Source organism: Pristiophorus japonicus, chromosome 9 (assembly GCF_044704955.1).
Source record: "Pristiophorus japonicus isolate sPriJap1 chromosome 9, sPriJap1.hap1, whole genome shotgun sequence".
Classification (NCBI taxonomy): Eukaryota; Metazoa; Chordata; class Chondrichthyes; family Pristiophoridae; genus Pristiophorus; species Pristiophorus japonicus.
Genome location: NC_091985.1, coordinates 1,590,084 through 1,734,262, shown reverse-complemented (window position 1 = coordinate 1,734,262; position 144,179 = coordinate 1,590,084).

The window sequence follows — 144,179 nt, the reverse complement described above, 5'->3', positions numbered from 1 at the left end:
AGGCCAGACTGGACACTGGGATTGAAGCCAGACTGGACACTGGGATTGAATCCGGACTGGACATTGGGATTGAGGCCGGACTGGACACTGGGATTGAAGCCGGACTGGACACTGGGATTGAGGCCGGACTGGACACTGGGATTGAAGCCAGACTGGACACTGGGATTGAGGCCGGACTGGACACTGGGATTGAGGCCGTACTAGACACTGGGACTGAGGACGGACTGGACACTGGGATTGAGGCCGGACTGGACACAGGGACTGAGTCCGGATTGGACACTGGGACTGAGGCCGGACTGGACACTGGGATTGAGGCTGGTCTGGACACTGGGACTGAGGCCGGACTGGACACAGAGACTGAGTCCGGACTGGACAATGGGACGGAGGCCGGACTGGACACTGGGATTGAGGCCGGTCTGGACACTGCGATTGAGGCCGGAATGGACACTGGGACTGAGGCTGGACTGGACACTGGGACTGAGGCCGGACTGGACACTGGGATTGAGGCTGGACTGGACAGTGGGACTGAGGCCGGACTGGACACTGGGATTGAGGCCGGACTGGACACTGAGATTGAGGCCAGACTGGACACAGGGATTGAGGCAGGACTGGACACTGGGATTGAAGTCGGACTGGACACTGGGATTGAGGCCGTACTGGAAATTGGGACCGAGGCTGGATTGGTCACTGGAACTGAACACTGGGATTGTGGCCGGACTGGACACTGGGATTGAGGCAGTACTGGACGCTGGAACTGGACACTGGGATTGTGGCCGGACTGGACACTGGGATTGAGGCCGGACTGGACACTGGGATTGAGGCCGGACTGGACACTGGGACTGAAGCTGGACTGGACACTGGGATTGAGGCCGGACTGGACACTGAGATTGAGGCCGGACTGGAAACTGGGATTGAGGCTGGACTGGACACTGGGATTGAGGACAGACTGGACACTGAGATTGAGACCGGACTGGAAACTGGGATTGAGGCCGGACTGGACACTGGGATTGAGGACAGACTGGACACTGGGATTGAGGCCAGACTGGACACTGGGATTGAGGCCAGTCTAGACACTGGGATAGAGGAAGGACAAAACACTGGGACTGAGGCCGGACTGGACACTGGGATTGAGGCCGGACTGGACACTGAGATTGAGGCCGGACTGGAATCTGGGATTGAAGCCGGACTGGACACTGGGATTGATGCCGGACTGGACACTGGGATTGAGGCCGTACTGGACACTGGGACTGAGGACGGACTGGACACTGGGATTGAGGCCGGACTGGACACAGGGACTGAGTCCGGACTAGACACTGGGATTGAAGCTGGACTGGACACTGGGATTGAGGCTGGACTGGACACTGGGATAGAGGCCAGACTGGACACAGGGATTGAGGCTGGACTGGACACTGGGACTGAGGCCAGACTGGACACTGTGACTGAGGCCGGATTGGACACTGGAATTGAGGCTGGACTGGACACTGGGATTGAGGCTGGACTGGACACTGGGATTGAGGCTGGACTAGGCACAGGGATTGAGGCCGACTGGACACTGGGATTGAGGCTGGTCTGGACACTGGGATTGAGGCTGGACTGGACACTGGGATTGAGTCCGGACCGGACACTGGGACTGAGGCCGGACTGGACACTTGGATTGAGGCTGGACTGGACACTGGGATTGAGGACAGACTGGACACTGGGATTCATGCCAGACTGGACACAGGGATTGAGGCCGGACTGGACACTGGAACTGGACACTTGGATTGAGGCTGGACTGGACACTGGGATTGAGGCCGGACTGGGCACTGGGACTGAGGCCAGACGGGACACTGGCATTGAGGCCGGACTGGACACTGGGATTGAGGCCGGACTGGATACTGGGACTGAGGCCGGACTGGACACTGGCATTGATGCCGGACTGGACACTGGCATTGAGGCCGGATGGGACACTGGCATTGAGGCCGGACTGGACACTGGGACTGAGGCCGAACTGGACACTGGGATTGAGGCTCGACTGGACACTGGGATTGAGGCCGGAGTGGACACTTGGATTGAGGCCGGACTGGACACTGGGACTGAGGCCGGACTGGAAACTCAGATTGAGGCCGGACTGGACACTGGGACTGAGGCCGGACTGGAAACTGGGATTGAGGCAGGACTGGATACTGGGATTGAGGCCGGACTGGGCATTGGGATTAAAGCTGGACTGGACACTGGGATTGAGGCCGGACTGGACACTGGGATTGACGCCAGACTTGACACTGGGATTAATGCTGGACTGGACACTGGGATTGAGACGGCACTGGACACTGGGATTGAGACCAGACTGGACACTGGGATTGAGGCCGGACTGGACACTGGGATTGAGGCCGGACTGGACACTGGGATTGAGGCCAGACTGGACACTGGGATTGAGGCCGGTCTGGACACTGGGATTGAGGCCCGAATGGACACTGGGATTGAGGCCGGACTGGACACTGGGATTGAGGCCGGACTGGACACTGGGATTGAAGCCAGACTGGACATTGGGATTGAGGCGGGAATGGACACTGGGATTGAAGCCAGACTGGACATTGGGATTGAGGCCAGACTGGACACTGGGATTGAGGCCGGACTGGACACTGGGATTGAAGCCAGACTGGACATTGGGATTGCGGCCGGACTGGACACTGGGATTGAGGCCGGACTGGACACTGGGATTGAAGCCGGACTGGACATTGGGATTGAGGCCGGACTGGACACTGGGATTGAGGCCGGACTGGACACTGGGATTGAGGCCGGACTGGACACTGGGATTAATGCTGGACTGGACATTGGGATTGAAGCCGGACTGGACACTGGGATTGAGGCCAGACTGGACACTGGGATTGAAGCCGGACTGGACACTGGGCTTGAGGCCAGACTGGACACTGGGATTGAAGCCAGACTGGACACTGGGATTGAATCCGGACTGGACATTGGGATTGAGGCCGGACTGGACACTGGGATTGAAGCCGGACTGGACACTGGGATTGAGGCCGGACTGGACACTGGGATTGAAGCCAGACTGGACACTGGGATTGAGGCCGGACTGGACACTGGGATTGAGGCCGTACTAGACACTGGGACTGAGGACGGACTGGACACTGGGATTGAGGTCGGACTGGACACAGGGACTGAGTCCGGACTGGACACTGGGACTGAGGCCGGACTGGACACTGGGATTGAGGCTGGTCTGGACACTGGGACTGAGGCCGGACTGGACACAGAGACTGAGTCCGGACTGGACAATGGGACGGAGGCCGGACTGGACACTGGGATTGAGGCCGGACTGGACACTGGGATTGAGGCCGGACTGTACACTGGGATTGAGGCCGGATTGAACACTGGGATTGAGGGCGGACTGAACACTGGGATTGAGGCCGGACTGGACACTGGGATTGAGGCAGGACTGGACACTGGGATTGAGGCAGGACTGAACACTGGGATTGAAGTCGGACTGGACACTGGGATTGAGGCGGGACTGGACACTGGGATTGAGGCTGGTCTGGACACTGGGATTGAGGCCGGACTGGACACAGGGACTGAGTCCGGACTGGACACTGGGACGGAGGCCGGACTGGACACTGGTATTGAGGCCGGTCTGGACACTGGGATTGAGGCCGGAATGGACACTTGGACTGAGGCCGGACTGGACACTGGGACTGAGGCCGGACTGGACACTGGGATTGAGGCTGGACTGGACACTGGGACTGAGGCCGGACTGGACACTGGGATTGAGGCTGGACTGGACACTGGGATTGAGGCCGGACTGGATACAGGGATTGAGGCCGGACTGTACATTGGGATTGAGGCTGGACTGGACACTGGGACCAAGGCCGGACTGGAAATTGGGACCGAGGCTGGATTGGTCACTGGAACTGGACACTGGGATTGAGGCCGGACTGGACACTGAGATTGAGGCCGGACTGGAAACTGGGATTGAGGCTGGACTGGACACTGGGATTGAGGACAGACTGGACACTGAGATTGAGACCGGACTGGAAACTGGGATTGAGGCCGGACTGGACACTGGGATTGAGGACAGACTGGACACTGGGATTGAGGCCAGACTGGACACTGGGATTGAGGCCAGTCTAGACACTGGGATAGAGGAAGGACAAAACACTGGGACTGAGGCCGGACTGGACACTGGGATTGAGGCCGGACTGGACACTGAGATTGAGGCCGGACTGGAATCTGGGTTTGAAGCCGGACTGGACACTGGGATTGATGCCGGACTGGACACTGGGATTGAGGCCGTACTGGACACTGGGACTGAGGACGGACTGGACACTGGGATTGAGGCCGGACTGGACACAGGGACTGAGTCCGGACTAGACACTGGGATTGAAGCTGGACTGGACACTGGGATTGAGGCTGGACTGGACACTGGGATAGAGGCCAGACTGGACACAGGGATTGAGGCTGGACTGGACACTGGGACTGAGGCCAGACTGGACACTGTGACTGAGGCCGGATTGGACACTGGAATTGAGGCTGGACTGGACACTGGGATTGAGGCTGGACTGGACACTGGGATTGAGGCTGGACTAGGCACAGGGATTGAGGCCGACTGGACACTGGGATTGAGGCTGGTCTGGACACTGGGATTGAGGCTGGACTGGACACTGGGATTGAGTCCGGACCGGACACTGGGACTGAGGCCGGACTGGACACTTGGATTGAGGCTGGACTGGACACCTGGATTGAGGACAGACTGGACACTGGGATTCATGCCAGACTGGACACAGGGATTGAGGCCGGACTGGACACTGGAACTGGACACTTGGATTGAGGCTGGACTGGACACTGGGATTGAGGCCGGACTGGGCACTGGGACTGAGGCCAGACGGGACACTGGCATTGAGGCCGGACTGGACACTGGGATTGAGGCCGGACTGGATACTGGGACTGAGGCCGGACTGGACACTGGCATTGATGCCGGACTGGACACTGGCATTGAGGCCGGATGGGACACTGGCATTGAGGCCGGACTGGACACTGGGACTGAGGCCGAACTGGACACTGGGATTGAGGCTCGACTGGACACTGGGATTGAGGCCGGAGTGGACACTTGGATTGAGGCCGGACTGGACACTGGGACTGAGGCCGGACTGGAAACTCAGATTGAGGCCGGACTGGACACTGGGACTGAGGCCGGATTGGAAACTGGGATTGAGGCAGGACTGGATACTGGGATTGAGGCCGGACTGGGCATTGGGATTAAAGCTGGACTGGACACTGGGATTGAGGCCGGACTGGACACTGGGATTGACGCCAGACTTGACACTGGGATTAATGCTGGACTGGACACTGGGATTGAGACGGCACTGGACACTGGGATTGAGACCAAACTGGACACTGGGATTGAGGCCGGACTGGACACTGGGATTGAGGCCGGACTGGACACTGGGATTGAGGCCAGACTGGACACTGGGATTGAGGCCGGTCTGGACACTGGGATTGAGGCCCGAATGGACACTGGGATTGAGGCCGGACTGGACACTGGGATTGAGGCCGGACTGGACACTGGGATTGAAGCCAGACTGGACATTGGGATTGAGGCCGGAATGGACACTGGGATTGAAGCCAGACTGGACATTGGGATTGAGGCCAGACTGGACACTGGGATTGAGGCCGGACTGGACACTGGGATTGAAGCCAGACTGGACATTGGGATTGCGGCCGGACTGGACACTGGGATTGAGGCCGGACTGGACACTGGGATTGAAGCCGGACTGGACATTGGGATTGAGGCCGGACTGGACACTGGGATTGAGGCCGGACTGGACACTGGGATTGAGGCCGGACTGGACACTTGGATTAATGCTGGACTGGACATTGGGATTGAAGCCGGACTGGACACTGGGATTGAGGCCAGACTGGACACTGGGATTGAAGCCGGACTGGACACTGGGCTTGAGGCCAGACTGGACACTGGGATTGAAGCCAGACTGGACACTGGGATTGAATCCGGACTGGACATTGGGATTGAGGCCGGACTGGACACTGGGATTGAAGCCGGACTGGACACTGGGATTGAGGCCGGACTGGACACTGGGATTGAAGCCAGACTGGACACTGGGATTGAGGCCGGACTGGACACTGGGATTGAGGCCGTACTAGACACTGGGACTGAGGACGGACTGGACACTGGGAATGAGGCCGGACTGGACACAGGGACTGAGTCCGGACTGGACACTGGGATTGAGGCCGGACTGGACACTGGGATTGAAGCCAGACTGGACACTTGGACTGAGGCCGGACTGGACACTGGGACTGAGGCCGGACTGGACACTGGGATTGAGGCTGGACTGGACACTGGGACTGAGGCCGGACTGGACACTGGGATTGAGGCTGGACTGGACACTGGGATTGAGGCCGGACTGGATACAGGGATTGAGGCCGGACTGTACATTGGGATTGAGGCTGGACTGGACACTGGGACCAAGGCCGGACTGGAAATTGGGACCGAGGCTGGATTGGTCACTGGAACTGGACACTGGGATTGAGGCCGGACTGGACACTGGGATTGAGGCAGGGCTGGACACTGGAACTGGACACTGGGATTGAGGCTGGACTGGACACTGGGATTGAGGCCAGACTGGACACTGGAACTGGACACTGGGATTGAGGCCGGACTGGACACTGGGACTGAAGCTGGACTGGACATTGGGATTGAGTCCGGATCGGACACTGGGATTGAGGCCGGACTGGACACTGGTATTGAGGCCGAACTGGACTTTGGGACTGAGGCCGGAATGGACACTGGGATTGAGGCCGGACTGGACACTTGGACTGAGACCGGACTGGATACTGGGATTGAGTCCGGACCAGACACTGGTATTGAGACCGGACTGGAGACTGGGATTGAGGCCGGACTGGATACTGGGATTGAGTCCGGACCAGACACTGGGATTGAGGCCGGTCTGGACACTGGGATTGAGGCCGGATTGGACTTTGGGACTGAGGCCGGAATGGACACTTGGACTGTGGCCGGACTGGACACTTGGACTGTGGCCGGACTGGACACTGGGATTGAGGCGGGACTGGACACTGGGACTGAGGCTGGACTGGACACTGAGATTGAGGCCGGACTGGACACGGGGATTGAGGCCAGACTGGTCACTGGGACTGAGGCTAGACTGGACACTGGGATTGAGGCCGGACTGGACACTGGGACTGAGGCTGGACTGGACACTGAGATTGTGGCCGGACTGGACATTGGGATTGAGGCTGGACTGGACTCTGGGACTGAGGCTGGACTGGATGCAGTGATTGAGGCCGAATGGGACACTGGCATTGAGGCCGGAATGGACACTGGGACTGAGGCCAGACTGGACACTGTGACTGAGGCCGGATTGGACACTGGAATTGAGGCTGGACTGGACACTGGGATTGAGGCTGGACTGGACACTGGGATTGAGGCTGGACTAGGCACAGGGATTGAGGCCGACTGGACACTGGGATTGAGGCTGGTCTGGACACTGGGATTGAGGCTGGACTGGACACTGGCATTGAGTCCGGACCGGACACTGGGACTGAGGCCGGACTGGACACTTGGATTGAGGCTGGACTGGACACTGGGATTGAGGACAGACTGGACACTGGGATTAATGCCAGACTGGACACAGGGATTGAGGCGGGACTGGACACTGGAACTGGACACTTGGATTGAGGCTGGACTGGACACTGGGATTGAGGCCGGACTGGGCACTGGGACTGAGGCCAGACGGGACACTGGCATTGAGGCCGGACTGGACACTGGGATTGAGGCCGGACTGGATACTGGGACTGAGGCCGGACTGGACACTGGCATTGATGCCGGACTGGACACTGGCATTGAGGCCGGATGGGACACTGGCATTGAGGCTGGACTGGACACTGAGATTGAGGCCGGACTGGAAACTGGGATTGAGGCTGGACTGGACACTGGGATTGAGGACAGACTGGACACTGAGATTGAGACTGGACTAGAAACTGGGATTGAGGCCGGACTGGACACTGGGATTGAGGACAGACTGGACACTGGGATTGAGGCCAGACTGGACACTGGGATTGAGGCCAGTCTAGACACTGGGATAGAGGAAGGACAAAACACTGGGACTGAGGCCGGACTGGACACTGGGATTGAGGCCGGACTGGACACTGAGATTGAGGCCGGACTGGAATCTGGGATTGAAGCCGGACTGGACACTGGGATTGATGCCGGACTGGACACTGGGATTGAGGCCGTACTGGACACTGGGACTGAGGACGGACTGGACACTGGGATTGATGCCGGACTGGACACAGGGACTGAGTCCGGACTAGACACTGGGATTGAAGCTGGACTGGACACTGGGATTGAGGCTGGACTGGACACTGGGATAGAGGCCAGACTGGACACAGGGATTGAGGCTGGACTGGACACTGGGACTGAGGCCGGACTGGACACTGGGATTGAGGCTGGACTGGACACTGGGATTGAGGCCGGACTGGATACAGGGATTGAGGCCGGACTGTACATTGGGATTGAGGCTGGACTGGACACTGGGACCAAGGCCGGACTGGAAATTGGGACCGAGGCTGGATTGGTCACTGGAACTGGACACTGGGATTGAGGCCGGACTGGACACTGGGATTGAGGCAGGGCTGGACACTGGAACTGGACACTGGGATTGAGGCTGGACTGGACGCTGGGATTGATGCCAGACTGGACACTGGAACTGGACACTGGGATTGAGGCCGGACTGGACACTGGGACTGAAGCTGGACTGGACATTGGGATTGAGTCCGGATCGGACACTGGGATTGAGGCCGGACTGGACACTGGTATTGAGGCCGAACTGGACTTTGGGACTGAGGCCGGAATGGACACTGGGATTGAGGCCGGACTGGACACTTGGACTGAGGCCGGACTGGATACTGGGATTGAGTCCGGACCAGACACTGGTATTGAGGCCGGACTGGAGACTGGGATTGAGGCCGGACTGGATACTGGGATTGAGTCCGGACCAGACACTGGGATTGAGGCCGGTCTGGACACTGGGATTGAGGCCGGATTGGACTTTGGGACTGAGGCCGGAATGGACACTTGGACTGTGGCCGGACTGGACACTTGGACTGTGGCCGGACTGGACACTGGGATTGAGGCGGGACTGGACACTGGGACTGAGGCTGGACTGGGCACTGAGATTGAGGCCGGACTGGACACGGGGATTGAGGCCAGACTGGTCACTGGGACTGAGGCTTGACTGGACACTGGGATTGAGACCGGACTGGACACTGGGACTGAGGCTTGACTGGACACTGAGATTGTGGCCGGACTGGACATTGGGATTGAGGCTGGACTGGACTCTGGGACTGAGGCTGGACTGGACGCAGGGATTGAGGCCGAATGGGACACTGGCATTGAGGCCGGAATGGACACTGGGACTGAGGCCAGACTGGACACTGTGACTGAGGCCGGATTGGACAATGGAATTGAGGCTGGACTGGACACTGGGATTGAGGCTGGACTGGACACTGGGATTGAGGCTGGAATGGACACAGGGATTGAGGCCGACTGGACACTGGGATTGAGGCTGGTCTGGACACTGGGATTGAGGCTGGACTGGATACTGGGATTGAGTCCGGACCGGACACTGGGACTGAGGCCGGACTGGACACTTCGATTGAGGCTGGACTGGACACTGGGATTGAGGACAGACTGGACACTGGGATTAATGCCAGACTGGACACAGGGATTGAGGCCGGACTGGACACTGGAACTGGACACTGGGATTGAGGCTGGACTGGACACTGGGATTGAGGCCGGACTGGGCACTGGGACTGAGGCCAGACGGGACACTGGCATTGAGGCCGGACTGGACACTGGGATTGAGACCGGACTGGATACTGGGACTGAGGCCAGACTGGACACTGGCATTGAGGCCGGACTGGACACTGGCATTGAGGCCGGATGGACACTGGCATTGAGGCCGGACTGGACACTGGGACTGAGGCCGAACTGGACACTGGGATTGAGGCTCGACTGGACAATGGGATTGAGGCCGGAGTGGACACTGGGATTGAGGCCGGACTGGACACTGGGACTGAGGCAGGACTGGAAACTCAGATTGAGGCCGGACTGGACACTGGGACTGAGGCCGGACTGGAAACTGGGATTGAGGCAGGACTGGATACTGGGATTGAGGCCGGACTGGGCATTGGGATTAAAGCTGGACTGGACACTGGGATTGAGGCCGGACTGGGCACTCGGATTGACGCCAGACTCGACACTGGGATTAATGCTGGACTGGACACTGGGATTGAGACGGCACTGGACACTGGGATTGAGACCAGACTGGACACTGGGATTGAGGCCGGACTGGACACTGGGATTGAGGCCGGACTGGACACTGGGATTGAGGCCAGACTGGACACTGGGATTGAGGCCGGTCTGGACACTGGGATTGAGGCCGGACTGGACACTGGAATCACGGCCAGACTGGACACTGGGATTGAGACGGCACTGGACACTGGGATTGAAGCCTGACTGGACACTGAGATTAATGCTGGACTGGACACTGGTATTGAGGCCGGACTGGACACTGGGAATGAGGCCAGACTGGACACTGGGATTGCGGCCGGACTGGACACTGGGATTGAAGCCGGACTGGACACTGGGATTGAGGCTGGACTGGACACTGGGTTTGAAGCCGGACTGAACACTGGGATTGAGGCCGGACTGGACACTGGCATTGAGGACGGACTTGACACTGGGATTGAGGAGGGACTGGACACTGGGATTGAGGCTGGACTGGACACTGGGATTGAGTCCGGATCGGACACTGGGATTGAGGCCGGACTGGACACTGGTATTGAGGCCGAACTGGACTTTGGGACTGAGGCCGGACTGGACACTGGAATTGAGGCCGGACTGGACACTGGGATTGAAGCCAGACTGGACACTGGGATTGAAGCCAGACTGGACATTGGGATTGAGGCCGGACTGGACACTGGGATTGAAGCTGGACTGGACACTGGGATTGAGGCCGGACTGGACACTGAGATTGAAGCCAGACTGGACACTGGCATTGAGGACGGACTTGACACTGGGATTGAGGAGGGACTGGACACTGGGATTGAGGCTGGACTGGACACTGGGATTGAAGCCAGACTGGACACTGGGATTGAGAACGGACTGGACACTGGCACTGAGGCCGGACTGGAAACTGGGATTGAGGCCGGAGTGGACACTGGGATTGAGGCCGGACTGGACACTGGGACTGAGGCCGGACTGGAAACTCAGATTGAGGCCGGACTGGACACTGGGACTGAGGCCGGACTGGAAACTGGGATTGAGGCAGGACTGGACACTGGGATTGAGGCCGGACTGGGCACTGGGATTAAAGCTGGACTGGACACTGGGATTGAGGCCGGACTGGACACTGGGATTGACGCCAGACTCGACACTGGGATTAATGCTGGACTGGACACTGGGATTGAGACGGCACTGGACACTGGGATTGAGACCAGACTGGACACTGGGATTGAGGCCGGACTGGACACTGGGATTGAGGCCGGACTGGACACTGGGATTGAGGCCAGACTGGACACTGGGATTGAGGCCGGTCTGGACACTGGGATTGAGGCCGGACTGGACACTGGAATCACGGCCAGACTGGACACTGGGATTGAGACGGCACTGGACACTGGGATTGAAGCCGGACTGGACACTGAGATTAATGCTGGACTGGACACTGGGATTGAGGCCGCACTGGACACTGGGAATGAGGCCGGACTGGACACTGGGATTGCTGCCGGACTGGACACTGGGATTGAAGCCGGACTGGACACTGGGATTGAGGCTGGACTGGACACTGGGTTTGAAGCCGAACTGAACACTGGGATTGAGGCCGGACTGGACACTGGGATTGAGGCCGGTCTGGACACTGGGATTGAAGCCGGACTGAATACTGGGATTGAGGCCGGACTGGAAACTGGGATTGAGGCCGGTCTGGACACTGGGATTGAAGCCGGACTGGACACTGGGATTGAGGCCAGACTGCACACTGGGATTGAGGCCGGACTGGACACTGGGATTGAGGCCAGACTGGACAATGGGATTGAGGCCTGACTGGACACTGGGATTGAGGCAGGACTGGACACTGGGATTGAGGCTGGACTGGACACTTGGACTGAGACCGGACTGGATACTGGGATTGAGTCCGGACCAGACACTGGTATTGAGGCCGGACTGGAGACTGGGATTGAGGCCGGACTGGATACTGGGATTGAGTCCGGACCAGACACTGGGATTGAGGCCGGTCTGGACACTGGGATTGAGGCCAGATTGGACTTTGGGACTGAGGCCGGAATGGACACTTGGACTGTGGCCGGACTGGACACTTGGACTGTGGCCGGACTGGACACTGGGATTGAGGCGGGACTGGACACTGGGACTGAGGCTGGACTGGACACTGAGATTGAGGCCGGACTGGACACGGGGATTGAGGCCAGACTGGTCACTGGGACTGAGGCTAGACTGGACACTGGGATTGAGGCCGGACTGGACACTGGGACTGAGGCTGGACTGGACACTGAGATTGTGGCCGGACTGGACATTGGGATTGAGGCTGGACTGGACTCTGGGACTGAGGCTGGACTGGACGCAGTGATTGAGGCCGAATGGGACACTGGCATTGAGGCCGGAATGGACACTGGGACTGAGGCCAGACTGGACACTGTGACTGAGGCCGGATTGGACACTGGAATAGAGGCTGGACTGGACACTGGGATTGAGGCTGGACTGGACACTGGGATTGAGGCTGGACTAGGCACAGGGATTGAGGCCGACTGGACACTGGGATTGAGGCTGGTCTGGACACTGGGATTGAGGCTGGACTGGACACTGTTATTGAGTCCGGACCGGACACTGGGACTGAGGCCGGACTGGACACTTGGATTGAGGCTGGACTGGACACTGGGATTGAGGACAGACTGGACACTGGGATTAATGCCAGACTGGACACAGGGATTGAGGCCGGACTGGACACTGGAACTGGACACTTGGATTGAGGCTGGACTGGACACTGGGATTGAGGCCGGACTGGGCACTGGGACTGAGGCCAGACGGGACACTGGCATTGAGGCCGGACTGGACACTGGGATTGAGGCCGGAATGGATACTGGGACTGAGGCCGGACTGGACACTGGCATTGAGGCCGGACTGGACACTGGCATTGAGGTCGGATGGGACACTGACATTGAGGCCGGACTGGACACTGGGACTGAGGCCGAACTGGACACTGGGATTGAGGCTCGACTGGACACTGGGATTGAGGCCGGAGTGGACACTTGGATTGAGGCCGGACTGGACACTGGGACTGAGGCCGGACTGGAAACTCAGATTGAGGCCGGACTGGACACTGGGACTGAGGCCGGACTGGAAACTGGGATTGAGGCAGGACTGGATACTGGGATTGAGGCCGGACTGGGCATTGGGATTAAAGCTGGACTGGACACTGGGATTGAGGCCGGACTGGACACTGGGATTGACGCCAGACTTGACACTGGGATTAATGCTGGACTGGACACTGGGATTGAGACGGCACTGGACACTGGGATTGAGACCAGACTGGACACTGGGATTGAGGCCGGACTGGACACTGGGATTGAGGCCGGACTGGACACTGGGATTGAGGCCAGACTGGACACTGGGATTGAGGCCGGTCTGGACACTGGGATTGAGGCCGGACTGGACACTGGAATCACGGCCAGACTGGACACTGGGATTGAGACGGCACTGGACACTGGGATTGAAGCCGGACTGGACACTGAGATTAATGCTGGACTGGACACTGGGATTGAGGCCGGACTGGACACTGGGAATGAGGCCAGACTGGACACTAGGATTGCGGCCGGACTGGACTCTGGGATTGAAGCCGGACTGGACACTGGGATTGAGGCTGGACTGGACACTGGGTTTGAAGCCGGACTGAAAACTGGGATTGAGGCCGGACTGGACACTGGGATTGAAGCCGGTCTGGACACTGGGATTGAAGCCGGACTGAATACTGGGATTGAGGCCGGACTGGAAACTGGGATTGAGGCCGGTCTGGACACTGGGATTGAAGCCGGACTGGACACTGGGATTGAGGCCAGACTGCACACTGGGATTGAGGCCGGACTGGACACTGGGATTGAGGCCAGACTGGACACTGGGATTGAGGCCGGACTGGACACTGGGATTGAGGCAGGACTGAACACTGGGATTGAGGCCGGACTGGACACTGGGATTGAGGCCGGACTGCACACTGGGATTGAGGCAGGACTGAACACTGGGATTGAGGGCGGACTGGACACTGGGATTGAGGCCGGACTGTACACTGGGATTGAGGCCGGACTGAACACTGGGATTGAGGCCGGACTGGACACAGGGACTGAGTCCGGACTGGACACTGGGACGGAGGCCGGACTGGACACTGGGATTGAGGCCGGTCTGGACACTGGGATTCAGGCCGGAATGGACACTTGGACTGAGGCCGGACTGGACACTGGGACTGAGGCCGGACTGGACACTGGGATTGAGGCTGGACTGGACACTGGGACTGAGGCCGGACTGGACACTGGGATTGAGGCTGGACTGGACACTGGGATTGAGGCCGGACTGGATACAGGGATTGAGGCCGGACTGTACATTGGGATTGAGGCTGGACTGGACAGTGGGACCAAGGCCGGACTGGAAATTGGGACCGAGGCTGGATTGGTCACTGGAACTGGACACTGGGATTGAGGCCGGACTGCACACTGGGATTGAGGCAGGGCTGGACACTGGAACTGGACACTGGGATTGAGGCTGGACTGGACACTGGGATTGAGGCCAGACTGGACACTGGAACTGGACACTGGGATTGAGGCCGGACTGGACACTGGGACTGAAGCTGGACTGGACATTGGGATTGAGTCCGGATCGGACACTGGGATTGAGGCCGGACTGGACACTGGTATTGAGGCCGAACTGGACTTTGGGACTGAGGCCGGAATGGACACTGGGATTGAGGCCGGACTGGACACTTGGACTGAGACCGGACTGGATACTGGGATTGAGTCCGGACCAGACACTGGTATTGAGGCCGGACTGGAGACTGGGATTGAGGCCGGACTGGATACTGGGATTGAGTCCGGACCAGACACTGGGATTGAGGCCGGTCTGGACACTGGGATTGAGGCCGGATTGGACTTTGGGACTGAGGCCGGAATGGACACTTGGACTGTGGCCGGACTGGACACTTGGACTGTGGCCGGACTGGACACGGGGATTGAGGCCAGACTGGTTACTGGGACTGAGGCTAGACTGGACACTGGGATTGAGGCCGGACTGGACACTGGGACTGAGGCTGGACTGGACACTGAGATTGTGGCCAGACTGGACATTGGGATTGAGGCTGGACTGGACTCTGGGACTGAGGCTGGACTGGACGCAGTGATTGAGGCCGAATGGGACACTGTGACTGAGGCCGGATTGGACACTGGAATTGAGGCTGGACTGGACACTGGGATTGAGGCTGGACTGGACACTGGGATTGAGGCTGGACTAGGCACAGGGATTGAGGCCGACTGGACACTGGGATTGAGGCTGGTCTGGACACTGGGATTGAGGCTGGACTGGACACTGGGATTGAGTCCGGACCGGACACTGGGACTGAGGCCGGACTGGACACTTGGATTGAGGCTGGACTGGACACTGGGATTGAGGACAGACTGGACACTGGGATTAATGCCAGACTGGACACAGGGATTGAGGCCGGACTGGACACTGAAACTGGACACTTGGATTGAGGCTGGACTGGACACTGGGATTGAGGCCGGACTGGGCACTGGGACTGAGGCCAGACGGGACACTGGCATTGAGGCCGGACTGGACACTGGGATTGAGGCCGGACTGGATACTGGGACTGAGGCCGGACTGGACACTGGCATTGAGGCCGGACTGGACACTGGCATTGAGGCCGGATGGGACACTGGCATTGAGGCCGGACTGGACACTGGGACTGAGGCCGAACTGGACACTGGGATTGAGGCTCGACTGGACACTGGGATTGAGGCCGGAGTGGACACTTGGATTGAGGCCGGACTGGACACTGGGACTGAGGCCGGACTGGAAACTCAGATTGAGGCCGGACTGGACACTGGGACTGAGGGCGGACTGGAAACTGGGATTGAGGCAGGACTGGATACTGGGATTGAGGCCGGACTGGGCATTGGGATTAAAGCTGGACTGGACACTGGGATTGAGGCCGGACTGGACACTGGGATTGACGCCAGACTTGACACTGGGATTAATGCTGGACTGGACACTGGGATTGAGACGGCACTGGACACTGGGATTGAGACCAGACTGGACACAGGGATTGAGGCCGGACTGGACACTGGGATTGAGGCCGGACTGGACACTGGGATTGAGGCCAGACTGGACACTGGGATTGAGGCCGTTCTGGACACTGGGATTGAGGCCGGACTGGACACTGGAATCATGGCCAGACTGGACACTGGGATTGAGACGGCACTGGACACTGGGATTGAAGCCGGACTGGACACTGAGATTAATGCTGGACTGGACACTGGGATTGAGGCCGGACTGGACACTGGGAATGAGGCCAGACTGGACACTAGGATTGCGGCCGGACTGGACACTGGGATTGAAGCCGGACTGGACACTGGGATTGAGGCTGGACTGGACACTGGGTTTGAAGCCGGACTGAAAACTGGGATTGACGCCGGACTGGACACTGGGATTGAAGCCGGTCTGGACACTGGGATTGAAGCCGGACTGAATACTGGTATTGAGGCCGGACTGGAAACTGGGATTGAGGCCGGTCTGGACACTGGGATTGAAGCCGGACTGGACACTGGGATTGAGGCCAGACTGCACACTGGGATTGAGGCCGGACTGGACACTGGGATTGAGGCCAGACTGGACACTGGGATTGAGGCCGGACTGCACACTGGGATTGAGGCAGGACTGAACACTGGGATTGAGGCCGGACTGGACACTGGGATTGAGGCCGGACTGCACACTGGGATTGAGGCAGGACTGAACACTGGGATTGAGGGCGGACTGGACACTGGGATTGAGGCCAGACTGCACACTGGGATTGAGGGCGGACTGGACACTGGGATTGAGGCCGGACTGGACACTGGGATTGAGGCCGGACTGTACACTGGGATTGAGGCCGGACTGAACACTGGGATTGAGGGCGGACTGGACACTGGGATTGAGGCCGGACTGGACACTGGGATTGAGGCAGGACTGGACACTGGGATTGAGGCAGGACTGGACACTGGGATTGAGGCCGGTCTGGACACTGGGATTGAAGCCGGACTGGACACTGGGATTGAGGCCAGACTGGACACTGGGATTGAAGCCGGACTGGTCACTGGGATTGAAGCCGGACTGGACACTGGGATTGAGGCCAGACTGGACACTGGGATTGAAGCCAGACTGAACATTGGGATTGAGGTCGGACTGGACACTGGGATTGAGGCCAGATTGGACACTGGGATTGAGGCCGGACTGGACACTGGGATTGAGGCCGGACTGGACACTGTGATTGAGGCCGTACTGGACACTGGGATTGAAGCCGGACTGGACACTGGCATTGAGGCCGGAATGGACACTGGGATTGAGGCTGGTCTGGACACTGGGATCGAAGCCAGACTGGACACTGGGACTGAGGCAGGTCTGGACACTGGGATTGAAGCCAGACTGATCATTGGGATTGAGGCCGGAATGGACACTGGGATTGAAGCCAGACTGGACACTGGGATTGAGGCCGGACTGGACACTGGGAATGAGGCCAGACTGGACACTGGGATTGCGACCGGACTGGACACTGGGATTGAAGCCGGACTGGACACTGGGATTGAGGCTGGACTGGACACTGGGTTTGAAGCCGGACTGAACACTGGGATTGAGGCCGGACTGGACACTGGGATTGAGGCCGGTCTGGACACTGGGATTGAAGCCGGACTGGACACTGGGATTGAGGCTGGACTGGACACTGGGATTGAGGCCGGACTGCACACTGGGATTGAGGCAGGACTGAACACTGGGATTGAGGCCGGACTGGACACTAGGATTGACACAGGACTGGACACTGGGATTGAGGCCGGACTGGACACTAGGATTGAGGCCGGACTGGACACTGGGATTGAGGCAGTACTGAACACTGGGATTGAGGGCGGACTGCACACTGGGATTGAGGGCGGACTGGACACTGGGATTGAGGCCGGACTGGACACTGGGATTGAGGCCGGACTGTACACTGGGATTGAGGCCGGACTGAACACTGGGATTGAGGGCGGACTGGACACTGGGATTGAGGCCGGACTGGACACTGGGATTGAGGCAGGACTGGACACTGGGATTGAGGCAGGACTGGACACTGGGATTGAGGCCGGTCTGAGGCAGGACTGGACACTGGGATTGAGGCAGGACTGGACACTGGGATTGAGGCCGGTCTGGACACTGGGATTGAAGCCGGACTGGACACTGGGATTGAGGCCAGACTGGACACTGGGATTGAGGTCGGACTGGACACTAGGATTGAGGCCAGATTGGACACTGGGATTGAAGCCGGACTGGACACTGGGATTGAGGCCGGACTGGACACTGTGATTGAGGCCGTACTGGACACTGGGATTGAAGCCGGACTGGACACTGGGATTGAGGCCGGAATGGACACTGGGATTGAGGCTGGTCTGGACACTGGGATCGAAGCCAGACTGGACACTGGGACTGAGGCAGGTCTGGACACTGGGATTGAAGCAAGACTGATCATTGGGATTGAGGCCGGAATGTACACTGGGATTGAAGCCAGACTGGACATTGGGAGTGAGGCCGGACTGGACACTGGGATTGAGGCCGGACTGGACACTGGGATTGAAGCCAGACTGGACATTGGGATTGCGGCCGGACTGGACACTGGGATTGAGGCCGGACTGGACACTGGGATTGAAGCCGGACTGGACATTGGGATTGAGGCCGGACTGGACACTGGGATTGAGGCCGGACAGACACTGGGATTGAGGCCGGATGGAACACTGGGATTAATGCTGGACTGGACATTGGGATTGAAGCCGGACTGGACACTGGGATTGAGGCCAGACTGGACACTGGGATTGAAGCCGGACTGGACACTGGGCTTGAGGCCAGACTGGACACTGGGATTGAAGCCAGACTGGACACTGGGATTGAAGCCGGACTGGACATTGGGATTGAGGCCGGACTGGACACTGGGATTGAAGCCGGACTGGACACTGGGATTGAGGCCGGACTGGACACTGGGATTGAAGCCAGACTGGACACTGGGATTGAGGCCGGACTGGACACTCGGATTGAGGCCGGACTGGACATTGGGATTGAGGCCGGACTGGACACTGGGATTGAAGCCAGACTGGACACTGGCATTGAGGCCGGACTGGACACTGGGATTGATGCCGGACTGGACACTGGGATTGAGGCCGGACTGGACACTGGGATTGAGGCTGGACTGGACACTGGGATTGAAGCCGGACTGGACATTGGGATTGAGGCCGGACTGGACACTGGGATTGAAGCCGGACTGGACACTGGGATTGAGGCCAGATGGGACACTGGCATTGAGGCCGGACTGGACACTGGGATTGAAGCCAGACTGGACACTGAGATTGAGGCCGAATGGGACACTGGCATTGAGGCCGGAATGGACACTGGGACTGAGGCCAGACTGGACACTGTGACTGAGGCCGGATTGGACACTGGAATTGAGGCTGGACTGGACACTGGGATTGAGGCTGGACTGGACACTGGGATTGTGGCCGGACTGGACACTGGGACTGAGGCCGGACTGGACACTGGGATTGAGGCAGGACTGGACACTGGGATTGAGGCCGGACAGGACACTGGGATTGAGGCCGGAGTGGACACTGGGATTGAGGCCGGACTGGACACTGGGACTGAGGCCGGACTGGAAACTCAGATTGAGGCCGGACTGGACACTGGGACTGAGGCCGGAGTGGAAACTGGGATTGAGGCAGGACTGGATACTGGGATTGAGGCCGGACTGGGCATTGGGATTAAAGCTGGACTGGACACTGGGATTGAGGCCGGACTGGACACTGGGATTGACGCCAGACTCGACACTGGGATTAATGCTGGACTGGACACTGGGATTGAGACGGCACTGGACACTGGGATTGAGACCAGACTGGACACTGGGATTGAGGCCGGACTGGACACTGGGATTGAGGCCGGACTGGACACTGGGATTGAGGCCAGACTGGACACTGGGATTGAGGCCGGTCTGGACACTGGGATTGAGGCCGGACTGGACACTGGAATCACGGCCAGACTGGACACTGGGATTGAGACGGCACTGGACACTGGGATTGAAGCCGGACTGGACACTCAGATTAATGCTGGACTGGACACTGGGATTGAGGCCGGACTGGACACTGGAATCACGGCCAGACTGGACACTGGGATTGCGGCCGGACTGGACACTGGGATTGAAGCCGGACTGGACACTGGGATTGAGGCTGGACTGGACACTGGGTTTGAAGCCGGACTGAACACTGGGATTGAGGCCGGACTGGACACTGGAATTGAGGCCGGTCTGGACACTGGGATTGAAGCCGGACTGAATACTGGGATTGAGGCCGGACTGGAAACTGGGATTGAGGCCGGTCTGGACACTGGGATTGAAGCCGGACTGGACACTGGGATTGAGGCGAGACTGCACACTGGGATTGAGGCCGGACTGGACACTGGGATTGAGGCCAGACTGGACACTGGGATTGAGGCCGGACTGGACACTGGGATTGAGGCAGGACTGGACACTGGGATTGAGGCTGGACTGGACACTGGGATTGAGGCCGGACTGCACACTGGGATTGAGGCAGGACTGAACCCTGGGATTGAGGCCGGACTGGACACTAGGATTGAGACAGGACTGGACACTGGGATTGAGGCCGGACTGGACACTAGGATTGAGGCCGGACTGGACACTGGGATTGAGGCAGTACTGAACACTGGGATTGAGGCCGGACTGCACACTGGGATTGAGGGCGGACTGGACACTGGGATTGAGGCCGGACTGGACACTGGGATTGAGGCCGGACTGAACACTGGGATTGTGGGCGGACTGGACACTGGGATTGAGGCCGGACTGGACACTGGGATTGAGGCAGGACTGGACACTGGGATTGAGGCAGGACTGGACACTGGGATTGAAGCCGGACTGGACACTGGAATTGAGGCCAGACTGGACACTGGGATTGAAGCCGGACTGGTCACTGGGATTGAAGCCGGACTGGACACTGGGATTGAGGCCAGACTGGACACTGGGATTGAAGCCAGACTGAACATTGGGATTGAGGTCGGACTGGACACTGGGATTGAGGCCAGACTGGACACTGGGATTGAAGCCGGACTGGTCACTGGGATTGAAGCCGGACTGGACACTGGGATTGAGGCCAGACTGGACACTGGGATTGAAGCCAGACTGAACATTGGGATTGAGGTCGGACTGGACACTGGGATTGAGGCCAGATTGGACACTGGGATTGAGGCCGGACTGGACACTGGGATTGAGGCCGGACTGGACTCTGTGATTGAGGCCGGACAGACACTGGGATTGAGGCCAGACTGGACACTGGGATTAATGCTGGACTGGACATTGGGATTGAAGCCGGACTGGACACTGGGATTGAGGCCGGACTGGACACTGGGATTGAGGCCGGACTTGACACTGGGATTGAGGCCAGACTGGACACTGGGATTGAAGGCAGACTGGACACTGGGATTGAAGCCGGACTGGACATTGGGATTGAGGCCGGACTGGACACTGGGATTGAAGCCGGACTGGACCCTGGGATTGAGGCCGGACTGGACACTGGGATTGAAGCCAGACTGGACACTGGGATTGAGGCCGGACTGCACACTCGGATTGAGGCCGGACTGGACACTGGGATTGAGGCCGGACTGGACACTGGGATTGAAGCCAGACTGGACACTGGCATTGAGGCCGGACTGGACACTGGGATTGATGCCGGACTGGACACTGGGATTGAGGCCGGACTGGACACTGGGATTGAGGCTGGACTGGACACTGGGATTGAAGCCGGACTGGACATTGGGATTGAGGCCGGACGGGACACTGGGATTGAAGCCGGACTGGACACTGGGATTGAGGCCGGATGGGACACTGGCATTGAGGCCGGACTGGACACTGGGATTGAAGCCAGACTGGACACTGAGATTGTGGCCGGACTGGACATTGGGATTGAGGCTGGACTGGACTCTGGGACTGAGGCTGGACTGGACACAGTGATTGAGGCCGAATGGGACACTGGCATTGAGGCAGGAATGGACACTGGGACTGAGGCCAGACTGGACACTGTGACTGAGGCCGGATTGGACACTGGAATTGAGGCTGGACTGGACACTGGGATTGAGGCTGGACTGGACACTGGGATTGTGGCCGGACTGGACACTGGGACTGAGGCCGGACTAGACACTGGGATTGAGGCAGGACTGGACACTGGGATTGAGGCCGGACAGGACACTGGGATTGAGGCCGGACTGGACACTGGAATCACGGCCAGACTGGACACTGGGATTGAGACGGCACTGGACACTGGGATTGAAGCCGGACTGGACACTGAGATTAATGCTGGACTGGACACTGGGATTGAGGCCGGACTGGACACTGGAATCACGGCCAGACTGGACACTGGGATTGAGGCCGGAGTGGACACTGGGATTGAGGCCGGACTGGACACTGGGACTGAGGCCGGACTGGACATTGGGATTGAGGCCGGACTGGACACTGGGATTGAGGCCGGACAGACACTGGGATTGAGGCCGGATGGAACACTGGGATTAATGCTGGACTGGACATTGGGATTGAAGCCGGACTGGACACTGGGATTGAGGCCAGACTGGACACTGGGATTGAAGCCGGACTGGACACTGGGCTTGAGGCCAGACTGGACACTGGGATTGAAGCCAGACTGGACACTGGGATTGAAGCCGGACTGGACATTGGGATTGAGGCCGGACTGGACACTGGGATTGAAGCCGGACTGGACACTGGGATTGAGGCCGGACTGGACACTGGGATTGAAGCCAGACTGGACACTGGGATTGAGGCCGGACTGGACACTCGGATTGAGGCCGGACTGGACATTGGGATTGAGGCCGGACTGGACACTGGGATTGAAGCCAGACTGGACACTGGCATTGAGGCCGGACTGGACACTGGGATTGATGCCGGACTGGACACTGGGATTGAGGCCGGACTGGACACTGGGATTGAGGCTGGACTGGACACTGGGATTGAAGCCGGACTGGACATTGGGATTGAGGCCGGACTGGACACTGGGATTGAAGCCGGACTGGACACTGGGATTGAGGCCAGATGGGACACTGGCATTGAGGCCGGACTGGACACTGGGATTGAAGCCAGACTGGACACTGAGATTGAGGCCGAATGGGACACTGGCATTGAGGCCGGAATGGACACTGGGACTGAGGCCAGACTGGACACTGTGACTGAGGCCGGATTGGACACTGGAATTGAGGCTGGACTGGACACTGGGATTGAGGCTGGACTGGACACTGGGATTGTGGCCGGACTGGACACTGGGACTGAGGCCGGACTGGACACTGGGATTGAGGCAGGACTGGACACTGGGATTGAGGCCGGACAGGACACTGGGATTGAGGCCGGAGTGGACACTGGGATTGAGGCCGGACTGGACACTGGGACTGAGGCCGGACTGGAAACTCAGATTGAGGCCGGACTGGACACTGGGACTGAGGCCGGAGTGGAAACTGGGATTGAGGCAGGACTGGATACTGGGATTGAGGCCGGACTGGGCATTGGGATTAAAGCTGGACTGGACACTGGGATTGAGGCCGGACTGGACACTGGGATTGACGCCAGACTCGACACTGGGATTAATGCTGGACTGGACACTGGGATTGAGACGGCACTGGACACTGGGATTGAGACCAGACTGGACACTGGGATTGAGGCCGGACTGGACACTGGGATTGAGGCCGGACTGGACACTGGGATTGAGGCCAGACTGGACACTGGGATTGAGGCCGGTCTGGACACTGGGATTGAGGCCGGACTGGACACTGGAATCACGGCCAGACTGGACACTGGGATTGAGACGGCACTGGACACTGGGATTGAAGCCGGACTGGACACTCAGATTAATGCTGGACTGGACACTGGGATTGAGGCCGGACTGGACACTGGAATCACGGCCAGACTGGACACTGGGATTGCGGCCGGACTGGACACTGGGATTGAAGCCGGACTGGACACTGGGATTGAGGCTGGACTGGACACTGGGTTTGAAGCCGGACTGAACACTGGGATTGAGGCCGGACTGGACACTGGAATTGAGGCCGGTCTGGACACTGGGATTGAAGCCGGACTGAATACTGGGATTGAGGCCGGACTGGAAACTGGGATTGAGGCCGGTCTGGACACTGGGATTGAAGCCGGACTGGACACTGGGATTGAGGCGAGACTGCACACTGGGATTGAGGCCGGACTGGACACTGGGATTGAGGCCAGACTGGACACTGGGATTGAGGCCGGACTGGACACTGGGATTGAGGCAGGACTGGACACTGGGATTGAGGCTGGACTGGACACTGGGATTGAGGCCGGACTGCACACTGGGATTGAGGCAGGACTGAACCCTGGGATTGAGGCCGGACTGGACACTAGGATTGAGACAGGACTGGACACTGGGATTGAGGCCGGACTGGACACTAGGATTGAGGCCGGACTGGACACTGGGATTGAGGCAGTACTGAACACTGGGATTGAGGCCGGACTGCACACTGGGATTGAGGGCGGACTGGACACTGGGATTGAGGCCGGACTGGACACTGGGATTGAGGCCGGACTGAACACTGGGATTGTGGGCGGACTGGACACTGGGATTGAGGCCGGACTGGACACTGGGATTGAGGCAGGACTGGACACTGGGATTGAGGCAGGACTGGACACTGGGATTGAAGCCGGACTGGACACTGGAATTGAGGCCAGACTGGACACTGGGATTGAAGCCGGACTGGTCACTGGGATTGAAGCCGGACTGGACACTGGGATTGAGGCCAGACTGGACACTGGGATTGAAGCCAGACTGAACATTGGGATTGAGGTCGGACTGGACACTGGGATTGAGGCCAGACTGGACACTGGGATTGAAGCCGGACTGGTCACTGGGATTGAAGCCGGACTGGACACTGGGATTGAGGCCAGACTGGACACTGGGATTGAAGCCAGACTGAACATTGGGATTGAGGTCGGACTGGACACTGGGATTGAGGCCAGATTGGACACTGGGATTGAGGCCGGACTGGACACTGGGATTGAGGCCGGACTGGACTCTGTGATTGAGGCCGGACAGACACTGGGATTGAGGCCGGACTGGACACTGGGATTAATGCTGGACTGGACATTGGGATTGAAGCCGGACTGGACACTGGGATTGAGGCCGGACTGGACACTGGGATTGAGGCCGGACTTGACACTGGGATTGAGGCCAGACTGGACACTGGGATTGAAGGCAGACTGGACACTGGGATTGAAGCCGGACTGGACATTGGGATTGAGGCCGGACTGGACACTGGGATTGAAGCCGGACTGGACCCTGGGATTGAGGCCGGACTGGACACTGGGATTGAAGCCAGACTGGACACTGGGATTGAGGCCGGACTGCACACTCGGATTGAGGCCGGACTGGACACTGGGATTGAGGCCGGACTGGACACTGGGATTGAAGCCAGACTGGACACTGGCATTGAGGCCGGACTGGACACTGGGATTGATGCCGGACTGGACACTGGGATTGAGGCCGGACTGGACACTGGGATTGAGGCTGGACTGGACACTGGGATTGAAGCCGGACTGGACATTGGGATTGAGGCCGGACGGGACACTGGGATTGAAGCCGGACTGGACACTGGGATTGAGGCCGGATGGGACACTGGCATTGAGGCCGGACTGGACACTGGGATTGAAGCCAGACTGGACACTGAGATTGTGGCCGGACTGGACATTGGGATTGAGGCTGGACTGGACTCTGGGACTGAGGCTGGACTGGACACAGGGATTGAGGCCGAATGGGACACTGGCATTGAGGCAGGAATGGACACTGGGACTGAGGCCAGACTGGACACTGTGACTGAGGCCGGATTGGACACTGGAATTGAGGCTGGACTGGACACTGGGATTGAGGCTGGACTGGACACTGGGATTGTGGCCGGACTGGACACTGGGACTGAGGCCGGACTAGACACTGGGATTGAGGCAGGACTGGACACTGGGATTGAGGCCGGACAGGACACTGGGATTGAGGCCGGACTGGACACTCGGATTGAGGCCGGACTGGACATTGGGATTGAGGCCGGACTGGACACTGGGATTGAAGCCAGACTGGACACTGGCATTGAGGCCGGACTGGACACTGGGATTGATGCCGGACTGGACACTGGGATTGAGGCCGGACTGGACACTGGGATTGAGGCGGGACTGGACACTGGGATTGAAGCCGGACTGGACATTGGGATTGAGACCGGACTGGACACTGGGATTGAAGCCAGACTGGACACTGAGATTGAGGCCGAATGGGACACTGGCATTGAGGCCGGAATAGACACTGGGACTGAGGCCAGACTGGACACTGTGACTGAGGCCGGATTGGACACTGGAATTGAGGCTGGACTGGACACTGGGATTGAGGCTGGACTGGACACTGGGATTGTGGCCGGACTGGACACTGGGACTGAGGCCGGACTGGACACTGGGATTGAGGCAGGACTGGACACTGGGATTGAGGCAGGACTGGACACTGGGATTGAGGCCGGTCTGGACACTGGGATTGAAGCCGGACTGGACACTGGAATTGAGGCCAGACTGGACACTGGGATTGAAGCCGGACTGGTCACTGGGATTGAAGCCGGACTGGACACTGGGATTGAGGCCAGACTGGACACTGGGATTGAAGCCAGACTGAACATTGGGATTGAGGCCGGACTGGACACTGGGATTGAGGCCGGACTGGACACTGTGATTGAGGCCGGACAGACACTGGGATTGAGGCCGGACTGGACACTGGGATTAATGCTGGACTGGACATTGGGATTGAAGCCGGACTGGACACTGGGATTGAGGCCGGACTGGACACTGGGATTGAGGCCGGACTTGACACTGGGATTGAGGCCAGACTGGACACTGGGATTGAAGCCAGACTGGACACTGGGATTGAAGCCGGACTGGACATTGGGATTGAGGCCGGACTGGACACTGGGATTGAAGCCGGACTGGACCCTGGGATTGAGGCCGGACTGGACACTGGGATTGAAGCCAGACTGGACACTGGGATTGAGGCCGGACTGCACACTCGGATTGAGGCCGGACTGGACACTGGGATTGAGGCCGGACTGGACACTGGGATTGAAGCCAGACTGGACACTGGCATTGAGGCCGGACTGGACACTGGGATTGATGCCGGACTGGACACTGGGATTGAGGCCGGACTGGACACTGGGATTGAGGCTGGACTGGACACTGGGATTGAAGCCGGACTGGACATTGGGATTGAGGCCGGACTGGACACTGGGATTGAAGCCGGACTGGACACTGGGATTGAGGCCGGATGGGACACTGGCATTGAGGCCGGACTGGACACTGGGATTGAAGCCAGACTGGACACTGAGATTGTGGCCGGACTGGACATTGGGATTGAGGCTGGACTGGACTCTGGGACTGAGGCTGGACTGGACACAGGGATTGAGGCCGAATGGGACACTGGCATTGAGGCAGGAATGGACACTGGGACTGAGGCCAGACTGGACACTGTGACTGAGGCCGGATTGGACACTGGAATTGAGGCTGGACTGGACACTGGGATTGAGGCTGGACTGGACACTGGGATTGTGGCCGGACTGGACACTGGGACTGAGGCCGGACTAGACACTGGGATTGAGGCAGGACTGGACACTGGGATTGAGGCCGGACAGGACACTGGGATTGAGGCCGGAGTGGACACTGGGATTGAGGCCGGACTGGACACTGGGACTGAGGCCAGACTGGAAACTCAGATTGAGGCCGGACTGGACACTGGGACTGAGGCCGGAGTGGAAACTGGGATTGAGGCAGGACTGGATACTGGGATTGAGGCCGGACTGGGCATTGGGATTAAAGCTGGACTGGACACTGGGACTGAGGCCGGACTGGAAACTCAGATTGAGGCCGGACTGGACACTGGGACTGAGGCCGGAGTGGAAACTGGGATTGAGGCAGGACTGGATACTGGGATTGAGGCCGGACTGGGCATTGGGATTAAAGCTGGACTGGACACTGGGATTGAGGCCGGACTGGACACTGGGATTGACGCCAGACTCGACACTGGGATTAATGCTGGACTGGACACTGGGATTGAGACGGCACTGGACACTGGGATTGAGACCAGACTGGATACTGGGATTGAGGCCGGACTGGACACTGGGATTGAGGCCGGACTGGACACTGGGATTGAGGCCAGACTGGACACTGGGATTGAGGCCGGTCTGGACACTGGGATTGAGGCCGGACTGGACACTGGAATCACGGCCAGACTGGACACTGGGATTGAGACGGCACTGGACACTGGGATTGAAGCCGGACTGGACACTGAGATTAATGCTGGACTGGACACTGGGATTGAGGCCAGACTGGACACTGGGATTGAGTCCGGAGTGGACACTGGGATTGAAGCCGGACTGGACACTGGGATTGAGGCTGGACTGGACACTGGGTTTGAAGCCGGACTGAACACTGGGATTGAGGCCGGACTGGACACTGGAATTGAGGCCGGTCTGGACACTGGGATTGAAGCCGGACTGAATACTGGGATTGAGGCCGGACTGGAAACTGGGATTGAGGCCGGTCTGGACACTGGGATTGAAGCCGGACTGGACACTGGGATTGAGGCGAGACTGCACACTGGGATTGAGGCCGGACTGGACACTGGGATTGAGGCCAGACTGGACACTGGGATTGAGGCCGGACTGGACACTGGGATTGAGGCAGGACTGGACACTGGGATTGAGGCTGGACTGGACACTGGGATTGAGGCCGGACTGCACACTGGGATTGAGGCAGGACTGAACACTGGGATTGAGGCCGGACTGGACACTAGGATTGAGACAGGACTGGACACTGGGATTGAGGCCGGACTGGACACTGGGATTGAGGCCGGACTGGACACTGTGATTGAGGCCGTACTGGACACTGGGATTGAAGCCGGACTGGACACTGGGATTGAGGCCAGACTGGACACTGGGATTGAGGTCGCACTGGACACTGGGATTGAGGCCAGATTGGACACTGGGATTGAGGCCGGACTGGACACTGGGATTGAGGCCGGACTGGACACTGTGATTGAGGCCGTACTGGACACTGGGATTGAAGCCGGACTGGACACTGGGATTGAGGCCGGAATGGACACTGGGATTGAGGCTGGTCTGGACACTGGGATCGAAGCCAGACTGGACACTGGGACTGAGGCAGGTCTGTACACTGGGATTGAAGCAAGACTGATCATTGGGATTGAGGCCGGAATGGACACTGGGATTGAAGCCAGACTGGACATTGGGAGTGAGGCCGGACTGGACACTGGAATTGAGGCCGGACTGGACACTGGGATTGAGGCCGGACTGGACACTGGGATTGAGGCCGGATGGGACACTGGCATTGAGGCCGGACTGGACACTGGGATTGAAGCCAGACTGGACACTGAGATTGTGGCCGGACTGGACATTGGGATTGAGGCTGGACTGGACTCTGGGACTGAGGCTGGACTGGACACAGGGATTGAGGCCGAATGGGACACTGGCATTGAGGCAGGAATGGACACTGGGACTGAGGCCAGACTGGACACTGTGACTGAGGCCGGATTGGACACTGGAATTGAGGCTGGACTGGACACTGGGATTGAGGCTGGACTGGACACTGGGATTGTGGCCGGACTGGACACTGGGACTGAGGCCGGACTAGACACTGGGATTGAGGCAGGACTGGACACTGGGATTGAGGCCGGACAGGACACTGGGATTGAGGCCGGACTGGACACTCGGATTGAGGCCGGACTGGACATTGGGATTGAGGCCGGACTGGACACTGGGATTGAAGCCAGACTGGACACTGGCATTGAGGCCGGACTGGACACTGGGATTGATGCCGGACTGGACACTGGGATTGAGGCCGGACTGGACACTGGGATTGAGGCGGGACTGGACACTGGGATTGAAGCCGGACTGGACATTGGGATTGAGACCGGACTGGACACTGGGATTGAAGCCAGACTGGACACTGAGATTGAGGCCGAATGGGACACTGGCATTGAGGCCGGAATAGACACTGGGACTGAGGCCAGACTGGACACTGTGACTGAGGCCGGATTGGACACTGGAATTGAGGCTGGACTGGACACTGGGATTGAGGCTGGACTGGACACTGGGATTGTGGCCGGACTGGACACTGGGACTGAGGCCGGACTGGACACTGGGATTGAGGCAGGACTGGACACTGGGATTGAGGCAGGACTGGACACTGGGATTGAGGCCGGTCTGGACACTGGGATTGAAGCCGGACTGGACACTGGAATTGAGGCCAGACTGGACACTGGGATTGAAGCCGGACTGGTCACTGGGATTGAAGCCGGACTGGACACTGGGATTGAGGCCAGACTGGACACTGGGATTGAAGCCAGACTGAACATTGGGATTGAGGCCGGACTGGACACTGGGATTGAGGCCGGACTGGACACTGTGATTGAGGCCGGACAGACACTGGGATTGAGGCCGGACTGGACACTGGGATTAATGCTGGACTGGACATTGGGATTGAAGCCGGACTGGACACTGGGATTGAGGCCGGACTGGACACTGGGATTGAGGCCGGACTTGACACTGGGATTGAGGCCAGACTGGACACTGGGATTGAAGCCAGACTGGACACTGGGATTGAAGCCGGACTGGACATTGGGATTGAGGCCGGACTGGACACTGGGATTGAAGCCGGACTGGACCCTGGGATTGAGGCCGGACTGGACACTGGGATTGAAGCCAGACTGGACACTGGGATTGAGGCCGGACTGCACACTCGGATTGAGGCCGGACTGGACACTGGGATTGAGGCCGGACTGGACACTGGGATTGAAGCCAGACTGGACACTGGCATTGAGGCCGGACTGGACACTGGGATTGATGCCGGACTGGACACTGGGATTGAGGCCGGACTGGACACTGGGATTGAGGCTGGACTGGACACTGGGATTGAAGCCGGACTGGACATTGGGATTGAGGCCGGACTGGACACTGGGATTGAAGCCGGACTGGACACTGGGATTGAGGCCGGATGGGACACTGGCATTGAGGCCGGACTGGACACTGGGATTGAAGCCAGACTGGACACTGAGATTGTGGCCGGACTGGACATTGGGATTGAGGCTGGACTGGACTCTGGGACTGAGGCTGGACTGGACACAGGGATTGAGGCCGAATGGGACACTGGCATTGAGGCAGGAATGGACACTGGGACTGAGGCCGTACTGGACACTGGGATTGAAGCCGGACTGGACACTGGGATTGAGGCCAGACTGGACACTGGGATTGAGGTCGCACTGGACACTGGGATTGAGGCCAGATTGGACACTGGGATTGAGGCCGGACTGGACACTGGGATTGAGGCCGGACTGGACACTGTGATTGAGGCCGTACTGGACACTGGGATTGAAGCCGGACTGGACACTGGGATTGAGGCCGGAATGGACACTGGGATTGAGGCTGGTCTGGACACTGGGATCGAAGCCAGACTGGACACTGGGACTGAGGCAGGTCTGTACACTGGGATTGAAGCAAGACTGATCATTGGGATTGAGGCCGGAATGGACACTGGGATTGAAGCCAGACTGGACATTGGGAGTGAGGCCGGACTGGACACTGGAATTGAGGCCGGACTGGACACTGGGATTGAGGCCGGACTGGACACTGGGATTGAGGCCGGATGGGACACTGGCATTGAGGCCGGACTGGACACTGGGATTGAAGCCAGACTGGACACTGAGATTGTGGCCGGACTGGACATTGGGATTGAGGCTGGACTGGACTCTGGGACTGAGGCTGGACTGGACACAGGGATTGAGGCCGAATGGGACACTGGCATTGAGGCAGGAATGGACACTGGGACTGAGGCCAGACTGGACACTGTGACTGAGGCCGGATTGGACACTGGAATTGAGGCTGGACTGGACACTGGGATTGAGGCTGGACTGGACACTGGGATTGTGGCCGGACTGGACACTGGGACTGAGGCCGGACTAGACACTGGGATTGAGGCAGGACTGGACACTGGGATTGAGGCCGGACAGGACACTGGGATTGAGGCCGGACTGGACACTCGGATTGAGGCCGGACTGGACATTGGGATTGAGGCCGGACTGGACACTGGGATTGAAGCCAGACTGGACACTGGCATTGAGGCCGGACTGGACACTGGGATTGATGCCGGACTGGACACTGGGATTGAGGCCGGACTGGACACTGGGATTGAGGCGGGACTGGACACTGGGATTGAAGCCGGACTGGACATTGGGATTGAGACCGGACTGGACACTGGGATTGAAGCCAGACTGGACACTGAGATTGAGGCCGAATGGGACACTGGCATTGAGGCCGGAATAGACACTGGGACTGAGGCCAGACTGGACACTGTGACTGAGGCCGGATTGGACACTGGAATTGAGGCTGGACTGGACACTGGGATTGAGGCTGGACTGGACACTGGGATTGTGGCCGGACTGGACACTGGGACTGAGGCCGGACTGGACACTGGGATTGAGGCAGGACTGGACACTGGGATTGAGGCAGGACTGGACACTGGGATTGAGGCCGGTCTGGACACTGGGATTGAAGCCGGACTGGACACTGGAATTGAGGCCAGACTGGACACTGGGATTGAAGCCGGACTGGTCACTGGGATTGAAGCCGGACTGGACACTGGGATTGAGGCCAGACTGGACACTGGGATTGAAGCCAGACTGAACATTGGGATTGAGGCCGGACTGGACACTGGGATTGAGGCCGGACTGGACACTGTGATTGAGGCCGGACAGACACTGGGATTGAGGCCGGACTGGACACTGGGATTAATGCTGGACTGGACATTGGGATTGAAGCCGGACTGGACACTGGGATTGAGGCCGGACTGGACACTGGGATTGAGGCCGGACTTGACACTGGGATTGAGGCCAGACTGGACACTGGGATTGAAGCCAGACTGGACACTGGGATTGAAGCCGGACTGGACATTGGGATTGAGGCCGGACTGGACACTGGGATTGAAGCCGGACTGGACCCTGGGATTGAGGCCGGACTGGACACTGGGATTGAAGCCAGACTGGACACTGGGATTGAGGCCGGACTGCACACTCGGATTGAGGCCGGACTGGACACTGGGATTGAGGCCGGACTGGACACTGGGATTGAAGCCAGACTGGACACTGGCATTGAGGCCGGACTGGACACTGGGATTGATGCCGGACTGGACACTGGGATTGAGGCCGGACTGGACACTGGGATTGAGGCTGGACTGGACACTGGGATTGAAGCCGGACTGGACATTGGGATTGAGGCCGGACTGGACACTGGGATTGAAGCCGGACTGGACACTGGGATTGAGGCCGGATGGGACACTGGCATTGAGGCCGGACTGGACACTGGGATTGAAGCCAGACTGGACACTGAGATTGTGGCCGGACTGGACATTGGGATTGAGGCTGGACTGGACTCTGGGACTGAGGCTGGACTGGACACAGGGATTGAGGCCGAATGGGACACTGGCATTGAGGCAGGAATGGACACTGGGACTGAGGCCAGACTGGACACTGTGACTGAGGCCGGATTGGACACTGGAATTGAGGCTGGACTGGACACTGGGATTGAGGCTGGACTGGACACTGGGATTGTGGCCGGACTGGACACTGGGACTGAGGCCGGACTAGACACTGGGATTGAGGCAGGACTGGACACTGGGATTGAGGCCGGACAGGACACTGGGATTGAGGCCGGAGTGGACACTGGGATTGAGGCCGGACTGGACACTGGGACTGAGGCCAGACTGGAAACTCAGATTGAGGCCGGACTGGACACTGGGACTGAGGCCGGAGTGGAAACTGGGATTGAGGCAGGACTGGATACTGGGATTGAGGCCGGACTGGGCATTGGGATTAAAGCTGGACTGGACACTGGGACTGAGGCCGGACTGGAAACTCAGATTGAGGCCGGACTGGACACTGGGACTGAGGCCGGAGTGGAAACTGGGATTGAGGCAGGACTCGATACTGGGATTGAGGCCGGACTGGGCATTGGGATTAAAGCTGGACTGGACACTGGGATTGAGGCCGGACTGGACACTGGGATTGACGCCAGACTCGACACTGGGATTAATGCTGGACTGGACACTGGGATTGATGCCGGACTGGACACTGGGATTGAGGCCGGACTGGACACTGGGATTGAGGCTGGACTGGACACTGGGATTGAAGCCGGACTGGACATTGGGATTGAGGCCGGACTGGACACTGGGATTGAAGCCGGACTGGACACTGGGATTGAGGCCGGATGGGACACTGGCATTGAGGCCGGACTGGACACTGGGATTGAAGCCAGACTGGACACTGAGATTGTGGCCGGACTGGACATTGGGATTGAGGCTGGACTGGACTCTGGGACTGAGGCTGGACTGGACACAGGGATTGAGGCCGAATGGGACACTGGCATTGAGGCAGGAATGGACACTGGGACTGAGGCCAGACTGGACACTGTGACTGAGGCCGGATTGGACACTGGAATTGAGGCTGGACTGGACACTGGGATTGAGGCTGGACTGGACACTGGGATTGTGGCCGGACTGGACACTGGGACTGAGGCCGGACTAGACACTGGGATTGAGGCAGGACTGGACACTGGGATTGAGGCCGGACAGGACACTGGGATTGAGGCCGGAGTGGACACTGGGATTGAGGCCGGACTGGACACTGGGACTGAGGCCAGACTGGAAACTCAGAATGAGGCCGGACTGGACACTGGGACTGAGGCCGGAGTGGAAACTGGGATTGAGGCAGGACTGGATACTGGGATTGAGGCCGGACTGGGCATTGGGATTAAAGCTGGACTGGACACTGGGACTGAGGCCGGACTGGAAACTCAGATTGAGGCCGGACTGGACACTGGGACTGAGGCCGGAGTGGAAACTGGGATTGAGGCAGGACTGGATACTGGGATTGGGGCCGGACTGGGCATTGGGATTAAAGCTGGACTGGACACTGGGATTGAGGCCGGACTGGACACTGGGATTGACGCCAGACTCGACACTGGGATTAATGCTGGACTGGACACTGGGATTGAGACGGCACTGGACACTGGGATTGAGACCAGACTGGATACTGGGATTGAGGCCGGACTGGACACTGGGATTGAGGCCGGACTGGACACTGGGATTGAGGCCAGACTGGACACTGGGATTGAGGCCGGTCTGGACACTGGGATTGAGGCCGGACTGGACACTGGAATCACGGCCAGACTGGACACTGGGATTGAGACGGCACTGGACACTGGGATTGAAGCCGGACTGGACACTGAGATTAATGCTGGACTGGACACTGGGATTGAGGCCGGACTGGACACTGGGAATGAGGCCAGACTGGACACTGGGATTGAGGCCGGAGTGGACACTGGGATTGAAGCCGGACTGGACACTGGGATTGAGGCTGGACTGGACACTGGGTTTGAAGCCGGACTGAACACTGGGATTGAGGCCGGACTGGACACTGGAATTGAGGCCGGTCTGGACACTGGGATTGAAGCCGGACTGAATACTGGGATTGAGGCCGGACTGGAAACTGGGATTGAGGCCGGTCTGGACACTGGGATTGAAGCCGGACTGGACACTGGGATTGAGGCGAGACTGCACACTGGGATTGAGGCCGGACTGGACACTGGGATTGAGGCCAGACTGGACACTGGGATTGAGGCCGGACTGGACACTGGGATTGAGGCAGGACTGGACACTGGGATTGAGGCTGGACTGGACACTGGGATTGAGGCCGGACTGCACACTGGGATTGAGGCAGGACTGAACACTGGGATTGAGGCCGGACTGGACACTAGGATTGAGACAGGACTGGACACTGGGATTGAGGCCGGACTGGACACTGGGATTGAGGCCGGACTGGACACTGTGATTGAGGCCGTACTGGACACTGGGATTGAAGCCGGACTGGACACTGGGATTGAGGCCAGACTGGACACTGGGATTGAGGTCGCACTGGACACTGGGATTGAGGCCAGATTGGACACTGGGATTGAGGCCGGACTGGACACTGGGATTGAGGCCGGACTGGACACTGTGATTGAGGCCGTACTGGACACTGGGATTGAAGCCGGACTGGACACTGGGATTGAGGCCGGAATGGACACTGGGATTGAGGCTGGTCTGGACACTGGGATCGAAGCCAGACTGGACACTGGGACTGAGGCAGGTCTGTACACTGGGATTGAAGCAAGACTGATCATTGGGATTGAGGCCGGAATGGACACTGGGATTGAAGCCAGACTGGACATTGGGAGTGAGGCCGGACTGGACACTGGGATTGAGGCCGGACTGGACACTGGGATTGAAGCCAGACTGGACATTGGGATTGCGGCCGGACTGGACACTGGGATTGAGGCCGGACTGGACACTGGGATTGAAGCCGGACTGGACATTGGGATTGAGGCCGGACTGGACACTGGGATTGAGGCCGGACAGACACTGGGATTGAGGCCGGATGGAACACTGGGATTAATGCTGGACTGGACATTGGGATTGAAGCCGGACTGGACACTGGGATTGAGGCCAGACTGGACACTGGGATTGAAGCCGGACTGGACACTGGGCTTGAGGCCAGACTGGACACTGGGATTGAAGCCAGACTGGACACTGGGATTGAAGCCGGACTGGACATTGGGATTGAGGCCGGACTGGACACTGGGATTGAAGCCGGACTGGACACTGGGATTGAGGCCGGACTGGACACTGGGATTGAAGCCAGACTGGACACTGGGATTGAGGCCGGACTGCACACTCGGATTGAGGCCGGACTGGACATTGGGATTGAGGCCGGACTGGACACTGGGATTGAAGCCAGACTGGACACTGGCATTGAGGCCGGACTGGACACTGGGATTGATGCCGGACTGGACACTGGGATTCAGGCCGGACTGGACACTGGGATTGAGGCTGGACTGGACACTGGGATTGAAGCCGGACTGGACATTGGGATTGAGGCCGGACTGGACACTGGGATTGAAGCCGGACTGGACACTGGGATTGAGGCCAGATGGGACACTGGCATTGAGGCCGGACTGGACACTGGGATTGAAGCCAGACTGGACACTGAGATTGAGGCCGAATGGGACACTGGCATTGAGGCCGGAATGGACACTGGGACTGAGGCCAGACTGGACACTGTGATTGAGGCCGGATTGGACACTGGAATTGAGGCTGGACTGGACACTGGGATTGAGGCTGGACTGGACACTGGGATTGTGGCCGGACTGGACACTGGGACTGAGGCCGGACTGGACACTGGGATTGAGGCAGGACTGGACACTGGGATTGAGGCCGGACAGGACACTGGGATTGAGGCCGGAGTGGACACTGGGATTGAGGCCGGACTGGACACTGGGACTGAGGCCGGACTGGAAACTCAGATTGAGGCCGGACTGGACACTGGGACTGAGGCCGGAGTGGAAACTGGGATTGAGGCAGGACTGGATACTGGGATTGAGGCCGGACTGGGCATTGGGATTAAAGCTGGACTGGACACTGGGATTGAGGCCGGACTGGACACTGGGATTGACGCCAGACTCGACACTGGGATTAATGCTGGACTGGACACTGGGATTGAGACGGCACTGGACACTGGGATTGAGACCAGACTGGACACTGGGATTGAGGCCGGACTGGACACTGGGATTGAGGCCGGACTGGACACTGGGATTGAGGCCAGACTGGACACTGGGATTGAGGCCGGTCTGGACACTGGGATTGAGGCCGGACTGGACACTGGAATCACGGCCAGACTGGACACTGGGATTGAGACGGCACTGGACACTGGGATTGAAGCCGGACTGGACACTGAGATTAATGCTGGACTGGACACTGGGATTGAGGCCGGACTGGACACTGGAATCACGGCCAGACTGGACACTGGGATTGAGGCCGGAGTGGACACTGGGATTGAGGCCGGACTGGACACTGGGACTGAGGCCGGACTGGACATTGGGATTGAGGCCGGACTGGACACTGGGATTGAGGCCGGACAGACACTGGGATTGAGGCCGGATGGAACACTGGGATTAATGCTGGACTGGACATTGGGATTGAAGCCGGACTGGACACTGGGATTGAGGCCAGACTGGACACTGGGATTGAAGCCGGACTGGACACTGGGCTTGAGGCCAGACTGGACACTGGGATTGAAGCCAGACTGGACACTGGGATTGAAGCCGGACTGGACATTGGGATTGAGGCCGGACTGGACACTGGGATTGAAGCCGGACTGGACACTGGGATTGAGGCCGGACTGGACACTGGGATTGAAGCCAGACTGGACACTGGGATTGAGGCCGGACTGGACACTCGGATTGAGGCCGGACTGGACATTGGGATTGAGGCCGGACTGGACACTGGGATTGAAGCCAGACTGGACACTGGCATTGAGGCCGGACTGGACACTGGGATTGATGCCGGACTGGACACTGGGATTCAGGCCGGACTGGACACTGGGATTGAGGCTGGACTGGACACTGGGATTGAAGCCGGACTGGACATTGGGATTGAGGCCGGACTGGACACTGGGATTGAAGCCGGACTGGACACTGGGATTGAGGCCAGATGGGACACTGGCATTGAGGCCGGACTGGACACTGGGATTGAAGCCAGACTGGACACTGAGATTGAGGCCGAATGGGACACTGGCATTGAGGCCGGAATGGACACTGGGACTGAGGCCAGACTGGACACTGTGACTGAGGCCGGATTGGACACTGGAATTGAGGCTGGACTGGACACTGGGATTGAGGCTGGACTGGACACTGGGATTGTGGCCGGACTGGACACTGGGACTGAGGCCGGACTGGACACTGGGATTGAGGCAGGACTGGACACTGGGATTGAGGCCGGACAGGACACTGGGATTGAGGCCGGAGTGGACACTGGGATTGAGGCCGGACTGGACACTGGGACTGAGGCCGGACTGGAAACTCAGATTGAGGCCGGACTGGACACTGGGACTGAGGCCGGAGTGGAAACTGGGATTGAGGCAGGACTGGATACTGGGATTGAGGCCGGACTGGGCATTGGGATTAAAGCTGGACTGGACACTGGGATTGAGGCCGGACTGGACACTGGGATTGACGCCAGACTCGACACTGGGATTAATGCTGGACTGGACACTGGGATTGAGACGGCACTGGACACTGGGATTGAGACCAGACTGGACACTGGGATTGAGGCCGGACTGGACACTGGGATTGAGGCCGGACTGGACACTGGGATTGAGGCCAGACTGGACACTGGGATTGAGGCCGGTCTGGACACTGGGATTGAGGCCGGACTGGACACTGGAATCACGGCCAGACTGGACACTGGGATTGAGACGGCACTGGACACTGGGATTGAAGCCGGACTGGACACTGAGATTAATGCTGGACTGGACACTGGGATTGAGGCCGGACTGGACACTGGAATCACGGCCAGACTGGACACTGGGATTGCGGCCGGACTGGACACTGGGATTGAAGCCGGACTGGACACTGGGATTGAGGCTGGACTGGACACTGGGTTTGAAGCCGGACTGAACACTGGGATTGAGGCCGGACTGGACACTGGGATTGAGGCCGGTCTGGACACTGGCATTGAAGCCGGACTGAATACTGGGATTGAGGCCGGACTGGAAACTGGGATTGAGGCCGGTCTGGACACTGGGATTGAAGCCGGACTGGACACTGGGATTGAGGCGAGACTGCACACTGGGATTGAGGCCGGACTGGACACTGGGATTGAGGCCAGACTGGACACTGGGATTGAGGCCGGACTGGACACTGGGATTGAGGCAGGACTGGACACTGGGATTGAGGCTGGACTGGACACTGGGATTGAGGCCGGACTGCACACTGGGATTGAGGCAGGACTGAACACTGGGATTGAGGCCGGACTGGACACTAGGATTGAGACAGGACTGGACACTGGGATTGAGGCCGGACTGGACACTAGGATTGAGGCCGGACTGGACACTGGCATTGAGGCAGTACTGAACACTGGGATTGAGGCCGGACTGCACACTGGGATTGAGGGCGGACTGGACACTGGGATTGAGGCCGGACTGGACACTGGGATTGAGGCCGGACTGAACACTGGGATTGTGGGCGGACTGGACACTGGGATTGAGGCCGGACTGGACACTGGGATTGAGGCAGGACTGGACACTGGGATTGAGGCAGGACTGGACACTGGGATTGAGGCCGGTCTGGACACTGGGTTTGAAGCCGGACTGGACACTGGAATTGAGGCCAGACTGGACACTGGGATTGAAGCCGGACTGGTCACTGGGATTGAAGCCGGACTGGACACTGGGATTGAGGCCAGACTGGACACTGGGATTGAAGCCAGACTGAACATTGGGATTGAGGTCGGACTGGACACTGGGATTGAGGCCAGATTGGACACTGGGATTGAGGCCGGACTGGACACTGGGATTGAGGCCGGACTGGACTCTGTGATTGAGGCCGGACAGACACTGGGATTGAGGCCGGACTGGACACTGGGATTAATGCTGGACTGGACATTGGGATTGAAGCCGGACTGGACACTGGGATTGAGGCCGGACTGGACACTGGGATTGAGGCCGGACTTGACACTGGGATTGAGGCCAGACTACACACGGATTGAAGGCAGACTGGACACTGGGATTGAAGCCGGACTGGACATTGGGATTGAGGCCGGACTGGACACTGGGATTGAAGCCGGACTGGACCCTGGGATTGAGGCCGGACTGGACACTGGGATTGAAGCCAGACTGGACACTGGGATTGAGGCCGGACTGCACACTCGGATTGAGGCCGGACTGGACACTGGGATTGAGGCCGGACTGGACACTGGGATTGAAGCCAGACTGGACACTGGCATTGAGGCCGGACTGGACACTGGGATTGATGCCGGACTGGACACTGGGATTGAGGCCGGACTGGACACTGGGATTGAGGCTGGACTGGACACTGGGATTGAATCCAGACTGGATATTGGGATTGAGGCCGGACGGGACACTGGGATTGAAGCCGGACTGGACACTGGGATTGAGGCCAGATGGGACACTGGCATTGAGGCCGGACTGGACACTGGGATTGAAGCCAGACTGGACACTGAGATTGTGGCCGGACTGGACATTGGGATTGAGGCTGGACTGGACTCTGGGACTGAGGCTGGACTGGACACAGGGATTGAGGCCGAATGGGACACTGGCATTGAGGCAGGAATGGACACTGGGACTGAGGCCAGACTGGACACTGTGACTGAGGCCGGATTGGACACTGGGTTTGAAGCCGGACTGGACACTGGAATTGAGGCCAGACTGGACACTGGGATTGAAGCCGGACTGGTCACTGGGATTGAGGCAGGACTGGACACTGGGATTGAGGCCGGTCTGGACACTGGGTTTGAAGCCGGACTGGACACTGGAATTGAGGCCAGACTGGACACTGGGATTGAAGCCGGACTGGTCACTGGGATTGAAGCCGGACTGGACACTGGGATTGAGGCCAGACTGGACACTGGGATTGAAGCCAGACTGAACATTGGGATTGAGGTCGGACTGGACACTGGGATTGAGGCCAGATTGGACACTGGGATTGAGGCCGGACTGGACACTGGGATTGAGGCCGGACTGGACTCTGTGATTGAGGCCGGACAGACACTGGGATTGAGGCCGGACTGGACACTGGGATTAATGCTGGACTGGACATTGGGATTGAAGCCGGACTGGTCACTGGGATTGAGGCCGGACTGGACACTGGGATTGAGGCCGGACTTGACACTGGGATTGAGGCCAGACTGGACACTGGGATTGAAGGCAGACTGGACACTGGGATTGAAGCCGGACTGGACATTGGGATTGAGGCCGGACTGGACACTGGGATTGAAGCCGGACTGGACCCTGGGATTGAGGCCGGACTGGACACTGGGATTGAAGCCAGACTGGACACTGGGATTGAGGCCGGACTGCACACTCGGATTGAGGCCGGACTGGACACTGGGATTGAGGCCGGACTGGACACTGGGATTGAAGCCAGACTGGACACTGGCATTGAGGCCGGACTGGACACTGGGATTGATGCCGGACTGGACACTGGGATTGAGGCCGGACTGGACACTGGGATTGAGGCTGGACTGGACACTGGGATTGAATCCGGACTGGACATTGGGATTGAGGCCGGACGGGACACTGGGATTGAAGCCGGACTGGACACTGGGATTGAGGCCGGATGGGACACTGGCATTGAGGCCGGACTGGACACTGGGATTGAAGCCAGACTGGACACTGAGATTGTGGCCGGACTGGACATTGGGATTGAGGCTGGACTGGACTCTGGGACTGAGGCTGGACTGGACACAGGGATTGAGGCCGAATGGGACACTGGCATTGAGGCAGGAATGGACACTGGGACTGAGGCCAGACTGGACACTGTGACTGAGGCCGGATTGGACACTGGAATTGAGGCTGGACTGGACACTGGGATTGAGGCTGGACTGGACACTGGGATTGTGGCCGGACTGGACACTGGGACTGAGGCCGGACTAGACACTGGGATTGAGGCAGGACTGGACACTGGGAATGAGGCCGGACAGGACACTGGGATTGAGGCCGGACTGGACACTCGGATTGAGGCCGGACTGGACATTGGGATTGAGGCCGGACTGGACACTGGGATTGAAGCCAGACTGGACACTGGCATTGAGGCCGGACTGGACACTGGGATTGATGCCGGACTGGACACTGGGATTGAGGCCGGACTGGACACTGGGATTGAGGCGGGACTGGACACTGGGATTGAAGCCGGACTGGACATTGGGATTGAGGCCGGACTGGACACTGGGATTGAAGCCAGACTGGACACTGAGATTGAGGCCGAATGGGACACTGGCATTGAGGCCGGAATAGACACTGGGACTGAGGCCAGACTGGACACTGTGACTGAGGCCGGATTGGACACTGGAATTGAGGCTGGACTGGACACTGGGATTGAGGCTGGACTGGACACTGGGATTGTGGCCGGACTGGACACTGGGACTGAGGCCGGACTGGACACTGGGATTGAGGCAGGACTGGACACTGGGATTGAGGCAGGACTGGACACTGGGATTGAGGCCGGTCTGGACACTGGGATTGAAGCCGGACTGGACACTGGAATTGAGGCCAGACTGGACACTGGGATTGAAGCCGGACTGGTCACTGGGATTGAAGCCGGACTGGACACTGGGATTGAGGCCAGACTGGACACTGGGATTGAAGCCAGACTGAACATTGGGATTGAGGCCGGACTGGACACTGGGATTGAGGCCGGACTGGACACTGTGATTGAGGCCGGACAGACACTGGGATTGAGGCCGGACTGGACACTGGGATTAATGCTGGACTGGACATTGGGATTGAAGCCGGACTGGACACTGGGATTGAGGCCGGACTGGACACTGGGATTGAGGCCGGACTTGACACTGGGATTGAGGCCAGACTGGACACTGGGATTGAAGCCAGACTGGACACTGGGATTGAAGCCGGACTGGACATTGGGATTGAGGCCGGACTGGACACTGGGATTGAAGCCGGACTGGACCCTGGGATTGAGGCCGGACTGGACACTGGGATTGAAGCCAGACTGGACACTGGGATTGAGGCCGGACTGCACACTCGGATTGAGGCCGGACTGGACACTGGGATTGAGGCCGGACTGGACACTGGGATTGAAGCCAGACTGGACACTGGCATTGAGGCCGGACTGGACACTGGGATTGATGCCGGACTGGACACTGGGATTGAGGCCGTACTGGACACTGGGATTGAGGCTGGACTGGACACTGGGATTGAAGCCGGACTGGACATTGGGATTGAGGCCGGACTGGACACTGGGATTGAAGCCGGACTGGACACTGGGATTGAGGCCGGATGGGACACTGGCATTGAGGCCGGACTGGACACTGGGATTGAAGCCAGACTGGACACTGAGATTGTGGCCGGACTGGACATTGGGATTGAGGCTGGACTGGACTCTGGGACTGAGGTTGGACTGGACACAGGGATTGAGGCCGAATGGGACACTGGCATTGAGGCAGGAATGGACACTGGGACTGAGGCCAGACTGGACACTGTGACTGAGGCCGGATTGGACACTGGAATTGAGGCTGGACTGGACACTGGGATTGAGGCTGGACTGGACACTGGGATTGTGGCCGGACTGGACACTGGGACTGAGGCCGGACTAGACACTGGGATTGAGGCAGGACTGGACACTGGGATTGAGGCCGGACAGGACACTGGGATTGAGGCCGGAGTGGACACTGGGATTGAGGCCGGACTGGACACTGGGACTGAGGCCGGACTGGAAACTCAGATTGAGGCCGGACTGGACACTGGGACTGAGGCCGGAGTGGAAACTGGGATTGAGGCAGGACTGGATACTGGGATTGAGGCCGGACTGGGCATTGGGATTAAAGCTGGACTGGACACTGGGATTGAGGCCGGACTGGACACTGGGATTGACGCCAGACTCGACACTGGGATTAATGCTGGACTGGACACTGGGATTGAGACGGCACTGGACACTGGGATTGAGACCAGACTGGACACTGGGATTGAGGCCGGACTGGACACTGGGATTGAGGCCGGACTGGACACTGGGATTGAGGCCAGACTGGACACTGGGGTTGAGGCCGGTCTGGACACTGGGATTGAGGCCGGACTGGACACTGGAATCACAGCCAGACTGGACACTGGGATTGAGACGGCACTGGACACTGGGATTGAAGCCGGACTGGACACTGAGATTAATGCTGGACTGGACACTGGGATTGAGGCCGGACTGGACACTGGGAATGAGGCCAGACTGGACACTGGGATTGCGGCCGGACTGGACACTGGGATTGAAGCCGGACTGGACACTGGGATTGAGGCTGGACTGGACACTGGGTTTGAAGCCGGACTGAACACTGGGATTGAGGCCGGACTGGACACTGGGATTGAGGCCGGTCTGGACACTGGGATTGAAGCCGGACTGAATACTGGGATTGAGGCCGGACTGGAAACTGGGATTGAGGCCGGTCTGGACACTGGGATTGAAGCCGGACTGGACACTGGGATTGAGGCGAGACTGCACACTGGGATTGAGGCCGGACTGGACACTGGGATTGAGGCCAGACTGGACACTGGGATTGAGGCCGGACTGGACACTGGGATTGAGGCAGGACTGGACACTGGGATTGAGGCTGGACTGGACACTGGGATTGAGGCCGGACTGCACACTGGGATTGAGGCAGGACTGAACACTGGGATTGAGGCCGGACTGGACACTAGGATTGAGACAGGACTGGACACTGGGATTGAGGCCGGACTGGACACTAGGATTGAGGCCGGACTGGACACTGGGATTGAGGCAGTACTGAACACTGGGATTGAGGCCGGACTGCACACTGGGATTGAGGGCGGACTGGACACTGGGATTGAGGCCGGACTGGACACTGGGATTGAGGCCGGACTGAACACTGGGATTGAGGGCGGACTGGACACTGGGATTGAGGCCGGACTGGACACTGGGATTGAGGCAGGACTGGACACTGGGATTGAGGCAGGACTGGACACTGGGATTGAGGCCGGTCTGGACACTGGGATTGAAGCCGGACTGGACACTGGAATTGAGGCCAGACTGGACACTGGGATTGAAGCCGGACTGGTCACTGGGATTGAAGCCGGACTGGACACTGGGATTGAGGCCAGACTGGACACTGGGATTGAGGCCGGACTGGACACTGGGATTGAGGCCGGACTGGACACTGTGATTGAGGCCGGACAGACACTGGGATTGAGGCCGGACTGGACACTGGGATTAATGCTGGACTGGACATTGGGATTGAAGCCGGACTGGACACTGGGATTGAGGCCGGACTGGACACTGGGATTGAGGCCGGACTTGACACTGGGATTGAGGCCAGACTGGAGACTGGGATTGAAGCCAGACTGGACACTGGGATTGAAGCCGGACTGGACATTGGGATTGAGGCCGGACTGGACACTGGGATTGAAGCCGGACTGGACCCTGGGATTGAGGCCGGACTGGACACTGGGATTGAAGCCAGACTGGACACTGGGATTGAGGCCGGACTGCACACTCGGATTGAGGCCGGACTGGACACTGGGATTGAGGCCGGACTGGACACTGGGATTGAAGCCAGACTGGACACTGGCATTGAGGCCGGACTGGACACTGGGATTGATGCCGGACTGGACACTGGGATTGAGGCCGGACTGGACACTGGGATTGAGGCTGGACTGGACACTGGGATTGAAGCCGGACTGGACATTGGGATTGAGGCCGGACTGGACACTGGGATTGAAGCCGGACTGGACACTGGGATTGAGGCCGGATGGGACACTGGCATTGAGGCCGGACTGGACACTGGGATTGAAGCCAGACTGGACACTGAGATTGTGGCCGGACTGGACATTGGGATTGAGGCTGGACTGGACTCTGGGACTGAGGCTGGACTGGACACAGGGATTGAGGCCGAATGGGACACTGGCATTGAGGCAGGAATGGACACTGGGACTGAGGCCAGACTGGACACTGTGACTGAGGCCGGATTGGACACTGGAATTGAGGCTGGACTGGACACTGGGATTGAGGCTGGACTGGACACTGGGATTGTGGCCGGACTGGACACTGGGACTGAGGCCGGACTAGACACTGGGATTGAGGCAGGACTGGACACTGGGATTGAGGCCGGACAGGACACTGGGATTGAGGCCGGAGTGGACACTGGGATTGAGGCCGGACTGGACACTGGGACTGAGGCCGGACTGGAAACTCAGATTGAGGCCGGACTGGACACTGGGACTGAGGCCGGAGTGGACACTGGGATTGAGGCCGGACTGGACACAGGGATTGAGGCCGAATGGGACACTGGCATTGAGGCAGGAATGGACACTGGGACTGAGGCCAGAGTGGAAACTGGGATTGAGGCAGGACTGGATACTGGGATTGAGGCCGGACTGGGCATTGGGATTAAAGCTGGACTGGACACTGGGATTGAGGCCGGACTGGACACTGGGATTGACGCCAGACTCGACACTGGGATTAATGCTGGACTGGACACTGGGATTGAGACGGCACTGGACACTGGGATTGAGACCAGACTGGACACTGGGATTGAGGCCGGACTGGACACTGGGATTGAGGCCGGACTGGACACTGGGATTGAGGCCAGACTGGACACTGGGGTTGAGGCCTGTCTGGACACTGGGATTGAGGCCGGACTGGACACTGGAATCACGGCCAGACTGGACACTGGGATTGAGACGGCACTGGACACTGGGATTGAAGCCGGACTGGACACTGAGATTAATGCTGGACTGGACACTGGGATTGAGGCCGGACTGGACACTGGGAATGAGGCCGGACTGGACACTGGGATTGCGGCCGGACTGGACACTGTGATTGAAGCCGTACTGGACACTGGGATTGAGGCTGGACTGGACACTGGGTTTGAAGCCGGACTGAACACTGGGATTGAGGCCGGACTGGACACTGGGATTGAGGCCGGTCTGGACACTGGGATTGAAGCCGGACTGAATACTGGGATTGAGGCCGGACTGGAAACTTGAATTGAGGCCGGTCTGGACACTGGGATTGAAGCCGGACTGGACACTGGGATTGAGGCCAGACTGCACACTGGGATTGAGGCCGGACTGGACACTGGGATTGAGGCCAGACTGGACACTGGGATTGAGGCCGGACTGGACACTGGGATTGAGGCAGGACTGGACACTGGGATTGAGGCTGGACTGGACACTGGGATTGAGGCCGGACTGCACACTGGGATTGAGGCAGGACTGAACACTGGGATTGAGGCCGGACTGGACACTAGGATTGAGACAGGACTGGACACTGGGATTGAGGCCGGACTGGGCACTAGGATTGAGGCCGGACTGGACACTGGGATTGAGGCAGTACTGAACACTGGGATTGAGGCCGGACTGCACGCTGGGATTGAGGGCGGACTGGACACTGGGATTGAGGCCGGACTGGACACTGGGATTGAGGCCGGACTGTACACTGGGATTGAGGCCGGACTGAACACTGGGATTGAGGGCGGACTGGACACTGGGATTGAGGCCGGACTGGACACTGGGATTGAGGCAGGACTGGACACTGGGATTGAGGCAGGACTGGACACTGGGATTGAGGCCGGTCTGGACACTGTGATTGAAGCCGGACTGGACACTGGGATTGATGCCAAACTGGACACTGGGATTGAAGCCGGACTGGTCACTGGGATTGAAGCCGGACTGGACACTGGGACTGAGGCCAGACTGGACACTGGGATTGAAGCCAGACTGAACATTGGGATTGAGGTCGGACTGGACACTGGGATTGAGGCCAGATTGGACACTGGGATTGAGGCCAGACTGGACACTGGGATTGAGGCCGGACTGGACACTGTGATTGAGGCCGTACTGGACACTGGGATTGAAGCCGGACTTGGACACTGGGATTGAGGCCGGAATGGACACTGGGATTGAGGCTGGTCTGGACACTGGGATTGAAGCCAGACTGATCATTGGGATTGAGGCCGGAATGGACACTGGGATTGAAGCCAGACTGGACATTGGGATTGAGGCCGGACTGGACACTGGGATTGAGGCCGGACTGGACACTGGGATTGAAGCCAGACTGGACATTGGGATTGCGGCCGGACTGGACACTGGGATTGAGGCCGGACTTGACACTGGGATTGAAGCCGGACTGGACATTGGGATTGAGGCCGGACTGGACACTGGGATTGAGGCCGGACTGGACACTGGGATTGAGGCCGGACTGGACACTGGGATTAATGCTGGACTGGACATTGGGATTGAAGCCGGACTGGACACTGGGATTGAGGCCAGACGGGACACTGGGATTTAATCCGGACTGGACACTGGGCTTGAGGACAGACTAGACACTGGGATTGAAGCCAGACTGGACACTGGGATTGAAGCCGGACTGGACATTGGGATTGAGGCCGGACTGGACACTGGGATTGAAGCCGGACTGGACACTGGGATTGAGGCCGGACTGGACACTGGGATTGAAGCCAGATTGGACACTGGGATTGAGGCCGGACTGGACACTCGGATTGAGGCCGGACTGGACACTGGGATTGAGGCCGGACTGGACACTGGGATTGAAGCCAGACTGGACACTGGCATTGAGGCCGGACTGGACACTGGGATTGATGCCGGACTGGACACTGGGATTGAGGCCGGACTGGACACTGGGATTGAGGCTGGACTGGACACTGAGATTGAAGCCGGACTGGACATTGGGATTGAGGCCGGACTGGACACTGGGATTGAAGCCGGACTGGACACTGGGATTGAGGCCGGATGGGACACTGGCATTGAGGCCGGACTGGACACTGGGATTGAAGCCAGACTGGACACTGAGATTGTGGCCGGACTGGACATTGGGATTGAGGCTGGACTGGACTTTGGGATTGAGGCTGGACTGGACACTGGGATTGAGGCTGGTCTGGACACTGGGATTGAGGCTGGACTGGACACTGGGATTGAGTCCGGACCGGACACTGGGACTGAGGCCGGACTGGACACTTGGATTGAGGCTGGACTGGACACTGGGATTGAGGACAGACTGGACACTGGGATTAATACCAGACTGGACACAGGGATTGTGGCCGGACTGGGCACTGGAACTGGACACTGGGATTGAGGCTGGACTGGACACTGGGATTGAGGCCGGACTGGGCACTGGGACTGAGGCCAGACGGGACACTGGCATTGAGGCCGGACTGGACACTGGGATTGAGGCCGGACTGGATACTGGGACTGAGGCCGGACTGGACACTGGGATTGAGGCCGGACTGGACACTGGCATTGAGGCCGGATGGGACACTGGCATTGAGGTCGGATTGGACACTGGGACTGAGGCCGGACTGGACACTGGGATGGAGGCTGGACTGGACACTGAGACTGAGGCCGGACTGGACACTGGGATTGAGGCTGGACTGGACACTGGCATTGAGGTCGGACTGGACACTGGGACTGAGGCCGGACTGGACACTGGGATTGAGGCTGGACTGGACACTGGGATTGTGGCCGGACTGGACACTGGGACTGAGGCCGGACTGGACACTGGGATTGAGGCAGGACTGGACACTGGGATTGAGGCCGGAGTGGACACTGGGATTGAGGCCGGACTGGACACTGGGACTGAGGCCGGACAGGAAACTCAGATTGAGGCCGGACTGGACACTGGGACTGAGGCCGGACTGGAAACTGGGATTGAGGCAGGACTGGACACTGGGATTGAGGCCGGACTGGGCACTGGGATTAAAGCTGGACTGGACACTGGGATTGAGGCCGGAATGGACACTGGGATTGACGCCAGACTCGACACTGGGATTAATGCTGGACTGGACACTGGGATTGAGACGGCACTGGACACTGGGATTGAGACCAGACTGGACACTGGGATTGAGGCCGGACTGGACACTGGGATTGAGGCCGGACTGGACACTGGGATTGACGCCAGACTGGACACTGGGATTGAGGCTGGTCTGGACACTGGGATTGAGGCCGGACTGGACACTGGAATCACGGCCAGACTGGACACTGGGATTGAGACGGCACTGGACACTGGGATTGAAGCCGGACTGGACACTGAGATTAATGCTGGACTGGACACTGGGATTGAGGCCGGACTGGACACTGGGAATGAGGCCGGACTGGACACTGGGATTGCGGCCGGACTGGACACTGGGATTGAAGCCGGACTGGACACTGGGATTGAGGCTGGACTGGGCACTGGGTTTGAAGCCGGACTGAACACTGGGATTGAGGCCGGAATGGACACTGGGATTGAGGCCGGTCTGGACACTGGGATTGAAGCCGGACTGAATACTGGGATTGAGGCCGGACTGGAAACTGGGATTGAGGCCGGTCTGGACACTGGGATTGAAGCCGGACTGGACACTGGGATTGAGGCCAGACTGCACACTGGGATTGAGGCCGGACTGGACACTGGGATTGAGGCCGGACTGGACACTGGGATTGAGACAGGACTGGACACTGGGATTGAGGCCGGACTGGACACTAGGATTGAGGCCGGACTGGACACTGGGATTGAGGCAGTACTGAACACTGGGATTGAGGCCGTACTGCACACTGGGATTGAGGCCGGACTGGACACTGGGATTGAGGCCGGACTGTACACTGGGATTGAGGCCGGACTGAACACTGGGATTGAGGGCGGACTGGACACTGGGATTGAGGCCGGACTGGACACTGGGATTGAGGCAGGACTGGACACTGGGATTGAGGCAGGACTGGACACTGGGATTGAGGCCGGTCTGGACACTGGGATTGAAGCCGGACTGGACACTGGGATTGAGGCCGGACTGGACACTGGGATTGAGGCCGGACTGTACACTGGGATTGAGGCCGGACTGAACACTGGGATTGAGGGCGGACTGGACACTGGGATTGAGGCCGGACTGGACACTGGGATTGAGGCAGGACTGGACACTGGGATTGTGGCAGGACTGGACACTGGCATTGAGGCCGGTCTGGACACTGGGATTGAAGCTGGACTGGACACTGGGATTGAGGCCAGACTGGACACTGGGATTGAAGCCGGACTGGTCACTGGGATTGAAGCCGGACTGGACACTGGGATTGAGGCCAGACTGGACACTGGGATTGAAGCCAGACTGAACATTGGGATTGAGGTCGGACTGGACACTGGGATTGAGGCCAGATTGGACACTGGGATTGAGGCCGGACTGGACACTGGAATTGAGGCCGGACTGGACACTGTGATTGAGGCCGTACTGGACACTGGGATTGAAGCCGGACTGGACACTGGGATTGAGGCCGGACTGGACACTGGGATTGAGGCTGGTCTGGACACTGGGATCGAAGCCAGACTGATCATTGGGATTGAGGCCGGAATGGACACTGGCATTGAAGCCAGACTGGACACTGGGATTGAGGCCGGACTGGACACTGGGATTGAAGCCGGACTGGACATTGGGATTGAGGCCGGACTGGACACTGGGATTGAGACCGGACTGGACACTGGGATTGAGGCCAGACTGGACACTGGGATTAATGCTGGACTGGACATTGGGATTGAAGCCGGACTGGACACTGGGATTGAGGCCAGACTGGACACTGGGATTGAAGCCGGACTGGACACTGGAATTGAGGCCGGACTGGACACTGGGATTGAGTCCGGGACTGGACAATGCGATTGAAGCCGGACTGGACACTGGGCTTGAGGCCAGACTGGACACTGGGATTGAAGCCAGACTGGACACTGGGATTGAAGCCGGACTGGACATTGGGATTGAGGCCGGACTGGACACTGGGATTGAAGCCGGACTGGACACTGGGATTGAGGCCGGACCGGACACTCGTATTGAGGCCGGACTGGACACTGGGATTGAGGCCGGACTGGACACTGGGATTGAAGCCACACTGGACACTGGCATTGAGGCCGGACTGGACACTGGGATTGATGCCGGACTGGACACTGGGATTGAGTCCGGAATGGACACTGGGATTGAGGCTGGACTGGACACTGGGATTGAAGCCGGACTGGACATTGGGATTGAGGCCGGACTGGACACTGGGATTGAAGCCGGACTGGACACTGGAATTGAAGCCAGACTGGACATTGGGATTGAGGCCGGACTGGACACTGAGATTGAAGCTGGACTGGACACTGGGATTGACGCCGGACTGGACACTGAGATTGAAGCCAGACTGGACACTGGCATTGAGGACGGACTTGACACTGGGATTGAGGCCGGACTGGACACTGGGATTGAGGCTGGACTGGACACTGGGATTGAGGCCGGACTGGACACTGGGATTGAAGCCAGATTGGACACTGGGATTGAGGCCGGACTGCACACTGGGATTGAGGCTGGACTGGACACTGGGATTGAGGCCGGACTGCACACTGGGATTGAGGCAGGACTGAACACTGGGATTGAGGCCGGACTGGACACTAGGATTGAGACAGGACTGGACACTGGGATTGAGGCCGGACTGGACACTAGGATTGAGGCCGGACTGGACACTGGGATTGAGGCAGTACTGAACACTGGGATTGAGGGCGGACTGGTCACTGGGATTGAGGCCGGACTGGACACTGGGATTGAGGCAGGACTGGACACTGGGATATAGGCAGAACTGGACACTGGGATTGAGGCCGGTCTGGACACTGGGATTGAAGCCAGACTGGACGCTGGGATTGAGGCCAGACTGGACACTGGGATTGAAGCCGGACTGGTCACTGGGATTGAAGCCGGACTGGACACTGGGATTGAGGCCAGACTGGACACTGGGATTGAAGCCAGACTGAACATTGGGATTGAGGTCGGACTGGACACTGGGATTGAGGCCAGATTGGACACTGGGATTGAGGCCGGACTGGACACTGGGATTGAGGCTGGACTGGACACTGTGTTTGAGGCCGTACTGGACACTGGGATTGAAGCCGGACTGGACACTGGGATTGAGGCCGGACTGGACACTGGGATTGAGGCTGGTCTGGACACTGGGATCGAAGCCAGACTGGTCACTGGGACTGAGGCAGGTCTGGACACTGGGATTGAAGCCTGACTGGACACTGGGATTGAGGCCAGACTGGTCACTGGGATTGAAGCCGGACTGGACACTGGGATTGAGGACAGACTGGACACTGGGATTGAAGCCAGACTGAACATTAGGATTGAGGCCGGACTGGACACTGGGATTGAAGCCAGACTGGACACTGAGATTGTGGCCGGACTGGATATTGGGATTGAGGCTGGACTGGACTCTGGGACTGAGGCTGGACTGGACACAGGGATTGAGGCCGAATGGGACACTGGCATTGAGGCAGGAATGGACACTGGGACTGAGGCCAGACTGGACACTGTGACTGAGGCCGGATTGGACACTGGAATTGAGGCTGGACTGGACACTGGGATTGAGGCTGGACTGGACACTGGGATTGTGGCCGGACTGGACACTGGGACTGAGGCCGGACTGGACACTGGGATTGAGGCAGGACTGGACACTGGGATTGAGGCCGGACAGGACACTGGGATTGAGGCCGGAGTGGACACTGGGATTGAGGCCGGACTGGACACTGGGACTGAGGCCGGACTGGAAACTCAGATTGAGGCCGGACTGGACACTGGGATTGAGGCTGGACTGGATACTGGGATTGAGGCCGGACTGGGCACTGGGATTAAAGCTGGACTGGACACTGGGATTGAGGCCGGACTGGACACTGGGATTGACGCCAGACTCGACACTGGGATTAATGCTGGACTGGACACTGGGATTGAGACGGCACTGGACACTGGGATTGAGACCAGACTGGACACTGGGATTGAGGCCGGACTGGACACTGGTATTGAGGCCGGACTGGACACTGGGATTGAGGCCAGACTGGACACTGGGATTGAGGCCTGTCTGGACACTGGGATTGAGGCCGGACTGGACACTGGAATCACGGCCAGACTGGACACTGGGATTGAGACGGCACTGGACACTGGGATTGAAGCCGGACTGGACACTGAGATTAATGCTGGACTGGACACTGGGATTGAGGCCGGACTGGACACTGGGAATGAGGCCGGACTGGACACTGGGATTGCGGCCGGACTGGACACTGTGATTGAAGCCATACTGGACACTGGGATTGAGGCTGGACTGGACACTGGGTTTGAAGCCGGACTGAACACTGGGATTGAGGCCGGACTGGACACTGGGATTGAGGCCGGTCTGGACACTGGGATTGAAGCCGGACTGAATACTGGGATTGAGGCCGGACAGGAAACGGGGATTGAGGCCGGTCTGGACACTGGGATTGAAGCCGGACTGGACACTAGGATTGAGGCCGGACTGGACACTGGGATTGAGGCAGTACTGAACACTGGGATTGAGGCCGGACTGCACACTGGGATTGAGGGCGGACTGGACACTGGGATTGAGGCCGGACTGGACACTGGGATTGAGGCCGGACTGTACACTGGGATTGAGGCCGGACTGAACACTGGAATTGAGCGCGGACTGGACACTGGGATTGAGGCCGGACTGGACACTGGGATTGAGGCAGGACTGGACACTGGGATTGAGGCAGGACTGGACACTGGGATTGAGGCCGGTCTGGACACTGTGATTGAAGCCGGACTGGACACTGGGATTGAGGCCAAACTGGACACTGGGATTGAAGCCGGACTGGTCACTGGGATTGAAGCCGGACTGGACACTGGGACTGAGGCCAGACTGGACACTGGGATTGAAGCCAGACTGAACATTGGGATTGAGGTCGGACTGGACACTGGGATTGAGGCCAGATTGGACACTGGGATTGAGGCCGGACTGGACACTGGGATTGAGGCCGGACTGGACACTCTGATTGAGGCCGTACTGGACACTGGGATTGAAGCCGGACTGGACACTGGGATTGAGGCCGGAATGGACACTGGGATTGAGGCTGGTCTGGACACTGGGATCGAAGCCAGACTGGACACTGGGACTGAGGCAGGTCTGGACACTGGGATTGAAGCCAGACTGATCATTGGGATTGAGGCCGGAATGGACACTGGGATTGAAGCCAGACTGGACATTGGGATTGAGGCCGGACTGGACACTGGGATTGAGGCCGGACTGGACACTGGGATTGAAGCCAGACTGGACATTGGGATTGCGGCCGGACTGGACACTGGGATTGAGGCCGGACTTGACACTGGGATTGAAGCCGGACTGGACATTGGGATTGAGGCCGGACTGGACACTGGGATTGAGGCCGGACTGGACACTGGGATTGAGGCCGGACTGGACACTGGGATTAATGCTGGACTGGACGTTGGGATTGAAGCCGGACTGGACACTGGGATTGAGGCCAGACTGGACACTGGGATTGAATCCGGACTGGACACTGGGCTTGAGGCCAGACTGGACACTGGGATTGAAGCCAGACTGGACACTGGGATTGGAGCCGGACTGGGCATTGGGATTGAGGCCGGACTGGACACTGGGATTGAAGCCGGACTGGACACTGGGATTGAGGCCGGACTGGACACTGGGATTGAAGCCAGATTGGACACTGGGATTGAGGCCGGACTGGACACTCGGATTGAGGCCGGACTGGACACTGGGATTGAGGCCGGACTGGACACTGGGATTGAAGCCAGACTGGACACTGGCATTGAGGTCGGACTGGACACTGGGATTGATGCCGGACTGGACACTGGGATTGAGGCCGGACTGGACACTGGGATTGAGGCTGGACTGGACACTGGGATTGTAGCCGGACTGGACATTGGGATTGAGGCCGGACTGGACACTGGGATTGATGCCGGACTGGACACTGGGATTGAGGCCGGATGGGACACTGGCATTGAGGCCGGACTGGACACTGGGATTGAAGCCAGACTGGACACTGAGATTGTGGCCGGACTGGACATTGGGATTGAGGCTGGACTGGACTCTGGGACTGAGGCTGGACTGGACACAGGGATTGAGGCCGAATGGGACACTGGCATTGAGGCCGGAATGGACACTGGGACTGAGGCCAGACTGGACACTGTGACTGTGGCCGGATTGGACACTGGAATTGAGGCTGGACTGGACACTGGGATTGAGGCTGGACTGGACACTGGGATTGAGGCTGGTCTGGACACTGGGATTGAGGCTGGACTGGACACTGGGATTGAGTCCGGACCGGACACTGGGACTGAGGCCGGACTGGACACTTGGATTGAGGCTGGACTGGACACTGGGATTGAGGACAGACTGGACACTGGGATTAATACCAGACTGGACACAGGGATTGTGGCCGGACTGGACACTGGAACTGGACACTGGGATTGAGGCTGGACTGGACACTGGGATTGAGGCCGGACTGGGCACTGGGACTGAGGCCAGACGGGACACTGGCATTGAGGCCGGACTGGACACTGGGATTGAGGCCGGACTGGATACTGGGACTGAGGCCGGACTGGACACTGGGATTGAGGCCGGACTGGACACTGGCATTGAGGCCGGATGGGACACTGGCATTGAGGTCGGACTGGACACTGGGACTGAGGCCGGACTGGACACTGGGATTGAGGCTGGACTGGACACTGGGACTGAGGCCGGACTGGACACTGGGATTGAGGCTGGACTGGACACTGGCATTGAGGTCGGACTGGACACTGGGACTGAGGCCGGACTGGACACTGGGATTGAGGCTGGACTGGACACTGGGGTTGTGGCCGGACTGGACACTGGGACTGAGGCCGGACTGGACACTGGGATTGAGGCAGGACTGGACACTGGGATTGAGGCCGGAGTGGACACTGGGATTGAGGCCGGACTGGACACTGGGACTGAGACCGGACTGGAAACTCAGATTGAGGCCGGGCTGGACACTGGGACTGAGGCCGGACTGGAAACTGGGATTGAGGCAGGACTGGACACTGGGATTGAGGCCGGACTGGGCACTGGGATTAAAGCTGGACTGGACACTGGGATTGAGGCCGGACTGGACACTGGGATTGACGCCAGACTCGACACTGGGATTAATGCTGGACTGGACACTGGGATTGAGACGGCACTGGACACTGGGATTGAGACCAGACTGGACACTGGGATTGAGGCCGGACTGGACACTGGGATTGAGGCCGGACTGGACACTGGGATTGACGCTAGACTGGACACTGGGACTGAGGCCGAACTGGACACTGGGATTGAGGCAGGACTGGACACTGGGATTGAGGCCGGAGTGGACACTGGGATTGAGGCCGGACTGGACACTGGGACTGAGGCCGGACTGGAAACTCAGATTGAGGCCGGGCTGGACACTGGGACTGAGGCCGGACTGGAAACTGGGATTGAGGCAGGACTGGACACTGGGATTGAGGCCGGACTGGGCACTGGGATTAAAGCTGGACTGGACACTGGGATTGAGACGGCACTGGACACTGGGATTGAAGCCGGACTGGACACTGAGATTAATGCCGGACTGGACACTGGGATTGAGGCCGGACTGGACACTGGGAATGAGGCCGGACTGGACACTGGGATTGCGGCCGGACTGGACACTGGGATTGAAGCCGGACTGGACACTGGGATTGAGGCTGGACTGGACACTGGGTTTGAAGCCGGACTGAACACTGGGATTGAGGCCGGACTGGACACTGCGATTGAGGCCGGTCTGGACACTGGGATTGAAGCCGGACTGCATACTGGGATTGAGGCCGGACTGGAAACTGGGATTGAGGCCGGTCTGGACACTGGAATTGAAGCCGGACTGGACACTGGGATTGAGGCCAGACTGCACACTGGGATTGAGGCCGGACTGGACACTGGGATTGAGGCCGGACTGGACACTGGGATTGAGACAGGACTGGACACTGGGATTGAGGCCGGACTGGACACTAGGATTGAGGCCGGACTGGACACTGGGATTGAGGCAGTACTGAACACTGGGATTGAGGCCGGACTGCACACTGGGATTGAGGCCGGACTGGACACTGGGATTGAGGCCGGACTGTACACTGGGATTGAGGCCGGACTGAACACTGGGATTGAGGGCGGACTGGACACTGGGATTGAGGCCGGACTGGACACTGGGATTGAGGCAGGACTGGACACTGGGATTGAGGCAGGACTGGCCACTGGGATTGAGGCCGGTCTGGACACTGGGATTGAAGCCGGACTGGACACTGGGATTGAGGCCGGACTGGACACTGGGATTGAGGCCGGACTGTACACTGGGATTGAGGCCGGACTGAACACTGGGATTGAGGGCGGACTGGACACTGGGATTGAGGCCGGACTGGACACTGGGATTGAGGCAGGACTGGACACTGGGATTGAGGCAGGACTGGACACTGGGATTGAGGCCGGTCTGGACACTGGGATTGAAGCCGGACTGGACACTGGGATTGAGGCCAGACTGGACACTGGGATTGAAGCCGGACTGGTCACTGGGATTGAAGCCAGACTGGACACTGGGATTGAGGCCAGACTGGACACTGGGATTGAAGCCAGACTGAACATTGGGATTGAGGTCGGACTGGACACTGGGATTGAGGCCAGATTGGACACTGGGATTGAGGCCGGACTGGACACTGGGATTGAGGCCGGACTGGACACTGTGATTGAGGCCGTACTGGACACTGGGATTGAAGCCGGACTGGATACTGGGATTGAGGCCGGACTGGACACTGGGATTGAGGCTGGTCTGGACACTGGGATCGAAGCCAGACTGGACACTGGGACTGAGGCAGGTCTGGACACTGGGATTGAAGCCAGACTGATCATTGGGATTGAGGCCGGAATGGACACTGGGATTGAAGCCAGACTGGACACTGGGATTGAGGCCGGACTGGACACTGGGATTGTGGCCGGACTGGACACTGGGATTGAAGCCAGACTGGACATTGGGATTGCGGCCGGACTGGACACTGGGATTGAGGCCGGACTGGACACTGGGATTGAAGCCGGACTGGACATTGGGATTGAGGCCGGACTGGACACTGGGATTGAGGCCGGACTGGACACTGGGATTGAGGCCGGACTGGACACTGGGATTAATGCTGGACTGGACATTGGGATTGAAGCCGGACTGGACACTGGGATTGAGGCCAGACTGGACACTGGGATTGAAGCCGGACTGGACACTGGGATTGAGGCCAAACTGGACACTGGGATTGAAGCCGGACTGGTCACTGGGATTGAAGCCGGACTGGACACTGGGACTGAGGCCAGACTGGACACTGGGATTGAAGCCAGACTGAACATTGGGATTGAGGTCGGACTGGACACTGGGATTGAGGCCAGATTGGACACTGGGATTGAGGCCGGACTGGACACTGGGATTGAGGCCGGACTGGACACTGTGATTGAGGCCGTACTGGACACTGGGATTGAAGCCGGACTGGACACTGGCATTGAGGCCGGAATGGACACTGGGATTGAGGCTGGTCTGGACATTGGGATTGAGGCCGGACTGGACACTGGGATTGAGGCCGGACTGGACACTGGGATTGAAGCCAGACTGGACATTGGGATTGCGGCCGGACTGGACACTGGGATTGAGGCCGGACTTGACACTGGGATTGAAGCCGGACTGGACATTGGGATTGAGGCCGGACTGGACACTGGGATTGAGGCCGGACTGGACACTGGGATTGAGGCCGGACTGGACACTGGGATTAATGCTGGACTGGACATTGGGATTGAAGCCGGACTGGTCACTGGGATTGAGGCCAGACTGGACACTGGGATTGAAGCCGGACTGGACACTGGGCTTGAGGCCAGACTGGACACTGGGATTGAAGCCAGACTGGACACTGGGATTGAAGCCGGACTGGACATTGGGATTGAGGCCGGACTGGACACTGGGATTGAAGCCGGACTGGACACTGGGATTGAGGCCGGACTGGACACTGGGATTGAAGCCAGATTGGACACTGGGATTGAGGCCGGACTGGACACTCGGATTGAGGCCGGACTGGACACTGGGATTAAGGCCGGACTGGACACTGGGATTGAAGCCAGACTGGACACTAGCATTGAGGCCGGACTGGACACTGGGATTGATGCCGGACTGGACACTGGGATTGAGGCCGGACTGGACACTGGGATTGAGGCCAAACTGGACACTGGGATTGAAGCCGGACTGGTCACTGGGATTGAAGCCGGACTGGACACTGGGACTGAGGCCAGACTGGACACTGGGATTGAAGCCAGACTGAACATTGGGATTGAGGTCGGACTGGACACTGGGATTGAGGCCAGATTGGACACTGGGATTGAGGCCGGACTGGACACTGGGATTGAGGCCGGACTGGACACTGTGATTGAGGCCGTACTGGACACTGGGATTGAAGCCGGACTGGACACTGGCATTGAGGCCGGAATGGACACTGGGATTGAGGCTGGTCTGGACACTGGGATCGAAGCCAGACTGGACACTGGGACTGAGGCAGGTCTGGACACTGGGATTGAAGCCAGACTGATCATTGGGATTGAGGCCGGAATGGACACTGGGATTGAAGCCAGACTGGACATTGGGATTGAGGCCGGACTGGACACTGGGATTGAGGCCGGACTGGACACTGGGATTGAAGCCAGACTGGACATTGGGATTGCGGCCGGACTGGACACTGGGATTGAGGCCGGACTTGACACTGGGATTGAAGCCGGACTGGACATTGGGATTGAGGCCGGACTGGACACTGGGATTGAGGCCGGACTGGACACTGGGATTGAGGCCGGACTGGACACTGGGATTAATGCTGGACTGGACATTGGGATTGAAGCCGGACTGGACACTGGGATTGAGGCCAGACTGGACACTGGGATTGAAGCCGGACTGGACACTGGGCTTGAGGCCAGACTGGACACTGGGATTGAAGCCAGACTGGACACTGGGATTGAAGCCGGACTGGACATTGGGATTGAGGCCGGACTGGACACTGGGATTGAAGCCGGACTGGACACTGGGATTGAGGCCGGACTGGACACTGGGATTGAAGCCAGATTGGACACTGGGATTGAGGCCGGACTGGACACTCGGATTGAGGCCGGACTGGACACTGGGATTAAGGCCGGACTGGACACTGGGATTGAAGCCAGACTGGACACTGGCATTGAGGCCGGACTGGACACTGGGATTGATGCCGGACTGGACACTGGGATTGAGGCCGGACTGGACACTGGGATTGAGGCTGGACTGGACACTGGGATTGAAGCCGGACTGGACATTGGGATTGAGGCCGGACTGGACACGGGGATTGAAGCCGGACTGGACACTGGGATTGAGGCCGGATGGGACACTGGCATTGAGGCCGGACTGGACACTGGGATTGAAGCCAGACTGGACACTGAGATTGTGGCCGCACTGGACATTGGGATTGAGGCTGGACTGGACTCTGGGACTGAGGCTGGACTGGACACAGGGATTGAGGCCGAATGGGACACTGGCATTGAGGCCGGAATGGACACTGGGACTGAGGCCAGACTGGACACTGTGACTGAGGCCGGATTGGACACTGGAATTGAGGCTGGACTGGACACTGGGATTGAGGCTGGACTGGACACTGGGATTGAGGCTGGTCTGGACACTGGGATTGAGGCTGGACTGGACACTGGGATTGAGTCCGGACCGGACACTGGGACTGAGGCCGGACTGGACACTTGGATTGAGGCCGGATGGGACACTGGCATTGAGGTCGGACTGGACACTGGGACTGAGGCCGGACTGGACACTGGGATTGAGGCTGGACTGGACACTGGGACTGAGGCCGGACTGGACACTGGGATTGAGGCTGGACTGGACACTGGCATTGAGGTCGGACTGGACACTGGGACTGAGGCCGGACTGGACACTGGGATTGAGGCTGGACTGGACACTGGGATTGTGGCCGGACTGGACACTGGGACTGAGGCCGGACTGGACACTGGGATTGAGGCAGGACTGGACACTGGGATTGAGGCCGGAGTGGACACTGGGATTGAGGCCGGACTGGACACTGGGACTGAGGCCGGACTGGAAACTCAGATTGAGGCCGGACTGGACACTGGGACTGAGGCCGGACTGGAAACTGGGATTGAGGCAGGATTGGACACTGGGATTGAGTCCGTACTGGGCACTGGGATTAAATCTCGACTGGACACTGGGATTGAGGCCGGACTGGACACTGGGATTGACGCCAGACTCGACACTGGGATTAATGCTGGACTGGACACTGGGATTGAGACGGCACTGGACACTGGGATTGAGACCAGACTGGACACTGGGATGGAGGCCGGACTGGACACTGGGATTGAGGCTGGACTGGACACTGGGATTGACGCCTTCTGGACACTGGGATTGAGGCCGGTCTGGACATTGGGTTTGAGGCCGGACTGGACACTGGAATCACGGCCAGACTGGTCACTGGGATTGAGACGGCACTGGACACTGGGATTGAAGCCGGACTGGACACTGAGATTAATGCTGGACTGGACACTGGGATTGAGGCCGGACTGCACACTGGGAATGAGGCCGGACTGGACACTGGGATTGAGGCTGGACTGGACACTGGGGCTGAAGCCGGACTGAACACTGGGATTGAGGCCGGACTGGACACTGGGATTGAGGCCGGTCTGGACACTGGGATTGAAGCCGGACTGAATACTGGGATTGAGGCCGGACTGGAAACTGGGATTGAGGCCGGTCTGGACACTGGGATTGAAGCCGGACTGGACACTGGGATTGAGGCCAGACTGCACACTGGGATTGAGGCCGGACTGGACACTGGGATTGAGGCCGGACTGGACACTGGGATTGAGACAGGACTGGACACTGGGATTGAGGCCTGACTGGACACTAGGATTGAGGCCGGACTGGACACTGGGATTGAGGCAGTACTGAACACTGGGATTGAGGCCGGACTGCACACTGGGATTGAGGCCGGACTGGACACTGGGATTGAGGCCGGACTGTACACTGGGATTGAGGTCGGACTGAAAACTGGGATTGAGGGCGGACTGGACACTGGGATTGAGGCCGGACTGGACACTGGGATTGAGGCAGGACTGGACACTGGGATTGAGGCAGGACTGGACACTGGGATTGAGGCCGGTCTGGACACTGGGATTGAAGCCGGACTGGACACTGGGATTGAGGCCGGACTGGACACTGGGATTGAGGCCGGACTGTACACTGGGATTGAGGCCGGACTGAACACTGGGATTGAGGGCGGACTGGACACTGGGATTGAGGCCGGACTGGACACTGGGATTGAGGCAGGACTGGACACTGGGATTGAGGCCAAACTGGACACTGGGATTGAAGCCGGACTGGTCACTGGGATTGAAGCCGGACTGGACACTGGGACTGAGGCCAGACTGGACACTGGGATTGAAGCCAGACTGAACATTGGGATTGAGGTCGGACTGGACACTGGGATTGAGGCCAGATTGGACACTGGGATTGAGGCCGGACTGGACACTGGGATTGAGGCCGGACTGGACACTGTGATTGAGGCCGTACTGGACACTGGGATTGAAGCCGGACTGGACACTGGCATTGAGGCCGGAATGGACACTGGGATTGAGGCTGGTCTGGACACTGGGATCGAAGCCAGACTGGACACTGGGACTGAGGCCAGACTGGACACTGGGATTGAAGCCGGACTGGACACTGGCATTGAGGCCGGAATGGACACTGGGATTGAGGCTGGTCTGGACACTGGGATCGAAGCCAGACTGGACACTGGGACTGAGGCAGGTCTGGACACTGGGATTGAAGCCAGACTGATCATTGGGATTGAGGCCGGAATGGACACTGGGATTGAAGCCAGACTGGACATTGGGATTGAGGCCGGACTGGACACTGGGATTGAGGCCGGACTGGACACTGGGATTGAAGCCAGACTGGACATTGGGATTGCGGCCGGACTGGACACTGGGATTGAGGCCGGACTTGACACTGGGATTGAAGCCGGACTGGACATTGGGATTGAGGCCGGACTGGACACTGGGATTGAGGCCGGACTGGACACTGGGATTGAGGCCGGACTGGACACTGGGATTGAGGCCGGACTGGACACTGGGATTAATGCTGGACTGGACATTGGGATTGAAGCCGGACTGGACACTGGGATTGAGGCCAGACTGGACACTGGGATTGAAGCCGGACTGGACACTGGGCTTGAGGCCAGACTGGACACTGGGATTGAAGCCAGACTGGACACTGGGATTGAAGCCGGACTGGACATTGGGATTGAGGCCGGACTGGACACTGGGATTGAAGCCGGACTGGACACTGGGATTGAGGCCGGACTGGACACTGGGATTGAAGCCAGATTGGACACTGGGATTGAGGCCGGACTGGACACTCGGATTGAGGCCGGACTGGACACTGGGATTAAGGCCGGACTGGACACTGGGATTGAAGCCAGACTGGACACTGGCATTGAGGCCGGACTGGACACTGGGATTGATGCCGGACTGGACACTGGGATTGAGGCCGGACTGGACACTGCGATTGAGGCTGGACTGGACACTGGGATTGAAGCCGGACTGGACATTGGGATTGAGGCCGGACTGGACACTGGGATTGAAGCCAGACTGGACACTGAGATTGTGGCCGGACTGGACATTGGGATTGAGGCTGGACTGGACTCTGGGACTGAGGCTGGACTGGACACAGGGATTGAGGCCGAATGGGACACTGGCATTGAGGCCGGAATGGACACTGGGACTGAGGCCAGACTGGACACTGTGACTGAGGCCGGATTGGACACTGGAATTGAGGCTGGACTGGACACTGGGATTGAGGCTGGACTGGACACTGGGATTGAGGCTGGTCTGGACACTGGGATTGAGGCTGGACTGGACACTGGGATTGAGTCCGGACCGGACACTGGGACTGAGGCCGGACTGGACACTTGGATTGAGGCCGGATGGGACACTGGCATTGAGGTCGGACTGGACACTGGGACTGAGGCCGGACTGGACACTGGGATTGAGGCTGGACTGGACACTGGGACTGAGGCCGGACTGGACACTGGGATTGAGGCTGGACTGGACACTGGCATTGAGGTCGGACTGGACACTGGGACTGAGGCCGGACTGGACACTGGGATTGAGGCTGGACTGGACACTGGGATTGTGGCCGGACTGGACACTGGGACTGAGGCCGGACTGGACACTGGGATTGAGGCAGGACTGGACACTGGGATTGAGGCCGGAGTGGACACTGGGATTGAGGCCGGACTGGACACTGGGACTGAGGCCGGACTGGAAACTCAGATTGAGGCCGGACTGGACACTGGGACTGAGGCCGGACTGGAAACTGGGATTGAGGCAGGACTGGACACTGGGATTGAGGCCGGACTGGGCACTGGGATTAAAGCTGGACTGGACACTGGGATTGAGGCCGGACTGGACACTGGGATTGACGCCAGACTCGACACTGGGATTAATGCTGGACTGGACACTGGGATTGAGACGGCACTGGACACTGGGATTGAGACCAGACTGGACACTGGGATTGAGGCCGGACTGGACACTGGGATTGAGGCTGGACTGGACACTGGGATTGACGCCAGACTGGACACTGGGATTGAGGCCGGTCTGGACATTGGGATTGAGGCCGGACTGGACACTGGAATCACGGCCAGACTGGTCACTGGGATTGAGACGGCACTGGACACTGGGATTGAAGCCGGACTGGACACTGAGATTAATGCTGGACTGGACACTGGGATTGAGGCCGGACTGCACACTGGGAATGAGGCCGGACTGGACACTGGGATTGAGGCTGGACTGGACACTGGGTTTGAAGCCGGACTGAACACTGGGATTGAGGCCGGACTGGACACTGGGATTGAGGCCGGTCTGGACACTGGGATTGAAGCCGGACTGAATACTGGGATTGAGGCCGGACTGGAAACTGGGATTGAGGCCGGTCTGGACACTGGGATTGAAGCCGGACTGGACACTGGGATTGAGGCCAGACTGCACACTGGGATTGAGGCCGGACTGGACACTGGGATTGAGGCCGGACTGGACACTGGGATTGAGACAGGACTGGACACTGGGATTGAGGCCGGACTGGACACTAGGATTGAGGCCGGACTGGACACTGGGATTGAGGCAGTACTGAACACTGGGATTGAGGCCGGACTGCACACTGGGATTGAGGCCGGACTGGACACTGGGATTGAGGCCGGACTGTACACTGGGATTGAGGTCGGACTGAAAACTGGGATTGAGGGCGGACTGGACACTGGGATAGAGGCCGGACTGGACACTGGGATTGAGGCAGGACTGGACACTGGGATTGAGGCAGGACTGGACACTGGGATTGAGGCCGGTCTGGACACTGGGATTGAAGCCGGACTGGACACTGGGATTGAGGCCGGACTGGACACTGGGATTGAGGCCGGACTGTACACTGGGATTGAGGCCGGACTGAACACTGGGATTGAGGGCGGACTGGACACTGGGATTGAGGCCGGACTGGACACTGGGATTGAGGCAGGACTGGACACTGTGATTGAGGCAGGACTGGACACTGGGATTGAGGCCGGTCTGGACACTGGGATTGAAGTCGGACTGGACACTGGGATTGAGGCCAGACTGGACACTGGGATTGAAGCCGGACTGGTCACTGGGATTGAAGCCGGACTGGACACTGGGATTGAGGCCAGACTGGACACTGGGATTGAAGCCAGACTGAACATTGGGATTGAGGTCGGACTGGACACTGGGATTGAGGCCAGATTGGACACTGGGATTGAGGCCGGACTGGACACTGGGATTGAGGCCGGACTGGACACTGTGATTGAGGCCGTACTGGACACTGGGATTGAAGCCGGACTGGATACTGGGATTGAGGCCGGACTGGACACTGGGATTGAGGCTGGTCTGGACACTGGGATCGAAGCCAGACTGGACACTGGGACTGAGGCAGGTCTGGACACTGGGATTGAAGCCAGACTGATCATTGGGATTGAGGCCGGAATGGACACTGGGATTGGAGCCAGACTGGACACTGGGATTGAGGCCGGACTGGACACTGGGATTGTGGCCGGACTGGACACTGGGATTGAAGCCAGACTGGACATTGGGATTGCGGCCGGACTGGACACCGGGATTGAGGCCGGACTGGACACTGGGATTGAAGCCAGACTGGACATTGGGATTGAGGCCGGACTGGACACTGGGATTGAGGCCGGACTGGACACTGGGATTGAGGCCGGACTGGACACTGGGATTAATGCTGGACTGGAAATTGGGATTGAAGCCGGACTGGACACTGGGATTGAGGCCAGACTGGACACTGGGATTGAAGCCGGACTGGACACTGGAATTGAGGCCGGACTGGACACTGGGATTGAGGCCGGACTGGACAATGCGATTGAAGCCGGACTGGACACTGGGCTTGAGGCCAGACTGGACACTGGGATTGAAGCCAGACTGAACACTGGGATTGAAGCCGGACTGGACATTGGGATTGAGGCCGGACTGGACACTGGGATTGAAGCCGGACTGGACACTGGGATTGAAGCCAGACTGGACACTGGCATTGAGGCCGGACTGGACACTGGGATTGATGCCGGACTGGACACTGGGATTGAGGCCGGAATGGACACTGGGATTGAGGCTGGACTGGACACTGGGATTGAAGCCGGACTGGACATTGGGATTGAGGCCGGACTGGACACTGGGATTGAAGCCGGACTGGACACTGGAATTGAGGCCGGACTGGACACTGGGATTGAAGCCAGACTGGACATTGGGATTGAGGCCGGACTGGACACTGGGATTGAAGCTGGACTGGACACTGGGATTGAGGCCGGACTGGACACTGAGATTGAAGCCAGACTGGACATTGGCATTGAGGACGGACTTGACACTGGGATTGAGGCCGGACTGGACACTGGGATTGAGGCTGGACTGGACACTGGGATTGAGGCCGGACTGGACACTGGGATTGAAGCCAGACTGGACACTGGGATTGAGGCCGGACTGCACACTGGGATTGAGGCTGGACTGGACACTGGGATTGAGGCCGGAGTGCACATTGGGATTGAGGCTGGACTGAACACTGGGATTGAGGCCGGACTGGACACTAGGATTGAGACAGGACTGGACACTGGGATTGAGGCCGGACTGGACACTAGGATTGAGGCCGGACTGGACACTGGGATTGTCGCAGTACTGAACACTGGGATTGAGGGCGGACTGGACACTGGGATTGAGGCCGGACTGGACACTGGGATTGAGGCCAGATTGGACACTGGGATTGAAGCCGGACTGGTCACTGGGATTGAAGCCGGACTGGACACTGGGATTGAGGCCAGACTGGACACTGGGATTGAAGCCAGACTGAACATTGGGATTGAGGTCGGACTGGACACTGGGATTGAGGCCAGATTGGACACTGGGATTGAGGCCGGGCTGGACACTGGGATTGAGGCTGGACTGGACACTGTGTTTGAGGCCGTACTGGACACTGGGATTGAAGCCGGACTGGACACTGGGATTGAGGCCGGACTGGACACTGGGATTGAGGCTGGTCTGGACACTGGGATCGAAGCCAGACTGGACACTGGGACTGAGGCAGGTCTGGACACTGGGATTGAAGCCTGACAGGACACTGGGATTGAGGCCAGACTGGTCACTGGGATTGAAGCCGGACTGGACACTGGGATTGAGGCCAGACTGGACACTGGGATTGAAGCCAGACTGAACATTGGGATTGAGGCCGGACTGGACACTGGGATTGAGGCCGGACTGGACACTGGGATTGAAGCCAGACTGGACATTGGGATTGCGGCCGGACTGGACACTGGGATTGAGGCCGGACTGGACACTGGGATTGAAGCCGGACTGGACACTGGGATTGAGGCCGGACTGGACACTGGGATTGAGGCCGGACTGGACACTGGGATTGAGGCCGGACTGGACACTGGGATTAATGCTGGACTGGACATTGGGATTGTAGCCGGACTGGACACTGGGATTGAGGCCAGACTGGACACTGGGATTGAAGCCGGAATGGACACTGGAATTGAGGCCGGACTGGACACTGGGATTGAGGCCGGACTGGACAATGCGATTGAAGCCGGACTGGACACTGGGCTTGAGGCCAGACTGGACACTGGGATTGAAGCCAGACTGGACACTGGGATTGAAGCCGGACTGGACATTGGGATTGAGGCCGGACTGGACACTGGGATTGAAGCCGGACTGGACACTGGGATTGAGGCCGGACTGGACACTGGGATTGAAGCCAGACTGGACACTGGGATTGAGGCCGGACTGGACACTCGGATTGAGGCCGGACTGGACACTGGGATTGAGGCCGGACTGGACACTGGGATTGAAGCCAGACTGGACACTGGCATTGAGGCCGGTATGGACACTGGGATTGATGCCGGACTGGACACTGGGATTGAGGCCAGACTGGGCACTGGGATTGAGGCTGGACTGGACACTGGGATTGAAGCCGGACTGGACATTGGGATTGAGGCCGGACTGGACACTGGGATTGAAGCCGGATTGGACACTGGGATTGAGGCCGGATGGGACACTGGCATTGAGGCCGGACTGGACACTGGGATTGAAGCCGGACTGGACATTGGGATTGAGGCTGGACTGGACTCTGGGACTGAGGCTGGACTGGACGCAGGGATTGAGGCCGAATGGGACACTGGCATTGAGGCCGGAATGGACACTGGGACTGAGGCCAGACTGGACACTGTGACTGAGGCCGGATTGCGCACTGGAATTGAGGCTGGACTGGACACTGGGATTGAGGCTGGACTGGACACTGGGATTGAGGCTGGACTGGGCACAGGGATTGAGGCCGACTGGACACTGGGATTGAGGCTGGTTGGACACTGGGATTGAGGCTGGACTGGACACTTGGATTGAGTCCGGACCGGACACTGGGACTGAGGCCGGACTGGACACTTGGATTGAGGCTGGACTGGACACTGGGATTGAGGACAGACTGGACACTGGGATTAATGCCAGACTGGACACAGGGATTGAGGCCGGACTGGACACTGGAACTGGACACTGGGATTGAGGCTGGACTGGACACTGGGATTGAGGCCGGACTGGGCACTGGGACTGAGGCCAGATGGGAAACTGGCATTGAGGCCGGGCTGGACACTGGGATTGAGGCCGGACTGGATACTGGGACTGAGGCCGGACTGGACACTGGAACTGGACACTGGGATTGAGGCCGGACTGGAAACTGGGATTGAGGCAGGACTGGACACTGGGATTGAGGCCGGACTGGGCACTGAGATTAAAGCTGGACTGGACACTGGGATTGAGGCCGGACTGGACACTGGGATTGACGCCAGACTCGACACTGGGATTAATGCTGGACTGGACACTGGGATTGAGACGGCACTGGACACTGGGATTGAGACCAGACTGGACACTGGGATTGAGGCCGGACTGGACACTGGGATTGAGGCCGGACTGGACACTGGGATTGAGGCCAGACTGGACACTGGGATTGAGGCCGGTCTGGACACTGGGATTGAGGCCGGACTGGACACTGGAATCACGGCCAGACTGGACACTGGGATTGAGACGGCACTGGACACTGGGATTGAAGCCGGACTGGACACTGAGATTAATGCTGGACTGGACACTGGGATTGAGGCCGGACTGCACACTGGGAATGAGGCCGGACTGGACACTGGGATTGAGGCTGGACTGGACACTGGGTTTGAAGCCGGACTGAACACTGGGATTGAGGCCGGACTGGACACTGGGATTGAGGCCGGTCTGGACACTGGGATTGAAGCCGGACTGAATACTGGGATTGAGGCCGGACTGGAAACTGGGATTGAGGCCGGTCTGGACACTGGGATTGAAGCCGGACTGGACACTGGGATTGAGGCCAGACTGCACACTGGGATTGAGGCCGGACTGGACACTGGGATTGAGGCCGGACTGGACACTGGGATTGAGACAGGACTGGACACTGGGATTGAGGCCGGACTGGACACTAGGATTGAGGCCGGACTGGACACTGGGATTGAGGCAGTACTGAACACTGGGATTGAGGCCGGACTGCACACTGGGATTGAGGCCGGACTGGACACTGGGATTGAGGCCGGACTGTACACTGGGATTGAGGTCGGACTGAAAACTGGGATTGAGGGCGGACTGGACACTGGGATTGAGGCCGGACTGGACACTGGGATTGAGGCAGGACTGGACACTGGGATTGAGGCAGGACTGGACACTGGGATTGAGGCCGGTCTGGACACTGGGATTGAAGCCGGACTGGACACTGGGATTGAGGCCGGACTGGACACTGGGATTGAGGCCGGACTGTACACTGGGATTGAGGCCGGACTGAACACTGGGATTGAGGGCGGACTGGACACTGGGATTGAGGCCGGACTGGACACTGGGATTGAGGCAGGACTGGACACTGGGATTGAGGCAGGACTGGACACTGGGATTGAGGCCGGTCTGGACACTGGGATTGAAGTCGGACTGGACACTGGGATTGAGGCCAGACTGGACACTGGGATTGAAGCCGGACTGGTCACTGGGATTGAAGCCGGACTGGACACTGGGATTGAGGCCAGACTGGACACTGGGATTGAAGCCAGACTGAACATTGGGATTGAGGTCGGACTGGACACTGGGATTGAGGCCAGATTGGACACTGGGATTGAGGCCGGACTGGACACTGGGATTGAGGCCGGACTGGACACTGTGATTGAGGCCGTACTGGACACTGGGATTGAAGCCGGACTGGATACTGGGATTGAGGCCGGACTGGACACTGGGATTGAGGCTGGTCTGGACACTGGGATCGAAGCCAGACTGGACACTGGGACTGAGGCAGGTCTGGACACTGGGATTGAAGCCAGACTGATCATTGGGATTGAGGCCGGAATGGACACTGGGATTGGAGCCAGACTGGACACTGGGATTGAGGCCGGACTGGACACTGGGATTGTGGCCGGACTGGACACTGGGATTGAAGCCAGACTGGACATTGGGATTGCGGCCGGACTGGACACCGGGATTGAGGCCGGACTGGACACTGGGATTGAAGCCAGACTGGACATTGGGATTGAGGCCGGACTGGACACTGGGATTGAGGCCGGACTGGACACTGGGATTGAGGCCGGACTGGACACTGGGATTAATGCTGGACTGGAAATTGGGATTGAAGCCGGAATGGACACTGGGATTGAGGCCAGACTGGACACTGGGATTGAAGCCGGACTGGACACTGGAATTGAGGCCGGACTGGACACTGGGATTGAGGCCGGACTGGACAATGCGATTGAAGCCGGACTGGACACTGGGCTTGAGGCCAGACTGGACACTGGGATTGAAGCCAGACTGAACACTGGGATTGAAGCCGGACTGGACATTGGGATTGAGGCCGGACTGGACACTGGGATTGAAGCCGGACTGGACACTGGGATTGAAGCCAGACTGGACACTGGCATTGAGGCCGGACTGGACACTGGGATTGATGCCGGACTGGACACTGGGATTGAGGCCGGAATGGACACTGGGATTGAGGCTGGACTGGACACTGGGATTGAAGCCGGACTGGACATTGGGATTGAGGCCGGACTGGACACTGGGATTGAAGCCGGACTGGACACTGGAATTGAGGCCGGACTGGACACTGGGATTGAAGCCAGACTGGACATTGGGATTGAGGCCGGACTGGACACTGGGATTGAAGCTGGACTGGACACTGGGATTGAGGCCGGACTGGACACTGAGATTGAAGCCAGACTGGACATTGGCATTGAGGACGGACTTGACACTGGGATTGAGGCCGGACTGGACACTGGGATTGAGGCTGGACTGGACACTGGGATTGAGGCCGGACTGGACACTGGGATTGAAGCCAGACTGGACACTGGGATTGAGGCCGGACTGCACACTGGGATTGAGGCTGGACTGGACACTGGGATTGAGGCCGGACTGCACATTGGGATTGAGGCAGGACTGAACACTGGGATTGAGGCCGGACTGGACACTAGGATTGAGACAGGACTGGACACTGGGATTGAGGCCGGACTGGACACTAGGATTGAGGCCGGACTGGACACTGGGATTGTCGCAGTACTGAACACTGGGATTGAGGGCGGACTGGACACTGGGATTGAGGCCGGACTGGACACTGGGATTGAGGCCAGACTGGACACTGGGATTGAAGCCGGACTGGTCACTGGGATTGAAGCCGGACTGGACACTGGGATTGAGGCCAGACTGGACACTGGGATTGAAGCCAGACTGAACATTGGGATTGAGGTCGGACTGGACACTGGGATTGAGGCCAGATTGGACACTGGGATTGAGGCCGGACTGGACACTGGGATTGAGGCTGGACTGGACACTGTGTTTGAGGCCGTATTGGACACTGGGATTGAAGCCGGACTGGACACTGGGATTGAGGCCGGACTGGACACTGGGATTGAGGCTGGTCTGGACACTGGGATCGAAGCCAGACTGGACACTGGGACTGAGGCAGGTCTGGACACTGGGATTGAAGCCTGACAGGACACTGGGATTGAGGCCAGACTGGTCACTGGGATTGAAGCCGGACTGGACACTGGGATTGAGGCCAGACTGGACACTGGGATTGAAGCCAGACTGAACATTGGGATTGAGGCCGGACTGGACACTGGGATTGAGGCCGGACTGGACACTGGGATTGAAGCCAGACTGGACATTGGGATTGCGGCCGGACTGGACACTGGGATTGAGGCCGGACTGGACACTGGGATTGAAGCCGGACTGGACACTGGGATTGAGGCCGGACTGGACACTGGGATTGAGGCCGGACTGGACACTGAGATTGAGGCCGGACTGGACACTGGGATTAATGCTGGACTGGACATTGGGATTGTAGCCGGACTGGACACTGGGATTGAGGCCAGACTGGACACTGGGATTGAAGCCGGACTGGACACTGGAATTGAGGCCGGACTGGACACTGGGATTGAGGCCGGACTGGACAATGCGATTGAAGCCGGACTGGACACTGGGCTTGAGGCCAGACTGGACACTGGGATTGAAGCCAGACTGGACACTGGGATTGAAGCCGGACTGGACATTGGGATTGAGGCCGGACTGGACACTGGGATTGAAGCCGGACTGGACACTGGGATTGAGGCCGGACTGGACACTGGGATTGAAGCCAGACTGGACACTGGGATTGAGGCCGGACTGGACACTCGGATTGAGGCCGGACTGGACACTGGGATTGAGGCCGGACTGGACACTGGGATTGAAGCCAGACTGGACACTGGCATTGAGGCCGGTATGGACACTGGGATTGATGCCGGACTGGACACTGGGATTGAGGCCAGACTGGGCACTGGGATTGAGGCTGGACTGGACACTGGGATTGAAGCCGGACTGGACATTGGGATTGAGGCCGGACTGGACACTGGGATTGAAGCCGGACTGGACACTGGGATTGAGGCCGGATGGGAAACTGGCATTGAGGCCGGACTGGACACTGGGATTGAAGCCAGACTGGACACTGAGATTGTGGCCGGACTGGACATTGGGATTGAGGCTGGGCTGGACTCTGGGACTGAGGCTGGACTGGACGCAGGGATTGAGGCCGAATGGGACACTGGCATTGAGGCCGGAATGGACACTGGGACTGAGGCCAGACTGGACACTGTGACTGAGGCCGGATTGCGCACTGGAATTGAGGCTGGACTGGACACTGGGATTGAGGCTGGACTGGACACTGGTATTGAGGCTGGACTGGGCACAGGGATTGAGGCCGACTGGACACTGGGATTGAGGCTGGTTGGACACTGGGATTGAGGCTGGACTGGACACTTGGATTGAGTCCGGACCGGACACTGGGACTGAGGCCGGACTGGACACTTGGATTGAGGCTGGACTGGACACTGGGATTGAGGACAGACTGGACACTGGGATTAATGCCAGACTGGACACAGGGATTGAGGCCGGACTGGACACTGGAACTGGACACTGGGATTGAGGCTGGACTGGACACTGGGATTGAGGCCGGACTGGGCACTGGGACTGAGGCCAGATGGGAAACTGGCATTAAGGCCGGGCTGGACACTGGGATTGAGGCCGGACTGGATACTGGGACTGAGGCCGGACTGGACACTGGAACTGGACACTGGGATTGAGGCCGGACTGGAAACTGGGATTGAGGCAGGACTGGACACTGGGATTGAGGCCGGACTGGGCACTGAGATTAAAGCTGGACTGGACACTGGGATTGAGGCCGGACTGGACACTGGGATTGACGCCAGACTCGACACTGGGATTAATGCTGGACTGGACACTGGGATTGAGACGGCACTGGACACTGGGATTGAGACCAGACTGGACACTGGGATTGAGGCCGGACTGGACACTGGGATTGAGGCCGGACTGGACACTGGGATTGAGGCCAGACTGGACACTGGGATTGAGGCCGGTCTGGACACTGGGATTGAGGCCGGACTGGACACTGGAATCACGGCCAGACTGGACACTGGGATTGAGACGGCACTGGACACTGGGATTGAAGCCGGACTGGACACTGAGATTAATGCTGGACTGGACACTGGGATTGAGGCTGCACTGGACACTGGGAATGAGGCCGGACTGGACACTGGGATTGCGGCCGGACTGGGCACTGGGATTAAAGCTGGGCTGAACACTGGGATTGAGGCCGGACTGGACACTGGGATTGACGCCAGACTCGACACTGGGATTAATGCTGGACTGGACACTGGGATTAAGACGGCACTGGACACTGGGATTGAGACCAGACTGGACACTGGGATTGAGGCCGGACTGGACACTGGGATTGAGGCCGGACTGGACACTGGGATTGAGGCCGGACTGAACACTGGGATTGAGGGCGGACTGGACACTGGGATTGAGGCCGGACTGGACACTGGAATCACGGCCAGACTGGACACTGGGATTGAGACGGCACTGGACACTGGGATTGAAGCCGGACTGGACACTGAGATTAATGCTGGACTGGACACTGGGATTGAGGCCGCACTGGACACTGGGAATGAGGCCGGACTGGACACTGGGATTGCGGCCGGACTGGACACTGGGATTGAAGCCGGACTGGACACTGGGATTGAGGCTGGACTGGACACTGGGTTTGAAGCCGGACTGAACACTGGGATTGAGGCCGGACTGGACACTGGGATTGAGGCCGGTCTGGACACTGAGATTGAAGCCGGACTGAATACTGGAATTGAGGCCGGACTGGAAACTGGGATTGAGGCCGGTCTGGACACTGGGATTGAGGCCGGACTGTACACTGGGATTGAGGCCGGACTGAACACTGGGATTGAGGGCGGACTGGACACTGGGATTGAGGCCGGACTGGACACTGGGATTGAGGCCGGACTGGACACTGGGATTGAGGCCGGACTGGACAATGCGATTGAAGCCGGACTGGACACTGGGCTTGAGGCCAGACTGGACACTGGGATTGAAGCCTGACTGGACACTGGGATTGAAGCCGGACTGGACATTGGGATTGAGGCCGGACTGGACACTGGGATTGAAGCCGGACTGGACATTGGGATTGAGGCCGGACTGGACACTGGGATTGAAGCCAGACTGGACACTGGGATTGAGGCCGGACTGGACACTCGGATTCAGGCCGGACTGGACACTGGGATTGAGGCCGGACTGGACACTGGGATTGAAGCCAGACTGGACACTGGCATTGAGGCCGGACTGGACACTGCGATTGATGCCGGACTGGACACTGGGATTGAGGCCGGACTGGACACTGGGATTGAGGGTGGACTGGACACTGGGATTGAAGCCGGACTGGACATTGGGATTGAGGCCGGACTGGACACTGGGATTGAAGCCGGACTGGACACTGGGATTGAGGTCGGATGGGACACTGGCGTTGAGGCCGGACTGGACACTGGGATTGAAGCCAGACTGGACACTGAGATTGTGGCCGGACTGGGCACAGGGATTGAGGCCGGACTGAATACTGGGATTGAGGCCGGACTGGAAACTGGGATTGAGGCTGGTCTGGACACTGGGATTGAGGCCGGACTGGACACTGGGATTGAGGCCGGACTGAACACTGGGATTGAGGGCGGACTGGACACTGGGATTGAGGCCGGACTGGACACTGGGATTGAGGCCGGACTGGACACTGGGATTGAGGCCGGACTGGACAATGCGATTGAAGCCGGACTGGACACTGGGCTTGAGGCCAGACTGGACACTGGGATTGAAGCCTGACTGGACACTAGGATTGAAGCCGGACTGGACATTGGGATTGAGGCCGGACTGGACACTGGGATTGAAGCCGGACTGGACACTGGGATTGAGGCCGGACTGGACACTGGGATTGAAGCCAGACTGGACACTGGGATTGAGGCCGGACTGGACACTCGGATTCAGGCCGGACTGGACACTGGGATTGAGGCCGGACTGGACACTGGGATTGAAGCCAGACTGGACACTGGCATTGAGGCCGGACTGGACACTGGGATTGATGCCGGACTGGACACTGGGATTGAAGCCGGACTGGACACTGGGATTGAGGCCGGATGGGACACTGGCATTGAGGCCGGACTGGACACTGGGATTGAAGCCAGACTGGACACTGAGATTGTGGCCGGACTGGACATTGGGATTGAGGCTGGACTGGACTCTGGGACTGAGGCTGGACTGGACGCAGGGATTGAGGCCGAATGGGACACTGGCATTGAGGCCGGAATGGACACTGGGACTGAGGCCAGACTGGACACTGTGACTGAGGCCGGATTGGGCACTGGAATTGAGGCTGGACTGGACACTGGGATTGAGGCTGGACTGGACACTGGGATTGAGGCTGGACTGTGCACAGGGATTGAGGCCGACTGGACACTGGGATTGAGGCTGGTTGGACACTGGGATTGAGGCTGGACTGGACACTTGGATTGAGTCCGGACCGGACACTGGGACTGAGGCCGGACTGGACACTTGGATTGAGGCTGGACTGGACACTGGGATTGAGGACAGACTGGACACTGGGATTAATGCCAGACTGGACACAGGGATTGAGGCCGGACTGGACACTGGAACTGGACACTGGGATTGAGGCTGGACTGGACACTGAGATTGAGGCCGGACTGGGCACTGGGACTGAGGCCAGATGGGAAACTGGCATTGAGGCCGGGCTGGACACTGGGATTGAGGCCGGACTGGATACTGGGACTGAGGCCGGACTGGACACTGGAACTGGACACTGGGATTGAGGCTGGACTGGACACTGGCATTGAGGCCGGATGGGACACTGGCATTGAGGCCGGACTGGACACTGGGACAGAGGCCGGACTGGACACTGGGACTGAGGCCGGACTGGACACTGGGACTGAGGCCGGACTGGACACTGGGATTGAGGCTGGACTAGACACTGGGATTGAGAACGGACTGGACACTGGCACTGAGGCCGGACTGGACACTGGGATTGAGGCCGGAGTGGACACTTGGATTGAGGCCGGACTGGACACTGGGACTGAGGCCAGACTGGAAACTCAGATTGAGGCCGGACTGGACACTGGGACTGAGGGCGGACTGGAAACTGGGATTGAGGCAGGACTGGACACTGGGATTGAGTCCGGACTGGGCACTGGGATTAAAGCTGGACTGGACACTGGGATTGAGGCCGGAATGGACACTGGGATTGACGCCAGACTCGACACTGGGATTAATGCTGGACTGGACACTGGGATTGAGACGGCACTGGACACTGGGATTGAGACCAGACTGGACACTGGGATTGAGGCCGGACTGGACACTGGGATTGAGGCCGGACTGGACACTGGGATTGAGGCCAGACTGGACACTGGGATTGAGGCCGGTCTGGACACTGGGATTGAGGCCGGACTGGACACTGGAATCACGGCCAGACTGGACACTGGGATTGAGACGGCACTGGACACTGGGATTGAAGCCGGACTGGACACTGAGATTAATGCTGGACTGGACACTGGGATTGAGGCCGCACTGGACACTGGGAATGAGGCCGGACTGGACACTGGGATTGCGGCCGGACTGGACACTGGGATTGAAGCCGGACTGGACACTGGGATTGAGGCTGGACTCGACACTGGGTTTGAAGCCGGACTGAACACTGGGATTGAGGCCGGACTGGACACTGGGATTGAGGCCGGTCTGGACACTGAGATTGAAGCCGGACTGAATACTGGAATTGAGGCCGGACTGGAAACTGTGATTGAGGCCGGTCTGGACACTGGGATTGAGGCCGGACTGTACACTGGGATTGAGGCCGGACTGAACACTGGGATTGAGGGTGGACTGGACACTGGGATTGAGGCCGGACTGGACACTGGGATTGAGGCCGGACTGGACACTGGGATTGAGGCCGGACTGGACAATGCGATTGAAGCCGGACTGGACACTGGGCTTGAGGCCAGACTGGACACTGGGATTGAAGCCTGACTGGACACTGGGATTGAAGCCGGACTGGACATTGGGATTGAGGCCGGACTGGACACTGGGATTGAAGCCGGACTGGACATTGGGATTGAGGCCGGACTGGACACTGGGATTGAAGCCAGACTGGACACTGGGATTGAGGCCGGACTGGACACTCGGATTCAGGCCGGACTGGACACTGGGATTGAGGCCGGACTGGACACTGGGATTGAAGCCAGACTGGACACTGGCATTGAGGCCGGACTGGACACTGGGATTGATGCCGGACTGGACACTGGGATTGAGGCCGGACTGGACACTGGGATTGAGGCTGGACTGGACACTGGGATTGAAGCCGGACTGGACATTGGGATTGAGGCCGGACTGGACACTGGGATTGAAGCCGGACTGGACACTGGGATTGAGGTCGGATGGGACACTGGCGTTGAGGCCGGACTGGACACTGGGATTGAAGCCAGACTGGACACTGAGATTGTGGCCGGACTGGGCACAGGGATTGAGGCCGGACTGAATACTGGGATTGAGGCCGGACTGGAAACTGGGATTGAGGCCGGTCTGGACACTGGGATTGAGGCCGGACTGTACACTGGGATTGAGGCCGGACTGAACACTGGGATTGAGGGCGGACTGGACACTGGGATTGAGGCCGGACTGGACACTGGGATTGAGGCCGGACTGGACACTGGGATTGAGGCCGGACTGGACAATGCGATTGAAGCCGGACTGGACACTGGGCTTGAGGCCAGACTGGACACTGGGATGGAAGCCTGACTGGACACTGGGATTGAAGCCGGAATGGATATTGGGATTGAGGCCGGACTGGACACTGGGATTGAAGCCGGACTGGACACTTGGATTGAGGCCGGACTGGACACTGGGATTGAAGCCAGACTGGACACTGGGATTGAGGCCGGACTGGACACTCGGATTCAGGCCGGACTGGACACTGGGATTGAGGCCGGACTGGACACTGGGATTGAAGCCAGACTGGACACTGGCATTGAGGCCGGACTGGACACTGGGATTGATGCCGGACTGGACACTGGGATTGAGGCTGGACTGGACACTGGGATTGAAGCCGGACTGGACATTGGGATTGAGGCCGGACTGGACACTGGGATTGAGGCTGGACTGGACACTGGGATTGAAGCCGGACTGGACATTGGGATTGAGGCCGGACTGGACACTGGGATTGAGGCTGGACTGGACACTGGGATTGAGGCCGGACTGGACACTGGGATTGAGGCTGGACTGGACACTGGGATTGAAGCCGGACTGGACATTGGGATTGAGGCCGGACTGGACACTGGGATTGAAGCCGGACTGGACACTGGGATTGAGGCCGGATGGGACACTGGCGTTGAGGCCGGACTGGACACTGGGATTGAAGCCAGACTGCTCACTGAGATTGTGGCCGGACTGGGCACATAGATTGAGGCCGACTGGACACTGGGATTGAGGCTGGTCTGGACACTGGAATTGAGGCTAGACTGGACACTGGGATTGAGTCCGGACCGGACACTGGGACTGAGGCCGGACTGGACACTTGGATTGAGGCTGGACTGGACACTGGGATTGAGGACAGACTGGACACTGGGATTAATGCCAGACTGGACACACGGATTGAGGCCGGACTGGACACTGGAACTGGACACTGGGATTGAGGCTGGACTGGACACTGGGATTGAGGCCGGACTGGGCACTGGGTCTGAGGCCAGACGGGAAACTGGCATTGAGGCCGGACTGGACACAGGGATTGAGGCCGGACTGGATACTGGGACTGAGGCCGGACTGGACACTGGGATTTAGGCCGGACTGGACACTGGCATTGAGGCCGGATGAGACACTGGCATTGAGGCCGGACTGGACACTGGGACTGAGGCCGGACTGGACACTGGGACTGAGGCCGGACTGGACACTGGGATTGTGGCCGGACTGGACACTGGCACTGAGGCCGGACTGGACACTGGGATTGAGGCAGGACTGGACACTGGGATTGAGGCCGGACAGGACACTGGGATTGAGGCCGGAGTGGACACTGGGATTGAGGCCGGACTGGACACTGGGACTGAGGCCGGACTGGAAACTCAGATTGAGGCCGGACTGGACACTGGGACTGAGGCCGGACTGGAAACTGGGATTGAGGCAGGACTGGACACTGGGATTGAGGCCGGACTGGGCACTGGGATTAAAGCTGGACTGGACACTGGGATTGAGGCCGGACTGGACACTGGGATTGACGCCAGACTCGACACTGGGATTAATGCTGGACTGGACACTGGTATTGAGACGGCACTGGACACTGGGATTGAGACCAGACTTGACACTGGGATTGAGGCCGGACTGGACACTGGGATTGAGGCCGGACTGGACACTGGGATTGAGGCCAGACTGGACACTGGGATTGAGGCCGGTCTGGACACTGGGATTGAGGCCGGACTGGACACGGGAATCACGGCCAGACTGGACACTGGGATTGAGACGGCATTGGACACTGGGATTGATGCCGGACTGGACACTGAGATTAATGCTGGACTGGACACTGGGATTGAGGCCGCACTGGACACTGGGATTGAGGCCGGACTGGACACTGGGATTGAGGCTGGACTGGACACTGGGATTGAGGCTGGACTGGACACTGGGATGAGGCCGGACTGCACACTAGGATTGAGGCAGGACTGAACACTGGGATTGAGGCCGGACTGGATACTGGGACTGAGGCCGGACTGGACACTGAGATTTAGGCCGGACTGGACACTGGCATTGAGGCCGGATGGGACACTGGCATTGAGGCCGGACTGGACACTGGGACAGAGGCCGGACTGGACACTGGGACTGAGGCCGGACTGGACACTGGGACTGAGGCCGGACTGGACACTGGGATTGAGGCTGGACTGGACACTGGGATTGAGAACGGACTGGACACTGGCACTGAGGCCGGACTGGACACTGGGATTGAGGCCGGAGTGGACACTTGGATTGAGGCCGGACTGGACACTGGGACTGAGGCCGGACTGGAAACTCAGATTGAGGCCGGACTGGACACTGGGACTGAGGGCGGACTGGAAACTGGGATTGAGGCAGGACTGGACACTGGGATTGACCCGGACTGGGCACTGGGATTAAAGCTGGACTGGACACTGGGATTGAGGTCGGACTGGACACTGGGATTGACGCCAGACTCGACACTGGGATTAATGCTGGACTGGACACTGGGATTGAGACATCACTGGAAACTGGGATTGAGACCAGACTGGACACTGGGATTGAGGCCGGACTGGACACTGGGATTGAGGCCGGACTGGACACTGGGATTGAGGCCAGACTGGACACTGGGATTGAGGCCGGTCTGGACACTGGGATTGAGGCCGGACTGGACACTGGAATCACAGCCAGACTGGACACTGGGATTGAGACGGCACTGGACACTGGGATTGAAGCCGGACTGGACACTGAGATTAATGCTGGACTGGACACTGGCATTGAGGCCGCACTGGAGACTGGGAATGAGGCCGGACTGGACACTGGGATTGCGGCCGGACTGGACACTGGGATTGAAGCCGGACTGGACACTGGGATTGAGGCTGGACTGGACACTGGGTTTGAAGCCGGACTGAACACTGGGTCTGAGGCCGGACTGGACACTGGGATTGAGGCCGGTCTGGACACTGAGATTGAAGCCGGACTGAATACTGGAATTGAGGCCGGACTGGAAACTGGGATTGAGGCCGGTCTGGACACTGGGATTGAGGCCGGACTGTACACTGGGATTGAGGCCGGACTGAACACTGGGATTGAGGGCGGACTGGACACTGGGATTGAGGCCGGACTGGACACTGGTATTGAGGCCGGACTGGACAATGCGTTTGAAGCCGGACTGGATACTGGGCTTGAGGCCAGACTGGACACTGGGATTGAAGCCTGACTGGACACTGGGATTGAAGCCGGACTGGACATTGGGATTGAGGCCGGACTGGACACTGGGATTGAAGCCGGACTGGACACTGGGATTGAGGCCGGACTGGACACTGGGATTGAAGCCAGACTGGACACTGGGATTGAGGCCGGACTGGACACTCGGATTCAGGCCGGACTGGACACTGGGATTGAGGCCGGACTGGACACTGGGATTGAAGCCAGACTGGACACTGGCATTGAGGCCGGACTGGACACTGGGATTGATGCCGGACTGGACACTGGGATTGAGGCCGGACTGGACACTGGGATTGAGGCTGGAATGGACACTGGGATTGAAGCCGGACTGGACATTGGGATTGAGGCCGGACTGGACACTGGGATTGAAGCCGGACTGGACACTGGGATTGAGGCCGGATGGGACACTGGCATTGAGGCCGGACTGGACACTGGGATTGAAGCCAGACTGGACACTGAGATTGTGGCCGGACTGGGCACAGGGATTGAGGCCGGACTGAATACTGGGATTGAGGCCGGACTGGAAACTGGGATTGAGGCCGGTCTGGACACTGGGATTGAGGCCGGACTGTACACTGGGATTGAGGCCGGACTGAACACTGGGATTGATGGCGGACTGGACACTGGGATTGAGGCCAGACTGGACACTGGGATTGAGGCCGGACTGGGCACTGGGATTGAGTCCGGACTGGACAATGCGATTGAAGCCGGACTGGACACTGGGCTTGAGGCCAGACTGGACACTGGGATTGAAGCCTGACTGGACACTGGGATTGAAGCCGGACTGGACATTGGGATTGAGGCCGGACTGGACACTGGGATTGAAGCCGGACTGGACACTGGGATTGAGGCCGGACTGGACACTGGGATTGAAGGCAGACTGGACACTGGGATTGAGGCCGGACTGGACACTCGGATTCAGGCCGGACTGGACACTGGGATTGAGGCCGGACTGGACACTGGGATTGAAGCCAGACTGGACACTGGCATTGAGGCCGGACTGGACACTGGGATTGATGCCGGACTGGACACTGGGATTAAGGCCGGACTGGACACTGGGATTGAGGCTGGACTGGACACTGGGATTGAAGCCGGACTGGACATTGGGATTGAGGCCGGACTGGAAACTGGGATTGAAGCCGGACTGGACACTGGCATTGAGGCCGGATGAGACACTGGCATTGAGGCCGGACTGGACACTGGGACTGAGGCCGGACTGGACACTGGGACTGAGGCCGGACTGGACACTGGGATTGTGGCCGGACTGGACACTGGCACTGAGGCCGGACTGGACACTGGGATTGAGGCAGGACTGGACACTGGGATTGAGGCCGGACAGGACACTGGGATTGAGGCCGGAGTGGACACTGGGATTGAAGCCAGACTGGACACTGGCATTGAGGCCGGACTGGACACTGGGATTGATGCCGGACTGGACACTGGGATTGAGGCCGGACTGGACACTGGGATTGAGGCTGGAATGGACACTGGGATTGAAGCCGGACTGGACATTGGGATTGAGGCCGGACTGGACACTGGGATTGAAGCCGGACTGGACACTGGGATTGAGGCCGGATGGGACACTGGCATTGAGGCCGGACTGGACACTGGGATTGAAGCCAGACTGGACACTGAGATTGTGGCCGGACTGGGCACAGGGATTGAGGCCGGACTGAATACTGGGATTGAGGCCGGACTGGAAACTGGGATTGAGGCCGGTCTGGACACTGGGATTGAGGCCGGACTGTACACTGGGATTGAGGCCGGACTGAACACTGGGATTGATGGCGGACTGGACACTGGGATTGAGGCCAGACTGGACACTGGGATTGAGGCCGGACTGGGCACTGGGATTGAGTCCGGACTGGACAATGCGATTGAAGCCGGACTGGACACTGGGCTTGAGGCCAGACTGGACACTGGGATTGAAGCCTGACTGGACACTGGGATTGAAGCCGGACTGGACATTGGGATTGAGGCCGGACTGGACACTGGGATTGAAGCCGGACTGGACACTGGGATTGAGGCCGGACTGGACACTGGGATTGAAGGCAGACTGGACACTGGGATTGAGGCCGGACTGGACACTCGGATTCAGGCTGGACTGGACACTGGGATTGAGGCCGGACTGGACACTGGGATTGAAGCCAGACTGGACACTGGCATTGAGGCCGGACTGGACACTGGGATTGATGCCGGACTGGACACTGGGATTAAGGCCGGACTGGACACTGGGATTGAGGCTGGACTGGACACTGGGATTGAAGCCGGACTGGACATTGGGATTGAGGCCGGACTGGAAACTGGGATTGAAGCCGGACTGGACACTGGCATTGAGGCCGGATGAGACACTGGCATTGAGGCCGGACTGGACACTGGGACTGAGGCCGGACTGGACACTGGGACTGAGGCCGGACTGGACACTGGGATTGTGGCCGGACTGGACACTGGCACTGAGGCCGGACTGGACACTGGGATTGAGGCAGGACTGGACACTGGGATTGAGGCCGGACAGGACACTGGGATTGAGGCCGGAGTGGACACTGGGATTGAGGCCGGACTGGACACTGGGACTGAGGCCGGACTGGAAACTCAGATTGAGGCCGGACTGGACACTGGGACTGAGGCCGGACTGGAAACTGGGATTGAGGCAGGACTGGACACTGGGATTGAGGCCGGACTGGGCACTGGGATTAAAGCTGGACTGGACACTGGGATTGAGGCCGGACTGGACACTGGGATTGACGCCAGACTCGACACTGGGATTAATGCTGGACTGGACACTGGTATTGAGACGGCACTGGACACTGGGATTGAGACCAGACTTGACACTGGGATTGAGGCCGGACTGGACACTGGGATTGAGGCCGGACTGGACACTGGGATTGAGGCCAGACTGGACACTGGGATTGAGGCCGGTCTGGACACTGGGATTGAGGCCGGACTGGACACGGGAATCACGGCCAGACTGGACACTGGGATTGAGACGGCATTGGACACTGGGATTGAAGCCGGACTGGACACTGAGATTAATGCTGGACTGGACACTGGGATTGAGGCCGCACTGGACACTGGGATTGAGGCCGGACTGGACACTGGGATTGAGGCTGGACTGGACACTGGGATTGAGGCTGGACTGGACACTGGGATGAGGCCGGACTGCACACTAGGATTGAGGCAGGACTGAACACTGGGATTGAGGCCGGACTGGATACTGGGACTGAGGCCGGACTGGACACTGAGATTTAGGCCGGACTGGACACTGGCATTGAGGCCGGATGGGACACTGGCATTGAGGCCGGACTGGACACTGGGACAGAGGCCGGACTGGACACTGGGACTGAGGCCGGACTGGACACTGGGACTGAGGCCGGACTGGACACTGGGATTGAGGCTGGACTGGACACTGGGATTGAGAACGGACTGGACACTGGCACTGAGGCCGGACTGGACACTGGGATTGAGGCCGGAGTGGACACTTGGATTGAGGCCGGACTGGACACTGGGACTGAGGCCGGACTGGAAACTCAGATTGAGGCCGGACTGGACACTGGGACTGAGGGCGGACTGGAAACTGGGATTGAGGCAGGACTGGACACTGGGATTGACCCGGACTGGGCACTGGGATTAAAGCTGGACTGGACACTGGGATTGAGGTCGGACTGGACACTGGGATTGACGCCAGACTCGACACTGGGATTAATGCTGGACTGGACACTGGGATTGAGACGGCACTGGACACTGGGATTGAGACCAGACTGGACACTGGGATTGAGGCCGGACTGGACACTGGGATTGAGGCCGGACTGGACACTGGGATTGAGGCCAGACTGGACACTGGGATTGAGGCCGGTCTGGACACTGGGATTGAGGCCGGACTGGACACTGGAATCACAGCCAGACTGGACACTGGGATTGAGACGGCACTGGACACTGGGATTGAAGCCGGACTGGACACTGAGATTAATGCTGGACTGGACACTGGCATTGAGGCCGCACTGGAGACTGGGAATGAGGCCGGACTGGACACTGGGATTGCGGCCGGACTGGACACTGGGATTGAAGCCGGACTGGACACTGGGATTGAGGCTGGACTGGACACTGGGTTTGAAGCCGGACTGAACACTGGGTCTGAGGCCGGACTGGACACTGGGATTGAGGCCGGTCTGGACACTGAGATTGAAGCCGGACTGAATACTGGAATTGAGGCCGGACTGGAAACTGGGATTGAGGCCGGTCTGGACACTGGGATTGAGGCCGGACTGTACACTGGGATTGAGGCCGGACTGAACACTGGGATTGAGGGCGGACTGGACACTGGGATTGAGGCCGGACTGGACACTGGTATTGAGGCCGGACTGGACAATGCGTTTGAAGCCGGACTGGACACTGGGCTTGAGGCCAGACTGGACACTGGGATTGAAGCCTGACTGGACACTGGGATTGAAGCCGGACTGGACATTGGGATTGAGGCCGGACTGGACACTGGGATTGAAGCCGGACTGGACACTGGGATTGAGGCCGGACTGGACACTGGGATTGAAGCCAGACTGGACACTGGGATTGAGGCCGGACTGGACACTCGGATTCAGGCCGGACTGGACACTGGGATTGAGGCCGGACTGGACACTGGGATTGAAGCCAGACTGGACACTGGCATTGAAGCCGGACTGGACACTGGGATTGATGCCGGACTGGACACTGGGATTGAGGCCAGACTGGACACTGGGATTGAGGCTGGAATGGACACTGGGATTGAAGCCGGACTGGACATTGGGATTGAGGCCGGACTGGACACTGGGATTGAAGCCGGACTGGACACTGGGATTGAGGCCGGATGGGACACTGGCATTGAGGCCGGACTGGACACTGGGATTGAAGCCAGACTGGACACTGAGATTGTGGCCGGACTGGGCACAGGGATTGAGGCCGGACTGAATACTGGGATTGAGGCCGGACTGGAAACTGGGATTGAGGCCGGTCTGGACACTGGGATTGAGGCCGGACTGTACACTGGGATTGAGGCCGGACTGAACACTGGGATTGATAGCGGACTGGACACTGGGATTGAGGCCAGACTGGACACTGGGATTGAGGCCGGACTGGGCACTGGGATTGAGTCCGGACTGGACAATGCGATTGAAGCCGGACTGGACACTGGGCTTGAGGCCAGACTGGACACTGGGATTGAAGCCTGACTGGACACTGGGATTGAAGCCGGACTGGACATTGGGATTGAGGCCGGACTGGACACTGGGATTGAAGCCGGACTGGACACTGGGATTGAGGCCGGACTGGACACTGGGATTGAAGGCAGACTGGACACTGGGATTGAGGCCGGACTGGACACTCGGATTCAGGCCGGACTGGACACTGGGATTGAGGCCGGACTGGACACTGGGATTGAAGCCAGACTGGACACTGGCATTGAGGCCGGACTGGACACTGGGATTGATGCCGGACTGGACACTGGGATTGAGGCCGGACTGGACACTGGGATTGAGGCTGGACTGGACACTGGGATTGAAGCCGGACTGGACATTGGGATTGAGGCCGGACTGGAAACTGGGATTGAAGCCGGACTGGACACTGGGATTGAGGCCGGATGGGACAGTGGCGTTGAGGCCGGACTGGACACTGGGATTGAAGCCAGACTGGACACTGAGATTGTGGCCGGACTGGGCACAGGGATTGAGGCCGACTGGACACTGGGATTGAGGCTGGTCTGGACACTGGAATTGAGGCTAGACTGGACACTGGGATTGAGTCCGGACCGGACAACTGGGACTGAGGCCGGACTGGACACTTGGATTGAGGCTGGACTGGACACTGGGATTGAGGACAGACTGGACACTGGGATTAATGCCAGACTGGACACAGGGATTGAGGCCGGACTGGACACTGGAACTGGACACTGGGATTGAGGCTGGACTGGACACTGGGATTGAGGCCGGACTGGGCACTGGGACATAGGCCAGACGGGAAACTGGCATTGAGGCCGGACTGGACACTGTGATTGAGGCCGGACTGGATACTGGGACGGAGGCCGGACTGGACACTGGGATTTAGGCCGGACTGGACACTGGCATTGAGGCCGGATGGGACACTGGCATTGAGGCCGGACTGGACACTGGGACTGAGGCCGGACTGGACACTGGGACTGAGGCCGGACTGGACACTGGGATTGTGGCCGGACTGGACACTGGCACTGAGGCCGGACTGGACACTGGGATTGAGGCAGGACTGGACACTGGGATTGAGGCCGGACCGGACACTGGGATTGAGGCCGGAGTGGACACTGGGATTGAGGCCGGACTGGACACTGGGACTGAGGCCGGACTGGAAACTCAGATTGAGGCCGGACTGGACACTGGGACTGAGGCCGGACTGGAAACTGGGATTGAGGCAGGACGGGACACTGGGATTGAGGCCGGACTGGGCACTGGGATTAAAGCTGGACTGGACACTGGGATTGAGGCCGGACTGGACACTGGGATTGACGCCAGACTCGACACTGGGATTAATGCTGGACTGGACACTGGGATTGAGACGGCACTGGACACTGGGATTGAGACCAGACTGGACACTGGGATTGAGGCCGGACTGGACACTGGGATTGAGGCCGGACTGGACACTGGGATTGAGGCCAGACTGGACACTGGGATTGAGGCCTGTCTGGACACTGGGATTGAGGCCGGACTGGACACAGGAATCACGGCCAGACTGGACACTGGGATTGAGACGGCATTGGACACTGGGATTGAAGCCGGACTGGACACTGAGATTGAAGCCGGACTGGACATTGGGATTGAGGCCGGACTGGACACTGGGATTGAGGCCGGACTGGACACTGGGATTGAGGCAGGACTGGACACTGGGATTGAGGCTGGACTGGACACTGGGATGAGGCCGGACTGCACACTAGGATTGAGGCAGGACTGAACACTGGGATTGAGGCCGGACTGGACACTGGGATTGAGACAGGACTGGACACTGGGATTGAGGCCGGACTGGACACTAGGATTGAGGCCGGACTGGACACTGGGATTGAGGCAGTACTGAACACTGGGATTGAGGGCGGACTGCACACTGGGATTGAGGCCGGACTGGACACTGGGATTGAGGCCGGACTGTACACTGGGATTGAGGCCGGACTGGACATTGGGGTTGAGGCAGGACTGGACACTGGGATTGAGGCAGGACTGGACACTGGGATTGAGGCCGGTCTGGACACTGGGATTGAAGCCGGACTGGACACTGGGATTGAGGCCGGACTGGACACTGGGATTGAGGCCGAACTGTACACTGGGATTGAGGCCGGACTGAACACTGGGATTGAGGGCGGACTGGACACTGGGATTGAGGCCGGACTGGACACTGGGATTGAGGCAGGACTGGACACTGGGATTGAGGCAGGACTGGACACTGGGATTGAGGCCGGACTGGACACTAGGATTGAGGCCGGACTGGACACTGGGATTGAGGCAGTACTGAACACTGGGATTGAGGCCGGACTGCACACTGGGATTGAGGCCGGACTGGACACTGGGATTGAGGCCGGACTGTACACTGGGATTGAGGCCGGACTGGACACTGGGGTTGAGGCAGGACTGGACACTGGGATTGAGGCAGGACTGGAAACTGGGATTGAGGCCGGTCTGGACACTGGGATTGAGGCCGGACTGAACACTGGGATTGAGGGCGGACTGGACACTGGGATTGAGGCAGGACTGGACACTGGGATTGAGGCAGGACTGGACACTGGGATTGAGGCAGGACTGGACACTGGGATTGAAGCCAGACTGATCATTGGGATTGAGGCCGGAATGGACACTGGGATTGAAGCCAGACTGGACATTGGGATTGAGGCCGGACTGGGCACTTGAATTGAGGCCGGACTGGACACTGCGATTGAAGCCAGACTGGACATTGGGATTGCGGCCGGACTGGACACTGGGATTGAGGCCGGACTGGACACTGGGATTGAGGCCGGACTGGACACTGGGATTGAGGCCGGACTGGACACTGGGATTAATGCCGGACTGGACATTGGGTTTGAAGCCGGACTGGACACTGGGATTGAGGCCAGACTGGACACTGGGATTGAAGCCGGATTGGACACTGGAATTGAGGCCGGACTGGACACTGGGATTGAGGCCGGACTGGACAATGCGATTGAAGCCGGACTGGACACTGGGCTTGAGGCCTGACTGGACACTGGGATTGAAGCCAGACTGGACACTGGGATTGAAGCCGGACTGGACATTGGGATTGAGGTCGGACTGGACACTGGGATTGAAGCCGGACTGGACACTGGGATTGAGGCCGGACTGGACACTCGGATTGAGGCCGGACTGGACACTGGGATTGAGGCCGGACTGGACACTGGGATTGAAACCAGACTGGACACTGGCATTGAGGCCGGACTGGACACTGGGATTGATGCCGGACTGGACACTGGGATTGAGGCCGGACTGGACACTGGGATTGAGGCTGGACTGGACACTGGGATTGAAGCCGGACTGGACATTGGGATTGAGGCCGGACTGGACACTGGGATTGAAGCCGGACTGGACACTGGAATTGAGGCCGGACTGGACACTGGGATTGAAGCCAGACTGGACACTGGGTTTGAAGCCAGACTGGACATTGGGATTGAGGACGGACTGGACACTGGGATTGAAGCTGGACTGGACACTGGGATTGAGGCCGGACTGGACACTGAGATTGAAGCCAGACTGGACACTGGCATTGAGGACGGACTTGACACTGGGATTGAGGCCGGGCTGGACACTGGGATTGAGGCTGGACTGGACATTGGGATTGAGGCCGGACTGGACACTGGGATTGAAGCCAGACTGGACACTGGGATTGAGGCCGGACTGCACACTGGGATTGAGGCTGGACTGGACACTGGGATTGAGGCCGGAATGCACACTGGGATTGAGGCAGGACTGAACACTGGGATTGAGGCCGGACTGGACACTAGGATTGAGACAGGACTGGACACTGGGATTGAGGCCGGACTGGACACTAGGATTGAGGCCGGACTGGACACTGGGATTGAGGCAGTACTGAACACTGGGATTGAGGGCGGACTGGACACTGGGATTGAGGCCGGACTGGACACTGGGATTGAGGCAGGACTGGACACTGGGATTGAGGCAGAACTGGACACTGGGATTGAGGCCGGTCTGGACACTGGGATTGAAGCCGGACTGGAAACTGGGATTGAGGCCAGACTGGACACTGGGATTGAAGCCGGACTGGTCACTGGGATTGAAGCCGGACTGGACACTGGGATTGAGGCCAGACTGGACACTGGGATTGAAGCCAGACTGAACATTGGGATTGAGGTCGGACTGGACACTGGGATTGAGGCCAGATTGGACACTGGGATTGAGGCCGGACTGGACACTGGGATTGAGGCCGGACTGGACACTGTGTTTGAGGCCGTACTGGACACTGGGATTGAAGCCGGACTGGACACTGGGATTGAGGCCAGACTGGAAACTCAGATTGAGGCTGGTCTGGACACTGGGATCGAAGCCAGACGGGACACTGGGACTGAGGCATGTCTGGACACTAGGATTGAAGCCAGACTGGACTCTGGGATTGAGGCCAGACTGGTCACTGGGATTGAAGCCGGACTGGACACTGGGATTGAGGCCAGACTGGACACTGGGATTGAAGCCAGACTGAACATTGGGATTGAGGCCGGACTGGACACTGGGATTGAGGCCGGACTGGACACTGGGATTGAAGCCAGACTGGACATTGGGATTGCGGCCGGACTGGACACTGGGATTGAGGCCGGACTGGACACTGGGATTGAAGCCGGACTGGACATTGGGATTGAGGCCGGACTGGACACTGGGATTGAGGCCGGACTGGACACTGGGATTGAGGCCGGACTGGACACTGGGATTAATGCTGGACTGGACATTGGGATTGAAGCCGGACTGGACACTGGGATTGAGGCCAGACTGGACACTGGGATTGAAGCCGGACTGGACACTGGAATTGAGGCCGGACTGGACACTGGGATTGAGGCCGGACTGGACAATGCGATTGAAGCCGGACTGGACACTGGGCTTGAGGCCAGACTGGACACTGGGATTGAAGCCAGACTGGACACTGGGATTGAAGCCGGACTGGACATTGGGATTGAGGCCGGACTGGACACTGGGATTGAAGCAGGACTGGACACTGGGATTGAGGCCGGACCTGGACACTGGGATTGAAGCCAGACTGGACACTGGGATTGAGGCCAGACTGGACACTCGGATTGAGGCCGGACTGGACACTGGGATTGAGGACGGACTGGACACTGGGATTGAAGCCAGACTGGACACTGGGATTGAAGCCGGACTGGACACTGGAATTGAGGCCGGACTGGACACTAGGATTGAGGCCGGACTGGACACTGGGATTGAGGCAGTACTGAACACTGGGATTGAGGGCGGACTGGACACTGGGATTGAGGCCGGACTGGACACTGGTATTGAGGCAGGACTGGACACTGGGATTGAGGCAGAACTGGACACTGGGATTGAGGCCGGTCTGGACACTGGGATTGAAGCCGGACTGGAAACTGGGATTGAGGCCAGACTGGACACTGGGATTGAAGCCGGACTGGTCACTGGGATTGAAGCCGGACTGGACACTGGGATTGAGGCCAGACTGGACACTGGGATTGAAGCCAGACTGAACATTGGGATTGAGGTCGGACTGGACACTGGGATTGAGGCCAGATTGGACACTGGGATTGAGGCCGGACTGGACACTGGGATTGAGGCCGGACTGGACACTGTGTTTGAGGCCGTACTGGACACTGGGATTGAAGCCGGACTGGACACTGGGATTGAGGCCAGACTGGAAACTCAGATTGAGGCTGGTCTGGACACTGGGATCGAAGCCAGACGGGACACTGGGACTGAGGCATGTCTGGACACTAGGATTGAAGCCAGACTGGACTCTGGGATTGAGGCCAGACTGGTCACTGGGATTGAAGCCGGACTGGACACTGGGATTGAGGCCAGACTGGACACTGGGATTGAAGCCAGACTGAACATTGGGATTGAGGCCGGACTGGACACTGGGATTGAGGCCGGACTGGACACTGGGATTGAAGCCAGACTGGACATTGGGATTGCGGCCGGACTGGACACTGGGATTGAGGCCGGACTGGACACTGGGATTGAAGCCGGACTGGACATTGGGATTGAGGCCGGACTGGACACTGGGATTGAGGCCGGACTGGACACTGGGATTGAGGCCGGACTGGACACTGGGATTAATGCTGGACTGGACATTGGGATTGAAGCCGGACTGGACACTGGGATTGAGGCCAGACTGGACACTGGGATTGAAGCCGGACTGGACACTGGAATTGAGGCCGGACTGGACACTGGGATTGAGGCCGGACTGGACAATGCGATTGAAGCCGGACTGGACACTGGGCTTGAGGCCAGACTGGACACTGGGATTGAAGCCAGACTGGACACTGGGATTGAAGCCGGACTGGACATTGGGATTGAGGCCGGACTGGACACTGGGATTGAAGCAGGACTGGACACTGGGATTGAGGCCGGACCTGGACACTGGGATTGAAGCCAGACTGGACACTGGGATTGAGGCCAGACTGGACACTCGGATTGAGGCCGGACTGGACACTGGGATTGAGGACGGACTGGACACTGGGATTGAAGCCAGACTGGACACTGGCATTGAGGCCGGACTGGACACTGGGATTGATGCCGGACTGGACACTGGGATTGAGGCCGGACTGGACACTGGGATTGAGGCTGGACTGGACACTGGGATTGAAGCCGGACTGGACATTGGGATTGAGGCCGGACTGGACACTGGGATTGAAGCCGGACTGGACACTGGGATTGAGGCCGGATGGGACACTGGCATTGAGGCCGGACTGGACACTGGGATTGAAGCCAGACTGGACACTGAGATTGTGGCCGGACTGGACATTGGGATTGAGGCTGGACTGGTCTCTGGGACTGAGGCTGGACTGGACGCAGGGATTGAGGCCGAATGGGACACTGGCATTGAGGCCGGAATGGACACTGGGACTGAGGCCAGACTGGACACTGTGACTGAGGCCGGATTGGGCACTGGAATTGAGGCTGGACTGGACACTGGGATTGAGGCTGGACTGGACACTGGGATTGAGGCTGGTCTGGACACTGGGCTCGAAGCCAGACTGGACACTGGGATTGAGGCCGGACTGGACACTGGGATTGAGGCCGGACTGGACACTGTGTTTGAGGCCGTACTGGACACTGGGATTGAAGCCGGACTGGACACTGGGATTGAGGCCGGACTGGACACTGGGATTGAGGCCGGAATGGACACTGGGATTGAAGCCAGACTGGATATTGGGATTGCATCCGGACTGGACACTGGGATTGAGGCCGGACTGGACACTGGGATTGAAGCCGGACTGGACATTGGGATTGAGGCCGGACTGGACACTGGGATTGAGGCCGGACTGGACACTGGGATTGAAGCCGGACTGGACACTGGAATTGAGGCCGGACTGGACACTGGGATTGAAGCCGGACTGGACATTGGGATTGAAGCCGGACTGGACACTGGGCTTGAGGCCAGACTCGACACTGCGATTGAAGCCAGACTGGACACTGGGATTGAAGCCGGACTGGACATTGGGATTGAGGCCGGACTGGACACTGGGATTGAAGCCGGACTGGACACTGGGATTGAGGCCAGACTGGACACTGGGATTGAAGCCAGACTGGACACTGGGATTGAGGCCGGACTGGACACTCGGATTGAGGCCGGACTGGACACTGGGATTGAGGCCGGACTGGACACTTGAATTGAAGCCAGACTGGACACTGGCATTGAGGCCGGACTGGACACTGGGATTGATGCCGGACTGGACACTGGGATTGAGGCCGGACTGGACACTGGGATTGAGGCTGGACTGGACACTGGGATTGAAGCCGGACTGGACATTGGGATTGAGGCCGGACTGGACACTGGGATTGAAGCCGGACTGGACACTGGGATTGAGGCCGGATGGGACACTGGCATTGAGGCCGGACTGGACACTGGGATTGAAGCCAGACTGGACACTGAGATTGTGACCGGACTGGACATTGGGATTGAGGCTGGACTGGACTCTGGGACTGAGGCTGGACTGGACGCAGGGATTGAGGCCGAATGGGACACTGGCATTGAGGCCGGAATGGACACTGGGACTGAGGCCAGACTGGACACTGTGACTGAGGCCGTACTGGACACTGGAATTGAGGCTGGACTGGACACTGGGATTGAGGCTGGACTGGACACTGGGATTGAGGCTGGACTGGGCACAGAGATTGAGGCCGAATGGACACTGGGATTGAGGCTGGTCTGGACACTGGGATTGAGGCTGGACTGGACACTGGGATTGAGTCCGGACCGGACACTGGGACTGAGGCCGGACTGGACACTTGGATTGAGGCTGGACTGGACACTGGGATTGAGGACAGACTGGACACTGGGATTAATGCCAGACTGGACACAGGGATTGAGGCCGGACTGGACACTGCAACTGGACACTGGGATTGAGGCTGGACTGTACACTGGGATTGAGGCCGGACTGGGCACTGGGACTGAGGCCAGACGGGAAACTGGCATTGAGGCCAGACTGGACACTGGGATTGAGGCCGGACTGGACACTGGGATTAATGCTGGACTGGACACTGGGATTGAGGCCAGACTGGACACTGGGATTGAAGCCAGACTGAACATTGGGATTGAGGCCGGACTGGACACTGGGATTGAGGCCGGACTGGACACTGGGATTGAAGCCAGACTGGACATTGGGATTGCGGCCGGACTGGACACTGGGATTGAGGCCGGACTGGACACTGGGATTGAAGCCGGACTGGACATTGGGATTGAGGCCGGACTGGACACTGGGATTGAGGCCGGACTGGACACTGGGATTGAGGCCGGACTGGACACTGGTATTAATGCTGGACTGGACATTGGGATTGAAGCCGGACTGGACACTGGGATTGAGGCCAGACTGGACACTGGGATTGAAGCCGGACTGGACACTGGAATTGAGGCCGGACTGGACACTGGGATTGAGGCCGGACTGGACAATGCGATTGAAGCCGGACTGGACACTGGGCTTGAGGCCAGACTGGACACTGGGATTGAAGCCAGACTGGACACTGGGATTGAAGCCGGACTGGACATTGGGATTGAGGCCGGACTGGACACTGGGATTGAAGCAGGACTGGACACTGGGATTGAGGCCGGACCTGGACACTGGGATTGAAGCCAGACTGGACACTGGGATTGAGGCCAGACTGGACACTCGGATTGAGGCCGGACTGGACACTGGGATTGAGGACGGACTGGACACTGGGATTGAAGCCAGACTGGACACTGGCATTGAGTCCGGACTGGACACTGGGATTGATGCCGGACTGGACACTGGGATTGAGGCCGGACTGGACACTGGGATTGAGGCTGGACTGGACACTGGGATTGAAGCCGGACTGGACATTGGGATTGAGGCCGGACTGGACACTGGGATTGAAGCCGGACTGGACACTGGGATTGAGGCCGGATGGGACACTGGCATTGAGGCCGGACTGGACACTGGGATTGAAGCCAGACTGGACACTGAGATTGTGGCCGGACTGGACATTGGGATTGAGGCTGGACTGGTCTCTGGGACTGAGGCTGGACTGGACGCAGGGATTGGGGCCGAATGGGACACTGGCATTGAGGCCGGAATGGACACTGGGACTGAGGCCAGACTGGACACTGTGACTGAGGCCGGATTGGGCACTGGAATTGAGGCTGGACTGGACACTGGGATTGAGGCTGGACTGGACACTGGGATTGAGGCTGGTCTGGACACTGGGATCGAAGCCAGACTGGACACTGGGATTGAGGCCGGAATGGACACTGGGATTGAAGCCGGACTGGACACTGGGACTGAGGCCGGACTGGACACTGGGACTGAGGCCGGACTGGACTCTGGGATTGAGGCCGGACTGGACACTGGGATTGAGGCCGGACTGGACACTGTGTTTGAGGCCGTACTGGACACTGGGATTGAAGCCGGACTGGACACTGGGATTGAGGCCGGACTGGACACTGGGATTGAGGCCGGAATGGACACTGGGATTGAAGCCAGACTGGATATTGGGATTGCATCCGGACTGGACACTGGGATTGAGGCCGGACTGGACACTGGGATTGAAGCCGGACTGGACATTGGGATTGAGGCCGGACTGGACACTGGGATTGAGGCCGGACTGGACACTGGGATTGAAGCCGGACTGGACACTGGAATTGAGGCCGGACTGGACACTGGGATTGAAGCCGGACTGGACATTGGGATTGAAGCCGGACTGGACACTGGGCTTGAGGCCAGACTCGACACTGCGATTGAAGCCAGACTGGACACTGGGATTGAAGCCGGACTGGACATTGGGATTGAGGCCGGACTGGACACTGGGATTGAAGCCGGACTGGACACTGGGATTGAGGCCAGACTGGACACTGGGATTGAAGCCAGACTGGACACTGGGATGGAACCGGACTGGACACTCGGATTGAGGCCGGACTGGACACTGGGATTGAGGCCGGACTGGACACTTGAATTGAAGCCAGACTGGACACTGGCATTGAGGCCGGACTGGACACTGGGATTGATGCCGGACTGGACACTGGGATTGAGGCCGGACTGGACACTGGGATTGAGGCTGGACTGGACACTGGGATTGAAGCCGGACTGGACATTGGGATTGAGGCCGGACTGGACACTGGGATTGAAGCCGGACTGGACACTGGGATTGAGGCCGGATGGGACACTGGCATTGAGGCCGGACTGGACACTGGGATTGAAGCCAGACTGGACACTGAGATTGTGGCCGGACTGGACATTGGGATTGAGGCTGGACTGGACTCTGGGACTGAGGCTGGACTGGACGCAGGGATTGAGGCCGAATGGGACACTGGCATTGAGGCCGGAATGGACACTGGGACTGAGGCCAGACTGGACACTGTGACTGAGGCCGTACTGGACACTGGAATTGAGGCTGGACTGGACACTGGGATTGAGGCTGGACTGGACACTGGGATTGAGGCTGGACTGGGCACAGAGATTGAGGCCGAATGGACACTGGGATTGAGGCTGGTCTGGACACTGGGATTGAGGCTGGACTGGACACTGGGATTGAGTCCGGACCGGACACTGGGACTGAGGCCGGACTGGACACTTGGATTGAGGCTGGACTGGACACTGGGATTGAGGACAGACTGGACACTGGGATTAATGCCAGACTGGACACAGGGATTGAGGCCGGACTGGACACTGCAACTGGACACTGGGATTGAGGCTGGACTGTACACTGGGATTGAGGCCGGACTGGGCACTGGGACTGAGGCCAGACGGGAAACTGGCATTGAGGCCGGGCTGGACACTGGGATTGAGGCCGGACTGGATACTGGGACTGAGGCCGGACTGGACACTGGGATTTAGGCCGGACTGGACACTGGCATTGAGGCCGGATGGGACACTGGCATTGAGGCCGGGCTGGACACTGGGACAGAGGCCGGACTGGACACTGGGACTGAGGCCGGACTGGACACTGGGACTGAGGCCGGACTGGACTCTGGGATTGAGGCTGGACTGGACACTGGGATTGAGAACGGACTGGACACTGGCACTTAGGCCGGACTGGACACTGGGATTGAGGCCGGAGTGGACACTGGGATTGAGGCCGGACTGGACACTGGGACTGAGGCCGGACTGGAAACTCAGATTGAGGCCGGTCTGGACACTGGGACTGAGGCCGGACTGGAAACTGGGATTGAGGCAGGACTGGACACTGGGATTGAGGCCGGACTGGGCACTGGGATTAAAGCTGGACTGGACACTGGGATTGAGGCCGGACTGGACACTGGGATTGACGCCAGACTCGACACTGGGATTAATGCTGGACTGGACACTGGGATTGAGACGGCACTGGACACTGGGATTGAGACCAGACTGGACACTGGGATTGAGGCCGGACTGGACACTGGGATTGAGGCCAGACTGGACACTGGGATTGAGGCCGGTCTGGACACTGGGATTGAGGCCGGACTGGACACTGGAATCACGGCCAGACTGGACACTGGGATTGAGACGGCCCTGGACACTGGGATTGAAGCCGGACTGGACACTGAGATTAATGCTGGACTGGACACTGGGATTGAGGCCGCACTGGACACTGGGAATGAGGCCGGACTGGACACTGGGATTGCGGCCGGACTGGACACTGGGATTGAAGCCGGACTGGACACTGGGATTGAGGCTGGACTGGACACTGGGTTTGAAGCCGGACTGAACACTGGGATTGAGGCCGGACTGGACACTGGGATTGAGGCCGATCTGGACACTGAGATTGAAGCCGGACTGAATACTGGGATTGAGGCCGGACTGGAAACTGGGATTGAGGCCGGTCTGGACACTGGGATTGAAGCCGGACTGGACACTGGAATTGAGGCCAGACTGCACACTGGGATTGAGGCCGGACTGGACACTGGGATTGAGACCAGACTGGACACTGGGATTGAGGCCTGACTGGACACTGGGATTGAGGCAGGACTGGACACTGGGATTGAGGCTGGACTGGACACTGGGATTGAGGCCGGACTGCACACTGGGATTGAGGCAGGACTGAACACTGGGATTGAGACAGGACTGGACACTGGGATTGAGACAGGACTGGACACTGGGATTGAGGCCGGACTGGACACTAGGATTGAGGCCGGACTGGACACTGGGATTGAGGCTGTACTGAACACTGGGATTGAGGCCGGACTGCACACTGGGATTGAGGGCGGACTGGACACTGGGATTGAGGCCGGACTGGACACTGGGATTGAGGCCGGACTGCACACTGGGATTGAGGCCGGACTGAACACTGGGATTGAGGGCGGACTGGACACTGGGATTGAGGCCGGACTGGACACTGGGATTGAGGCCGGACTGGACACTGGGATTGAGGCCGGACTGGACAATGCGATTGAAGCCGGACTGGACACTGGGCTTGAGGCCAGACTGGACACTGGGATTGAAGCCAGACTGGACACTGGGATTGAAGCCGGACTGGACATTGGGATTGAGGCCGGACTGGACACTGGGATTGAAGCCGGACTGGACACTGGGATTGAGGCCGGACTGGACACTGGGATTGAAGCCAGACTGGACACTGGGATTGAGGCCGGACTGGACACTCGGATTCAGGCCGGACTGGACACTGGGATTGAGGCCAGACTGGACACTGGGATTGAAGCCAGACTGGACACTGGCATTGAGGCCGGACTGGACACTGGGATTGAAGCCAGACTGGACACTGAGATTGTGGCCGGACTGGACATTGGGATTGAGGCTGGACTGGACTCTGGGACTGAGGCTGGACTGGACGCAGGGATTGAGGCCGAATGGGACACTGGCATTGAGGCCGGAATGGACACTGGGACTGAGGCCAGACTGGACACTGTGACTGAGGCCGGATTGGGCACTGGAATTGAGGCTGGACTGGACACTGGGATTGAGGCTGGACTGGACACTGGGATTGAGGCTGGACTGGGCACAGGGATTGAGGCCGACTGGACACTGGGATTGAGGCTGGTCTGGACACTGGGATTGAGGCTGGACTGGACACTGGGATTAAGTCCGGACCGGACACTGGGACTGAGGCCGGACTGGACACTGTGTGTGAGGCCGTACTGGACACTGGGATTGAAGCCGGACTGGACACTGGGATTGAGGCTGGACTGGACACTGGGATTGAGGCTGGTCTGGACACTGGGATCGAAGCCAGACTGGACACTGGGACTGAGGCAGGTCTGGACACTGGGATTGAAGCCAGACTGGACACTGGGATTGAGGCCAGACTAGTCACTGGGATTGAAGCCGGACTGGACACTGGGATTGAGGCCAGACTGGACACTGGGATTGAAGCCAGACTGAACATTGGGATTGAGGCCGGACTGGACACTGGGATTGAGGCCGGAATGGACACTGGGATTGAAGCCAGACTGGATATTGGGATTGCATCCGGACTGGACACTGGGATTGAGGCCGAACTGGACACTGGGATTGAAGCCGGACTGGACATTGGGATTGAGGCCGGACTGGACACTGGGATTGAGGCCGGACTGGACACTGGGATTGAGGCCGGACTGGACACTGGGATTAATGCTGGACTGGACATTGGGATTGAAGCCGGACTGGACATTGGGATTGAGGCCAGACTGGACACTGGGATTGAAGCCGGACTGGACACTGGAATTGAGGCCGGACTGGACACTGGGATTGAGGCCGGACTGGACAATGCGATTGAAGCCGGACTGGACACTGGGCTTGAGGCCAGACTCGACACTGCGATTGAAGCCAGACTGGACACTGGGATTGAAGCCGGACTGGACATTGGGATTGAGGCCGGACTGGACACTGGGATTGAAGCCGGACTGGACACTGGGATTGAGGCCAGACTGGACACTGGGATTGAAGCCAGACTGGACACTGGGATTGAGGCCGGACTGGACACTCGGATTGAGGCCGGACTGGACACTGGGATTGAGGCCGGACTGGACACTGGGATTGAAGCCAGACTGGACACTGGCATTGAGGCCGGACTGGACACTGGGATTGATGCCGGACTGGACACTGGGATTGAGGCCAGACTGGACACTGGGATTGAAGCCAGACTGGACACTGGGATTGAGGCCGGACTGGACACTCGGATTGAGGCCGGACTGGACACTGGGATTGAGGCCGGACTGGACACTGGGATTGAAGCCAGACTGGACACTGGCATTGAGGCCGGACTGGACACTGGGATTGATGCCGGACTGGACACTGGGATTGAGGCCAGACTGGACACTGGGATTGAGGCTGGACTGGACACTGGGATTGAAGCCGGACTGGACATTGGGATTGAGGCCGGACTGGACACTGGGATTGAAGCCGGACTGGACACTGGGATTGAGGCCGGATGGGACACTGGCATTGAGGCCGGACTGGACACTGGGATTGAAGCCAGACTGGACACTGAGATTGTGGCCGGACTGGACATTGGGATTGAGGCTGGACTGGACTCTGGGACTGAGGCTGGACTGGACGCAGGGATTGAGGCCGAATGGGACACTGGCATTGAGGCCGGAATGGACACTGGTACTGAGGCCAGACTGGACACTGTGACTGAGGCCGTACTGGACACTGGAATTGAGGCTGGACTGGACACTGGGATTGAGGCTGGACTGGACACTGGGATTGAGGCTGGACTGGGCACAGAGATTGAGGCCGAATGGACACTGGGATTGAGGCTGGTCTGGACACTGGGATTGAGGCTGGACTGGACACTGGGATTGAGTCCGGACCGGACACTGGGACTGAGGCCGGACTGGACACTTGGATTGAGGCTGGACTGGACACTGGGATTGAGGACAGACTGGACACTGGGATTAATGCCAGACTGGACACAGGGATTGAGGCCGGACTGGACACTGCAACTGGACACTGGGATTGAGGCTGGACTGTACACTGGGATTGAGGCCGGACTGGGCACTGGGACTGAGGCCAGACGGGAAACTGGCATTGAGGCCGGGCTGGACACTGGGATTGAGGCCGGACTGGATACTGGGACTGAGGCCGGACTGGACACTGGGATTTAGGCCGGACTGGACACTGGCATTGAGGCCGGATGGGACACTGGCATTGAGGCCGGGCTGGACACTGGGACAGAGGCCGGACTGGACACTGGGACTGAGGCCGGACTGGACACTGGGACTGAGGCCGGACTGGACTCTGGGATTGAGGCTGGACTGGACACTGGGATTGAGAACGGACTGGACACTGGCACTTAGGCCGGACTGGACACTGGGATTGAGGCCGGAGTGGACACTGGGATTGAGGCCGGACTGGACACTGGGACTGAGGCCGGACTGGAAACTCAGATTGAGGCCGGTCTGGACACTGGGACTGAGGCCGGACTGGAAACTGGGATTGAGGCAGGACTGGACACTGGGATTGAGGCCGGACTGGGCACTGGGATTAAAGCTGGACTGGACACTGGGATTGAGGCCGGACTGGACACTGGGATTGACGCCAGACTCGACACTGGGATTAATGCTGGACTGGACACTGGGATTGAGACGGCACTGGACACTGGGATTGAGACCAGACTGGACACTGGGATTGAGGCCGGACTGGACACTGGGATTGAGGCCAGACTGGACACTGGGATTGAGGCCGGTCTGGACACTGGGATTGAGGCCGGACTGGACACTGGAATCACGGCCAGACTGGACACTGGGATTGAGACGGCCCTGGACACTGGGATTGAAGCCGGACTGGACACTGAGATTAATGCTGGACTGGACACTGGGATTGAGGCCGCACTGGACACTGGGAATGAGGCCGGACTGGACACTGGGATTGCGGCCGGACTGGACACTGGGATTGAAGCCGGACTGGACACTGGGATTGAGGCTGGACTGGACACTGGGTTTGAAGCCGGACTGAACACTGGGATTGACGCCGGACTGGACACTGGGATTGAGGCCGATCTGGACACTGAGATTGAAGCCGGACTGAATACTGGGATTGAGGCCGGACTGGAAACTGGGATTGAGGCCGGTCTGGACACTGGGATTGAAGCCGGACTGGACACTGGAATTGAGGCCAGACTGCACACTGGGATTGAGGCCGGACTGGACACTGGGATTGAGACCAGACTGGACACTGGGATTGAGGCCTGACTGGACACTGGGATTGAGGCAGGACTGGACACTGGGATTGAGGCTGGACTGGACACTGGGATTGAGGCCGGACTGCACACTGGGATTGAGGCAGGACTGAACACTGGGATTGAGACAGGACTGGACACTGGGATTGAGACAGGACTGGACACTGGGATTGAGGCCGGACTGGACACTAGGATTGAGGCCGGACTGGACACTGGGATTGAGGCTGTACTGAACACTGGGATTGAGGCCGGACTGCACACTGGGATTGAGGGCGGACTGGACACTGGGATTGAGGCCGGACTGGACACTGGGATTGAGGCCGGACTGCACACTGGGATTGAGGCCGGACTGAACACTGGGATTGAGGGCGGACTGGACACTGGGATTGAGGCCGGACTGGACACTGGGATTGAGGCCGGACTGGACACTGGGATTGAGGCCGGACTGGACAATGCGATTGAAGCCGGACTGGACACTGGGCTTGAGGCCAGACTGGACACTGGGATTGAAGCCAGACTGGACACTGGGATTGAAGCCGGACTGGACATTGGGATTGAGGCCGGACTGGACACTGGGATTGAAGCCGGACTGGACACTGGGATTGAGGCCGGACTGGACACTGGGATTGAAGCCAGACTGGACACTGGGATTGAGGCCGGACTGGACACTCGGATTCAGGCCGGACTGGACACTGGGATTGAGGCCAGACTGGACACTGGGATTGAAGCCAGACTGGACACTGGCATTGAGGCCGGACTGGACACTGGGATTGAAGCCAGACTGGACACTGAGATTGTGGCCGGACTGGACATTGGGATTGAGGCTGGACTGGACTCTGGGACTGAGGCTGGACTGGACGCAGGGATTGAGGCCGAATGGGACACTGGCATTGAGGCCGGAATGGACACTGGGACTGAGGCCAGACTGGACACTGTGACTGAGGCCGGATTGGGCACTGGAATTGAGGCTGGACTGGACACTGGGATTGAGGCTGGACTGGACACTGGGATTGAGGCTGGACTGGGCACAGGGATTGAGGCCGACTGGACACTGGGATTGAGGCTGGTCTGGACACTGGGATTGAGGCTGGACTGGACACTGGGATTAAGTCCGGACCGGACACTGGGACTGAGGCCGGACTGGACACTGTGTGTGAGGCCGTACTGGACACTGGGATTGAAGCCGGACTGGACACTGGGATTGAGGCTGGACTGGACACTGGGATTGAGGCAGGTCTGGACACTGGGATTGAAGCCAGACTGGACACTGGGATTGAGGCCAGACTAGTCACTGGGATTGAAGCCGGACTGGACACTGGGATTGAGGCCAGACTGGACACTGGGATTGAAGCCAGACTGAACATTGGGATTGAGGCCGGACTGGACACTGGGATTGAGGCCGGAATGGACACTGGGATTGAAGCCAGACTGGATATTGGGATTGCATCCGGACTGGACACTGGGATTGAGGCCGAACTGGACACTGGGATTGAAGCCGGACTGGACATTGGGATTGAGGCCGGACTGGACACTGGGATTGAGGCCGGACTGGACACTGGGATTGAGGCCGGACTGGACACTGGGATTAATGCTGGACTGGACATTGGGATTGAAGCCGGACTGGACATTGGGATTGAGGCCAGACTGGACACTGGGATTGAAGCCGGACTGGACACTGGAATTGAGGCCGGACTGGACACTGGGATTGAGGCCGGACTGGACAATGCGATTGAAGCCGGACTGGACACTGGGCTTGAGGCCAGACTCGACACTGCGATTGAAGCCAGACTGGACACTGGGATTGAAGCCGGACTGGACATTGGGATTGAGGCCGGACTGGACACTGGGATTGAAGCCGGACTGGACACTGGGATTGAGGCCAGACTGGACACTGGGATTGAAGCCAGACTGGACACTGGGATTGAGGCCGGACTGGACACTCGGATTGAGGCCGGACTGGACACTGGGATTGAGGCCGGACTGGACACTGGGATTGAAGCCAGACTGGACACTGGCATTGAGGCCGGACTGGACACTGGGATTGATGCCGGACTGGACACTGGGATTGAGGCCAGACTGGACACTGGGATTGAAGCCAGACTGGACACTGGGATTGAGGCCGGACTGGACACTCGGATTGAGGCCGGACTGGACACTGGGATTGAGGCCGGACTGGACACTGGGATTGAAGCCAGACTGGACACTGGCATTGAGGCCGGACTGGACACTGGGATTGATGCCGGACTGGACACTGGGATTGAGGCCAGACTGGACACTGGGATTGAGGCTGGACTGGACACTGGGATTGAAGCCGGACTGGACATTGGGATTGAGGCCGGACTGGACACTGGGATTGAAGCCGGACTGGACACTGGGATTGAGGCCGGATGGGACACTGGCATTGAGGCCGGACTGGACACTGGGATTGAAGCCAGACTGGACACTGAGATTGTGGCCGGACTGGACATTGGGATTGAGGCTGGACTGGACTCTGGGACTGAGGCTGGACTGGACGCAGGGATTGAGGCCGAATGGGACACTGGCATTGAGGCCGGAATGGACACTGGGACTGAGGCCAGACTGGACACTGTGACTGAGGCCGTACTGGACACTGGAATTGAGGCTGGACTGGACACTGGGATTGAGGCTGGACTGGACACTGGGATTGAGGCTGGACTGGGCACAGAGATTGAGGCCGAATGGACACTGGGATTGAGGCTGGTCTGGACACTGGGATTGAGGCTGGACTGGACACTGGGATTGAGTCCGGACCGGACACTGGGACTGAGGCCGGACTGGACACTTGGATTGAGGCTGGACTGGACACTGGGATTGAGGACAGACTGGACACTGGGATTAATGCCAGACTGGACACAGGGATTGAGGCCGGACTGGACACTGCAACTGGACACTGGGATTGAGGCTGGACTGTACACTGGGATTGAGGCCGGACTGGGCACTGGGACTGAGGCCAGACGGGAAACTGGCATTGAGGCCGGGCTGGACACTGGGATTGAGGCCGGACTGGATACTGGGACTGAGGCCGGACTGGACACTGGGATTTAGGCCGGACTGGACACTGGCATTGAGGCCGGATGGGACACTGGCATTGAGGCCGGGCTGGACACTGGGACAGAGGCCGGACTGGACACTGGGACTGAGGCCGGACTGGACACTGGGACTGAGGCCGGACTGGACTCTGGGATTGAGGCTGGACTGGACACTGGGATTGAGAACGGACTGGACACTGGCACTTAGGCCGGACTGGACACTGGGATTGAGGCCGGAGTGGACACTGGGATTGAGGCCGGACTGGACACTGGGACTGAGGCCGGACTGGAAACTCAGATTGAGGCCGGTCTGGACACTGGGACTGAGGCCGGACTGGAAACTGGGATTGAGGCAGGACTGGACACTGGGATTGAGGCCGGACTGGGCACTGGGATTAAAGCTGGACTGGACACTGGGATTGAGGCCGGACTGGACACTGGGATTGACGCCAGACTCGACACTGGGATTAATGCTGGACTGGACACTGGGATTGAGACGGCACTGGACACTGGGATTGAGACCAGACTGGACACTGGGATTGAGGCCGGACTGGACACTGGGATTGAGGCCAGACTGGACACTGGGATTGAGGCCGGTCTGGACACTGGGATTGAGGCCGGACTGGACACTGGAATCACGGCCAGACTGGACACTGGGATTGAGACGGCCCTGGACACTGGGATTGAAGCCGGACTGGACACTGAGATTAATGCTGGACTGGACACTGGGATTGAGGCCGCACTGGACACTGGGAATGAGGCCGGACTGGACACTGGGATTGCGGCCGGACTGGACACTGGGATTGAAGCCGGACTGGACACTGGGATTGAGGCTGGACTGGACACTGGGTTTGAAGCCGGACTGAACACTGGGATTGAGGCCGGACTGGACACTGGGATTGAGGCCGATCTGGACACTGAGATTGAAGCCGGACTGAATACTGGGATTGAGGCCGGACTGGAAACTGGGATTGAGGCCGGTCTGGACACTGGGATTGAAGCCGGACTGGACACTGGAATTGAGGCCAGACTGCACACTGGGATTGAGGCCGGACTGGACACTGGGATTGAGACCAGACTGGACACTGGGATTGAGGCCTGACTGGACACTGGGATTGAGGCAGGACTGGACACTGGGATTGAGGCTGGACTGGACACTGGGATTGAGGCCGGACTGCACACTGGGATTGAGGCAGGACTGAACACTGGGATTGAGACAGGACTGGACATTGGGATTGAGACAGGACTGGACACTGGGATTGAGGCCGGACTGGACACTAGGATTGAGGCCGGACTGGACACTGGGATTGAGGCTGTACTGAACACTGGGATTGAGGCCGGACTGCACACTGGGATTGAGGGCGGACTGGACACTGGGATTGAGGCCGGACTGGACACTGGGATTGAGGCCGGACTGCACACTGGGATTGAGGCCGGACTGAACACTGGGATTGAGGGCGGACTGGACACTGGGATTGAGGCCGGACTGGACACTGGGATTGAGGCCGGACTGGACACTGGGATTGAGGCCGGACTGGACAATGCGATTGAAGCCGGACTGGACACTGGGCTTGAGGCCAGACTGGACACTGGGATTGAAGCCAGACTGGACACTGGGATTGAAGCCGGACTGGACATTGGGATTGAGGCCGGACTGGACACTGGGATTGAAGCCGGACTGGACACTGGGATTGAGGCCGGACTGGACACTGGGATTGAAGCCAGACTGGACACTGGGATTGAGGCCGGACTGGACACTCGGATTCAGGCCGGACTGGACACTGGGATTGAGGCCAGACTGGACACTGGGATTGAAGCCAGACTGGACACTGGCATTGAGGCCGGACTGGACACTGGGATTGAAGCCAGACTGGACACTGAGATTGTGGCCGGACTGGACATTGGGATTGAGGCTGGACTGGACTCTGGGACTGAGGCTGGACTGGACGCAGGGATTGAGGCCGAATGGGACACTGGCATTGAGGCCGGAATGGACACTGGGACTGAGGCCAGACTGGACACTGTGACTGAGGCCGGATTGGGCACTGGAATTGAGGCTGGACTGGACACTGGGATTGAGGCTGGACTGGACACTGGGATTGAGGCTGGACTGGGCACAGGGATTGAGGCCGACTGGACACTGGGATTGAGGCTGGTCTGGACACTGGGATTGAGGCTGGACTGGACACTGGGATTAAGTCCGGACCGGACACTGGGACTGAGGCCGGACTGGACACTGTGTTTGAGGCCGTACTGGACACTGGGATTGAAGCCGGACTGGACACTGGGATTGAGGCTGGACTGGACACTGGGATTGAGGCTGGTCTGGACACTGGGATCGAAGCCAGACTGGACACTGGGACTGAGGCAGGTCTGGACACTGGGATTGAAGCCAGACTGGACACTGGGATTGAGGCCAGACTAGTCACTGGGATTGAAGCCGGACTGGACACTGGGATTGAGGCCAGACTGGACACTGGGATTGAAGCCAGACTGAACATTGGGATTGAGGCCGGACTGGACACTGGGATTGAGGCCGGAATGGACACTGGGATTGAAGCCAGACTGGATATTGGGATTGCATCCGGACTGGACACTGGGATTGAGGCCGAACTGGACACTGGGATTGAAGCCGGACTGGACATTGGGATTGAGGCCGGACTGGACACTGGGATTGAGGCCGGACTGGACACTGGGATTGAGGCCGGACTGGACACTGGGATTAATGCTGGACTGGACATTGGGATTGAAGCCGGACTGGACATTGGGATTGAGGCCAGACTGGACACTGGGATTGAAGCCGGACTGGACACTGGAATTGAGGCCGGACTGGACACTGGGATTGAGGCCGGACTGGACAATGCGATTGAAGCCGGACTGGACACTGGGCTTGAGGCCAGACTCGACACTGCGATTGAAGCCAGACTGGACACTGGGATTGAAGCCGGACTGGACATTGGGATTGAGGCCGGACTGGACACTGGGATTGAAGCCGGACTGGACACTGGGATTGAGGCCAGACTGGACACTGGGATTGAAGCCAGACTGGACACTGGGATTGAGGCCGGACTGGACACTCGGATTGAGGCCGGACTGGACACTGGGATTGAGGCCGGACTGGACACTGGGATTGAAGCCAGACTGGACACTGGCATTGAGGCCGGACTGGACACTGGGATTGATGCCGGACTGGACACTGGGATTGAGGCCAGACTGGACACTGGGATTGAGGCTGGACTGGACACTGGGATTGAAGCCGGACTGGACATTGGGATTGAGGCCGGACTGGACACTGGGATTGAAGCTGGACTGGACACTGGGATTGAGGCCGGATGGGACACTGGCATTGAGGCCGGACTGGACACTGGGATTGAAGCCAGACTGGACACTGAGATTGTGGCCGGACTGGACATTGGGATTGAGGCTGGACTGGACTCTGGGACTGAGGCTGGACTGGACGCAGGGATTGAGGCCGAATGGGACACTGGCATTGAGGCCGGAATGGACACTGGGACTGAGGCCAGACTGGACACTGTGACTGAGGCCGTACTGGACACTGGAATTGAGGCTGGACTGGACACTGGGATTGAGGCTGGACTGGACACTGGGATTGAGGCTGGACTGGGCACAGAGATTGAGGCCGAATGGACACTGGGATTGAGGCTGGTCTGGACACTGGGATTGAGGCTGGACTGGACACTGGGATTGAGTCCGGACCGGACACTGGGACTGAGGCCGGACTGGACACTTGGATTGAGGCTGGACTGGACACTGGGATTGAGGACAGACTGGACACTGGGATTAATGCCAGACTGGACACAGGGATTGAGGCCGGACTGGACACTGCAACTGGACACTGGGATTGAGGCTGGACTGTACACTGGGATTGAGGCCGGACTGGGCACTGGGACTGAGGCCAGACGGGAAACTGGCATTGAGGCCGGGCTGGACACTGGGATTGAGGCCGGACTGGATACTGGGACTGAGGCCGGACTGGACACTGGGATTTAGGCCGGACTGGACACTGGCATTGAGGCCGGATGGGACACTGGCATTGAGGCCGGACTGGACACTGGGACAGAGGCCGGACTGGACACTGGGACTGAGGCCGGACTGGACACTGGGACTGAGGCCGGACTGGACTCTGGGATTGAGGCCGGACTGGACACTGGGATTGAGGCAGGACTGGACACTTGGATTGAGGCCGGACAGGACACTGGGATTGAGGCCGGAGTGGACACTGGGATTGAGGCCGGACTGGGCACTGGGACTGAGGCCGGACTGGAAACTCAGATTGAGGCCGGACTGGACACTGGGACTGAGGCCGGACTGGAAACTGGGATTGAGGCCGGACTGGACACTGGGATTGAAGCCGGACTGGACATTGGGATTGAGGCCGGACTGGACACTGGGATTGAGGCCGGGCTGGACACTGGGATTGAGGCAGGACTGGACACTGGGATTAATGCTGGACTGGACATTGGGATTGAAGCCGGACTGGACACTGGGATTGAGGCCAGACTGGACACTGGGATTGAAGCCGGACTGGACACTGGAATTGAGGCCGGACTGGACACTGGGATTGAGGCCGGACTGGACAATGCGATTGAAGCCGGACTGGACACTGGGCTTGAGGCCAGACTGGACACTGGGATTGAAGCCAGACTGGACACTGGGATTGAAGCCGGACTGGACATTGGGATTGAGGCCGGACTGGACACTGGGATTGAAGCCGGACTGGACACTGGGATTGAGGCCGGACCTGGACACTGGGATTGAAGCCAGACTGGACACTGGGATTGAGGCCGGACTGGACACTCGGATTGAGGCCGGACTGGACACTGGGATTGAGGCCGGACTGGACACTGGGATTGAAGCCAGACTGGACACTGGCATTGAGGCCGGACTGGACACTGGGATTGATGCCGGACTGGACACTGGGATTGAGGCCGGACTGGACACTGGGATTGAGGCTGGACTGGACACTGGGATTGAAGCCGGACTGGACATTGGGATTGAGGCCGGACTGGACACTGGGATTGAAGCCGGACTGGACACTGGGATTGAGGCCGGATGGGACACTGGCATTGAGGCCGGACTGGACACTGGGATTGAAGCCGGACTGGACACTGAGATTGTGGCCGGACTGGACATTGGGATTGAGGCTGGACTGGTCTCTGGGACTGAGGCTGGACTGGACGCAGGGATTGAGGCCGAATGGGACACTGGCATTGAGGCCGGAATGGACACTGGGACTGAGGCCAGACTGGACACTGTGACTGAGGCCGGATTGGGCACTGGAATTGAGGCTGGACTGGACACTAGGATTGAGGCTGGACTGGACACTGGGATTGAGGCTGGTCTGGACACTGGAATCGAAGCCAGACTGAACACTGGGATTGAGGCCGGACTGGACACTGGGAATGAGGCCGGACTGGACACTGTGTTTGAGGCCGTACTGGACACTGGGATTGAAGCCGGACTGGACACTGGAATTGAGGCCGGACTGGACACTGGGATTGAGGCTGGTCTGGACACTGGGATCGAAGCCAGACTGGACACTGGGACTGAGGCAGGTCTGGACACTGGGATTGAAGCCAGACTGGACACTGGGATTGAGGCCAGACTGGTCACTGGGATTGAAGCCGGACTGGACACTGGGATTGAGGCCAGACTGGACACTGGGATTGAAGCCAGACTGAACATTGGGATTGAGGCCGGACTGGACACTGGGATTGAGGCCGGAATGGACACTGGGATTGAAGCCAGACTGGATATTGGGATTGCATCCAGACTGGACACTGGGATTGAGGCCGAACTGGACACGGGGATTGAAGCCGGACTGGACATTGGGATTGAGGCCGGACTGGACACTGGGATTGAGGCCGGACTGGACACTGGGATTGAGGCCGGACTGGACACTGGGATTAATGCTGGACTGGACATTGGGATTGAAGCCGGACTGGACATTGGGATTGAGGCCAGACTGGACACTGGGATTGAAGCCGGACTGGACACTGGAATTGAGGCCGGACTGGACACTGGGATTGAGGCCGGACTGGACAATGCGATTGAAGCCGGACTGGACACTGGGCTTGAGGCCAGACTCGACACTGCGATTGAAGCCAGACTGGACACTGGGATTGAAGCCGGACTGGACATTGGGATTGAGGCCGGACTGGACACTGGGATTGAAGCCGGACTGGACACTGGGATTGAGGCCAGACTGGACACTGGGATTGAAGCCAGACTGGACACTGGGATTGAGGCCGGACTGGACACTCGGATTGAGGCCGGACTGGACACTGGGATTGAGGCCGGACTGGACACTGGGATTGAAGCCAGACTGGACACTGGCATTGAGGCCGGACTGGACACTGGGATTGATGCCGGACTGGACACTGGGATTGAGGCCAGACTGGACACTGGGATTGAGGCTGGACTGGACACTGGGATTGAAGCCGGACTGGACATTGGGATTGAGGCCGGACTGGACACTGGGATTGAAGCCGGACTGGACACTGGGATTGAGGCCGGATGGGACACTGGCATTGAGGCCGGACTGGACACTGGGATTGAAGCCAGACTGGACACTGAGATTGTGGCCGGACTGGGCATTGGGATTGAGGCTGGACTGGACTCTGGGACTGAGGCTGGACTGGACGCAGGGATTGAGGCCGAATGGGACACTGGCATTGAGGCCGGAATGGACACTGGGACTGAGGCCAGACTGGACACTGTGACTGAGGCCGTACTGGACACTGGAATTGAGGCTGGACTGGACACTGGGATTGAGGCTGGACTGGACACTGGGATTGAGGCTGGACTGGGCACAGAGATTGAGGCCGAATGGACACTGGGATTGAGGCTGGTCTGGACACTGGGATTGAGGCTGGACTGGACACTGGGATTGAGTCCGGACCGGACACTGGGACTGAGGCCGGACTGGACACTTGGATTGAGGCTGGACTGGACACTGGGATTGAGGACAGACTGGACACTGGGATTAATGCCAGACTGGACACAGGGATTGAGGCCGGACTGGACACTGCAACTGGACACTGGGATTGAGGCTGGACTGTACACTGGGATTGAGGCCGGACTGGGCACTGGGACTGAGGCCAGACGGGAAACTGGCATTGAGGCCGGGCTGGACACTGGGATTGAGGCCGGACTGGATACTGGGACTGAGGCCGGACTGGACACTGGGATTTAGGCCGGACTGGACACTGGCATTGAGGCCGGATGGGACACTGGCATTGAGGCCGGGCTGGACACTGGGACAGAGGCCGGAGTGGACACTGGGATTGAGCCTGGACTGGACACTGGGACTGAGGCCGGACTGGAAACTCAGATTGAGGCCGGTCTGGACACTGGGACTGAGGCCGGACTGGAAACTGGGATTGAGGCAGGACTGGACACTGGGATTGAGGCCGGACTGGGCACTGGGATTAAAGCTGGACTGGACACTGGGATTGAGGCCGGACTGGACACTGGGATTGACGCCAGACTCGACACTGGGATTAATGCTGGACTGGACACTGGGATTGAGACGGCACTGGACACTGGGATTGAGACCAGACTGGACACTGGGATTGAGGCCGGACTGGACACTGGGATTGAGGCCGGACTGGACACTGGGATTGAGGCCAGACTGGACACTGGGATTGAGGCCGGTCTGGACACTGGGATTGAGGCCGGACTGGACACTGGAATCACGGCCAGACTGGACACTGGGATTGAGACGGCCCTGGACACTGGGATTGAAGCCGGACTGGACACTGAGATTAATGCTGGACTGGACACTGGGATTGAGGCCGCACTGGACACTGGGAATGAGGCCGGACTGGACACTGGGATTGCGGCCGGACTGGACACTGGGATTGAAGCCGGACCGGACACTGGGACTGAGGCCGGACTGGACACTTGGATTGAGGCTGGACTGGACACTGGGATTGAGGACAGACTGGACACTGGGATTAATGCCAGACTGGACACAGGGATTGAGGCCGGACTGGACACTGCAACTGGACACTGGGATTGAGGCTGGACTGTACACTGGGATTGAGGCCGGACTGGGCACTGGGACTGAGGCCAGACGGGAAACTGGCATTGAGGCCGGGCTGGACACTGGGATTGAGGCCGGACTGGATACTGGGACTGAGGCCGGACTGGACACTGGGATTTAGGCCGGACTGGACACTGGCATTGAGGCCGGATGGGACACTGGCATTGAGGCCGGGCTGGACACTGGGACAGAGGCCGGAGTGGACACTGGGATTGAGCCTGGACTGGACACTGGGACTGAGGCCGGACTGGAAACTCAGATTGAGGCCGGTCTGGACACTGGGACTGAGGCCGGACTGGAAACTGGGATTGAGGCAGGACTGGACACTGGGATTGAGGCCGGACTGGGCACTGGGATTAAAGCTGGACTGGACACTGGGATTGAGGCCGGACTGGACACTGGGATTGACGCCAGACTCGACACTGGGATTAATGCTGGACTGGACACTGGGATTGAGACGGCACTGGACACTGGGATTGAGACCAGACTGGACACTGGGATTGAGGCCGGACTGGACACTGGGATTGAGGCCGGACTGGACACTGGGATTGAGGCCAGACTGGACACTGGGATTGAGGCCGGTCTGGACACTGGGATTGAGGCCGGACTGGACACTGGAATCACGGCCAGACTGGACACTGGGATTGAGACGGCCCTGGACACTGGGATTGAAGCCGGACTGGACACTGAGATTAATGCTGGACTGGACACTGGGATTGAGGCCGCACTGGACACTGGGAATGAGGCCGGACTGGACACTGGGATTGCGGCCGGACTGGACACTGGGATTGAAGCCGGACTGGACACTGGGATTGAGGCTGGACTGGACACTGGGTTTGAAGCCGGACTGAACACTGGGATTGAGGCCGGACTGGACACTGGGATTGAGGCCGATCTGGACACTGAGATTGAAGCCGGACTGAATACTGGGATTGAGGCCGGACTGGAAACTGGGATTGAGGCCGGTCTGGACACTGGGATTGAAGCCGGACTGGACACTGGGATTGAGGCCAGACTGCACACTGGGATTGAGGCCGGACTGGACACTGGGATTGAGACCAGACTGGACACTGGGATTGAGGCCTGACTGGACACTGTGATTGAGGCAGGACTGGACACTGGGATTGAGGCTGGACTGGACACTGGGATTGAGGCCGGACTGCACACTGGGATTGAGGCAGGACTGAACACTGGGATTGAGACAGGACTGGACACTGGGATTGAGACAGGACTGGACACTGGGATTGAGGCCGGACTGGACACTAGGATTGAGGCCGGACTGGACACTGGGATTGAGGCTGTACTGAACACTGGGATTGAGGCCGGACTGCACACTGGGATTGAGGGCGGACTGGACACTGGGATTGAGGCCGGACTGGACACTGGGATTGAGGCCGGACTGCACACTGGGATTGAGGCCGGACTGAACACTGGGATTGAGGGCGGACTGGACACTGGGATTGAGGCCGGACTGGACACTGGGATTGAGGCCGGACTGGACACTGGGATTGAGGCCGGACTGGACAATGCGATTGAAGCCGGACTGGACACTGGGCTTGAGGCCAGACTGGACACTGGGATTGAAGCCAGACTGGACACTGGGATTGAAGCCGGACTGGACATTGGGATTGAGGCCGGACTGGACACTGGGATTGAAGCCGGACTGGACACTGGGATTGAGGCCGGACTGGACACTGGGATTGAAGCCAGACTGGACACTGGGATTGAGGCCGGACTGGACACTCGGATTCAGGCCGGACTGGACACTGGGATTGAGGCCAGACTGGACACTGGGATTGAAGCCAGACTGGACACTTGCATTGAGGCCGGACTGGACACTGGGATTGATGCCGGACTGGACACTGGGATCGAGGCCGGACTGGACACTGGGATTGAGGCTGGACTGGACACTGGGATTGTAGCCGGACTGGACATTGGGATTGAGGCCGGACTGGACACTGGGATTGAAGCCGGACTGGACACTGGGATTGAGGCCGGATGGGACACTGGCATTGAGGCCGGACTGGACACTGGGATTGAAGCCAGACTGGACACTGAGATTGTGGCCGGACTGGACATTGGGATTGAGGCTGGACTGGACTCTGGGACTGAGGCTGGACTGGACGCAGGGATTGAGGCCGAATGGGACACTGGCATTGAGGCCGGAATGGACACTGGGACTGAGGCCAGACTGGACACTGTGACTGAGGCCGGATTGGGCACTGGAATTGAGGCTGGACTGGACACTGGGATTGAGGCTGGACTGGACACTGGGATTGAGGCTGGACTGGGCACAGGGATTGAGGCCGACTGGACACTGGGATTGAGGCTGGTCTGGACACTGGGATTGAGGCTAGACTGGACACTGGGATTGAGGCCGGATGGGACACTGGCATTGAGGCCGGACTGGACACTGGGACTGAGGCCGGACTGGACACTGGGACTGAGGCCGGACTGGACACTGGGATTGTGGCCGGACTGGACACTGGCACTGGACACTGGGATTGAGGCTGGACTGGACACTGGGATTGAGGCCGGACTGGGCACTGGGACTGTGGCCAGACGGGAAACTGGCATTGAGGCCGGACTGGACACTGGGATTGAGGGCGGACTGGATACTGGGACTGAGGCCGGACTGGACACTGGGATTTAGGCCGGACTGGACACTGGCATTGAGGCCGGATGGGACACTGGCATTGAGGCCGGACTGGACACTGGGACTGAGGCCGGACTGGACACTGGGACTGAGGCCGGACTGGACACTGGGATTGTGGCCGGACTGGACACTGGCACTGAGGCGGGACTGGACACTGGGATTGAGGCAGGACTGGACACTGGGATTGAGGCCGGACAGGACACTGGGATTGAGGCCGGAGTGGACACTGGGATTGAGGCCGGACTGGACACTGGGACTGAGGCCGGACTGGAAACTCAGATTGAGGCCGGACTGGACACTGGGACTGAGGCCGGACTGGAAACTGGGATTGAGGCAGGACTGGACACTGGGATTGAGGCCGGACTGGGCACTGGGATTAAAGCTGGACTGGACACTGGGATTGAGGCCGGACTGGACACTGGGATTGACGCCAGACTCGACACTGGGATTAATGCTGGACTGGACACTGGGATTGAGACGGCACTGGACACTGGGATTGAGGCCGGACTGGACACTGGGATTGAGGCCGGACTGGACACTGGGATTGAGGCCGGTCTGGACACTGTGATTGAGGCCGGACTGGACACTGGAATCACGGCCAGACTGGACACTGGGATTGAGACGGCACTGGACACTGGGATTGAAGCCGGACTGGACACTGAGATTAATGCTGGACTGGACACTGGGATTGAGGCCGCACTGGACACTGGGATTGAGGCCGAACTGGACATTGGGATTGAGGCAGGACTGGACACTGGGATTGAGGCTGGACTGGACACTGGGATTGAGGCCGGACTGCACACTAGGATTGAGGCAGGACTGAACACTGGGATTGAGGCCGGACTGGACACTGGGATTGAGACAGGACTGGACACTAGGATTGAGCCCGGACTGGACACTAGGATTGAGGCCGGACTGGACACTGGCACTGAGGCAGTACTGAACACTGGGATTGAGGCCGGACTGCACACTGGGATTGAGGCCGGACTGGACACTGGGATTGAGGCCGGACTGGACAATGCGATTGAAGCCGGACTGGACACTGGGCTTGAGGCCAGACTGGACACTGGGATTGAAGCCAGACTGGACACTGGGATTGAAGCCGGACTGGACATTGGGATTGAGGCCGGACTGGACACTGGGATTGAAGCCGGACTGGACACTGGGATTGAGGCCGGACTGGACACTGGGATTGAAGCCAGACTGGACACTGGGATTGAGGCCGGACTGGACACTCGGATTCAGACCGGACTGGACACTGGGATTGAGGCCGGACTGGACACTGGGATTGAAGCCAGACTGGACACTGTCATTGAGGCCGGACTGGACACTGGGATTGATGCCGGACTGGACACTGGGATTGAGGCCAGACTGGACACTGGGATTGAGGCTGGACTGGACACTGGGATTGAAGCCGGACTGGACATTGGGATTGAGGCCGGACTGGACACTGGGATTGAAGCCGGACTGGACACTGGGATTGAGGCCGGATGGGACACTGGCATTGAGGCCGGACTGGACACTGGGATTGAAGCCAGACTGGACACTGAGATTGTGGCCGGACTGGACATTGGGTTTGAGGCTGGACTGGACTCTGGGACTGAGGCTGGACTGGACGCAGGGATTGAGGCCGACTGGACACTGGGATTGAGGCTGGTCTGGACACTGGGATTGAGGCTAGACTGGACACTGGGATTGAGTCCGGACCGGACACTGGGACTGAGGCCGGACTGGACACTTGGATTGAGGCTGGACTGGACACCGGGATTGAGGACAGACTGGACACTGTGATTAATGCCAGACTGGACACAGGGATTGAGGCCGGACTGGACACTGGAACTGGACACTGGGATTGAGGCTGGACTGGACACTGGGATTGAGGCCGGACTGGGCACTGGGACTGAGGCCAGACGGGAAACTGGCATTGAGGCCGGACTGGACACTGGGATTGAGGGCGGACTGGATACTGGGACTGAGGCCGGACTGGACACTGGGATTTAGGCCGGACTGGACACTGGCATTGAGGCCGGATGGGACACTGGCATTGAGGCCGGACTGGACACTGGGACTGAGGCCGGACTGGACACTGGGACTGAGGCCGGACTGGACACCGGGATTGTGGCCGGACTGGACACTGGCACTGAGGCCGGACTGGACACTGGGATTGAGGCAGGACTGGACACTGGGATTGAGGCCGGACAGGACACTGGGATTGAGGGATGAGTGGACACTGGGATTGAGGCCGGACTGGACACTGGGACTGAGGCCGGACTGGAAACTCAGATTGAGGCCGGACTGGACACTGGGATTGAGGCCGGACTGGAAACTGGGATTGAGGCAGGACTGGACACTGGGATTGAGGCCGGACTGGGCACTGGGATTAAAGCTGGACTGGACACTGGGATTGAGGCCGGACTGGACACTGGGATTGACGCCAGACTCGACACTGGGATTAATGCTGGACTGGACACTGGGATTGAGACGGCACTGGACACTGGGATTGAGACCAGACTGGACACTGGGATTGAGGCCGGACTGAACACTGGGATTGAGGCCGGACTGGACACTGGGATTGAGGCCAGACTGGACACTGGGATTGAGGCCGGTCTGGACACTGGGATTGAGGCCGGACTGGACACTGGAATCACGGCCAGACTGGACACTGGGATTGAGACGGCACTGGACACTGGGATTGAAGCCGGACTGGACACTGAGATTAATGCTGGACTGGACACTGGGATTAAGGCCGCACTGGACACTGGGATTGAGGCCGGACTGGACAATGCGATTGAAGCCGGACTGAACACTGGGCTTGAGGCCAGATGGACACTGGGATTGAAGCCAGACTGGACACTGGGATTGAAGCCGGACTGGACATTGGGATTGAGGCCGGACTGGACACTGGGATTGAGGCCGGACTGGACACTCGGATTCAGGCCGGACTGGACACTGGGATTGAGGCCAGACTGGACACTGGGATTGAAGCCAGACTGGACACTGGCATTGAGGCCGGACTGGACACTGGGATTGATGCCGGACTGGACACTGGGATCGAGGCCAGACTGGACACTGGGATTGAGGCTGGACTGGACACTGGGATTGTAGCCGGACTGGACATTGGGATTGAGGCCGGACTGGACACTGGGATTGAAGCCGGACTGGACACTGGGATTGAGGCCGGATGGGACACTGGCATTGAGGCCGGACTGGACACTGGGATTGAAGCCAGACTGGACACTGAGATTGTGGCCGGACTGGACATTGGGATTGAGGCTGGACTGGACTCTGGGACTGAGGCTGACTGGACGCAGGGATTGAGGCCGAATGGGACACTGGCATTGAGGCCGGAATGGACACTGGGACTGAGGCCAGACTGGACACTGTGACTGAGGCCGGATTGGGCACTGGAATTGAGGCTGGACTGGACACTGGGATTGAGGCTGGACTGGACACTGGGATTGAGGCTGGACTGGGCACAGGGATTGAGGCCGACTGGACACTGGGATTGAGGCTGGTCTGGACACTGGGATTGAGGCTAGACTGGACACTGGGATTGAGTCCGGACCGGACACTGGGACTGAGGCCGGACTGGACACTTGGATTGAGGCTGGACTGGACACTGGGATTGAGGACAGACTGGACACTGGGATTAATGCCAGACTGGACACAGGGATTGAGGCCGGACTGGACACTGGAACTGGACACTGGGATTGAGGCTGGACTGGACACTGGGATTGAGGCCGGACTGGGCACTGGGACTGTGGCCAGACGGGAAACTGGCATTGAGGCCGGACTGGACACTGGGATTGAGGGCGGACTGGATACTGGGATTGAGGCCGGACTGGACAATGCGATTGAAGCCGGACTGGACACTGGGCTTGAGGCCAGACTGGACACTGGGATTGAAGCCAGACTGGACACTGGGATTGAAGCCGGACTGGACATTGGGATTGAGGCCGGACTGGACACTGGGATTGAAGCCGGACTGGACACTGGGATTGAGGCCGGACTGGACACTGGGATTGAAGCCAGACTGGACACTGGGATTGAGGCCGGACTGGACACTCGGATTCAGGCCGGACTGGACACTGGGATTGAGGCCAGACTGGACACTGGGATTGAAGCCAGACTGGACACTTGCATTGAGGCCGGACTGGACACTGGGATTGATGCCGGACTGGACACTGGGATCGAGGCCGGACTGGACACTGGGATTGAGGCTGGACTGGACACTGGGATTGTAGCCGGACTGGACATTGGGATTGAGGCCGGACTGGACACTGGGATTGAAGCCGGACTGGACACTGGGATTGAGGCCGGATGGGACACTGGCATTGAGGCCGGACTGGACACTGGGATTGAAGCCAGACTGGACACTGAGATTGTGGCCGGACTGGACATTGGGATTGAGGCTGGACTGGACTCTGGGACTGAGGCTGGACTGGACGCAGGGATTGAGGCCGAATGGGACACTGGCATTGAGGCCGGAATGGACACTGGGACTGAGGCCAGACTGGACACTGTGACTGAGGCCGGATTGGGCACTGGAATTGAGGCTGGACTGGACACTGGGATTGAGGCTGGACTGGACACTGGGATTGAGGCTGGACTGGGCACAGGGATTGAGGCCGACTGGACACTGGGATTGAGGCTGGTCTGGACACTGGGATTGAGGCTAGACTGGACACTGGGATTGAGTCCGGACCGGACACTGGGACTGAGGCCGGACTGGACACTTGGATTGAGGCTGGACTGGACACTGGGATTGAGGACAGACTGGACACTGGGATTAATGCCAGACTGGACACAGGGATTGAGGCCGGACTGGACACTGGAACTGGACACTGGGATTGAGGCTGGACTGGACACTGGGATTGAGGCCGGACTGGGCACTGGGACTGTGGCCAGACGGGAAACTGGCATTGAGGCCGGACTGGACACTGGGATTGAGGGCGGTCTGGATACTGGGACTGAGGCCGGACTGGACACTGGGATTTAGGCCGGACTGGACACTGGCATTGAGGCCGGATGGGACACTGGCATTGAGGCCGGACTGGACACTGGGACTGAGGCCGGACTGGACACTGGGACTGAGGCCGGACTGGACACTGGGATTGTGGCCGGACTGGACACTGGCACTGAGGCGGGACTGGACACTGGGATTGAGGCAGGACTGGACACTGGGATTGAGGCCGGACAGGACACTGGGATTGAGGCCGGAGTGGACACTGGGATTGAGGCCGGACTGGACACTGGGACTGAGGCCGGACTGGAAACTCAGATTGAGGCCGGACTGGACACTGGGACTGAGGCCGGACTGGAAACTGGGATTGAGGCAGGACTGGACACTGGGATTGAGGCCGGACTGGGCACTGGGATTAAAGCTGGACTGGACACTGGGATTGAGGCCGGACTGGACACTGGGATTGACGCCAGACTCGACACTGGGATTAATGCTGGACTGGACACTGGGATTGAGACGGCACTGGACACTGGGATTGAGGCCGGACTGGACACTGGGATTGAGGCCGGACTGGACACTGGGATTGAGGCCGGTCTGGACACTGTGATTGAGGCCGGACTGGACACTGGAATCACGGCCAGACTGGACACTGGGATTGAGACGGCACTGGACACTGGGATTGAAGCCGGACTGGACACTGAGATTAATGCTGGACTGGACACTGGGATTGAGGCCGCACTGGACACTGGGATTGAGGCCGAACTGGACATTGGGATTGAGGCAGGACTGGACACTGGGATTGAGGCTGGACTGGACACTGGGATTGAGGCCGGACTGCACACTAGGATTGAGGCAGGACTGAACACTGGGATTGAGGCCGGACTGGACACTGGGATTGAGACAGGACTGGACACTAGGATTGAGCCCGGACTGGACACTAGGATTGAGGCCGGACTGGACACTGGCACTGAGGCAGTACTGAACACTGGGATTGAGGCCGGACTGCACACTGGGATTGAGGCCGGACTGGACACTGGGATTGAGGCCGGACTGGACAATGCGATTGAAGCCGGACTGGACACTGGGCTTGAGGCCAGACTGGACACTGGGATTGAAGCCAGACTGGACACTGGGATTGAAGCCGGACTGGACATTGGGATTGAGGCCGGACTGGACACTGGGATTGAAGCCGGACTGGACACTGGGATTGAGGCCGGACTGGACACTGGGATTGAAGCCAGACTGGACACTGGGATTGAGGCCGGACTGGACACTCGGATTCAGACCGGACTGGACACTGGGATTGAGGCCGGACTGGACACTGGGATTGAAGCCAGACTGGACACTGTCATTGAGGCCGGACTGGACACTGGGATTGATGCCGGACTGGACACTGGGATTGAGGCCAGACTGGACACTGGGATTGAGGCTGGACTGGACACTGGGATTGAAGCCGGACTGGACATTGGGATTGAGGCCGGACTGGACACTGGGATTGAAGCCGGACTGGACACTGGGATTGAGGCCGGATGGGACACTGGCATTGAGGCCGGACTGGACACTGGGATTGAAGCCAGACTGGACACTGAGATTGTGGCCGGACTGGACATTGGGTTTGAGGCTGGACTGGACTCTGGGACTGAGGCTGGACTGGACGCAGGGATTGAGGCCGACTGGACACTGGGATTGAGGCTGGTCTGGACACTGGGATTGAGGCTAGACTGGACACTGGGATTGAGTCCGGACCGGACACTGGGACTGAGGCCGGACTGGACACTTGGATTGAGGCTGGACTGGACACCGGGATTGAGGACAGACTGGACACTGTGATTAATGCCAGACTGGACACAGGGATTGAGGCCGGACTGGACACTGGAACTGGACACTGGGATTGAGGCTGGACTGGACACTGGGATTGAGGCCGGACTGGGCACTGGGACTGAGGCCAGACGGGAAACTGGCATTGAGGCCGGACTGGACACTGGGATTGAGGGCGGACTGGATACTGGGACTGAGGCCGGACTGGACACTGGGATTTAGGCCGGACTGGACACTGGCATTGAGGCCGGATGGGACACTGGCATTGAGGCCGGACTGGACACTGGGACTGAGGCCGGACTGGACACTGGGACTGAGGCCGGACTGGACACCGGGATTGTGGCCGGACTGGACACTGGCACTGAGGCCGGACTGGACACTGGGATTGAGGCAGGACTGGACACTGGGATTGAGGCCGGACAGGACACTGGGATTGAGGGATGAGTGGACACTGGGATTGAGGCCGGACTGGACACTGGGACTGAGGCCGGACTGGAAACTCAGATTGAGGCCGGACTGGACACTGGGATTGAGGCCGGACTGGAAACTGGGATTGAGGCAGGACTGGACACTGGGATTGAGGCCGGACTGGGCACTGGGATTAAAGCTGGACTGGACACTGGGATTGAGGCCGGACTGGACACTGGGATTGACGCCAGACTCGACACTGGGATTAATGCTGGACTGGACACTGGGATTGAGACGGCACTGGACACTGGGATTGAGACCAGACTGGACACTGGGATTGAGGCCGGACTGAACACTGGGATTGAGGCCGGACTGGACACTGGGATTGAGGCCAGACTGGACACTGGGATTGAGGCCGGTCTGGACACTGGGATTGAGGCCGGACTGGACACTGGAATCACGGCCAGACTGGACACTGGGATTGAGACGGCACTGGACACTGGGATTGAAGCCGGACTGGACACTGAGATTAATGCTGGACTGGACACTGGGATTAAGGCCGCACTGGACACTGGGATTGAGGCCGGACTGGACAATGCGATTGAAGCCGGACTGAACACTGGGCTTGAGGCCAGATGGACACTGGGATTGAAGCCAGACTGGACACTGGGATTGAAGCCGGACTGGACATTGGGATTGAGGCCGGACTGGACACTGGGATTGAGGCCGGACTGGACACTCGGATTCAGGCCGGACTGGACACTGGGATTGAGGCCAGACTGGACACTGGGATTGAAGCCAGACTGGACACTGGCATTGAGGCCGGACTGGACACTGGGATTGATGCCGGACTGGACACTGGGATCGAGGCCAGACTGGACACTGGGATTGAGGCTGGACTGGACACTGGGATTGTAGCCGGACTGGACATTGGGATTGAGGCCGGACTGGACACTGGGATTGAAGCCGGACTGGACACTGGGATTGAGGCCGGATGGGACACTGGCATTGAGGCCGGACTGGACACTGGGATTGAAGCCAGACTGGACACTGAGATTGTGGCCGGACTGGACATTGGGATTGAGGCTGGACTGGACTCTGGGACTGAGGCTGACTGGACGCAGGGATTGAGGCCGAATGGGACACTGGCATTGAGGCCGGAATGGACACTGGGACTGAGGCCAGACTGGACACTGTGACTGAGGCCGGATTGGGCACTGGAATTGAGGCTGGACTGGACACTGGGATTGAGGCTGGACTGGACACTGGGATTGAGGCTGGACTGGGCACAGGGATTGAGGCCGACTGGACACTGGGATTGAGGCTGGTCTGGACACTGGGATTGAGGCTAGACTGGACACTGGGATTGAGTCCGGACCGGACACTGGGACTGAGGCCGGACTGGACACTTGGATTGAGGCTGGACTGGACACTGGGATTGAGGACAGACTGGACACTGGGATTAATGCCAGACTGGACACAGGGATTGAGGCCGGACTGGACACTGGAACTGGACACTGGGATTGAGGCTGGACTGGACACTGGGATTGAGGCCGGACTGGGCACTGGGACTGTGGCCAGACGGGAAACTGGCATTGAGGCCGGACTGGACACTGGGATTGAGGGCGGACTGGATACTGGGACTGAGGCCGGACTGGACACTGGGATTTAGGCCGGACTGGACACTGGCATTGAGGCCGGATGGGACACTGGCATTGAGGCCGGACTGGACACTGGGACTGAGGCCGGACTGGACACTGGGACTGAGGCCGGACTGGACACTGGGATTGTGGCCGGACTGGACACTGGCACTGAGGCCGGACTGGACACTGGGATTGAGGCAGGACTGGACACTGGGATTGAGGCCGGACAGGACACTGGGATTGAGGCCGGAGTGGACACTGGGATTGAGGCCGGACTGGACACTGGGACTGAGGCCGGACTGGAAACTCAGATTGAGGCCGGACTGGACACTGGGACTGAGGCCGGACTGGAAACTGGGATTGAGGCAGGACTGGACACTGGGATTGAGGCCGGACTGGGCACTGGGATTAAAGCTGGACTGGACACTGGGATTGAGGCCGGACTGGACACTGGGATTGACGCCAGACTCGACACTGGGATTAATGCTGGACTGGACACTGGGATTGAGACGGCACTGGACACTGGGATTGAGGCCGGACTGGACACTGGGATTGAGGCCGGACTGGACACTGGGATTGAGGCCGGTCTGGACACTGTGATTGAGGCCGGACTGGACACTGGAATCACGGCCAGACTGGACACTGGGATTGAGACGGCACTGGACACTGGGATTGAAGCCGGACTGGACACTGAGATTAATGCTGGACTGGACACTGGGATTGAGGCCGCACTGGACACTGGGATTGAGGCCGGACTGGACACTGGGATTGAGGCAGTACTGAACACTGGGATTGAGGCCGGACTGCACACTGGGATTGAGGCCGGACTGGACACTGGGATTGAGGCCGGACTGGACAATGCGATTGAAGCCGGACTGGACACTGGGCTTGAGGCCAGACTGGACACTGGGATTGAAGCCAGACTGGACACTGGGATTGAAGCCGGACTGGACATTGGGATTGAGGCCGGACTGGACACTGGGATTGAAGCCGGACTGGACACTGGGATTGAGGCCGGACTGGACACTGGGATTGAAGCCAGACTGGACACTGGGATTGAGGCCGGACTGGACACTCGGATTCAGACCGGACTGGACACTGGGATTGAGGCCGGACTGGACACTGGGATTGAAGCCAGACTGGACACTGTCATTGAGGCCGGACTGGACACTGGGATTGATGCCGGACTGGACACTGGGATTGAGGCCAGACTGGACACTGGGATTGAGGCTGGACTGGACACTGGGATTGAAGCCGGACTGGACATTGGGATTGAGGCCGGACTGGACACTGGGATTGAAGCCGGACTGGACACTGGGATTGAGGCCGGATGGGACACTGGCATTGAGGCCGGACTGGACACTGGGATTGAAGCCAGACTGGACACTGAGATTGTGGCCGGACTGGACATTGGGATTGAGGCTGGACTGGACTCTGGGACTGAGGCTGACTGGACGCAGGGATTGAGGCCGACTGGACACTGGGATTGAGGCTGGTCTGGACACTGGGATTGAGGCTAGACTGGACACTGGGATTGAGTCCGGACCGGACACTGGGACTGTGGCCGGACTGGACACTTGGATTGAGGCCGGACTGGACACTGGGATTGAAGCCAGACTGGACACTGGGATTGAGGCCGGACTGGACACTCGGATTCAGACCGGACTGGACACTGGGATTGAGGCCGGACTGGACACTGGGATTGAAGCCAGACTGGACACTGTCATTGAGGCCGGACTGGACACTGGGATTGAGTCCGGACCGGACACTGGGACTGAGGCCGGACTGGACACTTGGATTGAGGCTGGACTGGACACAGGGATTGAGGCCGGACTGGACACTGGAACTGGACACTGGGATTGAGGCTGGACTGGACACTGGGATTGAGGCCGGACTGGGCACTGGGACTGAGGCCAGACGGGAAACTGGCATTGAGGCCGGACTGGACACTGGGATTGAGGGCGGACTGGATACTGGGACTGAGGCCGGACTGGACACTGGGATTTAGGCCGGACTGGACACTGGCATTGAGGCCGGATGGGACACTGGCATTGAGGCCGGACTGGACACTGGAACTGAGGCCGGACTGGACACTGGGACTGAGGCCGGACTGGACACCGGGATTGTGGCCGGACTGGACACTGGCACTGAGGCCGGACTGGACACTGGGATTGAGGCAGGACTGGACACTGGGATTGAGGCCGGACAGGACACTGGGATTGAGGGATGAGTGGACACTGGGATTGAGGCCGGACTGGACACTGGGACTGAGGCCGGACTGGAAACTCAGATTGAGGCCGGACTGGACACTGGGATTGAGGCCGGACTGGAAACTGGGATTGAGGCAGGACTGGACACTGGGATTGAGGCCGGACTGGGCACTGGGATTAAAGCTGGACTGGACACTGGGATTGAGGCCGGACTGGACACTGGGATTGACGCCAGTCTCGACACTGGGATTAATGCTGGACTGGACACTGGGATTGAGACGGCACTGGACACTGGGATTGAGACCAGACTGGACACTGGGATTGAGGCCGGACTGAACACTGGGATTGAGGCCGGACTGGACACTGGGATTGAGGCCAGACTGGACACTGGGATTGAGGCCGGTCTGGACACTGGGATTGAGGCCGGACTGGACACTGGAATCACGGCCAGACTGGACACTGGGATTGAGACGGCACTGGACACTGGGATTGAAGCCGGACTGGACACTGAGATTAATGCTGGACTGGACACTGGGATTAAGGCCGCACTGGACACTGGGATTGAGGCCGGACTGGACACTGGGATTGAGGCAGGACTGGACACTGGGATTGAGGCTGGACTGGACACTGGGATTGAGGCCGGACTGCACACTAGGATTGAGGCAGGACTGAACACTGGGATTGAGGCCGGACTGGACACTGGGATTGAGACAGGACTGGACACTGGGATTGAGCCCGGACTGGACACTAGGATTGAGGCCGGACTGGACACTGGGATTGAGGCAGTACTGAACACTGGGATTGAGGCCGGACTGCACACTGGGATTGAGGCCGGACTGGACACTGGGATTGAGGCCGGACTGGACACTGGGATTGAGGCAGGACTGGACACTGGGATTGAGGCAGGACTGGACACTGGGATTGAGGCCGGACTGTACACTGGGATTGAGGCCGGACTGAACACTGGGATTGAGGGCGGACTGGACACTGGGATTGAGGCCGGACTGGACACTGGGATTGAGGCAGGACTGGACACTGGGATTGAGGCAGGACTGGACACTGGGATTGAGGCCGGTCTGGACACTGGGATTGAAGCCGGACTGGACACTGGGATTGAGGCCAGACTGGACACTGGGATTGAAGCCGGACTGGTCACTGGGATTGAAGCCGGACTGGACACTGGGATTGAGGCCAGACTGGACACTGGGATTGAAGCCAGACTGAACATTGGGATTGAGGTCGGACTGGACACTGGGATTGAGGCCAGATTGGACACTGGGATTGAGGCCGGACTGGACACTGGGATTGAGGCCGGAATGGACACTGTGATTGAGGCCGTACTGGACACTGGGATTGAAGCCGGACTGGACACTGGGATTGAGGCCGGACTGGACACTGGGATTGAGGCTGGTCTGGACACTGGGATCGAAGCCAGACTGGACACTGGGACTGAGGCAGGTCTGGACACTGGGATTGAAGCCAGACTGGACATTGGGATTGAGGCCGGACTGGACACTGGGATTGAAGCCGGACTGGACACTGGGATTGAGGCCGGACTGGACACTGGGATTGAAGCCAGACTGGACACTGGGATTGAGGCCGGACTGGACACTCGGATTCAGACCGGACTGGACACTGGGATTGAGGCCGGACTGGACACTGGGATTGAAGCCAGACTGGACACTGTCATTGAGGCCGGACTGGACACTGGGATTGATGCCGGACTGGACACTGGGATTGAGGCCAGACTGGACACTGGGATTGAGGCTGGACTGGACACTGGGATTGAAGCCGGACTGGACATTGGGATTGAGGCCGGACTGGACACTGGGATTGAAGCCGGACTGGACACTGGGATTGAGGCCGGATGGGACACTGGCATTGAGGCCGGACTGGACACTGGGATTGAAGCCAGACTGGACACTGAGATTGTGGCCGGACTGGACATTGGGATTGAGGCTGGACTGGACTCTGGGACTGAGGCTGGACTGGACGCAGGGATTGAGGCCGACTGGACACTGGGATTGAGGCTGGTCTGGACACTGGGATTGAGGCTAGACTGGACACTGGGATTGAGTCCGGACCGGACACTGGGACTGAGGCCGGACTGGACACTTGGATTGAGGCTGGACTGGACACTGGGATTGAGGACAGACTGGACACTGTGATTAATGCCAGACTGGACACAGGGATTGAGGCCGGACTGGACACTGGAACTGGACACTGGGATTGAGGCTGGACTGGACACTGGGATTGAGGGCGGACTGGACACTGGGATTGAGGGCGGACTGGATACTGGGACTGAGGCCGGACTGGACACTGGGATTTAGGCCGGACTGGACACTGGCATTGAGGCCGGATGGGACACTGGCATTGAGGCCGGACTGGACACTGGGACTGAGGCCGGACTGGACACTGGGACTGAGGCCGGACTGGACACCGGGATTGTGGCCGGACTGGACACTGGCACTGAGGCCGGACTGGACACTGGGATTGAGGCAGGACTGGACACTGGGATTGAGGCCGGACAGGACACTGGGATTGAGGGATGAGTGGACACTGGGATTGAGGCCGGACTGGACACTGGGACTGAGGCCGGACTGGAAACTCAGATTGAGGCCGGACTGGACACTGGGATTGAGGCCGGACTGGAAACTGGGATTGAGGCAGGACTGGACACTGGGATTGAGGCCGGACTGGGCACTGGGATTAAAGCTGGACTGGACACTGGGATTGAGGCCGGACTGGACACTGGGATTGACGCCAGACTCGACACTGGGATTAATGCTGGACTGGACACTGGGATTGAGACGGCACTGGACACTGGGATTGAGACCAGACTGGACACTGGGATTGAGGCCGGACTGAACACTGGGATTGAGGCCGGACTGGACACTGGGATTGAGGCCAGACTGGACACTGGGATTGAGGCCGGTCTGGACACTGGGATTGAGGCCGGACTGGACACTGGAATCACGGCCAGACTGGACACTGGGATTGAGACGGCACTGGACACTGGGATTGAAGCCGGACTGGACACTGAGATTAATGCTGGACTGGACACTGGGATTAAGGCCGCACTGGACACTGGGATTGAGGCCGGACTGGACACTGGGATTGAGGCAGGACTGAACACTGGGATTGAGACAGGACTGGACACTGGGATTGAGACAGGACTGGACACTGGGATTGAGGCCGGACTGGACACTAGGATTGAGGCCGGACTGGACACTGGGATTGAGGCTGTACTGAACACTGGGATTGAGGCCGGACTGCACACTGGGATTGAGGGCGGACTGGACACTGGGATTGAAGCCGGACTGGACACTGGGATTGAGGCCGGACTGGACACTGGGATTGAAGCCAGACTGGACACTGGGATTGAGGCCGGACTGGACACTCGGATTCAGACCGGATTGGACACTGGGATTGAGGCCGGACTGGACACTGGGATTGAAGCCAGACTGGACACTGTCATTGAGGCCGGACTGGACACTGGGATTGATGCCGGACTGGACACTGGGATTGAGGCCAGACTGGACACTGGGATTGAGGCTGGACTGGACACTGGGATTGAAGCCGGACTGGACATTGGGATTGAGGCCGGACTGGACACTGGGATTGAAGCCGGACTGGACACTGGGATTGAGGCCGGATGGGACACTGGCATTGAGGCCGGACTGGACACTGGGATTGAAGCCAGACTGGACACTGAGATTGTGGCCGGACTGGACATTGGGATTGAGGCTGGACTGGACTCTGGGACTGAGGCTGGACTGGACGCAGGGATTGAGGCCGACTGGACACTGGGATTGAGGCTGGTCTGGACACTGGGATTGAGGCTAGACTGGACACTGGGATTGAGTCCGGACCGGACACTGGGACTGAGGCCGGACTGGACACTTGGATTGAGGCTGGACTGGACACTGGGATTGAGGACAGACTGGACACTGGGATTAATGCCAGACTGGACACAGGGATTGAGGCCGGACTGGACACTGGAACTGGACACTGGGATTGAGGCTGGACTGGACACTGGGATTGAGGCCGGACTGGGCACTGGTACTGAGGCCAGACGGGAAACTGGCATTGAGGCCGGACTGGACACTGGGATTGAGGGCGGACTGGATACTGGGACTGAGGCCGGACTGGACACTGGGATTTAGGCCGGACTGGACACTGGCATTGAGGCCGGATGGGATACTGGCATTGAGGCCGGACTGGACACTGGGACTGAGGCCGGACTGGACACTGGGACTGAGGCCGGACTGGACACCGGGATTGTGGCCGGACTGGACACTGGCACTGAGGCCGGACTGGACACTGGGATTGAGGCAGGACTGGACACTGGGATTGAGGCCGGACAGGACACTGGGATTGAGGGATGAGTGGACACTGGGATTGAGGCCGGACTGGACACTGGGACTGAGGCCGGACTGGAAACTCAGATTGAGGCCGGACTGGACACTGGGATTGAGGCCGGACTGGAAACTGGGATTGAGGCAGGACTGGACACTGGGATTGAGGCCGGACTGGGCACTGGGATTAAAGCTGGACTGGACACTGGGATTGAGGCCGGACTGGACACTGGGATTGACGCCAGACTCGACACTGGGATTAATGCTGGACTGGACACTGGGATTGAGACGGCACTGGACACTGGGATTGAGACCAGACTGGACACTGGGATTGAGGCCGGACTGAACACTGGGATTGAGGCCGGACTGGACACTGGGATTGAGGCCAGACTGGACACTGGGATTGAGGCCGGTCTGGACACTGGGATTGAGGCCGGACTGGACACTGGAATCACGGCCAGACTGGACACTGGGATTGAGACGGCACTGGACACTGGGATTGAAGCCGGACTGGACACTGAGATTAATGCTGGACTGGACACTGGGATTAAGGCCGCACTGGACACTGGGATTGAGGCCGGACTGGACACTGGGATTGAGGCAGGACTGGACACTGGGATTGAGGCTGGACTGGACACTGGGATTGAGGCCGGACTGCACACTAGGATTGAGGCAGGACTGAACACTGGGATTGAGGCCGGACTGGACACTGGGATTGAGACAGGACTGGACACTGGGATTGAGCCCGGACTGGACACTAGGATTGAGGCCGGACTGGACACTGGGATTGAGGCAGTACTGAACACTGGGATTGAGGCCGGACTGCACACTGGGATTGAGGCCGGACTGGACACTGGGATTGAGGCCGGACTGGACACTGGGATTGAGGCAGGACAGGACACTGGGATTGAGGCAGGACTGGACACTGGGATTGAGGCCGGACTGTACACTGGGATTGAGGCCGGACTGAACACTGGGATTGAGGGCGGACTGGACACTGGGATTGAGGCCGGACTGGACACTGGGATTGAGGCAGGACTGGACACTGGGATTGAGGCAGGACTGGACACTGGGATTAAGGCCGGTCTGGACACTGGGATTGAAGCCGGACTGGACACTGGGATTGAGGCCAGACTGGACACTGGGATTGAAGCCGGACTGGTCACTGGGATTGAAGCCGGACTGGACACTGGGATTGAGGCCAGACTGGACACTGGGATTGAAGCCAGACTGAACATTGGGATTGAGGTCGGACTGGACACTGGGATTGAGGCCAGATTGGACACTGGGATTGAGGCCGGACTGGACACTGGGATTGAGGCCGGACTGGACACTGGGATTGAGGCTGGTCTGGACACTGGGATCGAAGCCAGACTGGACACTGGGACTGAGGCAGGTCTGGACACTGGGATTGAAGCCAGACTGGACATTGGGATTGAGGCCGGACTGGACACTGGGATTGAGGCCGGACTGGACACTGGGATTGAAGCCAGACTGGACATTGGGATTGAGGCCGGACTGGACACTGGGATTGAGGCCGGACTGGACACTGGGATTGAAGCCAGACTGGACATTGGGATTGCGGCCGGACTGGACACTGGGATTGAGGCCGGACTGGACACTGGGATTGAAGCCGGACTAGACATTGGGATTGAGGCCGGACTGGACACTGGGATTGAGGCCGGACTGGACACTGGGATTGAGGCCGGACTGGACACTGGGATTAATGCTGGACTGGACATTGGGATTGAAGCCGGACTGGACACTGGGATTGAGGCCAGACTGGACACTGGGATTGAAGCCGGACTGGACACTGGAATTGAGGCCGGACTGGACACTGGGATTGAGGCCGGACTGGACAATGCGATTGAAGCCGGACTGGACACTGGGCTTGAGGCCAGACTGGACACTGGGATTGAAGCCAGACTGGACACTGGGATTGAAGCCGGACTGGACATTGGGATTGAGGCCGGACTGGACACTGGGATTGAAGCCGGACTGGACACTGGGATTGAGGCCGGACTGGACACTCGGATTGAGGCCGGACTGGACACTGGGATTGAGGCCGGACTGGACACTGGGATTGAAGCCAGACTGGACACTGGCATTGAGGCCGGACTGGACACTGGGATTGATGCCGGACTGGACACTGGGATTGAGGCCGGACTGGACATTGGGATTGAGGCTGGACTGGACAATGGGATTGAAGCCGGACTGGACATTGGGATTGAGGCCGGACTGGACACTGGGATTGAAGCCGGACTGGACACTGGGATTGAAGCCAGACTGGACATTGGGATTGAGGCCGGACTGGACACTGGGATTGAAGCTGGACTGGACACTGGGATTGAGGCCGGACTGGACACTGAGATTGAAGCCAGACTGGACACTGGCATTGAGGACGGACTTGACACTGGGATTGAGGAGGGACTGGACACTGGGATTGAGGCTGGACTGGACACTGGGATTGAGGCCGGACTGGACACTGGGATTGAAGCCAGACTGGACACTGGGATTGAGAACGGACTGGACACTGGCACTGAGGCCGGACTGGAAACTGGGATTGAGGCCGGAGTGGACACTGGGATTGAGGCCGGACTGGACACTGGGACTGAGGCCGGACTGGAAACTCAGATTGAGGCCGGACTGGACACTGGGACTGAGGCCGGACTGGAAACTGGGATTGAGGCAGGACTGGACACTGGGATTGAGGCCGGACTGGGCACTGGGATTAAAGCTGGACTGGACACTGGGATTGAGGCCGGACTGGACACTGGGATTGACGCCAGACTCGACACTGGGATTAATGCTGGACTGGACACTGGGATTGAGACGGCACTGGACACTGGGATTGAGACCAGACTGGACACTGGGATTGAGGCCGGACTGGACACTGGGATTGAGGCCGGACTGGACACTGGGATTGAGGCCGGACTGGAAACTCAGATTGAGGCCGGACTGGACACTGGGATTGAGGCCGGACTGGAAACTGGGATTGAGGCAGGACTGGACACTGGGATTGAGGCCGGACTGGGCACTGGGATTAAAGCTGGACTGGACACTGGGATTGAGGCCGGACTGGACACTGGGATTGACGCCAGACTCGACACTGGGATTAATGCTGGACTGGACACTGGGATTGAGACGGCACTGGACACTGGGATTGAGACCAGACTGGACACTGGGATTGAGGCCGGACTGAACACTGGGATTGAGGCCGGACTGGACACTGGGATTGAGGCCAGACTGGACACTGGGATTGAGGCCGGTCTGGACACTGGGATTGAGGCCGGACTGGACACTGGAATCACGGCCAGACTGGACACTGGGATTGAGACGGCACTGGACACTGGGATTGAAGCCGGACTGGACACTGAGATTAATGCTGGACTGGACACTGGGATTAAGGCCGCACTGGACACTGGGATTGAGGCCGGACTGGACACTGGGATTGAGGCAGGACTGGACACTGGGATTGAGGCTGGACTGGACACTGGGATTGAGGCCGGACTGCACACTAGGATTGAGGCAGGACTGAACACTGGGATTGAGGCCGGACTGGACACTGGGATTGAGACAGGACTGGACACTGGGATTGAGCCCGGACTGGACACTAGGATTGAGGCCGGACTGGACACTGGGATTGAGGCAGTACTGAACACTGGGATTGAGGCCGGACTGCACACTGGGATTGAGGCCGGACTGGACACTGGGATTGAGGCCGGACTGGACACTGGGATTGAGGCAGGACAGGACACTGGGATTGAGGCAGGACTGGACACTGGGATTGAGGCCGGACTGTACACTGGGATTGAGGCCGGACTGAACACTGGGATTGAGGGCGGACTGGACACTGGGATTGAGGCCGGACTGGACACTGGGATTGAGGCAGGACTGGACACTGGGATTGAGGCAGGACTGGACACTGGGATTGAGGCCGGTCTGGACACTGGGATTGAAGCCGGACTGGTCACTGGGATTGAAGCCGGACTGGACACTGGGATTGAGGCCAGACTGGACACTGGGATTGAAGCCAGACTGAACATTGGGATTGAGGTCGGACTGGACACTGGGATTGAGGCCAGATTGGACACTGGGATTGAGGCCGGACTGGACACTGGGATTGAGGCCGGAATGGACACTGTGATTGAGGCCGTACTGGACACTGGGATTGAAGCCGGACTGGACACTGGGATTGAGGCCGGACTGGACACTGGGATTGAGGCTGGTCTGGACACTGGGATCGAAGCCAGACTGGACACTGGGATTGAGGCTGGACTGGACACTGGGATTGAAGCCGGACTGGACATTGGGATTGAGGCCGGACTGGACACTGGGATTGAAGCCGGACTGGACACTGGGATTGAGGCCGGATGGGACACTGGCATTGAGGCCGGACTGGACACTGGGATTGAAGCCAGACTGGACACTGAGATTGTGGCCGGACTGGACATTGGGATTGAGGCTGGACTGGACTCTGGGACTGAGGCTGGACTGGACGCAGGGATTGAGGCCGACTGGACACTGGGATTGAGGCTGGTCTGGACACTGGGATTGAGGCTAGACTGGACACTGGGATTGAGTCCGGACCGGACACTGGGACTGAGGCCGGACTGGACACTTGGATTGAGGCTGGACTGGACACCGGGATTGAGGACAGACTGGACACTGTGATTAATGCCAGACTGGACACAGGGATTGAGGCCGGACTGGACACTGGAACTGGACACTGGGATTGAGGCTGGACTGGACACTGGGATTGAGGCCGGACTGGGCACTGGGACTGAGGCCAGACGGGAAACTGGCATTGAGGCCGGACTGGACACTGGGATTGAGGGCGGACTGGATACTGGGACTGAGGCCGGACTGGACACTGGGATTTAGGCCGGACTGGACACTGGCATTGAGGCCGGATGGGACACTGGCATTGAGGCCGGACTGGACACTGGGACTGAGGCCGGACTGGACACTGGGACTGAGGCCGGACTGGACACCGGGATTGTGGCCGGACTGGACACTGGCACTGAGGCCGGACTGGACACTGGGATTGAGGCAGGACTGGACACTGGGATTGAGGCCGGACAGGACACTGGGATTGAGGGATGAGTGGACACTGGGATTGAGGCCGGACTGGACACTGGGACTGAGGCCGGACTGGAAACTCAGATTGAGGCCGGACTGGACACTGGGATTGAGGCCGGACTGGAAACTGGGATTGAGGCAGGACTGGACACTGGGATTGAGGCCGGACTGGGCACTGGGATTAAAGCTGGACTGGACACTGGGATTGAGGCCGGACTGGACACTGGGATTGACGCCAGACTCGACACTGGGATTAATGCTGGACTGGACACTGGGATTGAGACGGCACTGGACACTGGGATTGAGACCAGACTGGACACTGGGATTGAGGCCGGACTGAACACTGGGATTGAGGCCGGACTGGACACTGGGATTGAGGCCAGACTGGACACTGGGATTGAGGCCGGTCTGGACACTGGGATTGAGGCCGGACTGGACACTGGAATCACGGCCAGACTGGACACTGGGATTGAGACGGCACTGGACACTGGGATTGAAGCCGGACTGGACACTGAGATTAATGCTGGACTGGACACTGGGATTAAGGCCGCACTGGACACTGGGATTGAGGCCGGAGTGGACACTGGGATTGAGGCAGGACTGAACACTGGGATTGAGACAGGACTGGACACTGGGATTGAGACAGGACTGGACACTGGGATTGAGGCCGGACTGGACACTAGGATTGAGGCCGGACTGGACACTGGGATTGAGGCTGTACTGAACACTGGGATTGAGGCCGGACTGCACACTGGGATTGAGGGCGGACTGGACACTGGGATTGAGGCCGGACTGGAAACTGGGATTGAGGCCGGACTGCACACTGGGATTGAGGCCGGACTGAACACTGGGATTGAGGGCGGACTGGACACTGGGATTGAGGCCGGACTGGACACTGGGATTGAGGCCGGACTGGACACTGGGATTGAGGCCGGACTGGACAATGCGATTGAAGCCGGACTGGACACTGGGCTTGAGGCCAGATGGACACTGGGATTGAAGCCAGACTGGACACTGGGATTGAAGCCGGACTGGACATTGGGATTGAGGCCGGACTGGACACTGGGATTGAGGCCGGACTGGACACTCGGATTCAGGCCGGACTGGACACTGGGATTGAGGCCAGACTGGACACTGGGATTGAAGCCAGACTGGACACTGGCATTGAGGCCGGACTGGACACTGGGATTGATGCCGGACTGGACACTGGGATCGAGGCCAGACTGGACACTGGGATTGAGGCTGGACTGGACACTGGGATTGTAGCCGGACTGGACATTGGGATTGAGGCCGGACTGGACACTGGGATTGAAGCCGGACTGGACACTGGGATTGAGGCCGGATGGGACACTGGCATTGAGGCCGGACTGGACACTGGGATTGAAGCCAGACTGGACACTGAGATTGTGGCCGGACTGGACATTGGGATTGAGGCTGGACTGGACTCTGGGACTGAGGCTGACTGGACGCAGGGATTGAGGCCGAATGGGACACTGGCATTGAGGCCAGAATGGACACTGGGACTGAGGCCAGACTGGACACTGTGACTGAGGCCGGATTGGGCACTGGAATTGAGGCTGGACTGGACACTGGGATTGAGGCTGGACTGGACACTGGGATTGAGGCTGGACTGGGCACAGGGATTGAGGCCGACTGGACACTGGGATTGAGGCTGGTCTGGACACTGGGATTGAGGCTAGACTGGACACTGGGATTGAGTCCGGACCGGACACTGGGACTGAGGCCGGACTGGACACTTGGATTGAGGCTGGACTGGACACTGGGATTGAGGACAGACTGGACACTGGGATTAATGCCAGACTGGACACAGGGATTGAGGCCGGACTGGACACTGGAACTGGACACTGGGATTGAGGCTGGACTGGACACTGGGATTGAGGCCGGACTGGGCACTGGGACTGTGGCCAGACGGGAAACTGGCATTGAGGCCGGACTGGACACTGGGATTGAGGGCGGACTGGATACTGGGACTGAGGCCGGACTGGACACTGGGATTTAGGCCGGACTGGACACTGGCATTGAGGCCGGATGGGACACTGGCATTGAGGCCGGACTGGACACTGGGACTGAGGCCGGACTGGACACTGGGACTGAGGCCGGACTGGACACTGGGATTGTGGCCGGACTGGACACTGGCACTGAGGCCGGACTGGACACTGGGATTGAGGCAGGACTGGACACTGGGATTGAGGCCGGACAGGACACTGGGATTGAGGCCGGAGTGGACACTGGGATTGAGGCCGGACTGGACACTGGGACTGAGGCCGGACTGGAAACTCAGATTGAGGCCGGACTGGACACTGGGACTGAGGCCGGACTGGAAACTGGGATTGAGGCAGGACTGGACACTGGGATTGAGGCCGGACTGGGCACTGGGATTAAAGCTGGACTGGACACTGGGATTGAGGCCGGACTGGACACTGGGATTGACGCCAGACTCGACACTGGGATTAATGCTGGACTGGACACTGGGATTGAGACGGCACTGGACACTGGGATTGAGGCCGGACTGGACACTGGGATTGAGGCCGGACTGGACACTGGGATTGAGGCCGGTCTGGACACTGTGATTGAGGCCGGACTGGACACTGGAATCACGGCCAGACTGGACACTGGGATTGAGACGGCACTGGACACTGGGATTGAAGCCGGACTGGACACTGAGATTAATGCTGGACTGGACACTGGGATTGAGGCCGCACTGGACACTGGGATTGAGGCCGGACTGGACACTGGGATTGAGGCAGTACTGAACACTGGGATTGAGGCCGGACTGCACACTGGGATTGAGGCCGGACTGGACACTGGGATTGAGGCCGGACTGGACAATGCGATTGAAGCCGGACTGGACACTGGGCTTGAGGCCAGACTGGACACTGGGATTGAAGCCAGACTGGACACTGGGATTGAAGCCGGACTGGACATTGGGATTGAGGCCGGACTGGACACTGGGATTGAAGCCGGACTGGACACTGGGATTGAGGCCGGACTGGACACTGGGATTGAAGCCAGACTGGACACTGGGATTGAGGCCGGTCTGGACACTCGGATTCAGACCGGACTGGACACTGGGATTGAGGCCGGACTGGACACTGGGATTGAAGCCAGACTGGACACTGTCATTGAGGCCGGACTGGACACTGGGATTGATGCCGGACTGGACACTGGGATTGAGGCCAGACTGGACACTGGGATTGAGGCTGGACTGGACACTGGGATTGAAGCCGGACTGGACATTGGGATTGAGGCCGGACTGGACACTGGGATTGAAGCCGGACTGGACACTGGGATTGAGGCCGGATGGGACACTGGCATTGAGGCCGGACTGGACACTGGGATTGAAGCCAGACTGGACACTGAGATTGTGGCCGGACTGGACATTGGGATTGAGGCTGGACTGGACTCTGGGACTGAGGCTGACTGGACGCAGGGATTGAGGCCGACTGGACACTGGGATTGAGGCTGGTCTGGACACTGGGATTGAGGCTAGACTGGACACTGGGATTGAGTCCGGACCGGACACTGGGACTGAGGCCGGACTGGACACTTGGATTGAGGCTGGACTGGACACTGGGATTGAGGACAGACTGGACACTGGGATTAATGCCAGACTGGACACAGGGATTGAGGCCGGACTGGACACTGGAACTGGACACTGGGATTGAGGCTGGACTGGACACTGGGATTGAGGCCGGACTGGGCACTGGGACTG